This window comes from Pelophylax lessonae, assembly GCF_965119305.1.
Source record: "Pelophylax lessonae genome assembly, chromosome: 9".
NCBI lineage: Eukaryota > Metazoa > Chordata > Amphibia > Anura > Ranidae > Pelophylax > Pelophylax lessonae.
Window position 1 is genome coordinate 92,372,183 of NC_138776.1, and position 144,179 is coordinate 92,516,361.

Genomic DNA, 144,179 nt, shown 5'->3' on the forward strand with positions numbered 1-144,179 from the left:
CTATAGCCTAGACCATCTTTATGTAGAGCAACAATTCTTTTTTCAGATCCTCAGAGAGTTCTTTGCCATGAGGTGCCAAGTTGAACTTCCAGTGACCAGTATGAAAGAGTGAGAGCGATAACCCCAAATTTAACACACCTGCTCTCCATTCACACCTGAGACCTTGTAACACTAACGAGTCACATGACATTGGGTTGGAAAAATGGCTAATTGGGCCAAATTTGGACATTTTCACTTAGGGGTGTACTCACGTTTGTTGCCAGTGGCTTAGACATAAATGACAGTGTGTAAAATTGTTTTTGAGGGGACAGCAAATTTACACTGTTATACAAGCTGTACACTCACTACTTTACATTGTAGCAAAGAGTCATTTCTTCAGTGTTGTCACATGAAAAGACATAATAAAATATTTAAAAAAATGTGAGGGGTGTACAAAAAATGTGAGGGGTGTACTCACTTTTGTGAGATACTGTACATACAACAATATAAATAATTTTCAATAATGAGCAAAGGTTAGAATCCCTTGTACGTGTGAATTACTGTCTGCTGTCACTGCAGTTACTGCAGTAATTGACAAAACTACTTGGTGGTGCAGTCCACAGGAGATATTCTGTCCAGAAGTGGAATTCTGAAAAGAACAGTCAAAATTTTAGCTTACATTTTAAAAACTCTCTGAAGACTGCATATGAAATGAAATAATTACTCTACTTATGATTCCTTTCAGGTTCTTCTATAAAATTGACCTTTATTTTAATAAAGTTATACATGTCATTTTTTTTTCAGAGCAAACTGCATTCATATGCATATTGATGATATGACTATCCATGTCACAGCCGAGCACTTATTATGAACACAAACTGACAGAATGTCCCCACAAATCTTTATTGACCAATATAAGGCTTATCCTGTGTTATGTGTTCTCCTGACCACATCTTCCTAGAAAAGAAAGAAGCCGCGTGCATCAGCACTTTGTAGGTGTGGTACACTTTGCACCCAAGCAGGCTACATTGGGAATACTTTGTTTTCTGATATTGGCAACTGGGCAAACGAATTGCAAGTGCTCTGTTCCTCCTCAGTCATCCTGTTGGATGTTTTGTGTGCAGCTATGGCCTGCATTTCTCCACCATTGCGATTCAGCACTGCTCTCTCTGAAGTTGCATTGTTGGACTCTTTAGCTTCCAGATTATGGCAGTGAAACATCTGAAGCAGACATCTTCTGAACTGTGAAAAGAGGGCAAGAGTTAACTCTAAGTATAAATGTACAAGATTTTGATCAAACTATGAACAAGGCAAATATTTTAAGAGTTTTTAATGGGAAGGGTTAGAACCTCTGGATTTTTTGTGTCTTCGTGCCTGTTGGTATAGAAACATGGCAGAGTGAGAGAAGAAATCCCTCCACAAGATACAAGACAAGCAGAAAGCTAGAATTTCTGGAAGAGGATCCGCAATGGCAGTACCTGTTTGTTTTTTGTTTTTTTTTTAAATATAATTTTTATGGAGTTAAATATGGCTTAGACGTTTTCCCTTTCCCTTCAATCTAATAAAAGTTTTGTGTTACAATGCTTATTTATTTCCTATTAAATTTAGAAACTATTCCACTCCTCCAGACTTACTATGTACTCCTCCAGACTTACTATGCTGGTCTGGAAAAATCTTTGAAGGAAAATAAAGTCTGCCCAACCATATGAATATTTATACATTAGCTTAGACAATAGGCACTTAGATTGGCTGTTTACTAACAAATTCTAGACCACCCACCCCCCAACCACCCTCTCTTTTTTTTAAGCTATCCCCATCCCTATTACCCTTTTCCCACTTTCCCTCTGAAATCTCTTTATTGACCTTCACTATCTCCTTAATTAAATTTTTCGAATGTCCTTCACAAATGACTAACATCCATACTTAAGGACACTCTTCTTGATCCTCGCACACAAACTAATCTCTACCCGTTCCTTGTCCTCACAGAAGTTGAAATATCTGGTTCGATGCATTTCGAGTAGAACAACTACTGCACATTTTGCTTGTACCTGTTTACGCTAATTGAATTTCACTACAAATGTCTGTTGAATTTCTAAATGTTTGAATTCTGTATAGCATTCTACAGGGTAGGTGCTATGTAAAAGTATAGTGGGCCTTGGCTGCCTACCAGCAGGGCCATTATTTCAGCTGGGCTGTCATGTCTCCCAGGTGTATCTGCTGAGAGGGGAGTCTCCCCACTGGCTCCATGAGAGGATTCTCATTAGGCAGTGGAGGAAATCCAATCAGAGACACATTCAGGCCTGTATCTACCCCAGAAGGCAGATTCTGCCGCAGAGGATTCTGGGAGTGGGTATAAGTTTAAGGGGAACGTATGACGCAAGGTCTTTGGTGGGAAGCAGGGTCCCAGGAGGGAGGGTACGGCTGTCCCTCCTCCTGTCAGAAGGATTGGGTGTCTCAGGTGGCTGCCTGGGAATCCAGAGAATGCTGAGTTGAGCTGCAGAGGGGATCCGGTGTGTCCCGAGGACCAGTGGAGGAATAGGGGTTAAGTTCAAAGAAAGCCTGCCAAGGTTGTGAGTACTGTGAACTGACCCTAGGGGTCTGCCAAGTGTAGAGGGGACCACTCCAGAGAAAGTTCCAGGGATCCAGGAGTCAGCTAGCTGTAAAGGGGGTGCCTAGTCAGAGGACCCTGAAGTTTATAGAGGGCGCCAGCGGTTGGGCCCTGAAGAGCTAATGTGTACAGTGTGCAGTGTACAGAGTTAAGAGTTGCAGTGAAGGACTGAAGAGAGCAGTTCAGTGACTTTTGAGCTAAATTGAGTGTCAGGAGTCGAGTGTTCTACAGTCCTGGATCTTCTGAGTTAACAAACAAGTTAAAGTCGAAGTTCCAGCACAAGTTCAGCATAACAGTATCTTCAAGCGCCAGGAAGCGCTGGTCGGCATTCAGCCGGCGTCAAGACAGTGCCAACGGGCATTTTTGCATAAAGTCCCAGTTAACCTAGTTGAGCCAGAGGAGTATCCCACTCATTCCCTTCTCCCATCCCCAAAACACAATAAACAAAACCAACCAAAGATGACGGAGTGGTAATTGTCTCAACTCTCACACTTGGGTTCACAACCTAAATGTGTTGGAAGTGTCACCGGTAACAATAGCAGACCCACATCAGGCTCAAGGCCTGGAAATATTGCTACATCTATACAAATTTTTTACTTGTATTTACTTTCAATAAACTTTAAATTGTGAAAAAAAATGCAAAAAACAAAATGAATATTTATACAAATCAAAATAAATTGCATTACATAATCGAGGTACTCCTCATTTTTATACCTTGGCCACCAAAGTAGATCAAAAACCCAATCACAGATGTCATATACATATAATATTTTTTTTTTTCTAAGCCCGTGGTGTGTGAAACACACTCAAGCTAAACCCGGTGCATAAAAAACTGCGTGAGAAACACTAAAAGTGCACAGGGCGTACACATGGCCCTCCTCCAAAAAGGAAAGGCCCTCACCCTGATCCCCCGGGGCGCAAGACTCCTGACGGGGACTGAGGTACTCACTTGGTCCTACCTGGCCGAAACCAGGTAGACCCCATTCTCTGGGAGGACTGCTGAAAAAGCCCACCCCAAGTACTAGGTGGGGCTCCCCCGAAGGGAGACCCCATGAAAGAGAGTGAACTAAGCCAGAAGGCCATATCCACCCCCTCCCAAGACTTTCAGGTCAGGCCTGAGAACCTACGCCCTACTAATCGTGCCGTGATAAAGTATACCGCCACAAAAATAAGGACAAAATGGGAACACACAACACAAAAAAGAGTGGGGAAAAGGAAGTGCAGGTAGTAGTGTCAAGGTGCAGGACCTGGACTGGCCCCTCAGCCAGGAATAAAAAATTCCTCTGGTCCCGGCCAAAAGGCCCGTCCCAAGAGGCAGGTACAAAAAGTGTATGTGGTGCAGTAACCAAGGTGACAAAACTCAAGGTGAACTGCGCCTCACCAGTGAGAATTACGGCATCCCTGGGCTGCCACCCCAAGGGCACATACACCACAGGCTTTTTTAGGTCCCTGCCTTCAGCCAGACCACCGTAGCCTATCCCTACCAGCAGGCATTGGAACTTGGACAGCTTAGGGAGAGCCTACCTTCAACTGGGGATAAGCCTTTTGCAAGGCCAGATTCAACCCAGGAGGAAAGGCCCTCCCCTCACCATCCTCGTTCCTCAGCCAATTATATCCAGGAGCAATACTAACCGGCCTCCAGGACAGACCGGCTTTCTTGCTCCCTTCAAACTGGTAAGAACAGATTATCCCATTCAAATCAGAAGGCGGCGGACCCACCTAGCTTTCTTGGACATGACCTACTTTCCATACCCCAGTGACGTCCAGGCGCTACGGATTTCGGTCATTCCGGTACTAACCAAGGTCCATACCAACTGATAAGAACAGATACTACACTTGATCTTAGCCAAAAGGCAGATGTCATATAATGTTTGATATGTCCTTTCAAAAGTTGTTTAAAATAATACCTGGTGATCTTGCCATGACAGCCCTTGTCCAGGCACTACCTGTTATGGGTTGAAAAATAAGGTGTGCAAACAAAAAGGTGTCTCCAGTAGCAACCGAAACTTTAACCTGGATAAAGTAAACGTGTAATGTGCAATAAATGGGTGCGCTAGATATGGACAGTGTATGCTTGACCAAAAGGAAAACACTGTGTAAAGAATGCCTAATAAATTAATATATAATGCAAAAGTTATAATATATTGTGCACAATGTGACCCTAAATGTGGTGTGAACAATTAAAACAAATCAGTCCAAATGAAAAAAGTTCTTAAAAGTGAAAAGGTGAAGAAGAGGATGTACAGACACAGAATCCCTCTTGGCACCCACGTGTAAAGAAGAGAGAGGTAATGCCCTTACCAACTCGACATAATCACACACTTGGAAAGATGACACCGGCCAGTGTAGTAGATAGAAAAGAAATCCCAACCTTTCACTCTTCCACCCGATGTGCGGTATATGAAAACTCTTACCAAAGGCAAGTCTTTCACAGATCAGATGGGTAGTGATAATATTCTCTAGACTACCAGGCAGTAAACTTTCTTGCGAATCCTGCTCTGTTGCTGTGGGGAGGTAAATCTCTTTCTTGTACCTCTCACATTCAACCACAGATAAATGTCCACATAGGAGAATAAAAACAGGCAATAGTGCATTACCTCTTATACAGCTTTATTTTAAAGGTAGAACACCTACATTAAAGTTGAATAAATAGGCGAATACAATTTCAGTCGTGGCCGCTCTGCAGCGCGGACCACGGGTGGTGACAGCGCAGGGTTCTCCCCCGACGCGTTTCCCCTGATGAGGCATGCATCCACTGGGAATGGACATTTATCTGTGGCTGAATGTGAGGGGTACAAGAAAGAGATTTACCTCCCCACAGCAACCGGAGTCAGAGCACAATTCGCAAGAAAGTTTACTGCCTGGTAGTCTGGAGAATATTATCACTCCCCATCTGATCTGTGAAAGACTTGCCTTTGGTAAGAGTTTTCATATACCACACATCGGGTGGAAGAGTGAAAGGTTGGGATTTCTTTTCTATCTACTACACTGGCCGGTGTCATCTTTCCAAGTGTGTGATTATGTCGAGTTGGTAAGGGCATTACCTCTCTCTTCTTTACACGTGGGTGCCAAGAGGGATTCTGTGTCTGTACATCCTCTTCTTCACCTTTTTCACTTTTAAGAAGACCACAGCCTTCTTCATTTGGACTCTTTTCATTTGGACAGATTTGTTTTAATTGTTCACATCACATTTAGGGTCACATTGTGCACAATATATTATAACTTTTGCATTATATATTAATTTATTAGGCATTCTTTACACAGTGTTTTCCTTTTGGTCAAGCATACACTGTCCATATCTAGCGCACCCATTTATTGCACACTTCCTGTTATGGGGTGACAACTGTCTCCCAACTGCTCCTGTGAATGGTTACTCTCTTACATGCACCCCTGGCAGACACTACAAGTGGATGTGCCAACACACATTGCTCATGCATGGTCCAGTCTAGTAACTAAGGGGAGGCTGGCCCAGAGCAATGGTATGCAGTTGACGTTTGAGCAAGTGCATACAGACACGAAGTGGCTGGAAAAAAAAAATACAGTTGTTTACATAGAGTGTTTTAGCAAGCTAAATGTCATCTGGTTAGGGTTTAGGTCAACTTCATAGTTGACAATACATGATAGATCTCCTCTTTGGTCAGGTGGGTATTTTCACTTTGATTAATACTTATAAGACATGTTGGGCCAGTGGCCAGTAAGTAAAGATACTCCCCTATTTATAGACTTCAAGGAGTAGATGTCTGATCTATAAAAGATGGCTAAGAGGCTAAGCCCTTAAATTCCCCAAAAATAGCCTCTCTTTCCCTTCCCCTTTCCCTCCCAGTCTTCATCTATCCTCATCTGCCATTTCCTTACATATACATATCTTTTATAGATCAGACTTCTACTCCTGATGAAGTGGCATATTCAGTCCACGATACTCGTCGAGTTCAATAATGTTGTGACTATATTTATTTATTTTAGTACTGTTGGCCATTACAGTCTATGGATGTTGTGAACATTAACCACCCCCCATCTGCGCTACAGCCTATATACGGCTGCAGCGCGGACTTGAATTTTCGGGAGGCCGTTTTTAAACGGCCTCCCAGTGACACGCCCCCAGCGCGCTCCCGCGAGCGCGCTGCGGGGAAAATCTGTGTCGGCCGTGTCCCTTGGACACGGCCGATCACAGATCGTGGTGAATGGCCAATCACAGCGGCCATTAACCACGTGATCAGGCCGTCCAATGAGCGATGATCTCATATGTAAACATATGAGATCATCTCTCATCGCCGGCGCTCCTTCCTCACACGGAGCCTGCAGTGTGAGGAAGGAGGGGGAGCCTCACAGCGCCGGGGACACAGGACAATGTAATTAGGGCACCGATCACCAGTGCCCTGATTACTAAAGCTAAAAATACACACACAGTGCCCCCCCATCAGTGCCCACAGTGCCCGCCATCAGTGCCCCCCATCAATGCCCATAGTGCTGCTAGTCAGTGCCCATCAGTGCCTGCTCATCTAGGCACTGATGAGCACTGACTGGCAGCACTATGGGCACTGAGTGTGGGCACTGATGGTGCTGCCCATCAGTGCCGCTCATCAGTGCCACCCGTCAGTGTCCAGTGCCATCCGCCAGTGCCCATCAGTGCCGCCTATCAGTGCCCATCAGTGCCGCCCGTCAGTGCCGCCTCTCAGTGCCGCCTGTCAGTGCCCAGCAGTGCCACCTGTCAGTGCCCAGCAGTGCCACCTCTCAGTGCCCAGCAGTGCCACCTCTCAGTGCCCAGCAGTGCCACCTCTCAGTGCTCATCAGTGCCGCCTATCAGTGCTCATCAGTGCCGCCTATCAGTGCCGCCTATCAGTGCTCATCAGTGCGGCATATTAGTACCTCCTCATCAGTGCCCATAAGTGCCACCTCATCAGTGCCCATAAGTGCCACCTCATCAGTGCCCATCAGTGCAGCCTATCAGTGCCCATCAGTGCCGCCTCATCAGCGCACATCAGTGAAGGAGAAACATTTATTTTCAAAATTTACTCGCAGAAAATAAGAAAAACTTTTTTTTTTTTTCAAAATTTTCTGTCTTTATTCTTTTTTTTTGTAAAAAATAAAAATCGCAGAGGTGATTAAATACCACCAAAAGAAAGTTCTATTTGTGTGAAAAAAATGATAAAAATTTCATATGGGTATAGTGTAGCATGACCACGCAATTGTCAGTCAAAGTGTGAGAGCGCTGAAAGCTGAAAATTGGCCTGGATGGGAAGGGTGTTTAAGAGCACAGAAGGCAAGTTTGTTAATACTCTATTACTCTTGGAAATTTGCTATGTTGGGTTTTTATGAACACTGGAATTGGGACTATTTACCAGTTTTTTACTCTGTCTATGCAATATACTAATTATGTATGCTATGGTCTTTATTTGTATGTATATGTCAATAAATGTGTTATTTTTTCCTGCAAGCCGTGTCATGTCTCTCACTCAAAGTCCCAAACTTTCTCTTTATTTTTACCAATCAGGGATGGAGGTGCACGACATATCCCATCGTGCGTCTCATTTAAAGTCCCACCTCCCCCTCCTTTTGCTACCTGATAAGCACAAGAGCACACACATGCTTTCACCTAGCACCTGACTAGGAGGGTGCTACACGCGTATTCAACATTTTATGTCTGATACTTTATTTTTAATTTTTTTGGGTTAAATATTTTGGTTTTTTACGTGATGTTGAATATATCGTATGCGCTGTGATAATATTTGCAGTTTCTGTACAGGTTATTAGATGCATTAAGGCTAATGCATAGCGCAAGTTTACATAGCGCAAGCTTTTGAATTTAGTTAAAGTATTTTTATTATTTTCCTTCCTTTGCTGCAGAAAAATCTACAGCAATTCAGACAGGTCCTAGACAGACCCCCCCCCCCCCCCCCCATCCAGGGCATGAGCAAACAGACTAACCTGTTGATAAGGCAAAGGCTGCACGTTCAGCAGTCTGTGTAGGCACCTTCCTGAATAAGGCAGATGTACACTGCAGAGATCTGAAGTGTGCTCTGCTGAGTAACAGCAGATTTTGAAGGATCAAAGCTGATTGTTAAAATAATGTAATCTGGAAAGTCATCTTTACTGCATCGGGATGTGTTCATATTTGTAAAATCAAAGAATGCATACAGCTCAGCTCACAATACTATTAACAGATGTTAAACATGTTGCAGGAACCATAAAGCAGGCCATAGACGATTCGAATTTCGTACGATTTATCGTTCGATAAACGAAAGCGGCACTCGTGCACATCATCGAGTGTACCATCAATGTGAGCCGAAAATCGTACGACAAAACACTATTTTTTGTGCCTTTTAACCACATCTCTACCGGACACACTCCCTACTGTTCTGTGTTTTGTTATGCGAAATCATACAACTCACCCACTAATGATACGAAATTCGGCCGATTTTCGCAAAAAAACCCAACATGTTGGATATGTGAATTTTTGCTGTCGTACGAAAATCAAACGTTTTACATACCACACTAACGATACGAAAATCGTTCGATAACACTGCCATTTACGATTTTCGAACGAAATTCGAATCGTCTATGGCCTGCTTAAGCAGCCATCCTTTGGAAGCCAAAAGGTCCAGTGACAGCACTGCATAGTTGTATAATGGCCATGAAAAAAAAAGGTAATTATCAAGAACCAGGTGCACCAATGGTCCAAAAAACTGTTCACTCACATTTTTTCCATGTTTAGGAATAATAATGCCAGCACGCTAAAATTATTTTTGGAGGGAATTCTTGGAACTAAAAGTGGATTTACACCTCTTTCACCCCTAAAAAATTGAATGCTTATTTTTTTAAAAATAAAATTCTTCAGACTCATCTTGCCTTCTCATTATAGCAGATTGTTGATATTTTTATATTGTGAATGGCTTTTGTTACTTATCTACCCCTGTATGTCTCCTGAGTATTGACTAAGGTCGACATGTCATTTTTTGTAATTTACTGCCATGTCACTTATTGCAATATGCTGCTTTGGTGTCATTTAGCCTATTTGTCTACAATTAAATGTTTTCCTTTCAAGGTTTTCAAAAGCTAAAGTTGCCAATCATTTGACCAATTATTTATTTAATATTTTCTACAGTGGTTAATTACCATACTTAATGGTGTCTAAAATCTATAATAGCCTAACCTTAAGAGTTGATCAATATTTTGATTTTTTATTTTTTTTTCAAACACTCTGTTTCAAATCTTTCTTCTTCAGCATTTTATGTCTGCTGAGGCATGCACACATGGGAGCAATCTGCAAGAATTCAGAATTCCCTTTCAAATGGAAAAGTCTGCAGACAGCGTGCTACTAATAAAGTGTTTGATACTGAGTGTGATATGGGCAGTTGGGAACCCATGGTGGTAGTGGTTGCAGTTACACAGGGACCCTTAGGTTAAATAAAGCTGAATCTTTAACTTACATTGCTTACTGCTAAAGGCAGTTAGAAGGCTTGTGAACATTGTTGACAAGTTTGTGTAGTTTTTCAGGGTTCAGTAGTGAGGCATTGTGACTGAAGCAAATTTATATGGGATCTTACATTAGCCCTTGTAATAGGGGATGGCTAGTGCGGGGTGGTGCTGGGCAAAGTCCAAGGGTGAAGATCCATGGTTATATACTGCCTCAGTCATCAGAAGCCACTCCAAAGTCTAGGTATTTTAACATTTCCTGACCTGCATTTGCAGTACTTTCACAAAAGGCAACCTTTGACATTCCAAGGAAAAGCATAGTTGGAAACCTCCCATCAAAATCTTCATCTACAGCACCTTACAGTTCTGCAAAAAGTATGTTTAACTATATAAGGTGAATGATAAAAGTAGAAAAATAAGGTATAAAATTAGGATATTTCACATTCCTCACCAAATGAGGCAAAGCATAGATATAATAAACAAGATACAGATTCCTTTCGTGGAGCTTCTTGACAACGATGTGTAGCAGACATACTTTACCATGGGCGTCCACAGAACTTTTATCGGGGGGGGGGGGGGGCATAATTTTTGGTCACCCATGCTCTGCCTCTTTTCAACAATGTCATGGAGGGGAGGGGCTTAGTCATTATACTTATTTTGAGTATTTATTTTTAAAGAGCAAACACCAGAATTAATTTTTAAAGCATTTTTAACCTAAAAAAAAAAAGTATCCTGTTCTCTTAAAGCATGTTACACAGCACAGTGCTTTGCTGTGTAATTTGGCCCCTTCTATCACCTTAAATAACTGGCTGATCCTGTCTGGCTATGTCCTCCCCTCTGTAAACTGACAACGATATACCATGGCTGCTGAGCCCTGACACTGTGGTCAGTGTACATGCCTCTGTCATCTGCAGCCCTCCTGTCCTCCTCTGTCCTCTCTCAACTCAATCTCACCTACCTGTCTGCTCCTGTGTCAGTGCCCACCCTTCCCTCCCCTTCTGCGGCTGTAGTTTCATTTAAAGTTTTATATCCTGTCTACAGTCTGTTTAATAATCCTGTGTGCCCCTGTGTCTGTGTTTTATAAAAATAAGCCATTCTTTACAGGTTTTCAGAGCGCCACTCACCGCTCACGTGACCCGCTGCCTCTCTCCTCCTCTCCCCCTCCCCTCCTCCTCCCCTCCAGACTGACATCAGTGAGGAATCATCGGCCCCGCCCGCTGCCGGCAGCTGTTAGATGGGAAGAGGAGAGAGCTGACGGGTCACATGAGTGGTGCTCGGCCCTCTGAAAACTAGTAAAGAAAGGCTTATTTTTTTAAAACACATACAGAGACACACAGACACAGGGCAGGGCACACAGGATTATTAAACAGACAGGATGGTATAAAATGGCTTAACAACCACTTGAAAGGGGAAGTTGAGATTCCGGGGGGGGGGGGGCATTTGCCCCCCCCCCCCTTTCCCCTAACTGCGGATGCCCATGTACTTTACCACTAATACAATAAAACACTTCCTGAAGTATACTCTGGGGAGGAATGACCTGGTTTCATCTAGGTCTATTAGTCGTCGCATGTGCATGGAGTAGATGTTTTCATTTTCCTGCAAAAGGAAACATACTGTACATAAAACTAATACTGAACATACACTCCATACCTGTTTGTTCATGAAGACATAGATAACTGGGTTGTACATGGAAGCAGTTTTTGCAAAGAAGGCCGGGATTGCAGATAGTCTTGCATCCAGTGTTATTGTTGGATGTGCTGTGACAAGAATAGAGAACGCAGCGTATGGTGACCAGCAGACAAGGAAGGCCAGGATCATTATTATTACCATTCGAGTGACTTCTTTCTCTGGTTTTCTGGTAGAACCCAGTCTGCCTTGAGTGTCTGATACCTGCAGGAAAAAAAGTGACTGATGTCATGATTTTTATTTTCCTAAAACTAACTAGTCATAATACTTGAAGCAAACTTTCAGTCAAATGTTTTTTGCTGACCTGCCATGTAAAGTCCTGCACCAAACACAATATGGGTGGTCTTCCAAGCATTGAAAAAAAATGGACACATTAGGGCTTAGTTTACACTTACAACTATGAGTGGGGGGGGAGTAGTGCAGTTAAAAAAAATAGGTGGTCAAGTCGCATTTGTACCCCCCACCCTTAAGCTGCATAGGCAGCTAGGCATCTATGTACACATGCTGCAGCAGTGGTGCTTTGCATTTAGGCTTGGCAAAAGTTATCCCCCCTCTCGCATTCAGCAGGACCACCCTTGAATGTGAAATATTCAAAGGAACAGGGTTTGCACTGCATCAACAAGCCAAATGCTAGACTTGAACTTGTGGTTTGGTGTCTCCATTCAAACAGCCCATTCAGCTGTAAAAAATAAAAAACAACAAAAAAAAAAAAAACACAAGCATTCAGGAGGTGGCAGTATCATCTCCTGAATGCCTGTCAGCTGCAAATGCATCCCTCGCTGAAAACTGATCCATCAGGAAATTATCACTAGCACAAGCACATGAACACAACAGCACACTGATCCCTGCTGAATACATGAGCACTGCTGTACAAGACATGAATACCAAACCAAATTCAGGTGGTCACACTGCTTGCAATAAAAATAAATTTTTTATGTTGTGTTAAAGCTAAATTCCAACCATGGTTTTTTTTGCATAGTTCGATTGATCCAACTTCAACGGATGTAAATATGCATCTGCCATACCTGTGGGATCCCTGTGGTAGACACTGCTGCTAAAGTGCTCCTGCTAGCTTCCAGGTCCCGTGCCAAGTGCACGGTGCGTGCCATTCAGAGATCACTTCCTGTTTTCAAAATGAATGGAAATGTTCTCTGATTGGAAGAGGTGAAGAGGTAGGGAGGTGATGATCTCCACCTTGACTAATCAGGGAATATTTTGCATTCATTGAGAAAAATGCAAGGCTTCCTCAGGGATTGGTCAGGTATGGCACATGCATACTTACATTGGCCTAGAGTAACTATGCAAATAAAGCAATACCTAAACTGCTTTAATTACAAACTCCATTTATACCTGTCTGTTCAGCTTTACTACTGCCCTTATTCTTTCCACAGATCAGGTTTCCTCACAGATTCTCCTAGGATGCGTAAAGCTCTTTCTCAAAGGATGAAGTTTAATGACATTTTCTGTATTTTCCCACATAGACAGAATGTATTTACTCAACAAAATACACTGTTTTCAATTGGAGCAGTTGTAAAAGTTGTCCATGCTGTCCTATGGGTGCAGTTTCCCATGGAAGGCAATTCACTGGAGACCTTCATTCTCATCACGTTTTGAAAATATATAACAATCCATTTATTCAATGATTTTTCAAGTGTTCTAGTGAAAATGGGTCTGATACAAGGTGACCAGATATTCCTGAGTAGTCACTGTCCCTCATTTATTATGTTCCTCCCCAGGGCTTTGTTTCTCAGAGAATAGGTGCAGGAACTCCCCCCTTCTGAGTCACCCCTTGTCTTTGCCCCTACCCACCTGCGAGCACCGTCCCTTAGTTCCACCCCCTACCTGCCTCCCAGTACTGCCCCTTTTAGAGAATACAGAACCAAGTATCATTCTGTTGTGCTAAGTCATTTGTACGGAACTAGTTAATTATAATAAGACAAGCTGCAAAATAGATCCCCTTTAGCCAGCAACAATAGATCCCCAGCAACAGTAGATCCCCCCACAACAATACCCCCTCCACAACAAAATACTACCCCATCAACAATAGATCCATTCCAGCAACAATAGACCACCAGCAGAAACAACAAATCTCCCAGCAGCAAGCATCAATTAACCCTCCAGGAGCCAGTAACAACAGACCTCTCTCTCAACAGTACAGTAGATCCCTTCCAGCAACAACAGACCTCTCTGGGAATATAAGACCCCTCCCAGCAACAATAGATTCTCCACCAGCAACAATATACCTACCCAGTAACAATAGACCCCCCACACACAACAAGATCCGCACCAGTGGCATTAGATCCCCCAGTGGCAATCATCAATATACCCTACAGCACATCCCCAGCACCCCTTGCCATTACATACATTCAGTGGTAGAGGTGCCGGAACTGCACCCCCACATTCCCCCTGAAAAAAAAGCCCTGCTCCTCCCTAGCCAAAAAATGTCCCTGCTTCCATCAATGGAAACACAACTTTGTTCCTGACAACTTTTACATTTTAGCAGTTGTTTGATTGCTTTCTGAAAATGTTTGGGCTTTTTAGGCTGGCTTGCAGCAAAAAAGTGGAAATGTGATCAGGAGAACTAACTTGCCTATAAGGGTGTAAAAGAAAAGGATCAATACAACTGCAAAGATTCTACATAACTCGGGAGAAAAAACAGTAACTACAGAGTTCAAACAAACAACAAACACTTTAATTCTGCACATGGTTCCTTAGGTTTTAACAAGCACTGATTTCCTATCCAACCTCTCCAAAACCTGTAGTACTCAGCTCCCTTGTGTCCAGATTCTCCCTAATAAACATAGTACAGAACAATTAGACTCACATCCATTGACAAGCTTTTAACATAAAGCAGAGTAAATATTGATCTATAGATTCTTGGAGTTTTTGGTCACTATAGAGAACTGAATTTTAGATCAAGTACTTGCTGACATCTGCAATTACTGTTCTCAAAATCAGGTGACAGTAAAAAGACGAGTTTGTTGGGCTGGAACCTCTACATACTTTTGCTCTGAGTTTATTTACTAAGGCCAGGTTCAAATCTATGCAGGTTACAATTGATGCACATTTTACATTTTTCAATACATGTTTTTGATCCATTGAAGTCCATGGAATCAAAAACCAGAAAAAAGTCCCTGGCCCCTTTCCTTAAAATGCACAGATGTGAACGTGACCCATAGGAAACCATGTTTAATGGACTGTAGTGTGTTTCTGCAAAACTGAAAAAGCACTAAAAATACATAGGTGTGAACCAGGCCTAACGGTAAATAGGCTGTTCACTTTGCAAGGGAATTCCTGCCAGAGCTTAGTAAATGAGGTAATGTTCTGCTGAATTCTATCATCCAGTTCTGTGAGGTGATGTGATTGGGTTTCCTATGCAAAGTCAAAATTCATAACATTCACTAAGCTCTGGGGCAAATTCCTTTGCAACTTTCCTTGAAAACTGAACAGTCTTTTTGCCTTTGGTAAATCAAGCCCTTTGTCTTTAGTTGCCACTCGCCCAACCTGCTCTAATGCATAGAGATGCCCAATATTTCATCTATCCTGATTGCAGCCAGCAGCGCACACAGATATTCCTGTGTTCAGTGGAGTGCGCTAAACCGCAAGCCCGCTCAGTGAGTCCAGTGAATGCAATCAGGGCAGATATCATAGAGGTCTCATCCTAAATTCAAATTGACCTGTTTGACAAGTGCAGCCTTCCAAATAGCAGCTTACAGCATGTACTGCTGTATATTTTCCTGTATAACCCCTCTTGTGGAGTGTCGGCAGAATTGCATTCAGTTAAAGGGAACCTGTGGAGAGAAATATGTAGCCTATAACTGCAAATTTCCTATGAAAAATGCTAGATGTCTGGCTTTTCTAAAATTCTACTCAAAGCAAAACAGCCAGAAAGTGAGTACAATCCCCCCTATACAAAACATTTTCGGTTCACATGCTAAATTCCAGTGACAAAAGACTATGTCACTGTTTTTTAACATGTGTGCCAGCTTTTCTGCTTTTGAGGACATATCAGGGAAGTGGTTAACAGATACCTTAGCCAGAGCCCCGGTGTCCCTCATCATTCAGCCTGGAGATTCTCTTTTGATCCTTCTAAAAATTGTAGTTGCCTGGCTGTATCTGGCATCAATACTTTGAGAAACTGACCGACCTGAAATAAGCATGCAGACCAAGAAATCGGAATTCCTGCAAAATGGTCAGACACTGTTTAGCAAGCACTGAAGCCATTGGATCCTTAGGGCAGCTAGACAAATAGAATATGCAGGAGTAGAGAGCAGCAGCACCAGCTGCCCTTACTTAATATGGGTTTTCATTTACAAAATAACTAGATGACCCTTTCAGATAAGTGTTCAATCTGGATCCCTTTGTCAGTTCTTTAGATGGATCTAGAATAAACCACTATGTATGTCTATAGCAGGTGGATGTAAACAGACATAAGTACATTTACATTTGCTTAAATCTGGTCACTTTATGTCCACAGCAAAAAATACAAAGTTCTGCATCCCTTTTTGCATTTGTAGACATAAACAGATGTTATTCATTTACTTCCATCAACATCCATTTTTGCTAAGAAAAATGTTTTGTTAATACTTTTATCACCCATGACTTTGTTTCTTCCACAACTGAAAAAGCAGACATGTAAAGAAACAGGTGTATACTGTTACAGGACACCAAGGATGGGTCCTAGATAGGAGGTATGCGTTTCCTTTGTTTGGGTTGTAGTCCTTGAAGGGGAATGATAAATACTCAGGGTATCTCCCCTATGTAGGGTGAGGGGTTCCAGGTTGGTCCAGTAAAAGAAAAACTGACTTGCAGTTTCCTCAGGATTGTTAAAGTGTTACTAAACCCAGGAGCCTGCATTCACTATATCTGGTCTCCTACAATACACAGAACATGGAAATGCAATTATTTTAGTAACTATAAACTGCTAAATACCTTTTCTCATCAGCAGTATAGAGCAGTCTTGTGACTTTTATCAGTGTCCGGCCAAGCACTGGTTAAAGCTTGTCTGGTTAAAGCTGACTGTCCTATGAGGCTGTGCTACCCCTAACTTTCTGTCTGGACAGTGCTGATTGGCTCTGTGCTGATCACGTGCACCCTCCCCAAAGATTGGCCCTGTGCTGATCACATGCACACCCCCCCCCCCAAAAAAAAAAACACTCTCTAACAACACAAATCAAACTGAGCATGAGCAGAGGGCCTCAAGGCTCTGTACTATCAGGAGATGGATTGGGGACAGTAAAAGAAGGGGAGGCTTGAAGAAGACAAGATCAAACAACCCTTAGGTTTCACAGTGAGTATAACAAGCATGCTTTACTGCATATACAGACTGATTTTTACTGTTGTGAGTTTAAGTCCTAATATGGGACCAAAAACACTGAGACTCGGGATAGAAAAGAGCTTGACTAAACATGACTATGGGTATCTTTGTCCCAAAAGTTAACCTGCCTGCAAAAAAAGATCTGAAAAATGTAAAGAAGCAGTCAGCAGGTGTCAGTGCGGTGTGATGTGGGACAGGGCATGCTTGCAGGAAGGTGTTTTCATGACTAAGACCTGGCTAGTCTATGGTGTCCATTTCTATGGACCACCTGACAAAGATGGTGACTTTAAAACCCTGGCCAGGGACACGTTTTACTGGTGGTGAGACAGGATTTTTACATTGTTCAAGTTTGTGTGGACTGACTCTTTGCTTATGCAAATTAAGCTGGCTGATGATCGAAAACCTAGAATATCACAACTGATATAAACTGAACCGAAGACGGATGTGTAAACTGCTGTAGAAAGATTTACAAACGAAGGGCCCCCCATGCTCAGACTTAAGCACCACTCAGTCCCCAATATTCCAGAACAACCAAAAAAGACAATTTGCCCATGGGACTTTTCAGAGTGGTGCTAAGTAAAATAGTACAGCAAATGTATACAAATACTAAATTTATTTCAATTTACCGGTACATAAAAAACATATACATGTTCACATTGATTGTGTAGTGTAGAAGTAAGGTCACTGTTTCACCAATGTACATTCAAGATGCCAACGTGAATAATAAATCATTGTTCATTTGCAGAAACTGTAATCTCTATGCATTACGGGACAATGCCCACTTCATCCGGAGACAGCCGCAGTTGGTTTATTTGTTCATCTATGGAAAAATCCTATCAGTCTGCAAATAAATTAAAATTGTGTTCAACAGTTAATAAGAAACAAAGATGTGGATTCTATTGGGCAGTACATCAGTTTCTGTAAATGGAGTCCAAAGATATATAACTACACTCACATGGATGTAAATTGGGTACAACTCAAAACCACATGGTAACAAATAAAAAAGATGACATCTAGATCCCTATTGCTGTGAAAAAACCACAGCAGAGGTTCCCCCGGGAGCTGAGGGTAGATGAGTGACCAGCAGGCAGGGTAGAAAATGGGTGGGACCCCCACTGCAAAACCCCTATAAAAATATAAGTTGAATAGTGAAACCGTGGGAGGGATGATATGAAAAATAAAAAAACGCAAAGAAAGAAAAAGGGAGGGGGGTAGAAATGTAACATACCATAGGTAAGGTTACATTTCATAAGGTAACAAGATAGGTGCTGAAAATATACTGCCAGGTAAAGGAACATACCTTATTAAAAAGAGGATAATGAGAAAGTCCAAAGAGCACAGCAGCATGGAAGGCTGATGCTTGCACCAAGTGATTAGACAGGGTCTGCAGGTGGGAAGCCCCCTCTTATACCCAAGAATATTCTTATAGGGCCATCCACTACCCAGTATCATGCATCACCCAGAGAATGACGTAGGCAATTGATTACCGTCAAAGCAATGTGGAGATCACGCGCATGCACCCCGCTCACCACCGAGCAATGCCAAGACGAAGGGGGACAGGTGCTGCACATCCCTCCCCAGGAGGGGGAGAGAAGAGGTCATGATGCTGAAGCTATTTGCAAGTGGCCTAAGGCCAGTTGCAATAAACGGATAACTGGGTTCCAAAAGGAAAATAAAGAACAAACAAATAAATAAAAAAAAAAAAAAAGGAAAATGGACAGTGAAATAGAAAAAAGAGAGAAACAAAAGAACAGAAGTGAAAAAAATAAATGAAATAATAAAAAATGTTTTAAACATATATATATATATATATATATATATATATATACATATACATACACACAGTATCTCACAAAAGTGAGTACGACCCTCACATTTTTGTAAATATTTTATTATATCTTTTCATGTGACAACGCTGAAGAAATTACACTTTGCTATAATGTAAAGGTAGTGAGTGTACAGCTTATATAACAGTTTAAATTTGCTTTTCCCTTTAAAATAACCCAACACACAGCCATTAATGTCTAACCTGCTGGCAACAAAAGTGAGTACATCCCTAACTGGAAATGTCCAAATCGGGCCTAATTAGTGGTCACTGGAAGTTCAACATGGCACCACATGGCAGAGAACTCTCTGAGGATCTGAAAAAAAAAAACGTTGCTCTAAATAAAGATGGCCTAGGCTATAAGAAGATTGCCAAAAGCCAGAAACTGTACACGGTAGCCAAGACCATACAGCGGTTTAACAGGACGGGTTCCATTCCAAACAGGCCTCGCCATAGTCGACCAAAGAAGTTGAGTGCACATGCTCAGTTCATTGAGGGAACCATGAATGCCAAAATGTACTGTAACATACGGAAGCAGAGCATGATCCCCTCCCTTCGGAGACTGGGCTGCAGGGCAATATTCCAACATAATAATGACCCCAAACACACCTCCAAGATGACCACTGCCTTGCTAAATAAGCTGAAGGTAAAAGGTGATGGACTGGCCAAGAATGTTTCTGGGCCTAAACCCTATTGAGCATCTGTGGGGCATCCTCAAACGGAAGGTGGAGGAGCGCAAAGTCTCTAACATCCACCAGCTCTGTCGTCATGGAGGAGTGGAAGAGGACTCCAGTGGCAACCTGTGAAGCTCTGGTGAACTCAATACTCAAGGCAGTGCTGGAAAATAATGGTGGCCACACAAAATATTGACACTTTGGGCCAAATTTGGACATTTCACTTAGGGGTGTACTCACTTTTGTTGCCAGCGGTTTAGACATTAATGGCTGTGTGTTGAGTTATTTTGAGGGGACAGTAAATTTACACTGTTATACAAGCTGTACACTCACTACTTTACATTGTAGCAAAGTGTCATTTCTTCAGTGTTGTCACATGAAAAGATATAATAAAATATTTACAAAAATGTGAGGGGTGTACTCCCTTTTGTGAGATACTGTATATAAATAATTAAAATAAATAACAAATAGAAATGTAAAAAATAAGAATTAATAAGTTGAAACATGAGTATTAATAAATAATGATGGGGAATAAATGAATAGAAAATATGAAATATAATAAAGAAACATAAGTGAACAAATGAGTAATAATAACCAAATATTAATAATGAATAAATGGATAAAATATATGTAAATAAATAAATAATGAACAAAAAAATAGCAGGCGCCTAACGTTATACCAATGGAATCACAACTCCCGGTGGACGGAACCGAAAGAGATCAGACATAGAAAAAAGAAGAGTACCAAAAATGGAAATAAGTAGAATCGTTTAGCCATGTATAATAGGTACCTTTTAAAGAATAGATCCATTTCATCTCTCTCTGTAAAATAGTCCTGTCCCAGTCACCCCCCCCCCCAAGGATTTTGAGGGATGTGTCCGAGAGCCAAGGGCAGTAAAGGGCAGTATTGATGATCTACTGCTACATTGTGACCCAGAGTCCCCTATTTCTGTGGTCATGTATTCTATGCAAGAATTCACAGATAGTTTTTTCGACATGGAATGAACCACACTCCCAAAGAAAGAGATAAACCACAGCTTGTGTGTGACAATATACAAAATGTCTAGGATATAGCTTTTTTCTATTGGGAAGAACCACATTTTTAGCAGGATTAATTAATTTAAAGTAGTCGCAATTGCTGCACTTAAACATCATGAATCATTCGATTTTGTAAGGTCTCAGGTTGTTTCAGAGTTAGATTAGCGCTATGTCTTTTGGGAACATGGATTTTCTCAATCTCGGCTAAACCCTACTTCAAAGAGAGAGCTATACTAGGATTAGTTGGAGTTGATGGGTACTTAGTCAATTTCTTTCTCAATACATTGGGATTAGTGGTATCTTTCTAAACTGAACGTAATATGGTTTCCAAGTCAATACAGTCAATTAAGTCTAAAGGTTCATTCTCAGCCAATAACATTTACCATTTTTTAAACCCGAAAATCACATTTGGTATAATTGGTGGGAAATGGTGGCTGGGAAATTAGTTGTTCTTCTTTTTGATACAATTGTTTGACTAGAAGATTACGTACATAGAGGTTCAAATCATTAATAACTTCAAAATGGTCAAGGTTAGATTGTGGGCAAAAGCTAATTCCCTTAAGGAATAGCAGTCTTTCAGGGTCAATTAAGGAATAGAATGACAAATTAATAATTTCCAGGGACTGTTGTTGGCTATCTATTTGCTGGTCATTCCTGTCTTCCTGGCTGTGTGTTGATCCAATACCCCAATCGTACAAATCCGATTGAAGTTGGTATGCTCTAAATTTGGCATAAGGGGAGTATAAGATGCTGAAGCCCCTGAAATGATGGGAATGGAAACATCCTCGGTGAGGGTAGGTGCTACCCATCCTCCCATTGTCACTAATGATGAAAGTTGCTGCCCTTGGGAATTGGATGTTAGAGGCTCCTGTTCTCCTTTTGCATGGGGCCTCCTCTTGGGGTGTCATTGCTGGGATCTAAACTTTCTTCCCCCTTGGGGCATTTGTATACCTGTTGTTGTGAGAGCGTGTCAGAATAGTTCCAACGTGCTTGAGGAATAGAAACAGAAGAAGCAGTACCTGAAGGGATATTGCTGTCATAATCCTCACTGTAATGGGTCTGTCTTTTGCGTCTATTCGGTCTGGATGTAATAGATTGCCATTTATAGGCATGTTTTTGTTTTATATTTGTTTGTTTTTTTCACTTCTGTTCTTGTGTTTCTCTCTTTTTTCCATTTCACTGTCTATTTACCTTTTTTTTATGTTTATTTTCTTTTTTTCCATTTGGAACCTAGTTATCCCTTTATTGCAAATGGCCTTAGGCCACATGCAAATGGCTTTGGCATCATGTCCTTTTCTTTCCCCTCCCAGGGAGGGATGGCAGTGCCCATCCCCCTTAATCTCGACATTGCTTGGATCTCCACCATTCTCTGGGCCTGCGCATGCGCACGACTCTCGCCTCCCATGTTGATTCTAGACCCTCCTCAGTCAATGGCGGCGATCCTCCGCAAATATGCGAGGTGGATTCATGGGTGGAGCTTCCTGTCTCCACCTTAAACATGATGCTGGGTAGTGGATGACCATATCAGGAGATCCTTGGGTATAAGAGGGGACTTTCCACCTGCAGACCTTGTCTGGTCATTTGGATGCAGGCAGCAGCCTTCCATGCTACTGTGCTCTTTGGGCTTTCTCGTTATCCTATTTTTCAAAAGGTATGTTTCTTTACCTGGCAGTATATTTTCAGCACTTATCTTTTTGCCTTATACCAGTGATGGTGAACTTTGGCACCCCAGATGTTTTGGAACTACATTTCCCATGATGCTCATGCACTCTGCAGTGTAGTTGAGCATCATGGGAAATGTAGTTCCAAAACATCTGGGGTGTCAAGGTTTGTCATCACTGTCTTATACACTTACTATGGCTAACCTTTATTTTGGTGGTAATAATTTATCTCTTGGAATTACACTTTTTTTTTTTTAATTTTATATATACCCCTCCTGCACAATCATCACCTCACTAGGTATCATTACTTGGTTATATATCCAGAGCACTCTTGGTTTTTTTATTTGCATTTTTTTTTCATATCATCCCTCCCACGGTTTCACTGTTCAACTAATTTTTTGTTAGGGGTCTTGCAGTGGGGTCCCGTCCCTTTTCTGCCCTGCCTCCTGTTCACCCATCTACCCTCAGCTTCCGGGAGAACCTCTGCTGTGGTTACTCGCAGCAATAGAGATCTAGATGTCATCTTTTTTATCTTTTACCATGGGGTTTTGAGTTGTACCCAATTTACTTTCATGTGAGTATACCTAGTTATATATCTTTGGACTCCGTTTACAGAAACTGATGTACTGCCCTATAGAATCCGCATCTTTGTTTGTTATTAACTGTTGAACACAATTTTAATTTATCTGCAGACTGACATGGTTTTCCATAGAAGACCAACTGCGGCTGTCTCCTGATAAAGTGGGCGTGGTCCCGTAAAATGCATAGAGATTACAGTTCCTGCAAATGAACAATGATTTATTAATCATGTTTAATGTACATTGGTGAAACGGTGACCCTACTGTTTTTTATGTAAATTGAAATAAATTTAGTATTTTTATACATTTGCTGTACTATTTTACTTAGCACCACTCTGAAAAGTCCCATGGGCAATTTGTCTTTTTTGGTTGTTCTGATGTAAAAGGATTCAGTTGCATTTTTTCTGTATCAGTTTTCGCAACAGAACTGACAACACTAATATAAAAGAATCAGCATTTCTCAGTTTTTGTTCTGTAAACATGTTAGGGATTCAAGATTTTCTTAGTCTAGCATAGGGGAATCACATCCAAGTCACAAAATTAGTACAGCAGTGAGGGAAATGCTAAAAACATAATCTGTCAGTGATGCATAAAAACTGGAGGTGCAAAATACTGTAATTAAAGGTTATAATATATCAGTTGTCCATTTCATTCTATGTCAGGGTATTCTCATACCTGTAGTCCCTTAGCACTGCTGTTTGTTCACATTCCTAGATTTACGCACCTTTCTCAACTTCTTCATTAGCTTTCCATAGGACAGAAATATAACCATCAGAGGTAGCACAAAACATGTTATAAGGAAGGTAATAATGTAGGTTTGGTCTTTCACTTTTCCTGAATACCTGGAATAGAAAATATACAAAAAAACACAATTAGTCTTTAAAAAAATACAACGTTGCCAATCTAAGAACGAACACACTTACATGAGGGGAGGGTGCTGCTGCTTAATGTCCAGTTACAATTAAATAATCAATGCCTCTGCCTCACATATAATTCATGGCTGATTGCTGGAGGTAGGACAAAATAAGCAGACCAGATGGACACATAAAAAGGTAATTATTCAACTGCTCCTATTAGCTTTAAAGTAGAACTATTGGCAAAACGTTGTTTTTCAGTTTGGATAGAGTACGGGAGGATCATAACCCCTGTCAGTTTATGCCATCCGTGTCCCATTGGGGAGATTTCCCTTCACTTCCTGTTCCGTAGCCAAAATAGGAAGTGAGAGGAAATCTCTGCAAATTAAGGAAATCCCTTGGAGACCCCCAAGGTCACTAGAACTAGTGTCCCCATTGGAAGATTTCCCCTCTATTACTTTTCCGGGGACCCAAAATGTGGGATTTTCTTTTATTTTCACTTTCAATGATAATGGTAAACAGGACAAATAGAGAGGGTGAATCTCCCTAACAGGGGCGGGGGCAACAATAAAAATCTAAATAGATGGAAAAGCTGCGCTAATATGAACCAGTAGGTCTTGTGCAAAAAACCTACGGTAATTGAAAATAAATGAATATCAGAAATAGTGCCTGTATGTCAAACACTCAGTGAAGCAACAAATTAAATAATGTATACATAAAAAAGTGACCACTAGAAATCACAAAGGAATGTAGACAATATTAAATAATATTCCATAAATAATCATGGCATAAATAACATATGGTTCGTATTAGCGCAGCTTTTCTATCTATTTTTTGTTTCTTTTGTGTAGTCTCACTTATAGCTGCTGCTTTTTCCTTTGACATTTTGTGCGGTTACACAATTTTATTTATTAACAATAAAAATCTGACAGGGTTGTAATCGCTTTCCGCTCCATCCAAACCCACCCCCCCCCCCAAAAAAAAAAGTTTTGCCTTGAAGCGGAGTTCCGGGCAAAAAAACTTTTTTGAGATAAAAATACCCCTAGGACAGTCAGGGCTAGTGCATTTAAGCAACGATAGCCTCTGAACTGTTCCCTGTTTAGCTTACCTGCAGGATGAAATATTTACCTTGTAAATTTCTTGTCCAGCGCTGCCATCTGCGGTGTGGGCAGCTGAAGCAGGAGCGTCCCTCATCGTGTCCCTCTTCCTGGATGTCGGAGTCCCAGAAGGCCATGCTCGTCACTACTGGGGCAGGCGCGTCACCCCGCAGCTGGTTCTGTGCATGCTCAGAAGCTGTTCTAATGCATTCAGCAGGGAATGACGCACCTGCCCCGGAAGTGACGAGGGACACCGGTGCAGGCGCATTGACTCCTGGGATTGATGACCCTCATCTCCCAGGAGTCAATGCAAAAGAGGAAGTGACGTCGGGGGCCGTGGCCGCAGAGGGAGGAAGTGGAAGGAAGGTAAGTTTATTTTCAGAAAAAATCAGGTAAATGAAACAAAAAAAAATAACTATCCAATTCTTTTTCAGGTTGTTTTAATGTACCAAAAACTGCAAAGTGGAAAAATAGGGTGGAACTCCGCTTTAAGCTGTACTTTAAAGATAGCAGGCAGCAAAGGGGGTAGTATGTGACATTAGGTCTGATTTAAAGGGATAAGAAAAAAAAAATTACTGGAAAAATTTACTGCAGCATTGTATTATTTCTCCTCCACTGTGGAGTCATAGATCTCTGTTACTAGAAGAGGAGGAGAAAAGTTCAAACAGTATAACAGTATATCACAACTTTACAAATATACCGTAGATCATCTAGAATGGGAAGAACAGAGGAGGTTGTGTCTCAGATTGCTAAAGAAAGAAGTACATTTAGATAATCTTCACTAGAACTTTGCTAAAAGAACAAAGTGGGATGACCACAGTTCCAAAAAGAAGAGCTGCTATAGAAAAAGTAAAAGGAAAGAAATAGAATCATATACAATGCAGTGGTGATAGACATTCGGCATTATGTCTAAACATAAAGCACCAACAGTTCAAAGTAATATGCCAAACCCCTTTGGTACAGATCAACCCCTAACCTGCTTCTTTACAATATTCTCTAGTGGTTGGAGATTTGTACAACCAGATACATTCCCACAGGCCACACAAGACAGTGGCATCCTTAGCATGTCTGACATCTGGAGAAAAACATTTCAAACATTGCTCCCATACATCAAAATCATTTTCAGTAATAACTGTAAAATTAGACATCATGCAGTAGAACTAGCTGGAGGGGGGTGGATAGCAATAGATGTAAGTATGGTTGCAGAGATACTGATCATAGCATATTAATGCACCTGACATGCAGGAGCTCAGAGACACTATAACCTGCATAGTAACCAACATTTGAAACTAGTTAGCAGTGATACCTTGAAGGTATCAAGGTCACTTGCTGATCCCCTGGAGGCATGGCCAATAGAGCGGGTGTTGCTTTATGGCTTGTAATGTGGGAGCAAAACAGGCCATTAGCACTGATATCATTGACAGCAATAATAACTCCCAGCGCTGGTCTAAATGGCCACAATCATACCCTCTTCATTAGTGGTCAGTGGAAGTATCATTAACCCTCCCCCCATCATTGGTGGTATGCAACAGGCAAGATAACTTCCTCCCAATATTGGCGGTCAGTGGCTGGCTGGAACAATAAATACCTCCCCTCCCACACCAAGCTCTTTCTTCCAGTCGGGTCAGGACTATAGTACTACTTTAGGGTGGAGATCACATCTGACTTCTTTCAGTGCCAAGTGCTGGAGATTTCCAGTACCCATGACACAGGTGCAACTCTGCATGTCACTGGCAGATTCACCAGTGCACCCTCTAAATGTTAGTACCTGGTGTGGACCATTACTCCCCCTCCCACCCCTGTTTCTAATAAAAAATATAGTCTTGTTGGGCCTCAAACCAAGTATGATGAGGCTCCATAGAAAAACAATTAAGGGGCCCCTCCATGTCTCTAATCTCCATCTCAAAGGCAGATCCTCTAGTTATACAGAATACGAACTGATTTCACAACATTAATGTATAGATTTCCAAACCATATATGCAGTCATTGTATCCAAATGTTATAAATCAAATCCCATTGCAACCTGCATAAATCATTGTATAGCAGACTGCACTGGGCCCCAAAGCAGTTGCATAGTATGGTTCTAGTTATGTCCTTGTGTTCTGCCTAGCCTTTGCAACAAAACTCTATTTGAATCCTTGAAGGGAAAATTACATGCTAACTCGCTGTAATGGCCAACAAAAACAAATGCCTTACTTAAGAACTTTTCACTTATGAGGCCCCTTGTGCAATGCAGTTGCCATTGACCAGAGGCTCTCACACTGCGAATACTCTCTATGGCTATGGAACTGGATGGCCCATCACGTCTGTCATAAATATATAGTGACTGCAATACTCCACCTGCTTTAGAGGCACTCTCAATTGGAATCTATAGGTAGAGTAGAGCCCAATTGGTTATACTCTGTTTTCAAATAGTTGAAGTACTATCACAAGCCTTTGACATTATTTCATAAAACCCCTGTCAAAATCCCTATTGCTTGTAGATTGAAAATTCATATCTTTCCTCAAAGCAGTAATAAACAGAGTCAAAATCATCATAATCAGAGAAAGGTGTGTGAAAGAGCATGGTAGTACCATTGTTAAAGCTGTAATTGACACAGACCCTTATTGGAAAGGGGAACCAGAAAAACAGGGCCATGCTGCCTTCGGGACAGGTCCATAACAGACCATGGCAGTACCATTCTTAATGCTCAGATTCCTAAATTTAAAATAGACTAGACATCTGCCATTTTTCTCAGTGGCTGTCACCCTTCCAAATTACCCATTGTACCTAGGTAGCCAATATTTGTAGGAAAAGATCTGTGAATAAAATATAAATATATTTAAAAGAGTCCAAAAGTTTGCAAAGTGGTAGTTTTTGATCATAAAAAATCCTGACATCATCAAAAGTTTAATCAAGAGAACCCTGATCATCCCGTACTTCAACTATGGTGCTACGTTGATAACAAAAGACATAAGCTGGAACTCAGCCTCTGGACATCAAGTTATAATTTGTTAGCAAATGGAAATATGGGGCAATGCATTATGCACAACATTAGATTAGAAATATTTTTATATAGGATATGTGTCTCTAGTTGCTAAATATCAGGCTTGTTATAGGAAGCGTAGGCCTCCCGGGAAATTGAGCTGCAACATGAAATTTAATGCTTCAGCCTCACATTGCTGACAAGTTTACAAAGAAGCAAGTAACACAAAAGTTTTATAAAGTATTAATACTAATCATCTGGATTTTCAGCATGCTCTGCAACCAATTTCCATACCCTATAAAAAATATTGTCATTTTTTAAAGGTTAATGTGCATCTGTTGCAGCAGGAAACCAAACCAACTAATACTGAATATGTAATATTGCTTAGAAAAATATTCAAGAATCCTGGCATGAACAGTGCAGAGTCTTCCATAAATGCATTCCATTGTTTGTCAAAGAAAGCTGATCCATGAAAAATAGAGCAAAGAAAAGTGATGCAGGCCATCACAACTAATCAAATTCTATAATTTACTTTCCCAGTTGTTTCTGGACTGTACTGGTTAGTATAGATGACTTCCTTAGGATCTTTCACATCACATGATCGTAACACTTTACCTATCCTGCTACAATCTGCCGCTGATCATTGCTCCAGCAAGCCAGAGGTTTTGTTTGATCATTGAGATACAAAAACAAAAATAGTAAAAATAGTCTTTTAAGAGAAAAAACACAATGCAATTGCTCATGATACGCAATGTTTTAGCAAACTACATGTCAACTAGCTGATGTTTAAATGTACTTCAATTTCTATTGAGTAGACCTTTGTAAAGTTTAATTTAGTATTTTAAAAAAAGACTTTAAAAGTCTTTTACTTACCTAAAGCCATGGTTATGTGAGACCCAAATCTGCTATCTGCTGGACGGCAGAGAGGAAAGGTTTTAGGAAGATACACACATTGCTGCCTGGGTGCATTGGGTGTCCAGCAGCATTGTGTCTAGAAGACTGCAGTGGTGTGATAACTTCAAGACAAGGGGACTGGTGTGATTTAGGCCATCGCTTTTCACTTCCAGGATAGGGAGAGGGCCATGTGACAGCAGACTTAGGTGAGCAAAAAATATGAAAAAAAAAATAAATATATATATATATATATATATATATATATATATATATATATATAGAAAAAGAAAATAAATGGCGAATGGATGGGGTTAGGTTGAAATGGAAGGATGAGGGGGGGGGGGGGGCGTCGTGGGGTTATGACTTTGCTCTGAGATTGTCATATATGATCTTCTAAATATGTTTATTAGACATTCAAGAAACTAGGATTACAGTCCACAGGAAAGGCTTTCTAAGACTTCCTTTGGATAAATTAGGATTAGCTGTACAAGTTAATGCTACCAAAATAGTATCCTTGAAGCTGAACTCCATACATACCTTAAATCTTGCACAGTTGTACAGGCTCCTCTTCTTCATTTAATATGCTTACGTTGAATGCTGCAGAGAGTTATGTAGCACTGCCCCCTAGGGGACTGCTGGATATAACACTTTCAGGATTCCCCTGGGTTACCCATAGCAACAGCTTACAGAAACTTATCACTTTAAGTACTTGGCTCAGTCAATGATCAGTCCAGGGGATGTTGTTTTGTAGTTTAATTTAGAACTGGGATAGGAGAAGGGATGAGTGGGATACTCCAACTAGTAACTATTCACAATGCTGAGGACATCTGGCTTGAGGATGCGGCAAGGCCGCTGCTTCACTCTGCCACTGGAATGAAGGTAATGTAAGTGCTCCTACTTGTAATTATCTTCAGGGTTCTAACTTGGCACCCCCTTTCTTCCTCTTAGTGTAGCTGACACACGTCCACTGACTCTACACTCTGCAGTGGTCCCCTTCCTGGGCAGACCCCTGGGCAAGTTCCTCTGTACTCACGGACACTGTTTTTCCAGAGTCACCGTTGCCCTCAACTCCACCAGTCAGCTTTCTCTGGACCTCTGGATTCAGCCACACACTCTGGTTCACTAGGCCGACTGCCTGTGACCACCATCCACTGTTGCAGAAGAGGAGACAACCATTACCCTCCTTCTGGGACCTGGATTCCCGCCCAAAGGCCCCCTGCCTTATGTGCCCTTGGCTTTTATACCCTATCTCATAATGCATCATTCTCTGTGCCAAACCCATGGGATAGTATCAAAGCCTGTGAGTCATTTGCTGGGTTTCCTCCACTGTCCCACGTGCCTCCCCATTGGACACAGTGGGGACACTCCCTCAGCCCAAATGTATCACACATCAAGCACATGGAGCAGGCCTAACTATGAATCATGCTCCTCTGATAGGCAGAGGGCATCTATGTTTTGCCTGCTGCTCTCCTGATAAGCAGGCAGAGCCAAAGCACTCTCCTCACCTAGCACCTATCTGGGAGGGTGCTACAGTTAGATAAAATCTGTCTACTATTTTGGTTGAAGGACAACAAGCATCATCTGTGGCTTTCCTCACCAGCCTTGCTGCCCTTTACATTTACTGGATTTCAGTTCTTTCAATCATGGCGGCTCAGCATCAAATGTGGCCATTACCTAGGGAAGTCTGCATGCAAATGCACCTGGCTAGGGTTGAACACTCCTCCAGACTTACATTCACCTACCAAGGCACTTAAATATTTTTATAACTCCTCCCATGAGCAAGGCTAGTGCTTGCATAAGGATTGGGGGCTCCTGAGAGGAGTACTGAGGAAGGATGCTGTGATATTTTCATATAGCTATTTAGAGCACTCTGCCGACCAATCCTACAATCCATGTTCTGTTCTGCCAGCATGGAGAAGTACAGAGACCCAGTGATGACAGTATAATCAGAAGGGGAGGAACTAGGGAACATAAAACACAAACAGATTAATTTCAGCTTTAAAGTCATAAACTCTACAAGCTTCAAATAATCCCTAGCCTGCTCTATAAAACGTCCCTAACTTTGTTCCCATCTCAACAATGCTTCCTTTGGTTTAACCAGTCCAAACCCATTTTAAAGATTTGGTTAACTACTTCAAGACTATTAGGGAGGTTTTTGTTCTGTTTTCTTATCCTGTCACTGTGTGTGTGTGTTGGAATTAGTGTGATGGATTTCTTTATGTTCCAGTAACCAGTATGCCATACAACGTCTACCTAAGGCTAAGTTCACACTGGCATTAAAAGCAGGCATTTGAGGGGTGATAAAAATGCCCCTCAAATACCTATGCAAATGATACAATGGACAGCACACGGTGCTGTTCACATTATCAAAACATGAAGTGTTAGCATTGCATCGCTTCAAAATCAAAGCCTCATGTCAAGTCAGGAGGCGTTTCAAGCCTTTCAACGCCTCTCATTCAAGTCTATGGTAATGCTTTGCAAATGCTCTGGCAGAAGTTTGCGGCGTGGTTGCTGTGCGGTTGCAGGGCATTAAAATTCATTTATTTCCTGTAATTTCACTTTCCGTTGTGAACTCACCTTAACGCTTATCAAACTTTTCAAAACTGTGCATTGGGCAATCGGGGAGTGCTATTAACTCATCATTAATGCTTGTAATAGGCCTGTCTAACGTCCAAACTAAAGCTCACTAAGAGAAGTCTGGCCCTATAGGAGCATTTGTTAAAGCGGTTGTAAAACTAAAAAAAAAAAAAAAAAACCCCTGCAAGACAAAGGCATAATGAGCTAGTATGCATCGCATACTAGCTCATTATGAATTACTTACCTTAGAACAAAGCCCCGACAAGGACTCCCGGACACCGTTGTGGGAGCTGACATGATCCCTCGGCGTCTCTTCCGGGTTCGGCGGCTCCGGCATGTGCGTGGGAGTCATTTTCCGGCAACCTCCCGGCAAGGAAAGGCCCGCCGGACCTTCAGAGCGCATGCGTCGCTCGCGTGAGCGGCTGCATGCAGTGCAAATATCAATTAATATAAATATTAATTGTACCTACAAGTAAGCCTTATTATAGGCTTACCTATAGTTAAAAGTGGAAAAAAGCGGTATACTACTGCTTTAAGCGTTAGAAATGTAATCGAGTGTGAACAAGCCCATAGCCAAGAGCCATTGCACTTGTGAGCTTGATATTTTGAAGACATGCATTTCTTGAGGGTGAAGTTTAGAATCAGAAGAATCAGTGACATCACCTGGACTAGAATGAATAAATGGATTCTTCTTCCTCTTTGACCTTCCCATTATAAAATTGCCATGCTTCACTTATATAAAGACACATTACATATTGCCAGCTTCCATTAAATCCAAGTGCAAGCTAGCTCATTCAGATGCGTGCTGAAGGATGCACCAACTTACTTGTTATTCAATTGTCGCATTCATTCTAGATGCCACTTACGGGTCAATCATAACAACACTAATCATAGCTGTAATGACAAAATGATGACACTTCAAGGAGCTGAACCAAATACATTATTTAATATCAGCAAACCATGGAATGCATCTTTATAACTGCAGGAGGAAGAGTATCAAACTTTGGGAAGAGCGGTTATTTGATATTAATATACATTTTATATTGGTACAGTTATATTTTCAAGCATGACTGCTTGTCAAGCCACCCTGTGCAGCTACATTAAGATAGCAAACAGTATAACCAAGCATTAACCAATTTTATAGGTCCAGTATTTGAATTCAAAGAGATTTAATAGTTCTATAGGAATTGACATCTTCTATTACTTTATATAAAATACATATATAAATGTGATCCATTTAACATTACCCTGTCAGCACAGGGCCACTTGCATAGAATTACATACCTGATAAAAAAAGTCACTAGACTTACCTTTCTGGTGACCTGTGTATTAAAATATTGCCTTTTTCCTCGCCAGCTGCTGCATATATTCTACACTTCTGGGTGAATGGAATACTTGCTCCGCCACTGCACACCGTGGTTTCTCCTACCAGCTTATATATCACCACAGTATGTACAAACCTTCGGAGGAAACTCTTGTGTGCTGTTGGGGAAATGGGTTTTTGTCAATCAGCCCGGTTGAATACCTATAGCAGCCGGTACAATAAACATGTAGGCAGGTAGTAGTTAACACTGCCCCAGCTGGGAAGTTTGGAGTTGGGTCTGATCCCCGGTCCTGTGTGCTAAAAAAGGGATGGAAGCTTGGACCCTGGGTGGCTCTCTGTTCAGTTCTGGTCTGACCTGTTCTGTCTTACTTGTCGCCATTGTCTGGATTTCCAGTGCCATGCCAAAGTCTGAGTTTGATGCCATCCATTGACTCAACCACTTATGGACTTTTTCATATGCAGGTATGCTGGGACAGCCACAAGCTTGAAATAGGGACTAGGGATATAAGGGAAATGACTGCACTTTATTTGGGACTGTTGTCTGTATATGTCATCATGTTAAATGTATCAAGTAAAGTGTTTGAAACTTTGCCTTTGCCTGGTCTGAAGTTATTAAATGGGTGTAATGTAATTAACCAGCAAATACACTCACCAGCCACTTAATTAGGTTCAACTGCTTGGTAACACAAATTGCCAAATCAGCCAATCACATGGCAGCAACTCAATGCATTTAGGCATCTAGACGTGGTGAAGACGATTTGCTGAAGTTCAAACCGAGCATCAGAATGGGGAAGAAAGGCGATTTAAGTGACTTTGAACGCGGCATGGATGTTGGTGCCAGAAGGGCTGGTCTGAGTATTTCAAAAACTGCTGATCTTTTGGGATTTTCACACACAACCATCTCTAGGGTTTACAGAGAATCACCCGAAAAAGAAAAATATCCAATGAGCGGAAGTTGTGTGGACAAAAATGGCTTGTTGATGTCAGAGGTCAGAGACGAATGGGCAGACTGGTTCTAGATTAGAGAAAGGCATTAGTAACTCAAAAAAACACTCGGTACAACCAAAGTATCTCTGAATGCACAGCACATCAAACCTTGAAGCAGATGGGGTACAGCAGCAGAAGACCACACCGGATTCCACTCCTGTCTGCTAAGAACAGGAAACCGAGGCTACAATTCGACAGGCTCACCAAAATTGGACAACGGAAGATTGGAAAAATGTTGCCTGGTCTGCAGAGTCTCGATTTCACCTGCAGCATTCAGATGCTAGGGTCAGAACTTGGCATAAACAACATGAAAGCATGGATCCATCCTGTTCAGGCTGGTAGTGGTTTAATGGTGTGGGGAATATTTTCTTGGCACACTTTGGGCCCCTTAGTACCAATTGAACATTGCTTAAATGCCACGGTCTACCTGAGTATTGTTGCTGACCATGTCCATCCCTTTAGAACTACAGTCTACCCATCTTCTGATGGCTCCTTCCAGTAGAATAATAAACCATGTCACAAAGCTCAAATCCTGTCAAACTGATTTCTTGAACATGACAAGGAGTTCACTGTACTCCAATGGCCTCCACAGTCAAAAGATCTCAATCCAATAGAGCACCTTTGGAATGTGGTGGAAAGCGAGATTTGCATTATGGATTTGCAGCCGACAAATCTGCAAAAACTGCATGATGCTGGCATGTCAATATGGACCAAAATCTCTGAGGAATGTTTCCAACACCTTATTGAATCTATGCCACGAAGAATTATGGCAGTTCTGAAGGCAAAAGGGGGTCCAACCTGGTACTAGCAAGGTGTACCTAATAAAGTAGTCGGTGAGTGTATGGTTACAGCTCGGGTCACTAAACACATCTGGGTATGAAGATAATGGTAAAAGAGTTTATACAGTGTGAAGATACAGTGGTTACCAAGGGTAACAAAGGTCTCTTTAGCAGCCTGTCATAAGCATGTACATGTGACAGGTAAGAGAGCCTCTTGCAGTGAGGGAGATCTTGTCTGCACTCTTTAGCAGCGATCTATCTCCCATAGCAACAAGAGCAGATCTGCACCGCCGAGGCTCTCATCCTGTACACAGGTACAGAGGAGAAAGAGTTAAGTGAAGTGCATGTATGGAGTCCATGCTAGGGCTACAGCAGGACCCCATACTGTTACTGGGAATAACGCTGTAAAGCGGTGATACATTGGACAGGTGGGGAGGGCAAGGGCTCTGTGTGTCCCTCCTAAATGCACAAGGGACTATGGATGTACAGTGCATCAGGAAAGTATTCACAGCGCTTCACTTTTTCCACATTTTGTTATGTTATAGCCTTATTCCAAAATTGATTAAATTCATTATTTTCCTCAAAATTCTACAAAGCATACCCCATAATGTCAATGTAAAGGAAGTTTGTTTGAAATCTTTGCAAATTAATTAAAAATAAAAAAACACATGTACATAAGTATTCACAGCCTTTGCTCAATACTTTGTTGAAGCACATTTGGCACCAATTACAGCCTCAAGTCTTTTTGAGTATGATGCTACAAGCTTGGCACAACTATTTTTGGGTAGTTTCTTTCATTCTTCTTTGCAGGACCTCTCAAGCTCCATCAGGTTGGATGGGGAGCGTCGGTGAACAGCCATTTTCAGATTTCTCCAGAAATGTTTAGTCAGATTCAAGTCTGGGCTCTGGCTGGGCCATTCAAGGACATTCACAGAGTTGTCCCATAGCCACTCCTTTTTTATCTTGTGCTTTGGGTCGTTGTCCTGTTGGAAGATGAACCTTCATCCCCAGTCTGAGGTCCAGCGCGCTCTGAAGCAGGTTTTCATCAAGAATGTCTCTGTACATTGCTGCATTTATCTTTCCCTCGATCCTGACCAGTCTTTTAGTTTCTGCCACTAAAAAAGATCCCCACAGCATGATGCTGCCACCACCATTCTTCACGGTAGGAATAGTATTGGCCAGGTGATGAGCAGTGCCTGGTTTCCTCCAGACATGATGCTTGCCATTCAGGCTACAGAGTTCAATCTTTGTTTCATCAGATCAGAGAATTTTGCTTCTCATGGTCTGAGAGTCCTTCAGGTGCCTTTTGGCAAACTCCAGGTGAGCGGTCATGTGCCTTTTACTGAGGAGAGGCTGGCCACTACTATACCATACAGTCCTGATTGGTGGAGTGCTGCAGAGTAGGTTGTTCTTCTGGAAGGTTCTTCTCTCACCACAGAGAAACGGTGGAGCTCTGACAGAGTGATCGACGGGTTCTTGGTCACCTCCCTGACTAAGGCCCTTCTCCCCCGATCGCTCAGTTTGGCCAGGCGGCCCGCTCTATGAAGAGTCCTGGTGGTTCCAAAGAGGAAAAAAGTGCTAATGCAAATGTGTACTGGCTGAAAGTGCTAGTACTTCAGTATAATCATATATACCTGTGGATACCTGAGAAAAAGTGCTAATGCAAATATGTGCTGACTTAAAGTGCTAGTACTTCAGTGCAATAATATATACCTGTAGATAATAATATTCATAAGGGTAGAAAGTAACACTTGATAGAAAGTGTACTCCACGCGCCTAGCGTTAATAAATAAATAGATGATATAATGCAATAGAATTAATAGAGGGGGAGCAGCAGCAGTAGTGTAAAGGGTAAAATATCGAAAAAAAAAATAGCCCTAATAGTTAGGGCTATCTACAGTGCTTGCTAGCAATCAAAATGAATAGTGGGTATTCAAATAAATATCATACAATAATGATAAAATAAATGTGCAAAATATCCAAGGTAGATAGCTAATTTCATATATCAATGTGCAATAAATATTGTGCAAATAGTGTGAAATGATAATAGTGATCCAAATGAAATAAGAATTAATAAAAAATATAATACAAATATTAAATCAATCAATTATGTGGCGTAAAAATATAAATAATATAGATGCAAGTTTTCAATACGTGACAATAAAAAGTCTCAATCAAATTCTCTTCAGTGCAAAAAGTTCTTCCGGATGAATCATAAGTGCAGGTGCTCAGTGATAGACTTCCTACAAAAAATAGTGACTTTTAAAGTGCAGGTGCAGGTTCCTTTTCAGTGGTATTTTTAAAAGATGGGTGACTTACCAGATGTAATAGGTCTCATATATCATATGATATTAAGACCAGTGACGCTTGTAGGACCTCAGGGCCAAGGTAGGTCCCCTTGTGCTGCCTCCTGAATGTGTAGTTTAAGGCTTCCTCCTCACCTTTCCTCACATCAGCATACGACAGGTGTATAAGAAAGATAAATTCTCCAATAGTGTGATATAGTCATATGTTTTTATTCCCCATATTGTGGGTAATATTAAAAACAGATATAAGCATATAAGCGAGCGGGTAAAAAGGTTCCCATGACTGAGGTACAATCAGTCACAGGAACCTTTTTACCCGCTCGCTTATATGCTTATATCTGTTATTAATATTACCCACAATATGGGGAATAAAAACCTATGACTATATCACACTATTGGAGAATTTATGCTGATGTGAGGGAAGGTGAGGAGGAAGCCTTAAACTACACACCCAGGAGGCAGCACAAGGGGACCTACCTTGGCCCTGAGGTCCTACAAGCGTCACTGGTCTTAATATCATATGATATATGAGACCCATTACATCTGGTAAGTCACCCATCTTTTAAAAATACCACTGAAAAGGAACCTGCACCTGCACTTTAAAAGTCACTAAATATTGGAGGAAGTCTATCACTGAGCACCTGCACTTATGATTCATCCAGGAGAACTTTTTGCACTGAAGAGAATTTGATTGGGACTTTTTATTGTCACTCTTTGAAAACTTGCATCTATATTATTTATATTTTTACGCCACATAATTGATTGATTTAGTATTTGTATTATATTTTTATTAATTTTTATTTCATTTGGATCACTATTATCATTTCACATTATTTGCACAATATTTATTGCACATTGATATATGAATTTAGCTATCTACCTTGGATATTTTGCACATTTATTTTATCATTGTTTTATTATATTTATTTGAATACCCACTATTCATTTTGATTGCTAGCAAGCTCTGTAGATAGCCCTAGCTATTAGGACTATTTTTTTCAATAATATTCATAAGCCCAAAATTTGCTGATTACTAATAAACAATTAATATGAAACATAGTGATTATAATCACAAAAATGACTTCTATGTGCAAAAGTGCAAGTGCAAACAAAAGAAAAAAAAATACAAAAATGTGCTAATAAAGTACAAAAAAATTCACCAAACTTAATGATCTCATATAAATAAATATAAATAAAGTCCTTTAAATAAAGTCCATAGTGTAATCCTCCCGTGCCAAAAAGTGCCAATAGTGCTGATAAATAAATTAATTCCAAAGTGCTTGCAGTGTGTCAGTGAGGATCCTTTCACCACAGTGTTCAAACAATATGCCTGGGTAAACTCACCAGATATATTGGTGGTAAAATTATAAACCAGCAATCAAGCCTTATTCACATTTAATTACTCCTTGACCTCCTCTTTCCTTGATCACCGCAGCTCAGATATAAATGATAAGTGGAACCACATAGAGGATTAAAAAGGGATGCCACACATAGCATTATACTGCATAATAAACAATTTTTTATTGTGAAAGATAAGCTCCAAAAAAACTCACAATGGGTGGTGTCTGCCAGACACTAGGGATCTGCGCTTGTGTAAGATTTATCCACTGCTCAGGCCATCTGTGAGCAGGGATGTAAGAAGCAGTTCCTTCCTTAGACTAAAGCGGTGCTGTCTCAGCGTCCTGTAAGCCATGCCCTACCGGTTTCGTCACCTGACGTCTTCTCGGGCGGTTCTGGTAATTGACTTTTTTTCACATTTTTTAATATACCTTGTTTACAAGCTTCCTAGGCGCTGGTTTTTCCATTGATTGATACATTTTTCTATACCCTTCCCCAGATATGTGCCTCAATACAATCCGGTCTTGGAGGTCTACAGACAATTTCTTGGCCTTCATGGCTTCATTTGTGCTCTGACATGCACTGTTAACTGTGGGACCTTATATAGACAGGTATGTGCGTTTTCCAAATCATGTCCAATCACATGAATTTACCACAGGTGGACTCCAATCAAGTTGAAGAAACATCTTAAGGATGATCAGTGTACACAGGATGCACCTGAGCTCAATTTTGAGTGTCATGGCAAAGGCTGCTTTTTTATTTTTTATAAACTTGCAAAGATCTTAAACAAATTTCTTTAATGTTGTCATTATGGGGTATTGTTTGAAGAATTTTAAGGAAAATAATGAATTTAATCAATTTTGAAATAAGGCTGTAACAACAAAATGTAGAAAAAGCAAAGCACTGTGAATACTTTCTGGATGTACTGTACATTAAAATCGAAAGAGTTTATCAGAGATCAGTCAGCTGTTCCAGTAACGGTACCTCCCTGTGTAAGGCGGTGACCCCATTCAAAGTTCCTAGTGTAGCACAGAGGAACCCACCGCAGGGGGTGACCCTTGCTTGGCACCCAATGTGGAGAGAAACATGGAGGACGTGACGACCAACCACCCCACCTACCCTGCAAACAGGCTGCCAACGAGGTAAATAAAAGACCACTTCTTTAAGCTGAAATGTAATTCCATACAAGTGGTCCTATGCTGATAGAGCCATCAAAAGTGGTGCTAGTATTGGATATAATTCACATGGCTTATGCATTTATGCTAACGGACAAAAAAAAGCCTGTCTCTACGGTGTCTCTCATTCACTGGATGCAAAGCTGCAGAGTCTCCCTTGCCAGTGAAGGAGCAATGTTAGAGAAACCGTTCAACTTTCTTTTGATTTGCTTTCTCCAGCTATCCTGTTGCTTGCAAACTGTTGCCAATTACAGGGTTACTAGTGTGATGCAGGCCTAAGTTATATGGGTGGGTACAGACACACAATGCTAGGTTAAGGATTGGATATACACTGTGAACAATTATTAGTCAAGTTGTATTTTTGAGGAATCATTTCATTATTAAACAACTACAGTGCTCTCGGTCAATCCAAAATGTTAATAAACCCTAAACCTGAATATATAAAAAAGTAAAAGTGAGGTTTTTGTCTGTCAGTTTCCTGATCTGTTAACAATTAACTTTTTTTTGTGCAGCGGCAACCACAGCCTCCCAGACACTGTTCAGAGAGGTGTACGGTTTCATTTCACCGTAAATCTCCTGTTTAAGAAGGGCCCACAAGTTCTCAATAATGTTTATGTCAGATGAGGGAGGGGGGCCATGTCATTATTCTTTCATCTTTAGGGCCTTTACTGGCTAGCCTCACAGTGGAATACTATAATATTAGAGTCTTCTTGAAAAAATGCAAGACTTTTTTCCTGTACCACTACTTGAAGAAAGTGTCTTCTAAAAACTGGCGGTAGGTTTGGGAATTGATTTTTAGTCCATCTTCAACCCAAAAAGGTCCAACTAGCTCAACTTTAATATTACCAGCACCCCACCTCCGTCTTGCTGGTAAGTGGCACTCTGTGCCCATTACTGATCAAGCCAAAGACCTATCCATCTGGTCTGTCAAGATTCACTCTCATCTCATCAGTCCATAAAACCTTTGAAACATCTGTCTTTAGATATTTCTTGGCCCAGTCTTGACGTTTCAACTGATGTTGTTCAGTGGTGGTCGGGTTTCAGCCCTCCGCACCTTGCCCATGTCTCTGAGAACTGAACACCTTGTACTTCTGGGCACTCCAGGTAGCTTACAGTTCTGGAATATGACAGCACTGGAGGATAATGGGTTCCTGATAGCTTCAAATTTGTTTCTTCTCAAATCTTTGCCAGTTAAAGACATACAGCCAAAGCTCGTTTGGCTATAATTCTCCTATAGATAACAGGAGTGCAGTTGTTTTGCACTCCTGTGACCTGTTTTCAGCAGAGATCGGTCTGAAGTCAGCTCTCTGCTGACGTCACCGAGTCGGTCTAGGCTTGGGCGTCATCACGACCATAGAGTTGGGATCCGCCCACATGCCTGGACCCGAACCTAGCTCAGCCTCTCTGAGCCAGCCGCTCCTGCCCCTTCCAGTGAGTGAGGAGGGGGCAGAGCAGAGAGCTGTGACTGACAGTCAGCAGCTCTCTGCTCGGGGACCTGTGAGAACCAAACAATAGGCAGTGTTTGATCGCTCGGTTCCCAGTGTTAGAGGCACTGGGGGGACAGATGCAGCATTGGACCGATCCTTTATCCACCTAGGTAAATATGAAAAAAAAACCATACATCCCTTTTAACTTGCGTTTTTTTTTTTTTCTCAACTGGCTCCTTTCGACCCTGTTGAATATTTGCAACAAAACATTTGATGGTTCTGTGATCACGCCCAATACCTTAGCAATTTCAAGAGTGCTGCATCCCTCTAAAAGACTTTTTACAATTTTTGACTTTTCAGAGTCAGTTAAATCTATTTTTTGGCTCATTTTGCATGAGGAAAAGAAGCTGCTTAATAATTATGCACACCTTGATATAGGGTGTTGATCTCCTTAGGCCACACCCTCCATCATTACATAAATACACATCACCTGATACACTTAAATCCAATAAGCATTCAAGTTTATACAGCTTGGAATCGGACAATATGCATAAAAATGAAGATTTGGTCAAAATGGCAAAATACACCCTGCCTACATGTACTGAAGCTGCGGGAATGCACAAAATGCAGCAAAATGTATTTTCCTGTGGCCGGCAGTCAAAACATTCCTATCCTAACTGGGATTCTTCTGTGTTCAGGAGAGGGAGGTTAAACCTCACCTAACCGCAGCAGCTACACTCTGCTAAAAGCCTATGTGTACATGGACACATAGGTTTTTACGGAGTTTAGGAGCAAAAAAATGCCAAAAGCCCCTAAACTTAAGTTTATGAGCTGCTAGTGTACATGAAGCCTTAATTTGATGCTGCTTCTGTTCCCTGTTGCTTCTACACTGAGAACTGAGTGATCAAAGACAGCTGAGTTCTTGGTCATCAGTGAGCAGAGAGCTGATGACTGACTGTAATAAAGCATACCCCTCTAGTGTGTACTGGCCTCAACCCAAAGCACCTAGTATGATTCCTATCTGCTCTCTCCTCCCTTTATCCACACAAGTCACTTTTGACAGGTCCCCCCTCCAGCACCAGTGTTAATTTCATCATCAAAAACATTTTCATCAACATTTATGTCAGCGGCCTTTGTTCGGTGATGAAAAAAAAATGTAAAGTACACCACATTTTTATCCACTGATAAAAAACTATGATGAAAATCAATTATGTTTCCGTTAACAAACGAAAATGAAATGCAATTGTGAGCCAGGGACATTTACCCCCATGAACTTCCAGTTTCCATGGAGCTTTGGGAGCTACCACTCCCAGCAAGGAAGCGACTCGAGTCTGTAGCGTGCTTAGCTTAGCAGCAGTTAGCAGGCTGTGAAGCCAGCATTAGAGGCCTCCGAGTCCTCAGACGACCGTCCAGAGCAGCACTGTGCATTACAGGCCTCCCGACGAGAGTCCCACTCCCAATGACGACCGTCCAGAGCAGAGAGCACTGTGAGTTTGCAGATTAAAATTACAGGCCTCCCCTCAGACCACCGTCCATGAAGAGCACTGTGCGCATTACAGGCATCCTCTGACCACTGGCATCCAGAGCACTGTTCATCACAGGCCATCCCTCAGACCTGAGACCACCACCCAGCACTGTGCCTCTCAGAGTCACACAGCTACACAGCCACACAGCATTACAGGCCTCTCAGAGTCAGACCACCATCTCAGAGCACTGTGCATTACAGGCCTCCCCTCAGACCACCATCCAGAGCACTGTGCAGCATTAGAGGCCTCTCTCATACAAAAGGGAGAAGAACTCACTGCTCCAGGTGACTCCAGAAGCCTGATGATACACCGGTGCACGCCTCGGCTCGCCTCCATGGATAATCAATATAGAAGAAATGGCTGCACTCCAGGTGTGATCAAAATTCAGACTGAACATCCCAATGTGACAAATGTGGCAAAGGTAGACGCGTTTCACACACTTGTATGTGTGCTTAATCATTGCTCTGTCTAGAGTAATGTGTAGAATTACAGCCACTATCCAGAGTACTGTGCAGGATTACAGGGTTCCTCAGACTAAGGATACTACAGACCGAGTGGCTAAATTTGTATCTGGGAGTTTGTTCAAACCTAAATACCATAAATAATAACATGATATTAGATTTGTTTAACTCCAGGAGTATTTAATGAATTTGAGAAATCTATGGAAATGCTTAAATAATGCATTACAATTCAACTAAACACATTAGATTTTAGTTGACTAAAATAATTTTTTTAGACTCAAATGTATTGTTGACTAAAATATGACTAAAACTAAAACAAATGCAGAAGACCAAAATGTGACTAAAACTAAAATGGCATTTTAGTCAAAAGATTATAACTAAAACTAAATCAAAATTCGATGCCAAAATTAACACTGTCCAGCACACAGAAGGCGAAAGATATTCTCAGCTGTGCTCATTTCCTTATAAAACTATGTAGAGGGGGCACCAGTATGTCCATTCCCTCCACTCAGGTCTTTCCTCTGCCCCTCCAGTACTCACTGGAGCGCTGGGCTGTGCAGGGGAGTGGCGCACTGAGAGGCTGAGCCAGCAATTAGTCAGGGATCTGTGTGAATCTTCAGAGCCTGGACCGGCTGAGGGACGTTAGCCAACTGAAGTGAAGAACAAAGTGCACTGCTTTGATCCCCACAAGCAGTAGGGCCAAAAGAGCTTTGACCCTACTTCTCCTTTAACAGATTGTTTTTTGTAGAGTTTAGCAGCATCCTATTTTAAACAATTTGCTGCTTTTTAGTTTGATGGGGGTTCTGCTTTAATGTCAGATCAACATTTATTTCTATTGACAGAAGTACATGTGGATAGCCAGATGTTCTCATTGCATATGCAGACTGTGATGCCTACTTTAGTTAACAGCACAGCGATTACATTTTAATGTAGCTGCTGTCTCAGTGCAGTTTTATGGACAAAGCTCTCTCAGTAGACAAACTTCCATGTGAAGTGATTGTCACTGCGTAAAACCTTTTTAGATTGAGCCACATGCGGTCTTGGATATGTTATTCAATCGAGTTGCTTAATCTTGTGAGATTTATATAGTATTTGTAGTATCCTCTAACTAGTGTGCTAGGTGTAAATAGATTTAGTTGTTAGTATGGCAAATTGACTTGGCTGAGAGCCAGGCCTGGGTTGTGAATCTGAGTCAGGGATCAGGGACTTAGGGGCTGGATGACTCATCCTGTTCTCTGGAACATTGGAGAATGTTTTAGACATAGTGGTTGGAAGCTAGGAGGGGCTTTTAGGAATATTTATGAGGACTTTAGCCAATCCTCAGTAAAAGAGCTGGCAGGGGGCAAGCCTCCAGCTAGCAGGGGCAGTTGAGTGGAAGATGGAGATGGAGTGCTGAGGAGGCTGTCTGTGGCCCTTAAGGGCATCCCCTAGTCTGGGGGGGGGGGGGGTTTGGGCCAGGAGCTTGGGTGCTGGAAGGATCCCCCTGAAACACACGGAGGAAACTTGATTTGATGGTGACTGTTTGCGGACTGCTGTCTTCAAGCTATTCCACAGATTTTCAATGTGGTTTAATCTCTTCCTGACCACTCTATAGCCCAATGAAAGCTACAGTGCAGCCGCACATTTTGGGGAGAGTGTCTATTGATGTCCTCCCAGAACTCTGCCTCCCCATGCACCCCTGGGTGCCCCCTGATCACAGTGTAAACAGGATTTGCCGGATATAGGCATTTCTCTCCTCAAGCTAACAGCGCATGAGGAGAGAAGAGATAGTAAGCAGCAATCCACACAGGGGATATCTACATTGATAATTAGGGCACCAATCATCAGTGTCCTGATTATCAGTGCAGCCTCAACAGTGCCCATCAGTGCTGACAATCAGTGCCATTCAGTGCTACCTTTCAGTGCCCATGCGTGCTACCTCTCAGTGCCACCTATCAGTGCCATCTATTAGTGCATATCAGTGCCCATCAGTGCTGCCTATCAGTGCAGCCTATCAGTGCCGCCTATCAGTGCTCATCAGTGCAGCCTTATCAGTGAACACCAGTGAAGCCTCATCAGTGTACATCAGTTTTTTTTACAACATCTTCAGTCTTTTTTCCTTTATTTATATAAAAAAACAAAAAAACAAAAAATTAACTACCACTAAAAATCTGTTTAACAAAAAATGATAATTTTGTTTGGGTACAGTGTTGCATGACCACGAAATTGTCATTCAAAATACAATAGCGCTGAAATCTAAAAATTGGCTTTGGAAAGAAGGGGTGAAAGTTCCCAAGTTCCCAAGTGGTTAAAGTGGTTTTAAAGTCACATGTTTTAATTATTTTGATTCTCTCTATCTGTTCAGTACAGTGTGTGTTTTCCTAAAATTATAAAATAAAATACCTTTTTTGCAGAGCTGTGCTGTCATGTCACCTCCCTTTGCTTTCCTTCCTGGGTAAGTGAGTACATTGGGAGGGGCTGAGATTCCCTGAAATGAAGAATGCAAGCTGGCAAAGGGAGGTCACATGACTGCAAAACAGGGCTCTGCAAAATATGTATTTAGCATTATAATTTTAGGAATACACACACAATGTACTGAACAGGGACCTAAAACAGAGGGGGATCAAAGTAATTAATACATGTTTCTTTCATTTACAAGCACTGGAGCAACTGCAGAGAATAGAATTACACAGGCATGAGACAAAAGGAGAGGGGAGTAGATCGGCTCACACACAGACTACAGAACTGACGGGGAGAGAGGGAGGGGGGAGATGCAGAGACACTGAGGAGAGAGCAGGGTGATGGAGGCATGTAAACTGACCACGGTATCATGGATCAGCAGCAATGATAAATGTGGTCAGTTTAAACAGGGGAAGACATGAACAGACAGGATCAACCAGGTATTGTACAGCATAGAATGGGACAATTGGCATGGCATAAGCACCATGCTTTATCATGTGCCTTAAAGGGACAAGAGCATTCTACTTTTTTGTAGGGTTACAACCACTAAGTCTGGACTCTGACTAGGCCATGCAAGGACATTAACCTTTTTTCTCCTTCTCTGAGGTCATTTTTGCTGTGTGCTTTGGGTCATTGTTTTGTTAGAAGGTAAACCTTCTTCCCATTGACAACTTTTTGACAGAGGGCAGCAGATTGTCCTTAAGAATTTGACTGTATTTTGCACCATTCATGTTTCCTTCTATCCTGACAAGTGCTCCAGTCCCTGCTGCAGAGAAACACCTCAATAACAGGATACTACCACCTTTATGTTTTACTGTAGAAATAGTGTTTTTTTTGGATGGTGAGCTGTATTGGATTTCCTATAGACATATTGTTTGGTGTTGATGCAAAATAATTCAATTTTAGTATCATCTGACCATAACACCTTTTTCCATGTGGCCTAAGAATCTTCAAGGTGTGTTTTGGCAAAGCTCAGTCGTGACTGCATGTGGCCTTACTTGAGGAGTGGCTTTTTTCTTGCAAACAAGCCACATTTGTGGAGAATTTGTTGTTACATGAACACAATGACCACTCTTTGTCATAAAGTCCTGCAACTACTTCAGAGTTGCTGTAGGCCTCTTGGTAGCCTCTCTGACCAGTTTCCTGATGGCTCTTTCATCGAGTTGGGAGTGACAACCTGATCCAGGAAGGGTCCTTGTTGTACCAAATACCGTCAAGAAGGACAGATCCTGCACATGCTGATATACAACAAGTACAAAGAGGAGTACTTCACCAGCCCATGGCGCTGTCCATGTATTCACCTCCTTTGTTTGTATGTTTTATAGCTGAAATGTCCTGGTTGCTGCTGCTCCTCTCTCACTCCACTGGGGGGGCGGATCAAAACAATTCAAATCTGTAAAGAAAAGCGCACGCAACCTCGGGCAATAACGCTTTAATAAAGGACAACAACACAGTACATTGGAATTGCACTCACACTTTTCCTTTAAGACAATCGCTTTACAGCATTCCAACAGGAGCTACTCGCTCCTCCCGTCCCTCCAGATGGTGACTCTGCGGTCTCCTCATTCGCGGCTGCCGCCGCTGTTTCCCCGCTCTCCTTCACTTCCTGTGTTGCCTGGTCACCGGATGCCGGTTCTAGTGCGCCTGCGCACTATACCAACGTAATCTACGGCGCCTCAGGAGAGCCTCAGCCAAAGCCGGAGCCACAAGTTGTACGGAGCTGCGAGGTGGGAGATTCAAGACACGGGTGCACTGCCTCTGCTGTTACTACGGACTAGTAACAGCAGAGGCAGTGCACCCGTGTCTTGAATCTCCCACCTCGCAGCTCCGTACAACTTGTGGCTCCGGCTTTGGCTGAGGCTCTCCTGAGGCGCCGTAGATTACGTTGGTATAGTGCGCAGGCGCACTAGAACCGGCATCCGGTGACCAGGCAACACAGGAAGTGAAGGAGAGCGGGGAAACAGCGGCGGCAGCCGCGAATGAGGAGACCGCAGAGTCACCATCTGGAGGGACGGGAGGAGCGAGTAGCTCCTGTTGGAATGCTGTAAAGCGATTGTCTTAAAGGAAAAGTGTGAGTGCAATTCCAATGTACTGTGTTGTTGTCCTTTATTAAAGCGTTATTGCCCGAGGTTGCGTGCGCTTTTCTTTACAGATTTGAACCAAATACCGTCCACTCCTTAATAATAGACTTCACTGTGTTTCCAGGCATTGATAAAGCCTTTGAAATTGTTTTTGTATCCGTCTCTTATTCTGTATCCGTCTCTTATTCTGGAGACCTGTTGACAATGCTTTTCTAACCCATTGTTGATGTTTGCTTCAGTTGCACTACCAGTGACTAAAGTGTTCTAGGAAAGGTCTTTTCATGCTTAGATAATCAAAATGACCACAGCTGATATTAGTTGAAAGTCAAATGGCTTTGTGTGCCATTGGGAAGGTAATTAGCTATGCCTGATTGAGTTTACAAGTCATTTTTTAGGGGGTGGGGTGATCCTTTCTCCAACCCAGTGATTCTGTATTTGGATTTTTTTGACATGTTGGTGTTACATCTTTCACTTGGATGTTATAAGTTGTAAATAAAGCTGGAAAAAAATGTGTCTGTCTTCATTTGAGGCTGCAAAGCAACAAAAGTTGATTTTTAAAAGGGGGGTGATTCTTTTCTATACCCACTGTATATTTTTTAATTTTCTTGCATGTGACTGAGTATTCTTTGCAAAATCTAATTTCACCACATTCAATAAGCTATGGAAAAATGTTATTGCAAAATGAACAGCCTATTTTCCTTCAATAAATAAAGGCCTTTTTCTTCACCTGCTGTACTTTCTGGGTTAGTGACGCAAAGGATTGATGCCACAGGATAACCAGGGAACTAGTATTTTAGAAGGCAGACAATAACTTCAGCTTTTAGATTTCTTCATAACAGGTTTCCTTTACAAGCAGATATATTTTGTGTTTCTCTCCAGAGGGGCCAGGGGAGTTAAAGTGTTGGAGGAAGGAACCCTCCAGTCACGGTCCTTGCCTCCCCCTCCTATGTCTCTGCACCACAGAGCTCTGCTCCCCTTTCCTAGCATAGCACTCCCCACTACCACTCAACTCCATTGCCGCCCCAGTGCCTGTATATAGCCCACATCACCTGTGTGCTGGGTGCCTGGGAGCTGACCCCTGCTGTGTTTACAATCTGTTCTCCTGGCCAAGCACCATGAAGTCTGCCTTATGCCAGGCCTGCATGTGGATTCCCCACATGCAGGACATATGGCTGAGACAGAACTCACTGAATCCACAGACCCAGGCCCCAGGAGCCCATGGTATGAGGAGGAGATGGCAATCCAGGGTCCTGGAGCCACCTTGGATGACAGACAGGAGGCTATCCGGAGGTCTCATGAGAAGGAAACCCTAGCAGGCCTCAGAGGATGGGATTCCCTCCCCAGCCCAAGAGCCCTTGGGCCTAACCCACCAAGGGTGACTCATTAGGACTTTAACCCCATTTCTGAAGCTGCAGGGAATGTGGAAGAATCCTTCCAGGACTTCGAACATTTATGTCAACTGCTGGGGGTGCCCCACGCAGACTGGGCGCATCACCTGGTCGGATGGGGGTGCAGCTGCCGGATACTAGACAATGTAATCAATACTACAACAGGGTCAAACAGACTGTGTTGGAACACTACGCTGTATCCCCAGAAACAGAGCTTGCAAGCGCTGGCAGGAAGAGAAACAGACCCTCGCCTTTTAACACATTATTCAGCCTTTCTGAAGGAACAGTTCTATACCCAATGCCCTGCAGAGGTATGAGAGTGGGTGAAGGAAAGAAACCCTGCCACCCTCAAGCTGGCTGCTGGACCGGCAGAAGAGGTCCTCACATTGGAAAAGCAGGTGACTGAACCGCCTAAAGCCCAGAGCCCTGCCTGACCACTCCTTGGCCTCCTCACACCCCCCTTCCGGCGACCCATCTCCCCAGCCTCGCTATCCTCTCCAACACCTTCCTAATGGCCCAGCCATCTGGGCCACTTCTGGAGCATCTCCTTCACTTCCTGTGTTGCCTGGTCACCGGATGCCGGTTCTAGTGCGCCTGCGCACTATACCAACGTAATCTACGGCGCCTCAGGAGAGCCTCAGCCAAAGCCGGAGCCACAAGTTGTACGGAGCTGCGAGGTGGGAGATTCAAGACACGGGTGCACTGCCTCTGCTGTTACTACGGACTAGTAACAGCAGAGGCAGTGCACCCGTGTCTTGAATCTCCCACCTCGCAGCTCCGTACAACTTGTGGCTCCGGCTTTGGCTGAGGCTCTCCTGAGGCGCCGTAGATTACGTTGGTATAGTGCGCAGGCGCACTAGAACCGGCATCCGGTGACCAGGCAACACAGGAAGTGAAGGAGAGCGGGGAAACAGCGGCGGCAGCCGCGAATGAGGAGACCGCAGAGTCACCATCTGGAGGGACGGGAGGAGCGAGTAGCTCCTGTTGGAATGCTGTAAAGCGATTGTCTTAAAGGAAAAGTGTGAGTGCAATTCCAATGTACTGTGTTGTTGTCCTTTATTAAAGCGTTATTGCCCGAGGTTGCGTGCGCTTTTCTTTACAGATTTGAACCAAATACCGTCCACTCCTTAATAATAGACTTCACTGTGTTTCCAGGCATTGATAAAGCCTTTGAAATTGTTTTTGTATCCGTCTCTTATTCTGTATCCGTCTCTTATTCTGGAGACCTGTTGACAATGCTTTTCTAACCCATTGTTGATGTTTGCTTCAGTTGCACTACCAGTGACTAAAGTGTTCTAGGAAAGGTCTTTTCATGCTTAGATAATCAAAATGACCACAGCTGATATTAGTTGAAAGTCAAATGGCTTTGTGTGCCATTGGGAAGGTAATTAGCTATGCCTGATTGAGTTTACAAGTCATTTTTTAGGGGGTGGGGTGATCCTTTCTCCAACCCAGTGATTCTGTATTTGGATTTTTTTGACATGTTGGTGTTACATCTTTCACTTGGATGTTATAAGTTGTAAATAAAGCTGGAAAAAAATGTGTCTGTCTTCATTTGAGGCTGCAAAGCAACAAAAGTTGATTTTTAAAAGGGGGGTGATTCTTTTCTATACCCACTGTATATTTTTTAATTTTCTTGCATGTGACTGAGTATTCTTTGCAAAATCTAATTTCACCACATTCAATAAGCTATGGAAAAATGTTATTGCAAAATGAACAGCCTATTTTCCTTCAATAAATAAAGGCCTTTTTCTTCACCTGCTGTACTTTCTGGGTTAGTGACGCAAAGGATTGATGCCACAGGATAACCAGGGAACTAGTATTTTAGAAGGCAGACAATAACTTCAGCTTTTAGATTTCTTCATAACAGGTTTCCTTTACAAGCAGATATATTTTGTGTTTCTCTCCAGAGGGGCCAGGGGAGTTAAAGTGTTGGAGGAAGGAACCCTCCAGTCACGGTCCTTGCCTCCCCCTCCTATGTCTCTGCACCACAGAGCTCTGCTCCCCTTTCCTAGCATAGCACTCCCCACTACCACTCAACTCCATTGCCGCCCCAGTGCCTGTATATAGCCCACATCACCTGTGTGCTGGGTGCCTGGGAGCTGACCCCTGCTGTGTTTACAATCTGTTCTCCTGGCCAAGCACCATGAAGTCTGCCTTATGCCAGGCCTGCATGTGGATTCCCCACATGCAGGACATATGGCTGAGACAGAACTCACTGAATCCACAGACCCAGGCCCCAGGAGCCCATGGTATGAGGAGGAGATGGCAATCCAGGGTCCTGGAGCCACCTTGGATGACAGACAGGAGGCTATCCGGAGGTCTCATGAGAAGGAAACCCTAGCAGGCCTCAGAGGATGGGATTCCCTCCCCAGCCCAAGAGCCCTTGGGCCTAACCCACCAAGGGTGACTCATTAGGACTTTAACCCCATTTCTGAAGCTGCAGGGAATGTGGAAGAATCCTTCCAGGACTTCGAACATTTATGTCAACTGCTGGGGGTGCCCCACGCAGACTGGGCGCATCACCTGGTCGGATGGGGGTGCAGCTGCCGGATACTAGACAATGTAATCAATACTACAACAGGGTCAAACAGACTGTGTTGGAACACTACGCTGTATCCCCAGAAACAGAGCTTGCAAGCGCTGGCAGGAAGAGAAACAGACCCTCGCCTTTTAACACATTATTCAGCCTTTCTGAAGGAACAGTTCTATACCCAATGCCCTGCAGAGGTATGAGAGTGGGTGAAGGAAAGAAACCCTGCCACCCTCAAGCTGGCTGCTGGACCGGCAGAAGAGGTCCTCACATTGGAAAAGCAGGTGACTGAACCGCCTAAAGCCCAGAGCCCTGCCTGACCACTCCTTGGCCTCCTCACACCCCCCTTCCGGCGACCCATCTCCCCAGCCTCGCTATCCTCTCCAACACCTTCCTAATGGCCCAGCCATCTGGGCCACTTCTGGAGCATCAATGTTATGGGTGTAACCAGACCGGGCACGTCCAGGCCAGCTGCCCCAGGAACCGCCACTTATGAGCTCAACTAGAGCAAAGAACTACTGGAATTCCAGGACACTGGGGCCTATCTAACCCTCACTGACGCCCGCCTGGTAAAACTCATCTGGTCAACTACGTTGAACTGGAAATGGAGGAGGAGCGGCTTCCCCCACCTCCCAGCGACTGGGTGACGTCCACAAAGGCCAATACGTCCCGTGGAGTCTACAGTGAGGTAAATACCAGAGCCGGCTCTGACCCTCAGGGTCCTCCAGCTTTTTCTCTCTCTCCTTACTGACAGTCTGCATGGTCCTGGGCTGTGGCCAGACCCCACAGGTTTCCTCCCCCTTTCAATGCTCGGATCCAGCGAGCCTGGCATCTTTGCCATGTGCCAATCCTGTGAGTGAATTAACCCTTTGCCTGCCAGACCTCTGCCATCTGCCAGTCCTGTGAGTGGATTAACCCTTTGCATATCAGAACTCTTCCATGTGCCCAGATCCATGTGCGGATTAACCCTTTGCCTGCCAGAACTCTGCCAGTCCTGCTGTCTGCCAGTCCGGTGAGCGGATTAACCCTTTGCCTATGAGGACTCTGCCATCCCTATTGTGTGCCTAGACCCTTGTACGGATTAACCCTTTTGACTGCCAGAACTCTGCTATCCTCATTGCATGCCAAGATCTGTGTGCAGATTAACTCTTTGTCTACCAGAATTATGCTATCCCTACCGTGACCCAATCCTGTTGTGGATTACCTCTTTATCTGCCAGAACTTTGCTATCCCTGCTGTGTGCCCGGCCCTATGTTATGTTATTGACCCTTTGTCTGCCTAAAAATCTTGCTACCCTGCTGTGAGCCAACTCCTAACCATTCAATAAAAGTCTTGTATATACTCCTGTATTCTGTCCCATCTACACCTCCGTCACACCACCAAGCAGATAAAGCAAGAATTTTTTTTTTCAAAACATTGGTTTTAGGTATGCCGTGTGAATGGAAACACATAACAAACATATGGTGCGTTTTTCTCAAATTTGACTGCAAAAAGAGGAAATACAGTCGGTAAGTATGTGTTTGTGTTTTATTTTATTTAGTGATATAAAACACAAACACATACTTTGGCAATTGGCACAACTTTATTTCCCCTTTATGCAAAAAAATAAAAAACCCAAAGCAATGCACACTTTTAAGTCAGTGTGCGTTTCTTTGGGTTTTTTTTTATTTTTGTACTTTAAACTCTTTGTGAGAACAGATAAAGGGGTACTAATGTAGCCCTGCACTTATTTCAGTGGGAGGAAGTAGATATCTGGTCACCACTTTATTATAGAGTTTCCAGATTCCACCAAAAGTCCCCCCAATTTTGCCATCACCCCACCTAATTTTTGGGACACATGGAGGTGGGCAGAGACTCTAGGATACTTTGCAAGGGGAGAAAGGCTTTTCATCCCCCTGCCCAACTTGTAAGATCCCCACCAATGTTGAAAGGTGTGCTGCGTTGTGATGTAGTGGCTGGTGTGAATGGATCCTTAGAATTAAAATACAGTCTCATAATTAATGCTTTACAGCTGAATATCTACAAACACTTTCTATTGTGGACAAAGTGCAAAACATTCAATTAAGCACATACCCTTGAAATCGCTATATGATTTTAACACCTGGGACACGGAAAGCTGCTTATCTAAGCTCGGAGATACACGTAAATTATAAATAAATGATAAGGTCACACAGGGGGCATAAGAAGGAGTTCAAGCTCTTCTGCTTGACATTAAAAGTTGGGTTTAATGAACGGAAGTCCTAACCATGATTTCACAATGGCTATTAAGTGTCATAATTACTATTTTTGCATGATTTTACTGGAATATGTAAATGTAATGTAGAGGACACTTGGCAAACGCTGCATACTATAATGTTGCCAGACGTGACAAAACTGACTGCGGTTTATTAAAGAGGCATGTAGACTGGAAGCAAAGTCCATGTACTTTTAAAAACACAACAGTGGGATAGCCCTCAAAATGTACTTCATAACCAAAATTTTGGTTTACATAAACAGTTTTTATGATCTTTAATAAGCAGATGAGCAAAACATAAAAGGAGATTATCAGAATTGAATTTAACATAAAGGAAATGGAAATATGTCAATTTTTAAATTTTTACATTTTAAAATTACTTAGTTGCAAGAACTTTTTGCTGTAAAACTGCAAAAACAAAAGTTATATTACTTAGGACTCTGTTTTTTGATCATCTTTAAAAGCCCCGCTTTAAGCTTCCAGAATGCCCTGTATATTAAAGGAGAAGCTTTTTGGCTGTACTTCTCCTGTGGATCACTAGAGTGCAGTTGGTTCTGTACTACAGTGACCTGTTCTCAGCTGACAGCGGGCTGAAGCCTAATGTCGACTGATATTACAGAGCTGGTCAAGGCTGGGGTTCACCCAGGAGCCTGGAGTGGCACCTGGATCAGAAGAGAGCCTGAGCTGGCCACTCCCACCCCCTCCACAGCCCAGCGCTCCAGTGAGTGCACGTGTGGGAGGGGGGGGGGGGAGCAGACAGTGGTGACTGACAGTCACCAGCTGTCTGCTCATGGAGCATTGAGAACTGAGCAATCAGCGGTGTTTGATCACTCAGTTTTCAGTCTTAGAACTGGCGGGAGATGGATGCAGCATTGGATTGATACTGCATCCACCTAGGTAAGTATGATTAAAAAAAAAAAAAAGAAAGCATACTTCTCTTTTAAAAAGATTCTTCTTGTATTTGGGTATGTGCTCTAAATCTGCTCATTTCAACTGTATCTATGTGTAAAGGTAATTTGTTACCATGTGAGTTTACTACACTGTATCCTTAGTTGACTTGCAAATTGGTGGTTTCTGAGAAAGGAGGGTAATGCTGCTGGCCAGGTTCTCCCACTTTTTTCAGGAAGGTTACTGACCATTACTGGTCATTTCATATAAATAGGGTCTTGTTAGTGCCCTTGGGGGGTTGTGGGTAAGTGTGCCAAAATGTAGCCGTTATTCAGTTGGATTACTCCACCCCTTATGGACCTACAGTACATGGACTTATGTTATTAATTGTAAATGGATTATTGCTACCTCGTAAGGATTTACTGGCTAATTATGGACTTTTTCACTGAAAAGGACTCTTCTTTGGACTTGCTAGTTAAGCAAGGTATGACTAAATCATGGAGTACTACTAAAGGGCACTAAAATAACTTTCTTAGGTATGCTTGGGAGATGCTATCAAGTACTGATCCCATGTCTCATTTAACCATGTCAGAAAAAGATCTTTATCATTTCTTCCTTTATTATTCATTTTAATTGCCTGGTCCAAAGTCTTTAAAGGGGTGCATGTTAGGTGTATCAAAAGCACAGGACTGAAGAGAAGTTATAAAAGATACAGTACATGGGTCTAATAAGTAGAAAGGCTGTCCTAAGGAGGCTATATTGCCATTGCTAAGGACTACCAGTCTTGTGTCATTTGCTAAAGCAAACAACCAGCCAGGGCACATGTGGCATGGCAGGAGTGACAGATATTCTGGTAGTGAAGGGTTGGTGTGCTTGGCCCCTTCACTAGCAACCAACTTCCCCATATACTGGGACCAGTCTCACAGCATAGAGTACCTAAGGACCTAGCCTGGAGACATGGAGAGAGAGATATGTGATGGGGCCACTGTGAGGAGAACAGTCATGGAATTAGGAAGAAGTGTGGAGTAATAGAGAAGTGTGTTAACTGCATCCATTAGTAACATATGTAACATTGTCACTGGGAGGAGGTGACAGGACTGAGTTGGTGGAGACAGGTACAAGCTTTGTGGTACCGGTTCAGAAATGCTGCACACCTGGGGAAAGGAGATCTCCAATAAGACATAGTATAGTAGTGTCAGCAGTGTAAGAAGTATGGCCAAGGTGTTAACTGTGCAAGTTGCTCTGCTCGCTGTTATGTCTGGAGTGTCCCCTAATGCTGAATTTGCATGACTGCGGCTCCAACCTTTATTACAGGCATTAGCGAGCGCAGTTACACAGTGTCCACCACTAGGGCACCTTAAGCCCCACCCATACACTTGCTACATGCTCTGCTTCCACCTTTTTCTGGCAGAAAAATTGTTTATAGACCATGTAAACCCAAATTATTTTAGCATGTTTGACATCATGTTTTACTCTGTACAGTTTTTCTAAGCCTATCACTTAGTGTAAATCTGTTGCAAAGTTTATTACCTGGAGATCCTGTCAGTAACATTACCTGCTGTAGTATGACAACACTAATCCACTGCCTTTCCATTAGCAGCTCCTTCAGTTGGTCATTGGACTGCCCATTAGGTCCATGAGATATGTAGCCCAACTCATAACTAAAGGAGTGCACATGGAAGGCTAACAATACTGGTATTAAATGCAAGGCAGCGGATTAGCATTGTCAGCTTGCAAAGGAAATGTGGTTACCAGCAGGCCCTCCAGGTAACAAAACTGCAATAGATTATCAAAAACCATTTGCATAAGAAAACTGTATACAGTGAGGCATGATGCCAAACATACTGATAATAGATTTTGGGTTTATATATGCTTTTTAGACCAAATTTGGTTTCTCTGCTTTCTTATTGGTTCTCAATGTCATTGAGAATAAATAGGAGAGATATGTTGATGTAAGTATACAAATTAAACAGCAGAGGGCACATGAGAGCTCAAAGGCGGTCCCTATACATATATAATGGATGCTAAGGTGTACAGGAATTGAATTGGGATGCTCTGGCAGACACAATGATGTCATTGCGTGAAGTAATGACATCCAGACTTACATATGATGCAAATGTGTGATGACATCATGACGGAAAAAGGAGTCTGAACTAATGAGAAAGCAGAGGAACCTATAAAAATCCATTTGGCACATGGTGGAGGTGCCATTTTGTTTGTTTCTTTTGTATGTGCACATGCACTCACATTGTTATTTTATTCCTGATGAAGCCATGTGTGGTGCGGTGAAACATGTTGGGTTAGGGGTGTACTCACTTTTGTTGCCAGCGGTTTAGACATTATTGGCTGTGTGTTGAGTTATTTTGAGGGGACAGAAAATTCACACTGTTATACAAGCTGTACACTCACTACTATACATTGTACCAAAGTGTCATTTCTTCAGTGTTGTCACATGAAAAGATTAGGGATGATCTAACTTTTCAAAAGTTCGGTTCGGCCAGAACATCCGGTTCGGACCCGAACTTCGGTAATCAAAAAACACAATTTTGAAGCCCTAAAACCCAATAAAGGCCCCTAAAAAGTGCCTAGGGTTCTGGGTCATACCCCAGGGACTATTAACCGGTTGCCGACTGCGCACAGTATATTTACTGCGGCAGTCAGCCCCGGCCAGGCAGAGTGACGTAGATCTACGTCACTCACCTGTCACTGGTATTGGAGCCAATAGCGGGCAAGCTGAGGCTCGTTCAGGGAGGAGTGCGGGCGTGTGACCGGCGGACCCGATGTCCGCCGGTCACTTGCCGATTGTCGGTACAGAGGGAGAAAGGCAGAGCGGCTTATGTAAACAAGCCGCCTGTCATTCTCCCCTGTGTAAAAATGAAGATCAGACGGTTCTACTATGTAGAACCGTTGATCTTTGTTTTTACACCAATAGACATGTCCCACTACAGTTAGAAGCACGCCCCTAGGACACACTTAACCCCTCCCTGTCCAATACATTTAACCCCTTCCCTGCCAGTGTCATTTTTGCAGTAACAGTGCATATATATAGCACTGATTACTGCAGTAATGTCACTGGTACCCCCAAAAGTGTCAAAAATGTCAGTCAAGGGTCCGATCTGTCCGCTGCAATGTCGCAGTACCGCAAAAAAAAATCGCAGATCGCCGCCATTACTCGTTAAAAAAAACCCACCAAAAATGACAAAAATCTTTCCCTTTGTTAGTAAACATGATAACTTTTGCGCAAACCAATCAAAATACGCTTTTTGCGATTTTTTTATCAAACATATGTAGCATAAAACAATTTGGCTGAAAATGTTAAAAAATTTAGATTTTTACATTTTTTTGGGGGGGAATTTCATATAAAAAAAAGTGAAAAATATTGTTATTTTTGCAAAAATGACGCTCTTTTTTTGTTTATAGCGCATGATCAAAAAATCGCACAGGTGATCAAATACCACCAAAAGAAAGCTCTGTTTGTGGGAAAAAAAGGACGTGAAATTCGTTTAGGTACAGCTTCGCACGACCGCGCAATTGTCCGTTAAAGTCACGCAGTAAAAAAATCGCAAAAAACCCCCTGGTCAGGAAGGGGGTAAAATCTTCCGGGGCTTAAGTGGTTAAAAAGTGTCTAAAAGGTGTACCTGTGAAGTTTCAGCTCTGTAGCATGTCCAGAACCATAAAAAAAAAGATTGTTTGTATTTTGTCACTTATAGAACAGGTTAGTGGCTTCTCGCTTTTCACACCTTGCCGGTTTAATAGCAGGCGTTTTTTGGGCATTTTTTGGGTTCTTTGGAGGCAGGAAAAACATCTGAACTTGTGTATACGGGTATATATACCACTATACACAAGTTCAGATGTTTTGCCTGCCTCCAAAGAACCCAAAAAAATGCCCAAAAATGCACTAATACAAACCATCTCTTTTTTTTATGTTTCTGGACATGCTACAGAGCTGAAACTTCACAGGTACACCTTTTAGACCCCCCAGACACAAAAATCACACAAAAAAAGTTCTTAAAAATTGTCATTTTTGATAGAGAGCCAATTATTGAAAAAAAAAAAAAAAAAAAAAATGTCTTTGGATTTAGTACCTGGGGGGGGGGGGGGGTCTAAAAAGTGTTTTACAGAAAAAAAGATAATTTTTCAGTAGAGCAGGGATGGTGGTACCCTCCTTTTACACCTATATGATCTTTTTTTCTGGTTCTGGACATGCTACAGAGCTGAAACTTCACAGGTACACCTTTTAGACCCCCCAGACACAAAATCACACAAAAAAAGTTCTTAAAAAATGTCATTTTTGATAGAGAGCCAATCATTGAAAAATAGATTAAGAAAAAAAAATGTCTTTGGATTTAGTGTCTGGGGGGTCTAAAAAGTGTACCTGTGAAGTTTCAGCTCTGTAGCATGTACAGAACCATAAAAAAAAAAAAAGATTGTTTGTATTAGAACACTTATAGAACAGGTTAGTGGCTTCTCGCTTTTCACGCCTTGCCGGTTTAATAGCAGGCGTTTTTTTGGGCATTTTTTGGGTTCTTTGGAGTCAGGAAAAACATCTGAACTTGTGTATAGTGGTATATATACCATTATACACAAGTTCAGATGTTTTGCCTGCCTCCGAAGAACCCAAAAAAATGCCCAAAAAAACGCTAGCGTAAAAAAAAAAAACGCCCAGGTGTGTTGTTGCGGGCATTTTTTGGGGGTTTTTGGAGGCAGGCAAAACATCTGAACTTGTGTACACACACATACTTATATGTATTTTACACTTAGACATATATAGGTGTTATAGGAGCGTAACCATATTAGTGTAAATGATTTCATTAGCGCAAGCATATATTTCTGCTACTATCACACCTATATATGTCTAGGTGTGTATATACATATAAGTATGTGTGTATATATACCCATATACACAAGTTCCAAAAACCAAAAAACCCCAAAAAATGCCTGCAACAACACACCTGGGCATTTTTTTTTTGACGCTAGTGTTTTTTGGGCATTTTTTTGGGTTCTTTGGAGGCAGGCAAAACATCTGAACTTGTGTATACGGGTGTATATACACACATACTTATATGTATATATACACCTAGACATATATAGGTGTGATAGGAGCGTAACTATATTGGTGTTAATTATTTCATTAGCGCAAGTAGTTTTTTCTGCTCCTTTCACACCTATATATGTGCAGGTGTATATATACATACATGGGTGTGTATATATACCCCCTATACACATGTTCAGATGTCATGCCTGACTCCAAACATGTGCTCAAAAAATCACTATAGACGCCTGCAGCGAAAAAGCAAGCTGACAGGGGTGAAGCCATATTACTGCAGCGAAAGTGACTTGAGAGAAACTTTCTTTTCTTTATAGCGGTCACCCTGCCATAGCAGTCACTGTCAGTTCACCCTACACTACATTACGGTCACCCTGGTATGGAAGGGTTTGGTCACCCTGCCATAGCAGTCAGTTAACCCTACACTACATTACGGTCACCCTGACACTTCACACTTTCCCTACAGAAACTAAGTTTTTGAAGCTAACTAAAGTGTAAAAGAGCACTCTAACTACACCATATATCCCTTTCCTCACACTAATAAATGCTAAATGACACTTTTAAAGTAAAATTAACAGAACTGCTTCCACTCTCTTCCATGTCCTGTATAACAATGCTAGGAATTTGGCGGGGGCTATCTTATATACTGGGGGGCGTATTCACTAATAATTGGCCTAGGGACCCCCTAGTCACTCCAATCAAATTCCTAACATTCTCCTGCCCCCTCAATTGGCTTTTGCTAATGGTTCTGGTCCAATCACGGGCTTTTAAAGCCCATTTCCTGAACCATTGCATTTTGGTCGGTTCTGGTTGCCGAATTCCGAACTTTTTGGGCAAAAAGTTCTAAATTCGGCCGAACCCCGAACACCCAATGTTCGGGTCGAACCGATGGTCGACCCGAACCGTTCGATCATCCCTAGAAAATATATAATAAAATATTTACAAATATTTGTGGGGTGTACTCACTTTTGTGTGATACTGTACATAGTGTTGGTGGGGATCTGCTAAGCATCTCTGTGGGTGGACCAGAACAGTTGGGCCTTATTCGTTTAGCTTCAGTAGTGGTGGAAGGACTGTATGCATTTTTTTGGGACTACTCACATTGTTCTGCTTTGGAAATTCAAACTCTGAGACACCCCTCCTGTGACTAACAGGCCTCTCATCCCTCATCTCTCTTTGAACTACATTGTACTGTTTGTAACTTAAAGTGGAACTACACTGCATCTGGAGCACCACAAACCAATAATGCTGAGAAAACCCCTCCTCCCCTCTTGAAGGGGGATGTATGACATAATTTGCCTAGGCCTGGAAACCAGGAAGTAACTGAAAAAATGTAAAAAAAAAAAAAAAAGTTTAAAACAAGTAAATATGATCTATTTCCCTACCTATTTACTAATGCTAGCAACATAAGCATTACAAATTGTCAATGTTGAGTGAGAGAGTGAAATTCCGCTTTAAAGCAGAGTTCCACCCAAAAGTGGAACTTCCTCTCTTTTGTTCCCTCCCCCCCCTCTGGTGCCACATTTGGCACCTTTCAGGGGGGAGGGGGGAATGGGTACCTGTTTTTGACAGGTACCCTCCCCATTTCCGGGATACGGTGCCGCGGCGCCATCCCTCGAAAGCTAGGTCCCCTGCTCCCTCCCCGGCCACCGAGCCAGTAGGAATGCGTAGCGCGCTTCGCGCGTGCGCAGTAGGGATCCGCCCATGAAGCCGCAAGTTCCCTTACTGGCAATGGCTGCGGCAGCACCCGACAGCTGATGGAAACATCGGCTGCTGTGCCGACATCGCTGGACTCCAGAACAGGTAAGTGTCCTAATATTAAAAGTCAGCAGCTACAGTATATTTTTGGAGGGGGAGGCGGAACTCCGCTTTAAGAGAACCAACACCTTCAAAGGATGGCTGAAGTAGTTAAATACTTTTGCTTTTTGCAAGTAAGAAAATGCCAGAAATGAGTTAAAGAGCAGCTGTGCTCCCTCACTACACAACACGACTAGATGAACTGTGTAGGGAAGCATGGGAAGCACAATGCACTATGGACAGATTTGCTTTAAAAACACCAAGTCTGGTGAAGGATCATCCTATTTCTAATGTTTCTTACATGTGGCTGTGGGCATGCTACTGTATCATCCTCTACACCTCGCACTGCATAGGTTATAGGTTTTCTTATATAAAGTTAGTTAGGTGCTTTATGATAGTTTAATCAATTTGTGCAGCATATGCAAGACCCTTGCAACAAATTTAGCATCGCTTATGACAGTGACGCAAAGATTTTCCTCCTTATTTTTGCAAACAGGGACACTACTTTTTGTTCCAGGCAGCTATGAGCTACAAAGCAAACAGCTCAGGCACATTAGTTCAGCATCAAAGTGTTTAGGGGAAATTAATTTAGAATGTTTATCTTTATATTCGTACAGTACATATTTCCCACAATTAGCCTTGATACTTAAAGTTGAATATGACCCAGAATTAAAATGAAAATTAATTACTATTAATTTGAAAGAACTTCTATGCATGGGTCAGGAAAAGGGTTACAGTAAGTGTGTATTAAATTACTAATTATTATCCCGAGCTCTGTGAAGGTACTAAATTTTAATGAAGTGTAGCACTGTCCCCGTAGGGCTTGCTGTATGATGACTTCTTGGGCCTCCTCTGATTCCCTGCAGACAGTCACTTAGGGACAGTTCACTCACCCATCCTTACTCCCAATGGCTCGTTACTCAATAAACAGCCCAGGGGTTTGGTTTTATTTTTATTGTGGAACTTGGATGGGAGAAGGGAATAGTGAGATACTCCAACTTGAGCTATTCACAGTAGATAAGAACAACTCTCACTTGACCTTCCCAGGTTACTTGTGGAAGCAGAAAAATTCCAAGTTGAGACCGCACTCAAGGTGATATGATGAAATCAATAAATTATTTTATTCCTCATAAATGAAGCAAACAGACAGTGCACAAACTCGTATGGACAAATTCTTTAACTGTAATACCCAGTATTTAATATACCTTATTACCTGTAAAGCTTGTTCCATACAGTACGTAGGTAGGACCACTCGCAAACTTAAGGAACGTTTTAGGGAGCACCTCAGTGATATAAGAACACTAAAATCCACCAATGTGGCACGCCATTTTAACAGTGAGCATGGGGGTGATATTTCCCTGGTACAGGTTCAGGTCATAGATCATATCACCAAACCCATTAGGGGTGGGGACATTTTTCAATTACTATGCAAGAAAGAGGTTTTCTGGATCTTTAGACTCCATACACGTATGCCACAGGTTCTCAATTTTGAGTGGGACGTCACTCATTTCTATGAGTGATTTCCCTCTTTTAATCTGTGAGGCCCTTCTCTTCTCTATTTTTGCAGGTATTTGCATTTATACATATTTTTGGGAGATTCAAGTACTCCTCATGGGGTGAGGTTCATCCTTTCTTATACAGTGAGGTCCCGGTCTTCCCTGTTTCCTTTCTCTTGTTTTCATTGGATCTTTTGCCCTTCTTTTTTCTGTGATCTTCCCTGTTATTTTTTCCGTGATTTCTTTGCATCTCTAGACAGATATACATCAGTGCGATATCTAACTGAATATTTATATATTGGCTAGGTCTATTATATGTATTGACTATTTTTTATATCGGCTATGATATCAGCTGTGATTGGGTGTTCTAGGTGGATTTAGTCGCACCGATGTCATCTGGTGATGCAACATCATGGATTGGATATACTAGGTCTTTTCTGTGCACTATGTCACTTTATTATCAGTGAATGATGATCATTTATTGATCGGTATACATTAGTGCTATTATGTTGCTCTGAGTGTCAATTTCGACATGGGTGGGGGGCTCTTCTTTATGGAACTTTATGGAACTAGTCTCGTAATGATGCAAATTTTGATGCTTTATTAATTATATATCATATCGGCTTTTGACATATATTTATTGTAAAAATTACTATATGTTTAATATATATATATATATATATATATATATATATACACATACATTTACTTATTTACTTTTTACTTACTATGACAATATTCAAATCACCTTCTATACAATTATAAACATTCTACAGAGGGTGGTTGCCTCTCCTTACCACTGCCACTTGTATGGAAGGGTTAAGTCTTCTTGCTCTCTCCAGCTTGATGCAACTACATTATCTTCAGGACACTCTCTAGCATCCCCTTGACTGACACCTGTCCACTGACTCTTCTAGCTTAAGGGGCTTCTTAGAACAGGCCCCATGACACAGATCTGTATTCACCGTATGCAGAATCAGATCCTTTCCAGCGTCTCCCTTCCAGTTAGCCCTGCAGGACCTCTGGATTTAGCTCCTCTCTGACTCTCGGGCCCTCAGGTAGACCACCTGAGGCCACATGGCAACTTCTACAGAGGAGAGGCAACCGCCCTCTCCCCCTGGGACCCCGCTGTCCAGCAGCAAGCCCCCGAGCACATGTGCCCTTGATATTTATACAGTATTCCAGCATGCACCGATGCACTTTCCTCTACCAGTAAACAGGGCTGTACTTAATTCCTGTGCCCTTATTTGTCAGGTTTCCTCCCACTGTCCAATATGTCTCCCTATTTGACCAGTGTGAAACACTTCAGACAAACTGAACTGTATATAAGCACCAAGAGCAGACCTCACTAGCAGATCCTGTTCTCTGGTCGGCAGAGAACAATATGAATTTACCTGGCAATCTCTCTGGTAAGCAGAAAAGATCCAAAATTATACTCTCTCTCTAGCACCTACCCAGGAGGGTGATACAGAAGCATAAGGTCAGGCTTGGCAAAGAACTTATAAAAGTGAGAATGTGTATTCTTCCTATAATTAAATTGGACCTGACCTGTCCTAAAATATTTTTAACATAACAGTGCTGAAGTGAAATTCTAGTACCTTCTAGTACTTGTGAGTACAAGTCTTTAAACTAATCACAGTGAACCTCCTGTTCAACCTTTAAATGAGGCCTTGACTTTTGCACAGGCCAAGATTAGGATCCACCTTCTTCATCTCTTGAATGCCAGAGCCTAGACCACTCACTGAAATTCTTCACTATGACCGTTGAATGTTAGGGGGTGGAGGACTTGGTGTCAACTTTGACATCGTAAGTGAATGTCTTACTTGCTGCCTTTTTAACACAATGACTGCTATCCACTATCCAAATGTATACAGTTTATATGCAAATGCTAAAATGCACAAAAAGCTATATACTTCCCCAGAATGAAAACATTATAGCTATGATGTTGTATGTTTCATGATATTTTTTAAAATTAGAGATGCACCAATACCAGTTTTTTAAGACTGAGTACAAGTACAGACACTTTTTCTCAAGCACTCGCCGACACCAATTACCAATACCTATTTTTAGTGTTATGTGAGTTATGTGACAGTTTTTTATTCTAAGCTTGGGTTTACATACACGATGGATTAGTTTGCAGTGGGATTTGTAAAAGAGTCCGGTGCGGTTTCGTTCAGCGGTTCAGGTGCGATTCCAGTGTGAATTGTTAAAGCGTATGACATTGGAAATAGCACCGGAACCGGACTGAAAATCGCACCAAACTCTTTTTCAAATTGCATTGCGGCCGGCCCGCACATATGTGAACCTGCTCCTTTAAAAAGGATTTTGGTTCATATGTCATGCGAATTGAATGCGGTTCAAAATACATCCAATTTGCATATATGTGAACCAGATCTGAAGGTATCAGTTTTAGTATTGGAGCATTTGCACGAGTACAAGTATCGGTATCTGTGCCACACACAGTTAAAATTATTATGGAATTTATATTTTCAGTACAATAAAAATGCACTTGATTCTTTTTTGTTATTAGCAGCACAATATGGTCTTTATATACAGTGCCTTTGGAAAGTATTTGGCCCCCTTGAACTTTGCGACCTTTTGCCACATTTCAGGCTTCAAACATAAAGATATAAAACTGTAATTTTTTTGTGAAGAATCAACAACAAGTGGGACACAATCATGAAGTGAAATGAAATTTATTGCATATTTTAAACTTTAACAAATAAAAAACTGAAAAATTGGGAGTGCAAAATGATTCAGCCCCCTTAAGTTAATACTTTGTAGCGCCACCTTTTGCTGCGATTACAGCTGTAAGTTGCTTGGGGTATGTCTATCAGTTTTTCACATCGAGAGACTGAAATTTTTGCCCATTCCTCCTTGCAAAACAGCTCAAGCTCAGTGAGGTTGAATGGAGAGCGTTTGTGAACAGCAGTTTTCAGTTCTTTCCACAGATTCTCGATTGAATTCAGGTCTGGACTTTGACTTGGCTATTCTAACACCTGGATATGTTTATTTGTGAACCATTCCATTGTAGATTTTTCTTTAGGTTTTGGATCATTGTCTTGTTGGAAGACAAATCTCCGTCCCAGTCTCAGGTCTTTTGCAGACTCCATCAGGTTTTCTTCCAGAATGGTCCTGTATTTGGTTCCATCCATCTTCCCATCAATTTTAACCATCTTCCCTGTCCCTGCTGAAGAAAAGCAGGCCCAAACCATGATGCTGCCACCACCATGTTTGACAGTGGGGATGGTGTGTTCAGGGTGATGAGCTGTGTTGCTTTTACGCCAAACATAACGTTTTGCATTGTTGCCAAACAGTTCGATTTTGGTTTCATCTGACCAGAGCACCTTCTTCCACATGTTTGGTGTGTCTCCCAGGTGGCTTGTGGCAAACTTTAAACAACACTTTTTATAGATATCTTTAAGAAATGGCTTTCTTCTTGCCATTCTTCCATAAAGGCCAGATTTAGTATACGACTGATTGTTGTCCTATGGACAGAGTCTCCCACCTCAGCTGTAGATCTCTGCAGTTCATCCAGAGTGATCATGGGCCTCTTGGCTGCATCTCTGATCAGTTTTCTGCTTGTATGAGCTGAAAGTTTAGAGGGACGGCCAGGTCTTCGTAGATTTGCAGTGGTCTGATACCCCTTCCATTTCAATATTATCGCTTGCACAGTGCTCCTTGGGATGTTTAAAGCTTGGGAAATCTTTTTGTATCCAAATCCGGCTTTAAACTTCTCCACAACAGTATCTCGGACCTGCCTGGTGTGTTCCTTGTTCTTCATGATGCTCTCTGCGCTTTAAACGGACCTCTGAGACTATCACAGTGCAGGTGCATTTATATGGAGACTTGATTACACACAGGTGGATTCTATTTATCATCATTAGTCATTTAGGTCAACATTGGATCATTCAGAGATCCTCACTGAACTTCTGGAGAAAGATTGCTGCACTGAAAGTAAAGGGGCTGAATAATTTTGCACGCCCAATTTTTCTGTTTTTTATTTGTTAAAGTTTGAAATATCCAATAAATTCCATTCCACTTCATGATTGTGTCCCACTTGTTGTTGATTCTTCACAAAAAATTACAGTTTTATATCTTTATGTCTGAAGCCTAAAATTTGGCAAAAGGTCGCAAAGTTCAAGGGGGCCGAATACTTTCGCAAGGCACTGTATTTCATTATATATACTGTAAATAAAATGAGACTGTTCCATGTAGATGCAAAAGTCACATTACAGTCATTCACCCTCTAAGTCCTTACTCCCATGTTCAAATTAAAAAATGTACTACTCACTTTGTGGTCACTCCAGCATTACCCTTTATGTTCATGTTTGCTAATGGCCACTGGCCTTCTTTCATCCAGTGTCATTCAGCCCACTTCCTGAGAGTCCAGGGTGTCATGGACTAAACTCCTGGGGTAGCATCATCACACAGCCTCAGCTCATTGTAGAGAACAAAGCTCACACATCAACATGAGTGCTGTTCTTTATAACGTGGAAGTCCATCCACCACCGATGCTGGAAAAAAAGACGACTCCGCTATTCTGGCTAAACTTGAGTTGGCCATAAAATAAAATCTCAATTTTTTTGTAAGTAGGCAATAGCTTTATGTTTAAAAGGAGGCACAGTCCCTAGCACAGTGAATCCTTTTTGTCATGTAAATTACGAAACATGAATAAAGTCATGTGTGAAACACAACCAGGCACAATGTATGGAATCCAATATGTAGATAAGCAGTCCTCTGTGGGCTGGTGAACTTTCTGTCTATACAGGTAAGACAGGCAGCAGATGAGTGGGAGCAAGTGGTGAAGTAAACCCTGTTTACTATGCTTCAGTTTGTGAATGAACAGGAAGCCACTCAGCACAGAGTACTTCTCATTCATCCACTGTCCAGTGCAGCTGAGGCTGCAGAGAAAGGCATGTGAGTTTGAGCTTTGGGGTGCACACCCTAATGGAAAAGGATGCGCACACCTATGGTTTCCACTAAAAAGGATTTTGCACTAAAGTCTGTGCTTTTTGTTCTTTTTGTTTTCTCAGCTATCTACTGCCCAAAAAATTGTTGGAAGCTGGGAAACCCCAGAGCTGTCAGATTTCATCCATTAGAACTATAAAAGGTGTGACCTTTGGGACTCTACTAGGAGTGGGACATTGGTGGTTGAAACTTAGCGCAATGCAATATTATGCTCTTTGAGATGCTTGTCAAAGAGTCTTTTAAAAATATCGATACTCCCCGCTGATACCACCAATTGTGGAAGAGAGTTCCACATTTTTACCGCCCTGACAGTGAAAAAAACCCCTACGCAGCTAAAGGTTAAACCGCTTCCCCTCTAATCTCATTGTGTGGCTACGTGTCCTTTTACACTCTCTGAGACTAAATAGTTTATTTCCTATGCTGGGATCGCCATTGAGGTATTTGTATATCGCTATCATGTCCCCTCCAGGGAGAATAAGTTAAGCGCTTGTAATCACTCCTTGTAATTAAGGTCCTCCAATCCCCTAAATAGTTTAGTTGTCCTTCTTTGGACTCTCTCCAGTTCCAGCACATCCCTTCTCAGGATGGATGACCAGAACTGGACAGAATACTCCAGATGAGGCCGAACCAGTGTTTTATAAAGTGGAAGGATTATAGTTTTATCTCTGGAATATATCCCCTTCTTTATGCATGCTAATATTCTGCCGGCTTTGGCAGCTGCAGCTTGACATTGCATGCTATTGCTTAGTCTATCTTCCACTAGGACCCCCAGAACTTTCTCCATCCTTGATTCCCCCAGAGTTTCTCTCCTAGTGAGTAGTTTGCGTTTATGTTTTTAGCCCCCAAGTGCATTACCTTACATTTCTCCTCATTAAACCTCATTTGTCATGTTGTTGCCCACTCTGTTATTTTGTTCAGGTCATTCTGTAAGATTTCTATATCCTGATGTGAAGTTATTGCCCTGCCTATCTTTGTGTCATCTGCAAAAACTGAGATTGAGCTAATAATCCCGTCCTCTATATTATTTATGATTAAACTGAACAGAATTTGTCCCAGGACAGAGCCTTGGGGGACCCCACTTACCACTCCAGACCAGACTGTGTACACGTTATTTATCACCACCCTTTGGACACACCCCTGTAACTAGTTTTCTATCTAAGAACAAACCTTGTGGTCGATACCTACAGACCTTAGCTTGTAGATTAAGCGTTTATGGGGAACTATATTGAATGCCTTTGCAAAATCCAGGTGCATCACATTACCAGGCCTCCCCCTGTCTAGATCGCTGCTCACCTCCTCGTAGAATGTTAACAGGTTGGTCTGGCAAGAACGTCCCTTTGTAAACCCATGCTGATTACTACTAATGATACTGTTGTCACAAATTCTTGGATATAGTCCCTTATCATCCCCTCCAATAATTTACATACTATCGACGTCAGGCTGACTGGCCTGTAGTTTCCCGGAATATGTCTCTGCCCTTTTTTGAATATTGGTATCACATTGGCTTTCCTCCAGTCAACTGGTACAGTTCCTGTCAGTAAAACACACAAAAAGACCAGGCGCTGAAGGACTATCATAAATAGAGATCAAAGAATAAAAGTTAGTGCTGTCAGGGGTGCTGCTAGCCCACACTCAAACCCAATGAGATAGTGACACGAACAACAAAGTGGGACAGAAAGCTCTACCCCCAGCCAGGCGAAAAACTTGCTTGCAAAATAAATATGCAACTGTCTCAGTTTATTGGTGATAACTGCTTCACAGTAAATAATCCGAGACATAAAGGACGCTGTCCACCATATGGGTCAACACAGATGGAAAATGGCAATACCTTTGAAAGAAGTCAGTGCAGATGACAGACAACTTCAGTTCCCCAGAAAGGGGATGTGATGGAAAGCAGGCTTTGCAGTAAGGCAACAGGATGGTAGAACCTCAGATGGAAGGGTTCCGGGATGAAGCACAAGGGACTACAAGAGCCGTCCTGCACTTACATGAAGATGCACCGGCCACATCAAGGAGAGGTGCCGACAGTGTCCACGAAGTGCACAGGATCAATCGTCTCTTCTTGCCAAGGAGCCCACATCGGTGCCGGGGGATGACATCACAGGACAGGCAGATAACCGACAAGAGTATGCAGAGCACAGTGTGAAGGCGGACAGCTACCGTCAGGGAAAACAAACGCCAGAAGTGTAGACTCCCAGCTTCCGAAGACGTCACTTCCGATGATGAAATGTGTCAAGCTGGTACGTACGTAGCCTCGTTTTGGAATCTAGCCTGGAATGCACGCCGCACCAGGAAGTCTCAGAGCGGCACGGTTCCCCGGTTAGTGTGTGAGTCATCCACATGGGAACCCTCTGGGCTGGGAAATTGTGGAATTCGCTACTATACCATCACTGCTTTTTCTTTTAAATAAAAACTTTTAAATAAAATATTGGAACCTTTTAAAGATACTACACTATGAGGAGTCCGTCTCTTGTGTCCCCATACATCTACTTATAGGACCAACCTCCTCCAGGGACGGACTGATGGATTACAGACCTGGATGATCCTTTAAGCTTTATTTGATCTTTCTTGCCATACAGCATTGGAGATCAACAACGTCTGGTGAGTGCGCATTCTTCCAAAACTCCTAGTATGCGAGGGTGTCACCATCACTATTGATTTTGGTATATACAGTACAGTAGCACTTTGCGCCTTGAAAAGACTTTGAGCTGCTGGGAATCATTATTCATTGTTGATGCACTTTATAAGCATTTGGACATTATTTGCACTATAAACTGTTGCACTATAAGTTGCTACACTTTATATACTTGGAATATGTTGCACTGCATTTAGTACTACATGTACTTGTATCACCATTAGTACCTGTCCAACATTCACAGGGTATATCTATGATTGCACTTTAGTTTTTGTTGCACTTTGAGTATTATATAGATATCACACACAGATTGAGGAATTGCGTTGCTAATAGCTAGCTGGCTATTCTATTTTTTCCATTGCTTACCCTGAGGGGTTGTAGTAGCAGCAGTCCCAATCATTTTATTAATTTTTAGAATTTGGCATGAGTGTTTCTCTATAACACAATTTGGTAGGTATGCCTTTACCTTCCAACAAGAAATATTTTAGTGTCTTTATTGGGGGTCTCATAAGCAGCTAAGGTGTATTCCTAATGGGGTTCAGACAGTTTATGCATATGCTCCTTAGGAGAATTTAGCGTTTTTTTTCTGCCAGAAAGCTCCAACCAGAAATGCAAACCAGAAGGTTTTTTATTTCCTGCCTCTAAACGTTGAGCTCAAAATATGCCTGAAATCATCCTAATGTGCATGGACACATAGGATAACATTGAGCGGCTTCTACAGGCAAAACGCAAAGCTCCTGTAGAAGCAGCGATTTTTAAGTCAATGTGAATAGAGCCTTACAGTCAAACCATTTTAATTCGGTGTAATTGTTAGAAAGATTTCCCCTCACTTCCTGTGCAGGGAACGACCTTTTTACCAGACAGGAAGTGAAGGAATCAATCCAACGGAGTCTTAGATGGCAGTTCAACCATCCCCCAATCAATAACTAAAAAAAATTTGGCTATAGATCCTCTTTAAAGTATAACTAAAGGCAAAACTTTTTTTTTAGTTTTGGATAGAGTGGAGAGAGACTAGTACCCCTGTCAGTTTTTATTATGGTCTGTGCCCTTGTTAGGGAGATTTACCCTCACTATTGGTCCTGTTTACAATTATCATTGAAAGTGAACGTAAAAAAAAGAAAATTACCCAAATTTTGGGTGGTACCCAGAAAAGTAATAGAGGGGAAATATTCTAATAGATACACTAGTTCTGATGATCTGGGGGTTCCCAAGGAACTACCTGGATTTACAGGGATTTCCTCTCACTTCCTGTTTGGCTCTGGGACAGGAAGTGAAGGGAAATCTCCGCAATGGGACACAGAAGGCGAAAATAAATCTGACAGGGGTTATAACCCTCCCTTACTCTATCCAAAATGAAAAAAAGTTTTGATTACAGTTATACTTTAATAATGAAAAAAAAAAAACATACCTGAGAGCCGTGGCAGGTAATGGCGAATGACAATCAGTACAAGGATTACTAAGACTTTTGACAATATAGAAAATAAATTTGTACAGATATTACCTGCTTCAACGTATGATTTTTTTTACATAAAAGGATCAATAGTTTTCTATTGCTTAAGAGCAACAGAAAAGCCCTATCACTTTTTTCACTCCACTCCACACTAATAAATTCAGACAAGAACACTTGATGCTGCTGGAGACCATTGAAAAGTCGAATTCAGTTGAATCAGTAGAGCATCTTCCTAGCAGATCTCCATAGTCAGCTCTCCTAATCTGTTCATTTTCCCAGTGACTTAAAAAGCAGGTTATTGGCGTGCTGTTATTTGCTGTACTTGGAGCACTTTCTATCCCCCTGACCTTATTTCCATTTTCATGAAGTAGCACCGGAGAGAACACTTCCCCTGAGACTCTCACCTCCAGCTTCAGAGCGTGACCTCTCATTCCAACACTTCTCCTCCTCAGCCAGGTTTGATAAATCATTTATTCCAGCTGAACAATCATTTTGTGCACTTTTCTACGACATCATGAATACATGCACCTTCAGGATCATCTAAATACATTGATAATTACAATTTCCATCGCTTTTCAGTGATGTCATGTATTCCTAATGAATTGCTAGGGCTTGTTTATGAATATTCGCTCGGCTTACAAAATGACTACCAAAATTAGTAGTGAAAGGAAGGAGGTCACAGAGTGGTCAGGTACTTAGCGGATCATGGAGGAATGGCTTAAATTGAAGCAATTTCTGCTGCATTTTATTCCACAACCATGTGCGTTTTTTGAACTGTAGAACATAACTGTATACTTTTTATCAGTTGGAGGATGAATAACGAAAATGTATATGTTGCTAAATTTTTAGTACAAGTTTCATAAATAATTTTATGCAGGCTTTTTTTGTATATTAGCTCAGTGAAGCTGATTCATGAAACCAAGAGGACAGGAATAAACAAAATGTGAGCTTTTTAAACCCTAAAACCACCACTCACTATAACAGGGGAGGGCTGGGTCAGGGGGCAGGGGGGCAATTGCCCCCTGGGCCACTCTGATGCCCTGTAAAAAGGCTGCACTGCTTCTGCCACAGACATGCCTAAATGATGCCTGGTGAAGAGAAGTAAGAAGTCCCCGCTGCTGACCTACTGAGTGCAGAATGAAGACAAGGACAGTGCGCAGCCCCCCCCCCCCCCCCCCCCCAGCCTGGATGGTGTAAACTGTGTCTGAGAAGAGTCCAGTTCCATGCCCCACTGGAGACTCTCCCCCGGCCAGCCCCAACCGAGCTGTCTCAGCTCCCCCAACCACCCCCTGCTGGCCAGCTCGCGAACCCAGATTCGGCCAGTGGGTGAAGAGTACCTGGAGCGGAACTTCAGCTTGGAATTGGGGTCAGGAGGAGGATGGAAAGAGGGAGAGTGGGAGGGGGGCAGAGTTTCTGCACCATGGACCTCTGGATTGTACTTGCCCCCGGGGGGCCAAAAGTTGCCAGTCAGCCCCTGCACTATAATGATAGACCCCTATTAATAAAGGATAAGTTCACTATCCAGGTGAAAAAATGTGCATTTATTTTTTTATTTTTTTGGAGCCTGTAAAGCATTGCACGAGCAATAAGCAGATTGCTGGTGCAATGCAGGTCTCCAGTATATCTGCCAGTGTATCTGTGGGCTCCTACATCCCGTACGGGCAAACAGATACAATCTGTCAGGTAGAGAGAAAGAACTACCACGGTGCTCCACAGTGCTGTGGTAGTTCATTGAAAACTAATGACGACAGCCGCAAAGGCTGCCGGACCTTGTAGTTTTCCATTTACAGGACACTGAATGAGCGACCAGGCTGGGTGGTAAGAAGATCCCCGCTAGCTGTCAAATCTGGGAATTGGGGAGGTGTGGGGGATAGTCAATTCGTAACATGTTACATTCTGAATATGGGTGTAACCTATAACAAAAGTTGAACTTATCCTTTAAGCCCAACCCACAGGGCGAAACATGTCAGGGGGCATGGGCCAAAGAGAGACATTGACTAGGGCTTTCACATGTATACATCTAAACTAGGGATCGACGGATTATCGGCAAAGCCGATATATCGAGGGCCGATATACACTTTCCCCAATATTTCGGAATCGGCCACCAAGGTGACCGATATTGCCGATATTTCGGGAAAGAGTGATGCCTGCAGCTAGAGGCATCACCCCGGTACAGGCATCCATAGCTGACGGTCGGCTGTCTTGTAATGAAACCCCGATGCGGCTGAGAAGCCGCTCGGCTGTCATTACAAGAAGCGGGAGGGGACATCCCCCCTCCCGCCGCCTTCCACGGCTCGCCCGGGTCTCCTGTCCCACTGGGAGACCCGGGCAAACAGCCTGCATGGTCCACGAAGACCGGATCAAAGCCACATTTGGCTCTGATCGGGTCTCCATGCAAAAACCCGGAAGTGATGTCATAAGTGACATCACTTCGGGGTACTGTCTGGCGCTAGATTAAAAACAATTACAGCATTCAAAACAGCCAAACTTGGCGTTTTGAATGCTTTTAAGTGCAGAGGAGGGGTTTGGGGTCTTTTAGACCCCCAGATCCCTCCACAAAAGTACCTGTCAAAAAAAAAAAAAATGTTTAAATGTACAAAAATATCGACCAATACCGATATGCATTGGCTAAAATATCCGTATTGGTATCGGCAATGAAAAAACGATATCGGTCGATCACTAATCTATACTAGGATTGGCTATGGTTTTATGTTTAACTTTTAATTGCTTAGTGGATGAGCTTTTCTTATGCTGGCATCCCTACTATCCTATGGGCCTATAGGGCTCTACACCTCAGCCTGGGGTGGCACCACCAAGTACTAATGACATTATAGCAAAATTTGAGCTGTTACATTAAACTCCTTGCCAAAAATGGCTAAAATATGGCCATGTGATCTCAGCAGGAGGTGAGGGTGGGTGTGCAGGTAGGAACAACAAGTGGCCATGGCAGTTGGTCATATAATTGGCACTAGGAGGTCCAAAGCAGCAGGTTATTTTGAATAGCAAAAGAGGGCACTTACTAGCCCATGGATCCAGCACTGTCTTTACCCGGGCTGGTTCTTCACCAGTCTTCAGATCTCTGGGGTTTCCATCTTGCTTGTGGGAAGCCGGCTGTGACTTCCTAGTGTTTTACAACCAGCTTCCCTCTGCACATGCATGAGACACGCTGTACTTTCTCAATGGCACTGTAATCTTCTAGACATGTACAAGGAAGGTGCGGGTGGGGAGGAAAGGCTGTGAGTGGGAGGGGTACCTATCATAAATCGGTACCTGCTCCCAGAAAAAAGAAGTTCACTATAATGAGAGAGGAGGGTTGTGGAGCAAAAATATTTAAAGCAGACCTTGTATTTAAAATGCAAAGTCTGCCTAAAAAAGTGGGCCTCCTAACCCATCAATAATAGCCATCAGTAAAAAAAAAAAAAAAAAAAACAGTTTGGAAATTAAAAGTTAAAACTTGATTAAATATACTTGATTTACTCCAGGCTAACATCCGCATTGCCTAGGCTGAGGTGATGTCACCGTTCTTCTGTGAGGATTTCAGTAAATACTAAGTATTGGCAATCTCATAAAACATATGTTCCTGCGCTATGCTGTGATGTCATCTTGCCAGACTGGGCTATTCAACATTTTCACTAAATCTCATTGGAAAAAGCTTGGCTTTATCCCCTGCAGTAAGTATATATTGCTACATATGATGGGGGAAAGACCCTAATATATAAATTAGAACCTTGCATTTTCTAGGTCCGCTTTAAAGTTTACCTGCCATTACCAAATCAGTACTGAGAGATTCAAGTGCTACAATGCAGGAATCAAACTGTACCAAATATTACCTTTAAATGTGTTCTTTTGAAGCTGTAATAGGCAATTTTTGATATTGTGAGCATTAAAGTGTTGGCCACACGCTATCCTGTCCCTCACTTGTTCCTGTTAGCCCGTTAAGGTGCTTATCCTAGTAATGGGCCAATAGAAAAAAAGCAAAAAGGTGGAAGAGAACAGATCCAGCACTTCCAATTACTAGAAAAAAAAATGATAATTGCTTGTTTCAGCAGTCTGGGTTTTAGGATACAGAAGAATGCATCTAGGGCATCGTTCAACATTACCATTGTAGTGCCGGAGCCTATCAGTACTGTTTAAGTAATGACAGGTGTATTTTAAGTGTTTTCTCCATATATCGGTAAACTAGGGCAGGAGATTTAGGATGGGGGAGGGGGGTTATATTGAGAGTATATATCTGGTTTAAGGTTTATCTCCAGGCAAAAAAAAAAAAAAAAACCTTGGTCCAGCTATGAATGTGTTCATTCTAAAAAAAAAATATTTAAAGAATGTTAAAAAAAATACTGCTAGCATAACTGCCTAAAATCCTTATATTATCCACCCATGATCCCTACACATCAGAAATCAAACTATGTGAAGGTGACATGTGTCATAAGCCATCGGAACTTAACTTCACTGCACACTGCTGTCAGTCTATTGCTTTTTAACAGCTAGAAGCTGGAAGGAGGAGGGAGCGCCTCAGTAATGTTTAATGAGTAGATAGGTGACACAGACCGTTAGAAAGTTGCAATAGGAAATCCCTTCTTAGGAAAAAACTTTAAAATTACCTAAAAATTTTATAAGAAATGGGAGCTTTAAGAAGAGCTTCAGCCACGTTCCAAAACATTTAAAGTCAGCAGCAACAAAAACTGTAGCTGCTGACTTTTAACCATTTCCATAACAGGCCAATTCTGGCACTCCTCTCCTACGTGTAAAAAACATCGTTTTTTTTGCTAGAAAATGACTCAAAACCCCTGAAATGGTGTTCATTGCAACTTTTTAGGTCACACTGTGTTTGCCTAGCAATTTTTGAAATGTGAACGTGATTTGAAAAAAAAAAAAAAACTGTTTCATTAAGTTAGCTTGATTTTTATGTATATTGTAAAAGATCATGTTACACTGAGTAAATAGATACCTAACATGTCACACTTTAAAAATGTGCACACTCGTGGAATGGCACCAAACTTTGGTACTTCAAAATCTTCATAGGTTAAACTTTACAAATCTTTGCAAGTTATCTGTTTAGAGTTATAAAGGAGCTCTTGTGCTAGAATTATTGCTCTCGCTCGAACGTTCACAGCAATACCTCACATGGGTGTTTAAACACCATTTACATGTAGGCATGACGTACCTATGAGTTTGCTTCTGTGTGTGTTGACACGCGGACATGGGCGCTTTCATTTTTTTTCCTTTATTTTCCATTTAATTTTTTATTATTTTTTTTTGGATCACTTTTATTTCTACTATAAGAAATGTAAACATCGATTGTAATAGGAATAGGGCATTACCGGTCCTCTTTATGGAGAGATATGGGGTCTATAAGTGACTTACATCTCTCCTCTAGGCTGGAAAGCCTGAGATTTAAAAAAAAAAAAAAAAACTGATCTAATCCTTTCTAGCCGAACATATACGGCAGTGTTTACAACTCTGAGAGTCATAGAGATGACCGGTGGACCATATGATCCTTGGTCAGCTCTATAGAAAACTTCCGCCACTGGTGGATTTATTTAAACTTTTATTGTTTTTACTGTGCAGGGAATCGGTAGCTGAAAAAAAAATGCTATCTGAATGATTCATTCAGATATCACCACTCAAAGTCCAGAACGTCATTTGACATCCTACAGGCGGGAAGTGTCCAGGGATCCAGCGTTCCAGAAGGAATATCCTTGTTTCAAACTGAAGTGCACAGCATAGGAAATAATGTATCTCCTCTGTGTGAGTTAAAAGTATACTATTTTATAAAAAGTATTGGGATGCCTGCCTTTACATGCACATGAACTTTAACCACTTTACCACCGGAGGATTTTGCTGTCTTACGTCCAGGCCACTTTTTGCGATTCGGCGCTGTGCGACTTTAACTGACAATTGCGCGGTCGCGCGACGCTGTACCCAAACGAAATTTACGTCCTTTTTTTCCCACAAACAGAGCTTTCCTTTGGTGGTATTTGATCACCTGTGCGATTTTTACTTTTTGCGCTATAAACAAAAAAAGAGCGTAAATTTTGAAAAAATAACAATATTTTTCACATTTTTTTATATGAAATTCCCCCCCCCAAAAAAATGTAAAAATCTAAATTTTTTTACATTTTTTGCCAATTTGTTTTCTGCTACCTATGTTTGCTAAAAAAAAATCACAATAAGCGTATTTTGATTGGTTTGCGCAAAAGTTATTGCGTTTACTAACTAAGGGAAAGATTTCTGTTGTTTTTGGTGTTTTTTTTTTTAACGAGTAATGGCGGCGATCTGCAATTTTTTATACGGGACTCCGACATTGCGGCGGACAGATCGGACCCTTGACTGACATTTTTGACACTTTTGGGGGTACCAGTGACATTTCTACAGTAATCAGTGCTATAAATATGCACTGTTACTGTAAAAATGACACTGGCAGGGAAGGGGTTAATTCTATTGGAGAGGGAGGGGTTAATGTATGCCTGGTGCTTACTGACGTGTGTGGGGGGAGGTGACTGAGTGACTCAGGGACAGATTGCATGTTCAGCTAAGCTGAACCCTGCAATCTGACCCTGCCTGTCACTTAGGAGATCCGCCCGCTCTGTTTACACAAGCGGGCGGATCTCCAGATGCGATTCCCCAACAAGGGGAGGAGTCCAGCAACGAAGATCTACGTCGCTGGACAGAATCGAGCCACTTTGCCGCAGTACAGTCAACGTGACTGGTCGGCAAGTGGTTAATGGCATCCAAGTCTTAGTCCGTAGGGTTCAATATTGATTTGCATGTGCTCCCATTGTGGAGACTCTTTAAAGGTAGAGTTAGGGACTGCAGATATCAGGGTGCCTTGGCGCGGCCTGCAGCTTACGCATGTATTTGCAAATGTGTGCAACTAAACCCCTGTTTTTAACGCATACTGTTAGACAGGTTAATTTGGCTGGTTGCTGGCTGGTTGGTAAGTAGTGACTGGAAATCCCTTAGTTTTTGATCTTCAATATTGAGTTGGCCCACTCTTTGTAGCTATACAGCTTCAACTCTTCTGGGAAAGCTGTCCACAAAGTTTAGGAGTGTGTCTATGGGAATGTTTTACCATTCTTCCAGAAGCCATTTGTGAGGTCAGGCAGTGATGTTAGGTGAGAAGGCCTGGCTCGCAGTCTGCACTCTAATTCATCCCAAAGGTGTTCTATTAGATTGAGATGAGGCTGTTTGCAGGCCAATCAAGTTCCTCCACCCCAAACTTTCTCATTCATGTCCTTGTGGACTTTGTGTTGTGCACTGGGGTGCAGTCATGTTGGAACAGGAAGGGGCCATCTCTAAACTGTTCCCACAAAGTTGGGATTTTATTAAATTGTCCAAAATGTCTTGGTATGCTGATGCCTTTACTGAAACTAAGGGGCAAAGCCCAGCCCCTAAAAGACAACCCAACACCATAATCCCTCCTCCACCAAATGATTTGGACCAGTGCACAATAGACATGTGCAGAACAGAAACATTTGTTAGCTTCATTTTGGATATATTCGTTAGGTTACTAACTTTTTTTCCTTTCAGAATTCGTTTAGTGTGGTTTGGAAATTCGTAAAATTTTCATTTGTTTTCATAAAATTTTGTTTTGCTTTCGTTAAATTTTTTTTGTTTATTCATTTTCTAACGAATTACAAATTTTCAGAACAGTTTGAATTCAGATTGATCGAAAAATGCCCAAAAAATTGTTTTTTTTTTTGGAATTATTTTTGGACTGATCCCAATTCTAATCATTCTGAAAATGTTTAATTCATTAGAAAACAAATAAACGAAACAAATTTTAGCTAATTTCAACTAAAATTTGTTATTATTCATCACTATTTAATTCGGAGATTTGGATACATCCAAATCTCAGAATAGCCAAAATTTTGTCTGAATTCTTATTCAGATCGAAAGGAATTGCACATGTCTAGTGCAAAAAGCAAGGTCCATAAAGACATGTATGAGCGAGTTTGGGGTGGAGGAACTTGACTGGCCTGCACCTCCTGACCCCAACCTGATAGAACACCTTAGGAATGAATTAAATAAATTAAAGCGGAGACTGCTAGCCAGGCCATCTCATCCAAAATCAGTGCCTCACCTCACAAATGCGCTTCTGGAAGAATGGTCAAACATTCAAATATATATATATATATCCCTTGAGGACTACAGTAGAGAAATCTACCTGCTGTAATTCTGGGCTCTGTTTCTTCCTACCATGGACTTCTAGCTGTTCACACCTACCCTTGGTTCATGGTCTCCTTTTACATTTTGTATAATATGTGCATTTTATATAATATGTGTTGCTTTAAAAAGTTCTTTAAAAATATATTCCTAAAAATATATTACTCTCAAAAAAATGTCAAGTGCATTATGGAATTCTTCTAAAAGTGTTCTATAGTAGAAATTCATAGTTGTCAGGGAAGCTTTACAATCTCTTGACATACAAATATTCTTACAGTGCATCACAACACAACCAAAAATCACCATAAAAAGTAATAGAATGAAAATATAATAAATAACTAAAATGTGTGTGTCTTCAGTCAAAGTCCTTTAAATCAACAATACAAAAAACTACCCCCCAAAAAACAAAGTCCATGTGTAAAAAAAAAACAGAAAAAAAACACATGGACTTTGTTTTCTGGGGTTTAGGTTTATGTATTGTTGCTTTAAAGGACTTTGATTGAAGACACACAAATTTTTATTATTTATTATATTTTTATTTCATTACTTTTTATGGTGATTTTTGGTTCCGCTGCACTGTAAGAATATTTATATGTTATTTGTAGTGTGGTTGAATCACTAGGAGTGTACAGCAGCAATGTTATATAATTAATGAGTATACTGAAATATTGACACAGTATTTGGATAGTGAATGGTATCGCTGATTGTATCTCACATACTAATCTCTTGACATAACCAAACCACAGAGGGAATATCCTTGTTTCAAACTGAAGTGTGAAGCATAAGAAATAATGTATCTCCTCTGTGGATTTAAAAGTATATTAGATGTCTGCATAGGGTTCCAGGACGTGTATCAAAGTACTTGTTTTAATATGGTCGTAGAACTCTTATGGGACTTTAGATACCCTTATAATTTTATAGTAGGGGAGCCTGTCAAATTAGTATTCCTTTTAGGAAGTCCACAACACAGGGATCAGTGAACATATATACTCCATATTCAGGGACTCTATTGTGGATATCTTTCCAGACCTTTACACCTGTTGAGACTATTATGAGGGGGTGCTGTCCGGAGCCTGTAAATGCTCCTGTTCCATGACAGATTCTGGTCTTATTCCAGCATCCTGGTTTAGCTGTGATGGGGATGCATTTTCCCTGTCTGCATGTTCACCTGCAAGGTGATTTATGTAGCCAGTCTCTGGGTGGAGACCATATTTAAGCCTGCCAAACTTGCACTCTCGTGCTTGTGATAGTGTGTTTAACACGTGCTTTAAAGTGATTGTAAAGTCTTGTTTAAAAAATAAATAAATAAATACCATGCTATACCTACCTCCTCGGTGCAGTTGGTTTTGCACAGAGCAGCCTGGATCCTCCTTTTCTTGGGTCCGTCTTTGATGCTCCTGACCCCTCCCTTCTGTTGAGTGCCCCCACAGCAAGCAGCTTGCTATGGGGGCAACCGAGCCAAGCTGCAGCTCCGTGTGTCCATTCAGACACAGAGCTGCCATTAAGCCCCTCTCCTAAATTTGCTCACTTACTTTGATTGACACCAGCGGGAGCCAATGGCACGATGGCTGTATCTCAGCCAATCAAGGGGGAGAGTCCCAGGATGGCAGAGGGACTCATGGACATTGAAAACAAACAGAGAAAACCCGCTCAGGTGTAGTCTCTGAGCCTGGTGCAGGTCAGATCCGTCATCCGAAACAGTAGAAATCCAAAGGTGAGACCGCACTCGAGGCAATTTGTTGAAATCAATAAATTGCTTTATCCCTCATAGATGAATACATACAGACAGTGCACAACAGACGTGCCAGGTTGACGCGTTTCACGATACAACCGATCGCTTACTCATAACCACACAACTTTGATTACTTTGATTGACACCTGCGGGAGCCAATGGCACGGTGGCTGTATCTCAGCCAATAGAGAGGGAGAGTCCCAGGATGGCAGAGGGACTCATGGACATTGCAGGACAGAGAGGGGGCACAGGAAAGTATTGGGGTGCTAGGGGAGGCTGCTACAGACGTCTTTTTATCTTAATGCTTAGAATGCATAAAGATAAAGAAAACTCTCACTTTCTGACTTTACAACTCCTTTAAGCTCCCTGTTTGTTTGCCCTGCTCTGCTGTTTGGATCTCCCTGTTTATGACCCCGAATTGCAACTTGGACTATTCTCTGAACTCTACCTGCCTTTTGAGTACGGATTTGACACTGACTATGCGGAAACTTGCCTGCCTTGTACCTGGACAGTCATTGAACCAATCTGCCTGTCAGCCAACTACAAATACCTGTTTTCTGTGCTCAGTTCATGCCTGCCCCGGCGTGGTGGCCAGGCACTATAGCATTGTGTATAAGTCCTGGGGGCAACCAAATACCGGTAGGCCTGCTTGACTTATGGGAAAGGGGGCTGCTATAGGTGAAGAACACAGAAGCCAGCTATAGTGCCTGACCACCTTCTCTAGGGGTAAGCGTGACAGGTGCATACTCTTTTTTCATGTTTCTACTTGAACATTGGCAGCACATTCAAAATAATGGACTTCCTCAACACAATGCATGTTGGCATGTGACCCAATTCACAAAAATGCCACAATGTCAATGCAAACGAAAACATCACAGTTGAGTGGACTGACCCTGTACCAGATTTTGCATCAGGAAATCCCTATCAGGAAGAAATGATATGAAACATGAAGCTTGTTCCAGTTGTCCATTTTGTCGATAACAGGGGGTACATTTACACACAGAGACTGGTTAGATATCTCTATGGCTTCAGCAGGTTGCTTCTATGCCCCTGCCCTACATGTTCTGTATAGGTTCACCATATGCTGGCCTGTGTATTCTTATGATGATATTAGATGCACAATGCATGCAGGTGTATGGGAAATCTCTGCTAGCCAGGAAGATAAAAGAAAAAGCTAAATATTTTACTAAAGTTCAAGCGCAGGTTAAAAATATAAAAAAAAAAAGGTACATACACTATTACACATGTTGAAACATGGCGTGTGATATGTAGTTCAGTGTTGTTGTATCTGTGTCCATTAGGGTACCAAAAACATGTACCTGACCCTTTTGATATATTTTTTTTTTTTTTTTTGAGGTAAGTGTATTTTTAGAGCCAGATGCATTGTTGCCAGCATGGCTACACAATAAAGCCCATTAAATTATTGAGAGCACTTCCAAAAGGTATGCACAACGCATGTGTCCAACATGCACTGGCGCACATTGCAATTACAATGTGCACAGCAACACAAGTGCATAAAGGATAAATAAAGCCCAAGTGAGTGAATAATACCAATAAAGTGTCCCCCGCAACAGCTGTTCTTAGATCAACTTTGATGCTGTAGGAACACTTGGACTTTGATCAGGGTCTCTTTTTGTATATGGATTCTTGGATCTGAATTTGTTTTTCCTCAATTAATTTTTAAGGTCATATCCACATCGTGTCAATAACAAGCACACAACTAAAAGAACCCCGGTAGTCTTGAGAATATCTGTATGGTGGCTCTAAGGGGGAGCCGTTATTCTTGACTAAAGGTAATTACAACTTTTTAATCCCAACATTTAATTGGTTTTAAAGTACCTCAAACCCAGAGGACTGAAAAAAAATCCATATTTAAAAAAATATTAAAAGAGACCTATGAACCAAAGCACATGCTTTCAATAAACTGATTTATGTAAATTAAGTTTTAATAACATTCATGAATATGTAAATGTTTCAGGAAATGATAAGAAGATATGTAAAAGAAAAGTGGTATAGTGGGAACTGTGGAGCGATTCTTCCTATGCAAAGTTCCCACTGTAAGAAATTACCAACTGTTGCTTTTTTTGTCTATCGTAGCTGCTGTCCTGCTAATGAGGAACAATAGCTGCACAGTGCAGGTACAGAAGTGGCAAATATCTCAATTTCTTTTCAGGTTTGGACACCCTCAAATGCACAGTTGTTAATGCTAGTAGCTGTGCTCTCATATAATTAAGGTTTAATGATCTTTAAACACTTTTAACGTGCTTTGATGTTAACAGGAAAAAGACACAGTAGGAGAAAACATAGGCAAAGCCAAAATCTCTGCTGTGCCGGAGCTGTTTAATGCAGACTCAAGAAAGACAGCTAGAATACAGTTGAAATACTGGAGCTGTTTACCTACCAAAGGATTTGCTATATATATATATATATATATATATATATATATATATATATATATATATATATATATATATATATATATAAACACATATATATATATATGCACACAGTCCTTAGATTTACAGCAAAGCTGGTAAACTGACTTTTTCTGCGGTGGTTAAGAAATAGAGCTAGGTCATGTCCCTGCTCACTCCTCCCGCCAGCATGTTCTTTGTGAGCAGACGTGAATGCAGCTCACCTATTTGACTGCTTGGTTTGGTTGGTCTCTCCCATTCTGATGCTGCTGTAAAGGGGATTACAGCAACCAGAGCATTCCAAACTTATCTCCACGTATTATACCTCCCTGATCCACTCGAAGACCAAATGTCTTAACCAAACTGAATCCAGCTGGAAGAGGGTTGTACAACAATTTAAAAATATGGGAATTACTGCGCTAAAACATGATTAAATAAGCTTACACACTCAACAATGAATAAAAGCTCAACCTCTCTAAGTGAAAGCTGCCAACACCTGATCATGAATTAGAAAACACAGATCATGAAAAATTGTAGAAATAAATGGTGTAGCGCTTAAAAAATAATAAATTAAAATGAACACCACAGTCCATATAAAAATATCAATAATTGGAAGGAAAGTCCATGTCAGAAAGACGTGCTCCCAAAGGTGTAGCCAATCACTTCACACTCCAACAATTCTGTGCAGAGAGACCACCACCAAGAGAAAAGATGGCCCCTTACCGCAATGAATGGATCCCCACTACAGAGATCAGATCCAGCTCTATTCGTACGTCTATATGACCATATCAGACAGTGCCCGGCTCATAGTGACATCCACATCAACTCCAATGGTTACAGACACAGGTATAGATGCATATGTGAAGAAAAAGGGACAACTCCCATAGTGAAGTACAGTAACAAGTGTGTTTATTAGATGCACTGGCATAAAATTGGCAACTCACATTTAGCAGCAGATATTATAGCATGTCTCTCTCATGTATCGCCTTTCGGGTCCGGTTCCCAACCAAGAAAATGGCCGCCGCGTCCCTCGTGTGTCCCAGCGTGGCGTGCCGCAAGCTCCTCCTACGCGTTTCGTCGATAGATGACGTCGTCAGGGGGTGTGGCCTGCGGTAAACCAATCACTTTTATACGCCGGACGGGACGGAAGAGGCGGAACTTTGCATAACCACCCGAAACCGGAAGTCGGGTATATGCGCTCCAACAACCGGAACTTTCGGGTCAGAGTACTATAACTCTCCATCCTGGCGCCCAGCGCTTGCACTCCAGCTCCCTGGAAACATGCGCTTCAGCAGTCGGAACCAGGAAGTTATACAACCCTCAATAATCCATACCAGATGTCAATCTAATAACACTCCGAACACAGATCAGAATGTGTGGATTGCGGATTGCGATATATATATGCACTCAATCTAATAATAATGGGGATGCCGTAAAATCACATGATGACGCGACATGGCCAAATCCCCAATTCTGGGCAACATTGATACTAATGGGAATAGATGCTTGACTCTTGGCTTCCAAAATACCAGTGGTCCCCATACTTAGTAGCCAAATAGTGCTATACCGCACAAAAACAGCGCCACCATAATGGATCCACCAGGGTGCGCAGTGCCATTAACCGGTCACGGAAACAGACCCCAAAGGCTACATACTAAATACAGTGCCAATAATAAAAACAAAAATCAAAAGTACAATAAAAATACATAAACAATAAAAACAACAAGAAGAATATAAAAATTCTATGGGCATCTTTTACTAAGACAATAAATATACCCCAAATTAATAAATATTCTTAAAGTTAGGACAAACGATCTGACCATGGGACATCGAGAGGACACATCAACTATGCATTATTGATGAACGCATTGATGTCCCAATCGATGTTTAACCCATGGGGGGCATACGTTTTCAATCGACAAATGTACAACAATTGATGGAGGAAGTGTGGTTGGAAATTTTACCTCTACAATCTCCTATGGTTATTTCTGCTCGAGATAGAGTGATGCACACAAAGTTCCTACATCACTCATACTATACAGCTTACATTCTTTGAAGGATGGGTAGGCTTCCCTCTCCTGTTTGTGCCAAATGCTCTGGAGCAATGGGATCATTTTACATATGGTCTGGGAATGCCCACCAATACAAGCCTTTTGGTCCGAGGTCACTGACTTTACCAGTAAGATTCTACAGCTCCCATATATGTGTAAGTCATGGGTATTGTAGGAGGCAAACTACGTAAATATTAAATAAACCACACTACCACTTCTTTTGGATATATTATGGCTGCGACTTTATTAATGGTTTTAATCAACTTTACAATCAAACCATTTAAACATACTACTGAATTCTTTATTAATTTCACATCACAAATACTTCAAACATGGCCCAGCCATGGCCCAGCCACTACAGCTCGAGTCTAAAATTATTTGCTTTAATCAAAGGTTCTCAATTATCCCCCTGTCATTTATTTTCATGGATAGAGGTCCCACCACATTTCAAGCCGGAACGAGGGTGGGGGGGGGGGGGGGTTGGCGGGGAGCTGACCTAGTTGAATCCTTCTGTTGACTGGCAATAAGCTGATCCCAGAAATTCCAGACTCTTGAAAGGGTCAGGTGACCCAATAGACCAATCCTGGATCACCTTTCCCAGATTCTGGAATATTCCTAGGGTCACCTGACTCCGCTAGCCAATCAGGAACCTAGTACCTCACATAACTCCCTGGGGAGCTTGAAACTGTTGCCTCCACAATCCCATGAGGAAAAGGGGGGCCTTGAAACTAATTTTCCCCCCTTTTTGCTTTACATTATGTTGCATGGTTAAGTGGAAGATGACACGCTCCCTAATGGAACGAAAACACTTCTACGTTTACTGTTTTTCTATGCTAAGAAATTAATAATGCTGCATTGGAAATCCACCTTGTTAATAAGGCAATTCCCATGTACAAATTGACATTTGCCCAACATATGCACGTAAAGAGTGCCCCCTTGTCCTCTGTGATGACCTTAAAGTGAATAACTCAACACCAAGTTCACTATATGGACCCTTTATGTATTTGTACATGTTGATCATATCCCCCTTAAAGGTGTTGTAAACCCTTTTTTTTTTTTTTTTTATAAAAATAAACTGAAATGCCTGTACTTACCTGTTCTGTGCAATTGTTATGCACTGAACAGCCAGATCCTCTTCTTCTGGGGTTCCCCGCTGATGCTCCAGGCCCCTCCTCTTCATTGGGTGTCCCCACAGAAAGCTGATTTCCCTGCAGGCATCGTCCGGGCTTTCTCCTGAGCCCTGCTGCTGCATCCATTGACACAGACAGTGGGACTTGGCCCCGCTCCCTGCTCCCATGTCACGTGATTTGATTGACAGCAGTGGTGGCCAATGGCTCCTGCTGCTATAAATCTGTCCAATGAGGAGACGCTCATGCACTTCACTGGATCGGATCGGGCCGGGCTCGGTCTGGGGGCAGCTACAGCACAGAAGGTTTTTCACCCTAATGCATAGAATGCATTAAGGTGAAAAACCTTGAGGCTTTACAAATACTCTAATCGCCTCTTCTCAAGAGAATACATTTAGTTCCTCTAATCTTTCCTCATAGCTGAGCTCCTCCATGCCTCTTATCATTGTGGGTGCCCTTCTCTGCACTTTCTCCAGTTCCCCTAAACCTTTTTTTGTGAATTGGTGCCCAAAACTGAACTATGTATTCCAGATGAGGTCTTACACATCTGGAATATGCAGGTCTGGTCCCCCAGGCTAGATTTCAAAGATACGGTCACTCCAGAATAGTGTTCTGTGCCTACATGTGCATAATTACGTACTCCTATTGGCTCTGAGGTCATTTGATAAATATTATATATATATATATCTATATCTATATATATATATATAATATTTGCAATGATATATTTCCTGTGCCATGTTTCTGTCTTAGGACACGGGTATTTGGTTCTTTCCATTTATCACTGCACCAGTATGTATGGACTTGCGGTTATTTGCTCTTGTTTAGTAAACTGCTGAGCTATATCTTAGTTTTGTTCTTTCACTTGGTTTTCCTTTCTTTCTTTTGTATGTTGAAAAAATGAGAACATTCCAATAAAATCTCAAAAAATGTTAAATGAGAACATTCCAATAAAATTTCAAAAAAATTTAAATTAAAAAAAAATGTAGGCAAAAATCAAGGTATTTACACTAGTTGCATTTATTAACACAATTCTATTTTTTTTTTTTTTTGTTTTTGCTGAATACATAACTGCATTCATTGGAGTTTTAATACATAAAATAGTTGTATAACAATTTTTTTTTTATTTTACATGCCTTTTTTATATTTTCCCAACATATACATGAAGACCAGGCTGTCAAATGACAGGGTAAGGATAAATGATAACACTACAAGAATAGGAAGAGCCAGATACTTTATAACCTGATTGTACAAACTCATTTAGATTTGCCATCAACTGTGCCGTATGATTTCGCAGTACGAGATCAGATCAGTTGAGTGTTTTAGTATTATAAATCTGAAAGTGACAGAATAATGTTCTGTATTAGGTGCTTGTGTCTAATCTAATTAACTGTCCTGTCCTTGTGAAAAAAAAAAAAAAATTGTCCACTCTGCTCATGTACAAGTGGATTCAGTCCTATCTGAACATAGAGAAAGGCAAAAAAACAAAAAAAAGTTATGGGTTATTTATTACTTTTATAATTTTGAATTATGTATGATACAGCCCTGATAACTAGGCACACTGCAGCCAAGGAGTGCGAGGCATGTAGGGTATGTAAAATGCGTTGCAAAAAACAATCTTTAGATAATAAATCTATCTGTAAAAAATGAGAGAAAATATGTTACCTCTTCCCCTGTCCACGTGACCGAACACCACTTTGAATAGGTGGAGTTGTCCACTGAAGTTGTCTTTGAAATGGATGCTTCTGCAGGTGTAAATGGTGGCTTACCTGCAACAGGCGCCCGCACGCTGCAGTTAGGGCCAAATACTGGGTCATTCTGACCAGATATTCCTGAAGCTTGCCCAACCCTTCCTGTGCATTCCTTTTTCCAGCCAAACAACCCACCATAGGCGTGTGGATGCACGAGGTAGTGGAAAGCTCTAACACTCAGTTGGCTGAAGGGTTCACTAAGTGGTCGTACTTTGTACCTGCAGTAGGTTCTTTTTTTGACAGGGTCTCTTTAAAGATAAAAATGTTGCCATATATGTATACATTTTTTCTAATCGTTACTTGGCCAGTGTAAGGAAAATGTAAAGTTTCATGCAGTTAAAGTAGCAGTTATTTCCTTGTATAATGAAGATAGGAGTTTGGGTTTGTCCCACTCTGCCCTGCTAATACTGTGGTGGCCATTCATGAGATGCCACAGAGTAGTTTTGACAGAGCAAAATTAAGGCCAAGTGAGGCCCCAAGCACAGCCCAGCAAAGGTGCCCCCTTGGCCCCTCCATTGCTGAACTGCCAAGACATTAAGGCTCAATTAGTGCTGAAGGTAAAATAAGAGATTGCAAATTCAGTTTCCTTCCATGCCAGCCTCCAGGCTGCACCCCACAACTAAATATAAGCTTTTTAAAATTGTATTTATTTAACCCTAAAAAAGAGTAAGTGAATAATCTACTTAAAACTTGCACAACAGATTACAAAAATGCAAATTTTAAACTTGCAACTTTATGGAAATATATATATATATTTTTTCTTTTAATACTTTAAAAGGAAAATAATTCAAATACAAAAATGTATTAAAAACTTTCTGTAATACGTAATTCTCCTCCAGAGGATTAGAAGACAAAAAAGGACCCAATACTTATCAACTTTATGTCAAAAGGAAAGTTTGTTCTTTCTTAAAGAGGAAATAAACTCTGCATTTTAAATCGCCTTTTTCATGCTATATAATATGGTACAGTATTTACAATCATTGCCCAGTGTAAAGGATGTGAAAACGCTTGTTACTTACTGTTTTTTTATCTTTTGTAATTAATGCTTCTTCCAGGAATTGGAAGCGCCATCTTAGGTATTGTTTGGTGAGTCCCCTGTGGACGTCATTTCCGCCCTTCCTTGGGTTCCCTTACCAAAATCTTGCTCATGTGCGATCGTGTGCTTACCAGGGGGAAAACAAGGAAGCTGGGAATGATCATCTGCCAAGTCTTGCGTGTCTTAAGGCCTCTTTCACACATGCTGTCCGTTTGTCTGTTTTTGATGGATGAAAAACGGATATCAATGCATCTCTATGTAAAAACGGATGACAACGGATGATCATCAGTTAACATCCGTTTTCATCCGCTTCCGTCAACGTCCATTTTTTTGAAGGGATGAATACCCTATTTTTCATCCGTCAAAGAAACGGATCGGACGAAAAACGGATGACAACAGATGAAAAAGGGATGACAACGGATGACAACGGATGACAACGGAAGACAACGGATGAAAAACGGATGACAAAGGATGACAACGGATGAAAAACAGATAACTGATGGAAAACGGATGAAAACGGATAACAACTGACGAAAAACGGATGGCAACTGGCGAAAAATGGATGAAAAACAGATGAAAAATGGATGGAAAACGGATACATTTTGACGTGACTGAACTGATGAACTGAACGGACCGCATGTGTGAAAGGGGCTCAACTGTGCCGCAGAGAGCAGAACTCTCAGCCATGACATGATGTTGAAGGGGAAACGGCACACAGAGCATGCCGTGAAATGAGGGACGAGAAGCGCATGCGCCGGTGACGTCATGAAACAAGAAGAAACAAGTAAGGGGAATTACACAGGCAGCGATCAGTAGCTTTAGTCATTTGGATTAAAATGAGCAGAAGTTAGAATAGAGAGTTTACAACCACTTTAAGACCCATGGCAACGGGCCTTTGTTCACCTTTAAAACTGCTTCCCTCTCCATAAAAGTCAATAGGAAAAGCAGAATCAGCTCAAAAATGGTTGATGTATGTCAAATACAGGGCAGCTGAACTCAAATTCAAGCGGAATGCACATGAGAGCAAGCTGCATTTGCCACTTAACACAAGCCCAAAACCTCTCAATACAGGCCATAACAATACAAAATAAAGTTGAACATGCAGGGTAAGAGTTAATGCCCAACTCCAGGAAATCTGAAAATTCTCCCCTGTATTGGGGCTGCACCTGCACTGCAAGGGTTCAGTGTTGGGGTAGTTACTCAAAAAATGTAACTAGTTACTAGTTACTTCTGTAAATTGTAATGAGATTACTTTACTAATTACTGCATTTGAAAAGTAACTTCACTACTTATTACTTTACTTTACTCTTTCTTCATTGACCGTGTAGAAGAAGATACATGACACTCTTTCTGCATAGAGTTTATTGTATAAACACAGGCTTTGGGAAACATGAGAACAAAACCTGAAAAAACAGAATAAAACATAAAGTGCAACAAAAAGTCATAAACTTCATCCCTCTCTATTCTTCGAAATAACGATTGTATCGCACGGCTTGGGTAACGCAGGAAAGCACGTCCCTATAGCCTAGTAAAGTAGTGTAGTTACCAATATTAGCATTGTAACTAGTTACTTTACTTAGTTACCAAAAAAAAGTAATGTAGTTACTGTAATCAGTTACTTTGTAACTAGTTACCCCCAACACTGCAAGGGTTACATAAAGAATCAGCAGAGGGCACCAAACTAAGTGAAGCATACTGTATATGTTAAGTTTTATTATAAAAGATAAATGGCAACTCATTTGATAATAACAAGTACAAGCATATCTCCTTCCACAATTCTGCAGTGGTAACGGAAAGCCCCGTGGAGGACAATGGTGTGGATGCACCTCCACTAACAGGCACTAGGAGGCTTTCCACTAACACCACAGGATTGTGGAAGGAGATATACTTGTACTTGTTTTTATCAAGTGAGTTGCCATTTGTCCTTTAAAATAAAACTTAACATACAGCATATGCTGAACTTCGTTTCACGCCCTCTGCTGTTTCATTATTTTCCTTCAGTCTCATTGAGGAGCTCCTTCTAGTGTTTATGGATGCAATAAAGACTTTCTTATAAACTAATATTCCTTTCTAGCATCCCTGCAATTTTTTCTTTGAAGCTTTCTGTCACTTTCCAGAGGTTATATTTGGATGTGCTATACCTTTACTTTTGTACCATTTTCTCATTCTTTTGTACACTGCAAGGGTTAACTGCTTGTTTAGGTCTAGGGGAGAGTAAAAGCACATTTACTTACCTGATCCCTGGCAGACAGAGGTCCCTCATGCCCCGGCATCCTCATGTCCAATGCAGGGCAATGGATCCTGCATCACTCTTGATGATATGAGGACATTGGACTGCTGGAGCATGGGGAAGATGATGTTATGGAGACAAATTTAGTAGCAAAGAAAAGTGGAGGATTGGGTAAGTAAATCTACTTTTCAGTGCCCCCCTAGATCAAAATGAGCAGTTTACCTTTGCAATGCAGGTGCAGCCACACTGCAAGGGAGAATTTTAAGTTTCCTGGAGTTGGGTTTTAAGGGCAAGATAACTAGGGTAACTTTGTGGTTACTCTTTTCTATGGTGCCCTAAATAGAGCCTTACTTTACCTAAAGATTAAAACCTAATCAATGTAATTCCACAGAAGTGTTAACATTATAATGTAACTTCAAAAGATGTTCTCCTTTATAATCTGCAGCTTTCATTGAAATAATACATCATGATCCTGGTATGAAGGTCCTTGTTTAGATACTTTCTGTTATGGGATGACAACTGTCTCCCAGGTGTGCTCCTGCAAAGTCACCCTGGTGCCTTCTGCTCTCCCAGTTGTGCTCCTGCATAATCACCCTGGTGCCTTCTGCTCCTGCATAGTCATTCTGGTGCCTTCTGCTCTCCCAGTTGTGCTCCTCCATAGTCACCCTGGTGCCTCCTGCTCCTCCAATTGCGCTCCTGCATTGTCACCCTGGTGCCTTCTGCTCTCCCAGTTGTGCTCCTGCATAGTCACCCTGGTGCCTTCTGCTCTCCCAGTTGTGCTCCTGCATAATCACCCTGATGCCTTCTGCTCATGCATAGTCACCCTGGTGCCTTATGCTCTCTCAGTTGTGCTCCTGTATAGTCACCCTGGTGCCTTCTGCTCTCCCAGTTGTGCTCCTCCATAGTCACCCTGGTGCCTCCTGCTCCTCCAATTGCGCTCCTGCATTGTCACCCTGGTGCCTTCTGCTCTCCCAGTTGTGCTCCTGCATAGTCACCCTGGTGCCTTCTGCTCTCCCAGTTGTGCTCCTCCATAGTCACCCTGGTGCCTCCTGCTCTCCCAGTTGCGCTCCTGCATTGTCACCCTGGTGCCTTCTGCTCTCCCAGTTGTGCTCCTGCATAGTCACCCTGGTGCCTTCTGCTCTCCCAGTTGTGCTCCTGCATAGTCACCCTGGTGCCTTCTGCTCTCCCAGTTGTGCTCCTGCATAGTCACCCTGGTGCCTTCTGCTCTCCCAGTTGTGCTCCTGCATAATCACCCTGGTACCTTCTGCTCCTGCATAGTCACCCTGGTGCCTTATGCTCTCTCATTTGTGCTCCTGTATAGTCACCCTGGTGCCTTCTGCTCATGCATAGTCACCCTGGTGCCTTCTGCTCTCCCAGTTGTGCTCCTCCATAGTCACCCTGGTGCCTCCTGCTCCTCCAATTGCGCTCCTGCATTGTCACCCTGGTGCCTTCTGCTCTCCCAGTTGTGCTCCTGCATAGTCACCCTGGTGCCTTCTGCTCTCCCAGTTGTGCTCCTCCATAGTCACCCTGGTGCCTCCTGCTCTCCCAGTTGCGCTCCTGCATTGTCACCCTGGTGCCTTCTGCTCTCCCAGTTGTGCTCCTGCATAGTCACCCTGGTGCCTTCTGCTCTCCCAGTTGTGCTCCTGCATAGTCACCCTGGTGCCTTCTGCTCTCCCAGTTGTGCTCCTCCATAGTCACCCTGGTGCCTCCTGCTCCTCCAATTGCGCTCCTGCATAGTCACCCTGGTGCCTTCTGCTCTCCCAGTTTGGCTCCTCCATAGTCACCCTGGTGCCTCCTGCTCCTCCAATTGCGCTCCTGCATAGTCACCCTGGTGCCTTCTGCTCTCCCAGTTTGGCTCCTCCATAGTCACCCTGGTGCCTCCTGCTCCTCCAATTGCGCTCCTGCATAGTTACCCTGGTGCCTCCTGCTCTCCTGGAGGACACTATATTTGGCCATGCTGACACATAATTCACAGGCATGGTCCACCTTTGGGGAGTTTACACCTACTTTAATCTAGAGCGGGCTTCTGGGTGCCCTGTTGATTTAGACAGTCACTACCCCAGCAATTGGTACACATCCCAGAAAGCTCCCTACCTGTACAGAGCATGGGCAGGATTTTCCTTAACGTGTGATGTGTGGGAAGGACAAGTGCTGAGTAAAGAGGAAGCAGTCATAAAAGTTGGGAACGGTGTCACATGTGAGGAAAGAAGAACAGGATGTGCAGATCAGCCAGCACTCTTAAAGTACAAAACAAGTTAGGCACACTGGATGACTTTTCATGGTCTCCATTATGTGTCAAATAAATATTTGACAGGGCTATATGTTTTCTAAGTATAGTGTAGATAATAAATAGATAAAGTTAATGCAAATACACATATCACCTTGCTTTGATGTAGTGACTGTAATTCTATATGGGAAATATGGCAGCCATATTATTTAATTACAGGTTCTGCTTCCTACTATACAGGTTCTGCTTCTTACGTTGCAGTTATACAACCATAGCTCTGCTTTACTCCTGCTTTTTACATTGACAAACATTAGGCTTGATTTACTGAAAGTAGATGCTATTCATTTAGATGGTAAGCTCCATGAACAGGGCCCTCCCATTCCTACTGTATTATCATTGTACTGTCCCTCCTCTACATTGAAGAGCTGCTCAAACTGTTGGCGCCATAAAAATCCTGTAAAATAATAATAATAACTTAGCAAAGTGAATGTTAAGTTAGCTTAGTAAATAAAGTGACGGTGTGTTTTATTTGTATACCCAATCATGTGCAAAGGAAAAATTAAAAATTAAAACAGAATACTGTACCTGCTACATGACTGGGCAACTAAAGTGAGCACTGCTTCACATTTTGCCATGAAATAGCATTTACTTTACTAAGCGAATAGTCTCTGTTTCTTAAATAAACTCTTATTAATCAGCCAACTAACTGAAAACAATGCACTCCCTGTGTGGCTAATATCCTACCTCAACAGTAGATAAAGCAAGACATTCAAAAAAAAAAAAAAAAAAAAAAGGAAATCTTGAAAAGTAGTTCTAATAATTACCAGTCTTGTAGCAACAAGTCCGATCGCTTTCTGGCAGAACTACATCAGAAGAAAAATCGCTGGCGCCTTTCACATGGGTATCATCCAGCCCAATTAGGAATAGATCGGTAAACAGTCCCATGCCGAATCGGAGCTGAATGGAATGAATTTCACTTTTGTGACACTGGTGTTCATTCAGTTTTCTGCTCCATTAAAAAAAATGGAGCTTTCCCAATCTAGGTTAGATCTTTGGGTGGCCGGACTACCTCAGATTTAGGTATGAAAATACAGAAAAGTGCACAAACCTTTTCCAGTTTTTATTTTTTAGGGGATCTGGACAGATTCAGGGGTAATCAGATGAAAACAGACCAGGTCTGTTTACATCCAACCACCAATAGACTAACATGGAGGTTCTGATCAGGTCTGCCTAAATATTGGACAGGCGGAACTGAACGGACTACCTATATGAAAGAGACCTTAAAGTGATTGTAAAGGTTGTAACTTTTTTTTTTTTAAATAACAAACATGTTAGGCTCCTTCCACACAATCGGACTGATCGGACTGATCGAGTCCACCTGTCTGTTTTTCAGGCAGAGACTCGATCAGGCCACCCATTCTCCTTTATGGGGGGGGGGGGGGGGGGGGTTGGTTGTCAGCGGACAAGATCTGCTGAAAACATACGTATGGCGATACGTTGGCCATCTGTCCAGTGGGTTGGATTGGATAGGATCGGATGAAAATGGACAGGCTGTCCATTTTTATCCAATCTCCCCATAGATTTATAAATTTTGGCCAAAATGTATTCTGCTACCTGTCTTTGATAAAAAAAAAATCCCAGTAAGTGTATTATGATTAGTTTGCGTGAAAGTTATAGTGTCTGCAAAAAACGGATGGGGGCGGTTGTCAGCGGACAAGATCTGCTGAAAACATACGTATGGCGATACGTTGGCCATCTGTCCAGCAGGTTGGATTGGATAGGATCAGATGAAAACAGACAGGCTGTCCGTTTTTATCCAATCTCCCCATAGAGTTGAGCTGGACTCTTGACAGGTCAGTCTCTGCACAGTGAGTGGAGACGGACCGGTCATCCCCTGCTCAGCGGGGATCAGTGGAGTGATCCCTACTGAGCAAGCAGAGTCTGTCAAAACGGATCTGCCCTGTGTGAAAGGGGCCTTATACTTACCTGCTCTATTCAAAACGCACAGAGCAGCCCCGATCGTCTTCTTTTTGGGTTCTCTACCAGAGCTCATGGCTCTTGCTATGGAGGCACTCGAGCAGGCTTGCTCCTTAGCCATGCTCCTGTGAATGGACATTGTCCCGCCCCCCAGTCTCTCCTCCCTGGTTCACTGGCTTTGAGCCAAAGGCTTCTGATGCTGTGTGAGCCAATGAGAAGAGAGAGACCCGGGAGAGCTGCTGCTCTCGTGCACATCGCTGGATCATGATGGGGCTCAGGTAAGTAAAAGGGGGGGCTGAGGGGGGGAGGGGCAGCTGCAACCAGAAGGTGTTTTACCTTAATGCATAAAATGCATTAGGGTAAAAAACCTGCCTTTAGAAGCACTTTAAGCTTCTGAAACACCTCCAGGTGTGCCAGATACTTGCCTCACCTACTGAATGTTGCGGGTTCAGCTGCCGGATCAAACTGAAGTAAAGAGCCACACATCGATAATGTCACAGTGTCAAAAAACTTTAGTCATGACTTATCCCTTTGGAGGGAAAGATGTCGGAGCAGGTGGATGACAGATGGTATGTCATAGTGTGGATGTGTGTTAACTGATTGAAGTTTTTAAACACACCGACATTATTGATGAGTGGCCCTTTGTTTCAGTTTGGGCACATTGTTGTTGAGCTGGGACATGCGCTAGGGTGGACCCCGGATACAGACCAAAGAGTAAAGTTGTGGATTGACGTTATCTGCTCAGGAGTTTATCTGCTGGCTTTTACATCATTATTGTGTACTTGCAGAGCTGGAGCACCATAGCGGTGTGCACAGTAGGGAACACCAGTACCAACCGATTTGTGCCCATTAACTGGCTGAAAAACGAACAAACTGTTCAAATGAATGAATTTTTGCAGATTTTTCGTATAGTGTATGGCCACCATTAGGCTGGCCATACATGTTCAATACTCTTGCACAATTTTCCTTTTGATTTACCTTAAACTATGTAATGCAAGAACCTGCCTAATTGAATACAATTAAAAGTTGCTTCGTTTTGACCTTGGATTATATGATTTTTGGTAACTCTAAAGTAAAATTGTCCAAGAGAATTGAACATGCATGGCCAGCCTTATTTACAAAATGAATATGTAGAATAGTCCCAGTAGCTCAACTGTACTCAAACCTTTTTTTTAACTACTTGACCTCCAGAAGATTTTACCCTCCATAACCAGGCCATTTATTGCAATTTAGCACTGTGCTACTTTAACTGGTAGTTGTGTGGTCATGCAACGCTGTATCCAAACAAAAAGTATAACATATTTTCACACAAATAGAGCTTTCCTTTAGTGGTATTTGATCACCATTGGGTTTTTGTTGTTTGCAATATAAACAAGAAAGACAGAAAAAAAAAAAAAAATATATATATATATATATATATATATATATATATATATATATATATATATTTTTTTTTTTTTTTTACTTTCTGCTACAAAACATATCTAATAAAAAATTTAAAAAATCGCATTGATATTACCTTTCTCACTTGCTTAATGTACTTCGGTTTTACGCTTCAACACTGTTATACTTTATTACATGTGCATCTTGTTGTTGTAACCTTTATTGTCTTTAATAAAGAAGAATTTGAAAAAAAAAAAATTTAAAAAATCAAATTTCTTTATAAATTTTGGCCAAAATGTATTCTGCTACCTGTCTTTGATAAAAAAAAAAATAAATCCCAGTAAGTGTATTATGATTAGTTTGCATGAAAGTTATAGTGTCTGCAAACTATAGTATATATACTGGATTTTTTTTTTTACAGTACTAATGGTGGTGATCAGTGACTTATAATGGAACTGCGATAGTGCAACGGGAAACCTGACACTAGCTGAAGCTGGGGGGAACTGACTAATGGCCACTGACATTACCAGTGACATTAATACAGTGATAATATTATACACTGTCACTGTACTAATGACACTGGCTGAAAAGGGGTTACCATCTAGGGCGATCAAGGGGTAAATGTGTGCCTAACTATGTGTAATGTGTGTAAAGTGTGCTGCTTTTACTAACAGATCTCTAAGTTTCTCATCCTGCTTTGCAGGGAGGAGAAACAGAAAGATAGTTCTCTCTTTTGTCTCTCTGATTGTCAACACAGAGTTCTGGGCTTTGATTGGACACAGTGGATCAGCAAGTTCCAGCCATGAATCATTGGCCAGGATCTGCTGACAGGCTTACGTTGTATACAATCACAGCAAGTGCTGGCATGGGGAGGTACGCATGTGTGTGTGTGTGTGCCAAAAATCTAGAAGCGACATACAGGAACGCCGTTTTTCCTCTGCGGGCTGCCTGTCCACAGTAAAGGCGGACGGTCTGCAAGTGATTAAAATGGAGGAACCCTTGAAATAACTTTCTGGGCTCAGGGAACCCCTACTGATAATTACTATATCTACAGCTCACAGTACATTAGGCATGATGGTTGGTGAGAAGTGCCTGATGAAGGGGTCCTGCGCGGCTCCGAAACGTTGCACTATATATTTTTTTGATGTGATCTTCTTTGGAATAAAGTTTTTGGACTGCTTTTGCAAGATCCTTGGTGTGCTGGCGAATATGTATCTACTGGTTGGTGAGAAGAACGCCCCTTACATTTGTGGTCATTGGAAAGAATACTCCCCAGATAGCTAAAATATTTATTGGTGACAGCGGTTACTCAACTAAGAGTTGCTTATTCAAGGAACCCATAGCTACCTTTGAAGGAAGGCTAGGGTTTCATGAAAACCCGGTTAAGGGCTCTTTCACACCTTCCGCCTCCGTAGGTGGATCCGTGCTGCCCAGCAGGGGATCATAAACACAGATCCCCACTGAGCAGGCAGGTGACAGCTCCCTCTCTGCTCTGTGTGCGGAGAGGGAGGTGTCAGAGCCCCATGCATCTCTATGGGGGAATCAGATGAGAGCGGACCGCCTGTCCGCTCTCATCCGATCCCATCTGATCCGATCCCCTGGACGGATGGAAAATAGGGTTTCTATCCATCCGGATCTTACGGACAGAATCGGATGCGGATGGCAGCGGGTGGCAGCGGACATGTCTCCGCTGACATCCGCTGCCCCATAGGGATGCATGGAGGATCCGATCAGGTCCGCCTAAAAAACTGACAGGCGGATCGGATTGCTCGTGTGAAAGGGGCCTTAGTAAGGCTGCAGTAGCTAATCCATAAATCTCTTTATATAATACAATAACAAAAATCTGAACAAATGGAAAAATGTGGAAGCCACATAAAAAAATGCCTTGTTTATACATGGCAATAGTAGTTGAAATATGTAACTACTGAAAATACACTATACTTTGCCTTTGAGTCGGAATCATATTACCTCTTATGAAAGAGTCCACGGATAGCTTGCACATTTATTACAGCTCCCCATGGCAATGAGTAAAGTCTGAGCATATCCCACTGGAAACAGCGGATACTTTAAAAGCCAGAACAGGCGTAGCGGAACAAGATAAAGGCCATATCTACAAAGCTGACAACTTTACTGCCCTGCTTTGTATTACCAAGTTAGTCAGCGGGGTGCAGTTAAAAAAAGAAGACTTTGACATAAAGAGACGGTAATCAATACAAACAGGATAAAATAACATGTTGCTGCGCTGGTGAACATCTTTCTTTACTAGACATGCATCCCTATATGACCCCCAGAAATAACTGACATGCCGTGTAAAATTTTCAACTTTCTGGCAAAAAAATCAAACCTGAAACCAGTAACACGCTAATCAAGATTATTAATGATTACAGCAAATCTTAGTCATCCCTTACCAGTTGGGTTCACAGGTGGTTCCAATCTTACTTGGTGTGTAGCTGCTCCATCCCATAATAGGAGGGATGGTCCATATTAAAGAGAAAACCCAGACAAACAGAATACCGATAGCAGAATGTTTCCCCCGAAGACGGAGATTTCCCAGCGGTCTGCATATCACCACGTACCTCTCAAACGCCAGAATAGACAGAGACCACAGAGCCACAATGCCTTAGAAGTAAAAAGATATAATAACATTATTGGATGTCTGAATCAGTTATTGGCTTAATGTTTATAACAGGCTTTGGGTTATTGATTTTTTTTTTTTTGATCTATGACATTAAAAATGCAACTGCATCTATTCCATGTCAAGAGATGAAAAAGAATGTGTAAACCAAATGCTGAAGCCACAATTATTGCTGTAAACTCCTTAAAGCGTAACTCCACTTTTGTTGAGAAAAAAACATTCCCCTCTGGATGATCTCTGTACATTGCAGGGATTATAACAAACTTTGTTGCAGATTCCTACCTTTTGTTATTCTGAGGAAATCATTGTTTGTTCCTCTGTGCTGAGTGGGTCAAATGAGAGTGGTTTCATAATGATCTATCAGCTGTGGCAGCTGCAGAGCTCTAATGAGGAAATCTGCTGGGCCTGCATCCCTTTAAGGCCCGTACACACAAAAAGAAAATCTGTAGGGAAAATGCGTCCGACTACCGATCTGCCGATTTTCGGATTGTTAGTATGGTGCTTTTCGACAGCCAACTCTGACTTTTCGGCTGACAAAATCCTGATGTGCAGGCTATATAATTTTTGTCGTCCGTAATACAACGTACGATTTTCATCTGATTAGTACAGATTTAGACGGAAAAAAATCTTAAGAGCAAGACTAGGCATGCTCAGAGACGAAAGAACACATACAAAGCAATCCAACACATGACATCACTTCTGAAGTAGAATTCTGTCGTACGGGAAAATTCGTATGAAAATAACCTCTTCGTTTTTTGTGGCATGCTAGTCTGATGTGGAAAGTGGACGACCGATCGTTCGATAATCTGATCGTGTGTACGGGGCTTTAGGCTACGTTCACATCTAGTCGTTGCTATTTTATAGGCGTTTTTACAAGCGTTTTACAGGAATTTTTATAGGCGTTTTTTGCAGGTGTTTGGAGGAAGACATTGACATCTAACAAAAATGCCTGTAATCTGCCCAAAAAGAAGCTCATGTACTTTTTGGAGCGTCGGGCATTTTGCTCAAGGCGTCGGAACGCTCAGATGTGAACAGGGGCCATTGAAATGAATAGGATTTGTCTTGTTGTGCGTTTTTTGAGCTGATCCTTAGAGCTGAAAAACGCCCCAAAACGCCTACATGTGAACGTAGCCTTAGACGTTTTCCTATTGGAAGTATCTCATCAAAAATGACATTTTTGTTGCAGGGGATGCCAGAAATCTGACTTGTATCTTAGGCAGACTTCTGGGGAAATCGGTGAGCCAATCACACAAGCAGGACATGATATTTGGGGTGTGGCCAGTACAGATTCTGTGTACAGAAAAGCTCCAGGTAGCCATATTGCATTGCAATTTCAGAAAATGATAACAGCTGCAGATTGAATAGGAAAGGTAATTTTTAATAACATTCAATTACAATATGATTTGTGTCACACTTGTATACGCTATATTGTTTTTTCTTTATTTGCAATTTTTTTTACCCACGAATGTGGAGTTACCCTCTAAGCTACAAATATTCACCAAAGTTAAAGCAGAACTCTGGTCACAGAGGTTTTTGTAATTTCTGGAGTATAAAACGATTTTCCTTCGCTCAGTTGTAAGCAACATCTGGATCGCTGCTCTGTACCTTCTTCAAGCCGTAGAGCAGGGATCCTCAAACTACGGCCCTCCAGCTAATGTGGAACTACACATCCCATGAGGCATGTAAAACTCTGAGATTTACAGACATGACTAGGCATGATGGGAATTGTAGTTCCTGAACAATTGGGGGACCATGGTTTAACCACTTGCCGACTGCCTAACGCCGATCTACGTCGGCAGTCAGCCCCTCACAGGCAAAGTGACGTAGGGCTACGTCACTAGCTTGTGAGGGTCTAGGGAGCGAGCGCGCGCCTCCGGAGGCGCGCTCCCGCTCCCGAGAGGGAGAATGTCAGGCAGCTTGTGTAAACAAGCCACCTGTCATTCTCCTCGCTGTAAAGACACTGATCACACGGATCTAGTATGTAGATCCGTTGATCAGTGTCCTTACACCTCAAGCCACAGCCAATCACAGTAGAAAGCACGCCCCTAGGGATACACACAGCCCCTCCCTCCCAAATAAAGTTAACCCCTTCACTACCAGTGTATTTTTACAGTAACAGTGCATATATATATAGCACTGATTACTGTAGAAATGTCACTGGTAACCCCAAAAGTGTCACAAATGTCAGTCAAGGGTCCCATCTGTCCGCCCCAATGCCGCAGTACCGCAAAAAAAAAAAAATCGCAGATCGCCGCCATTACGCGTTAAAAAAAAAAAACAACAAAAATGACAAAAATCTTTCCCTTTGTTAGTAAACGCGATAACTTTTGCGCAAACCAATCAAAATACGCTTTTTGCGATTTTTTTTACCAAACATAGGTAGCATAAAACAAATTGGCCGAAAATGTTAAAAAATTTTGATTTTTACATTTTTTTGGGGGAAATTTCATATAAAAAAATTTGAAAAATATTGCTATTTTTGCAAAATTGACGCTCTTTTTTTGTTTATAGCGCGTGATCAAAAAATCGCACAGGTGATCAAATACCACCAAAAGAAAGCTCTGTTTGTGGGAAAAAAAGGACGCCAAATTTGTTTAGGTACAGCGTCGCACGACCGCGCAATTGTCCGTTAAATTCACGCAGTGCCGAATCGCAAAATACCCCCTGGTCAGGAAGGGGGTAAAATCTTCCGGGGCTTAAGTGGTTATAGACCCCTGCCGTAGAGTATAGCACCCAATGCAGATATGAAAGCTTCCCCTTTCATAGATCAAAGTGTTAAAGGCGCCATTCACACTTTGCAATTTAGAATCGCATGGCAATCGCTGCACAATGTGCAACATGCATTTGGGTGCCCTTCAATGGCACCCCAAACGTAATGCGTTTCTGCTGTGATTTTGCGACTAACAGCTCCTTTAAAAAAATTGTGTGATGCTTTTCACCCGAAAAAGGAGCAGCAGCTTCTTTTCGGGCGACAATCGCAGATAGGGCAAGCCTATTCCAGTGAATGGGCTGGCCCTTTGGAACACACAAAATCGCATGAGAAACACTCAGCCAACATTGCAAACAGGAATGCATGTTCCTGTTACAAATGTATGAATGCAGCCTCAGAGTCATTTATCTGCCCCCCTCTCCCCTTGGCCATTCACAGGATGCTATGTAATCTGTGAATAGTTCACAAAAAGCTCTGTGCCTGGAGTTTTGCTTTAGGATACATGCACATAGTCATATACAAATACAGAAATTAGTTAACCTGCTCTTGCTGGCAGCAAATCCTGCATAAAATTTGGTCTGTACACTGTATGTATGTAATCCTTTAGATATACATGGATACAAGGCATACAGCGTTAATGCAGCCTATTGGTTGCTAGGACATAGGTGGCTATTGTGACCTACCTTCTTCTATTGCTAGCATGCAGGAAGCTATTGCTGTGTAGCATTCTTCTATGCTAGGATACAGGTGTCTTTTGCTGCCTAGCAGTTGCTAGGATGCAGGCAGGTTATGTCAACTAGCACCCTCTGTTACTAGGACGCAGTTGGCTATTGCCACATAGCATCCACTGTTGCTAGGATGCCAGTGGTTATTGCCACTTAGTGTCCTTCTTTGCTAAGGCTCAGGTAGATATTGCTGCCTAGTATTCTTGGTTGCTAGGATGCAGGTGGCATTGGCCATTGCCATCTAGCGTCCTCTACTGCTAGGATGCATTGCCACTTAGGGTCCTTCTTTGCTGAGATGCAGGTGGCTATTGCCCTCAGGGACCCTCATTGCTAGGACACAGGGGGGGATATTACCAGCTAACATTCCTTGTTGCTAGGACGCAGGAGGGTATTGCTGATTAGCTAGAAAACAGATGTCTATTGCTCTATTGCTGCCTAGCATCCCCAATTGCTCCAGTAGAGTACATTTGCACTGATCATTGTACATATACAGACTTTAGCACAAATATTTACCATATATGCAACATACAATTCCGACTAAATGCAGAACTTTAGATGCAGGTTTTATTTTTTTTTACAGATCTGATTTTTACACAGCTGTCTGCATGAGCTAATAGAAAACAACACACCTGCATTCAGATCTGTAGGAAAAAAAATTGACTGATAAAAATGTAGCGTTTTTCGCAGCTGTGTGACATGACCTTCAGTTTTTGGGAACATATTGCTTTGGAATACAAGAAAGCACAGTGATTTGACAGCAAAAATGATTTATTTCTACAGCCTTATTTACACATTGTTTTGTTCTCTTAAACCTGTGCAGGCTCTTTAAGTATCCATGGTATCCCATAGGAATTATTCATCATTAGGTATGTGATAACTGCAGATAGCTGTGTCTACAGTTCCCACACAGCAGTGGACACAATTTAAACAGTTCTCTTTTTTTGAAGTTGGTACTTCAAGAGTCTGTACATGCATAATCCAATCAGGATGACACTTTTCATTTACAAAATGAAGGATTTCTGCTCCCCGGCTTTACTTTACACAATATTAGAGTTATTAAAAAACGTGGGGCTAGGGAATTAAATCAAATTCTTCTTTTTGATTTTGAGTGAACATTGACTACTACTTTCATGGTGAGACTGAAATCCCATATCTGCTACTGTTTTCTGGCTGCACCACCAGTCAGAAAATGGAAAAGGTGTCATTCTCAGATTTTTGTACACAGATATTTTACCCCTTGTGAAATTTGTAATCAAGGGAAAAGGTACCGACCATGGAGGAGATCGTTGCTAACTTTTTCTGAAATTGCGAAGTGCCTGGCTTGCATGCGGATTTTAGACCTCTCACTCACTTTTCTAATCTGCGTACTTGCCCCGGGTCAGTGATTTGGAAAGTATTAAACCAAGTGGGTCAGAATACCAGCCAGGTAACCAGCATCCTCAGAAGGAAGTCAGCAATAGCAGCCTACATTTTTCTATCACTAAGGTTTAAAGTCAAGAAGAATCTTCATTTTTAAAGAGGACCAGAACTTTTTAGCTTTAGACTGCAGATAAGTTAGACTCCCGGGTTTCTATTACTGTCTATGTCCTTAAAGCGATTGTATACCCCACTTGGTGATTTTTATCTACAGGTAATCCTATAATAAGGCTTACCTGTAGGTAAAGTGAATATCTCCTAAACCTGCACAGTTTAGGAGATATTCACCTTGCATACAGCTGCTGACATCAGAGCTCCTTGATCAGAGCTCCTTGGACATCAGAGCTCCTTGGACATCAGAGCTCCTTGAACTTCAGAGCTCCTTGTCGGAATGAAGGCCTCCAGTGTACATTCGCAGGAGTGACATATTCGCAGTTCCGGCCACTCACAGCGCCAGAGCCTGCGAACCCTGAAAAAACGCAGAGGAAACATGTCAGCTCCCTCAGCGGTTACCGGACGCCGCTGCGGGGGCTTCATTCTAAGGTAAGTATTTCAAAATGTGCTAGTATGCAATGCATACTAGCACGTTATGCTATAGTCTTGCAGGTTTTTTTTTTTTTTTTTTTTTTTCAGCGGATGGCTAGCGTTTTAAAAAGGGAAAGTATCCTCTTAATTCCTCTGTCCTGGACCACTGTCACCAGGGCAGTAAGGCTGGGTACTTCACCTTAGGAGGGACACAGATTGCAATAGAAGCTTTTTTTTTTTTTTTTTCTAATTTATTTGTATATTTGCAATTGATGTCTAACAGTGATTGTAACTCTACCCATTTTGAAAAAAGGGCTAGAGTTCCCCTTTAAGCTAATAGAACTCTTACTGAGTTATTCCCTTTCTTCTGTCAAATCAGCAGCATTAGTAAAGGTGAATTTTCTTTGTGTGCTTCTCTCTTAAATAAGTCCACGGGAATGGAAAAGCAGGTCAGAAGCAGGCGAGAAGCTCATTTGAAGACCTCTGAAGTACACTATATTACCAAAAGTATTAGGACACCTGCCTTTACACGCACATGAACTTTAATGGCATCCCAGTCTTAGTCCGTAGGGTTCAATATTGAGTTGGCCCACCCTTTGCAGCTATAACAGCTTCAACTCTTCTGGGAAGGCTGTCCACAAGGTTTAAGGAGTGTGTCTATGGGAATGTCTGACCATTCTTCCTAAAGCGCATTTGTGAGGTCAGGCACTGATGTTGGATGAGAAGGCAGGCGTCCCAATACTTTTGACAATATAGTGTATATCAGAGGTGTCCCAAACTGATCTCAAATACAATTTAAATGCAACTGAAAGCATGCTGCATTTGCCCATCTACACAAGCCTTAACACTGTCTGAGAGCCAGTAGTATAAAAAATATTGACTTTAAACCTGGCCATACACACTATACAATCTGACCGTACAATCACATTAAGATCTGCCATCAACTATGTGGTAAAAGGGCCTGATTGGATACAAATTGGATGTATTAGGTTTGTCCTTATATTACGGGTAATTCTAACGAGATTGTATGGAAATTGTACATTCTGATTGTATAGTGTATGGTCAGTTTAAAGTTGAGCATACACTATACACTCTGATTGTACAATTGCACTTAGATCCACCATTAATTATGAAGTATAAGGGCCTGCCTGATTTGATGCACATAAATGGATTGTTTTATTTGTCCCCCCCATATTACATAATTTTGGTACGATTGTACAATCAGATTGTATAGTGTATGGCCAGTTTAGCATAAGTATAAATAGTATACTTATGCTAAACTATGCATAAGTATACAAATCATTTGAATTATTTTAAAATGTTTATAATTATAAAAAAAAAGTAAATAAATTAACAAATAATTATCATTGTTGTAAAAAATGTAAATAATTTTTTAAAAATATGAACATAAATAGATGAATGATTACAGGTCCATCTAATTAAAATGATTTTGTTGGAGTGAGTGATAATAGTAGCACCACATCCTTAATTTAATTTAAATATAATATTAACATTAAATATAATATTAACAATAAATGTAATATTAACATTAAATATAATATTAACATTAAATATAATATTAACATTAAATATAATATTAACAATAAATGTAATATTAACATTAAATATAATATTAACAAAAAAATCCTATAATTGTATTATTAGAATGGTTTGCACAGTTAATAGGACTATCTAATGTAGGACTACATTGGTGAATAAATGAGTGCAATGCAGTCATATGAACTTTGCAGATTGTATCATTGTCCTAATTTATAGAATTTGAACAAGGTTCTGAAATATTTTATGCATCCTACAAAAGATAGTAAATTATTCCTGGATGTCACAAGAGTCAGTCTACAACTATTATGACATTTCACATAGACACAGCATTACACTTTTTCTACAGTTCCCAGTGCAACAAGCAAAGCCTGAGTATTCTTGAGTGTTTCAAGTGCAAATTTCACGAAACACAGCTAAAAAATGCCATTACACAGCCTGTCATTTCACTGCAATGGCTTAGAAAATCAACTAAACAAAAGTGGTGGAATTACCCTTGAAGGTTAGAATTTATCATTGTAATACCCAAGACATTTATTTGTTCGCTCTTGGAAAAAAAAAACAGATGATTGTTTGTAGAAGTATTTGAACTGCAATCTATAAATTCCATGTCTGAGTGATTGGCAGCTGACAACATAATGACTTATTAAATACCCCAGTGAATTTTAGCAATAATAGAAGTGAAGACACAACTTCTTCATCAGATCTATCGGATGGTCCAAACTTTTACTGTACAGCACAGATCAGAAAAAGGATTTATCGTCAATGAGCTTATCTCTTTAATTTCTGTGTCTTTTCTTCATTCAAACTGCAGTAAGTTCTAATTATTTGCTATTGAGTGAATACTGCAGAGCCCTCGGGTGTATAGAGACCCGATTCTACCTTTCAATAGTCAGGACCATCAAACATTCTCAATTCATTGTGTCATGCTGAGTGAACGAACATTTTACTGTGAGATGATGTAAATAGAATCAAATAAATATAACTTCATAAGGCATTATATCACTAACAATCCTAACTTTATTAGATAGGAACACATTCTTGTTAGCACATGCTAAACCGCAGAACACCAGTTTCTCGTTGGTGACAACAAGGGGGCGTTGAAGTATTAAGGGAGTAGAGAACGTTCACTTTGCAACGTGATTGTCCACTTGCTGAATGAATAAGGTGAAACTTCAATCATCCAATCATGGGCAAGCCAAAGTACTGTTTCTCTTGCACGTGATTGGTTATTCAAAGAGCCCACAGCTTTACTCTATTCTCTAAAGTGAAGTTACTGTTCAAAGTGAAGTTCTCTTCACCCTTGGTTAATCAACCCCAATGAGTTTAGCCAAATTAAAGAACATGTATAATGAAAGATGTACAGGGGCTACCAAAGTTTTTCTACTTCTGAAACTACTAGTTGCCAAACATACTTAATAATCACAAACCCAGAGCAAGCATGTTGTAACTGTAATAATTCCTTATCACTAAACGTGTTCTTGGTCAGTGGCTCAGAAAGTATCGAAGCCAAAAATACCAGCATGGGCGCTAAGGAACACGTTCTATTCTCCCTTAGCCAATCAACCCCAATGAGTTTAGCCAAATCAAAGAACACGTATAATGAAAGATGTACAGGGGCTACCAAAGTTGTTCAACTTCTGAAACTACTAGTTGCCAAACATACTTAATAGTCACAAACCAAGAGCAAGCATGTTGTCACTGTCATAATTCCTTATCTCTAAACGTGTTCTTGGTCAGTGGCTCAGAAAGTATCGAAGCCAAAAATACCAGCATGGGCGCTAAGGAACACGTTCTCTTCTCCCTTAGCCAAATTAAAGAACATGTATAATGAAAGGTGTACAGGGGCTACCAAAGTTTTTCTACTTCTGAAACTACTAGTTGTCAAACATACTTAATAGTCACAAACCCAGAGCATGCATGTTGTAACTGTCATAATTCCTTATCACTAAACTTGTTCTTGGTCAGTGGCTCAGAAAGTATCGAAGCCAAAAATACCAGCATGGGCGCTAAGGAACACGTTCTCTTCTCCCTTAGCCAAATTAAAGAACATGTATAATGAAAGATGTACAGGGGCTGCCAAAGTTGTTCTACTTCTGAAACTACTAGTTGCCAAACATACTTAATAGTCACAAACCAAGAGCAAGCATGTTGTAATTCCTTATCTCTAAACGTGTTCTTGGTCAGTGGCTCAGAAAGTATTGAAGCCAAAAATACCAGCATAAGCGCTAAGGAACCAACATTTTCAAAAGCAATGGCATCCTACACAATTCTGCTATGACAGGTGTACTTTAATTTATGTTATCAAAAAGTCTAAAGATGAGTACGAACCAGCCAATGAAATGGTGTGATTAAAAAGCCCAAACCTTACCGAAAAAAGTCACCGCAAACCCTTCAATAACACAAGCCCAGGGTCCCAAGTAAAAGTAGCCTCTACTGTTGGTGGCGATGCTGATGCTGCCGCCAACAATGGACACGAAAAAGTCAGCCACAGACAAGTTGACAATGATATAGTTTAAAGGCTGCCTCAGTTGTTTAAACTTGAAGGTGACAACTATGACAATAAAGTTCTCAGCGATGGACAAGATGGTGATCAGGAACATGAGCGCCGTCAAAAGTTGGAAGTTCCACGGCTCGATGGACTTCAGGGGCCCCCTAAACGGACTCCACTCCGTAGAGGTCTCTGGGCTTGCCAGCAAGGAGTCATTAGTTGGCATCTTGACCCTTAGGAAGTTCTTGATTAAGTCCGCTTGGAGAGAAAGCTGGACGGCTTTGGTAGGAACCGACTTCAGCTAAAGCTCATCTTTTGCTCTCTATGGTAAAGCGCTAACGTGCCAGTCATTTTGCTTTTTAAATTGTCAGTTAAAAAATGCAGACAGAGTGCAGAACAATATTGTCACAAGCAGGATCAATAGACTCCAGGGAAATTTGTGTCTCATGTACTCTGCTATATATACAAGTGCATGTGCCATTGATCCATGCATGCCTGTGTGTCCAAGAGCTTTAGGTAGTAGGCTAGCACACTCCAAGCTAACAGCAGCAGTGCTGAAAACATCACTAGATATTCCAGTTTTGTAGGAGAGCACCACACTAGGATCCCTCCCTGACAGAAAGGAGAAAAGGAGTTAAGGGACCCTGCCTTCTTCAGTGAAGGGAGGGGATTAACTAAGACTGCACGAGTTTCCCTGACTGCTCAGGCTAGTAAAGTGCCAGCGGATGACAAGAGTAGTCTCACATGATACAAGAGTGTAAAACACCAGAAGAAGGCTAATCCGCACACTGAAGTCTGATGACACTGCATCCTTAGGAACGGACAGCACAGGGAATGAGAAGCAGAATGTAACTAATGTATATTGAATACCCAGAAATGATTAGTGCATACTTCCTCTTACATAATAAAGACTCTTTCTTATCATAAGGGAACAGCAACAAGATTGTCATTGCCACTGATAGATTCATTTTGATGTCACTTTTATCTTGCTTTTGCCTTGTTAAAGAATACCTAAGCCCAAGGGCAAATATTGTATGAATTGCAGCTTAAAGTGGTTCAGCCTTTTTACAAAAAATAAAATAATACCAAATAAAGTCACCAGCTACAAATACTGTAGCAGCTGATTGTTAATAAAAGGACACTCACCAGTCCAGAGGTTCAGCACCGTCCTCTCCCGAATTGCTTCTTCGTTGCTCTTTGGGTACCCGGCACAGCTGGCTGCCCAATGTGCATGTACAAGTCGCACTGCGCTTTGTGAATGGTCCCGCAGCCCTTTGGGACCTGTGATGTGTCCCAGAAGGTTATGGGTGGGGAGAGAATCTTTGGTGGATCGTCACGTTGATCCAACCTGAAGTGGGAGCGGGTACCTGTCAAAACCAGGTAGCCACTCTCAACCTTCCCCCAAAAACTGCCAAAATTAGAAGAGGGAGGGGGCGTAAAGTGGAACTTCTAGGGGTGAAGTTCAGCTCTCACAATCCTTAGCTGTGTCGGCTGCGTTAGTTTTTATTTCACACTTTGTTCTTTATTTTCACCCGTTAATCCTGCTAGGAACACACTTCTGTTCTGAGGTGACAACAGCTTGGTATCTAGGAAAAGATGGGTTGTCACCCTAGAAAGGGAACGTTAGGACTAAAAAACACCTCCCCATCTCAATAGCATAAAGAGGTGTCTTGTAGTCAACAGAGCTCGTTGGGAACAAAGCTAAGGGCTTGTTTAGGCTTTCAGATGGGGGAGCTCTAAAAACATGCGCTTGGAGCTGCGTTTTTAGTGCCCCCCCTTAAGCTGTAAAGGTAGGGGACAAGCGCGTTCACATGCCAATGGCATGCCCGTGCAGCAAAAATTATTCCCCATTGTCGCGTTCAAGCGAATTGGGTCGCGCCGCAAACATCCTGCAACTGCATGCAATGCATGAGTTTGCCTTGGTGGAACATCTAGAAGGTTAAAATACGTGGTGAGAAGGCATCATAGACTCCTCACTGTCTGTCAGTTTAGCTGCACATCTAAACCTTTAGGCTCGATTTCCACTACCGCGGCTACGAAGTCGTGCTACTTCTAGCGCGACTTCGTAGCTAAAGTTGTTTGCGGCTTTCAGTGAGACTTGTCCCTCATTATAGAGGGAAGTCGCACTGAAGCCGGCTCAAAAGTAGTGCACAAACTACTTTTGAAGTCGCCGCAACTCAAGTCGCGGCAGTGGAAACGGGCTGAATTGAAAACAATGGCTTTTGACTTGCTGTGCGACTTGACATGTGTCAAGTCGCACAGCAAGTCGCACTAGTGGAAACCGAGCCTTACTGACTAATAACTGTCCACAGAGGCAGAGAGCAGAGGAAGTTATCAGCTCACAAATCTAGATGAACGGCTATTTTTTAGCACTTATTGAACATATATAACACTTTCATTGGTATATTTAATAGAGTAAAAGGGGAACAAATAAGAGGCGTTTATTGTTAACCTAAATTACTTTAAGTTTTCTAAACTTATCATAAATAATTGTCATTTTTAAATGCACTACTTGATTTCACTTTTTTCATGCTTGAATGCAGCTCAGTGCTGCTGATCTCGTGCAGCCTCTTTGCTGCCACATCCTCTCTACACGCATTACAGCAACTGCTACCCATCATTTGTCAGAGAAGGTTTCCCGATGATGACCACGGCAGAACATGCCTGTGCCATGTGAATTGGCATTGCTACTTGTATTTTGCTTTGGGAGAGCATGTGACAGAGCAGGAGCATGGTTCGAGACATAGTGGTAGATAGTTGTCACCCTATATCAGGAAGTTCTTGAACATGGATCTTCATTGTAGAATCCCTAAGTATTATTTTAATGAAAGTTGCAGATTTAAAAATAAAAAGATGGATATAAGCCATCTGAAATGACATAAACATGTTAAAACTTCGATCACTTTTTGTGATGTGGTTTAGATCTTTATAGCTGAATTCCAGGAATTATTTCTGTTGCATGCTTAGCTTGGCACAATGTAAATATGCATACCTTTATATATGATAGACTGCTGGGGGGAGCAGCCAATCACTGTAGTAGTCAGCTCTATAAGGTTCTATTTACACGGAGAATACATACAGTTCCATGCACTATTTCAATAAGCTGCCCTGTGCGTGAAAAATGCTCAAAATGAGTCCCCGACAAAACACATGGTGCACGCAGATACTTGGGGGTGCCCATAAGAATTAATGGCACCGTGATGGGCCTGCAAAAGGGCAGCACATATGTGAATGCAGTCTTACAATCATTGCTGCAATCTTCTGAGACCTGTGCAAGCGGCTGCCCCTCTGCATACTGCGTTACTGACCACTGGGGGTCACCCACTAGACACGGATATCATAATATTAAAATGCCTTAGTTTTTTTTTTTTTTATTAATTAATACAAGGCATTCTGTGATTGGACAAGGTGGAGAGGAAGGGGGGGGGCATCACAATCTGCCCTCATCCAATCAGAGAATGCCTTGTATTCATTGAAAAAAATAAAAAGCTGTTTATGAATGGTGGCAGTCCTGAGGTCCCTGTGGTCAGTGTGCAGTGGAACAGCCACTCACATAGAACCGAAGCCGGATCTAGAATATTACGGCGATGACTGTGGTAGCGCTGACTATTACGGTGATTTCAAGCTTCCCCAGTGGCCCTTCAGGTAAGGGATAATCTTACTTACATTGAACCACCCTGGACCAATGTAACTATGCAGCACAAATCATTCCTGGAGTTCAGCTTTAAGCAAAGTAAGCCTGTATTTAGGGTACTTAGAGAAGGGGGATTTTGTGTAGCTATCATTCCCTTAAAGTGGTTGTAAAGTCAGAAGATTTTTTTCTTTCCCCCTTATGCAGTCTTTGCATTAAGGTAAATAAAACCTTTTGAGTGCAGCCCCCCCCCCCCCCCATAGTTACCTGATCCCCGATCCAGCTCTGTACACAAGAGCATACTCTCTCTGCTTTCTCCCTCCTCATTGCCTCAGAGACAGAAGCAGGAGCCATTGGCTCCCATCACTGTCAATCACAGCCAGTGAGAAGAGAGCAGGGGGAGGGCAGAGCTGCGCTGTGTGTGTCAATGGACACACAGATTCGGCTTTGGAGCAAGCCTGCAGTAGTGCCTCCATAGCAAGTGGAGAGGAGCCAGAAGCACTGGCGGTGGACCTGAGAACAGGAGGTTTGGGGCTGCTCTGTGCAAAAACATTGCACTGAGCAGGTAAATAAAACATGATTGTTATGAGAAAGAAATCAAGGGTTTACATGCACTTTAAAGTAGCATTAAATAAAAAAAATAATGCAGAAAAATTTTGTTTTCTTCCTCTTCTGGCAGTCCCTATCGGCACTGTAGAATCCTCCCTCCTTTAAGTGCCTCCTGTAGCAAGTTGGGTGCTAAAGGAGGTACCTGTGCATGCAAGCTCCTGTTGGGTGTTGTGCCAAGCTATGTGCATCCATAGACACACACAGAGGTGGTAATGAGGGGAGCAATGCTGGAGCCGGAGACAGCACTGGAACGGTGACATGGAATAAGGTTAAGGTTGACACTTTTTCTTCAAGTCAAACCCGAACAATTTAGGGGCGCACAGTAGCAATTTTTTTTTTAGCAGATACTATAGGATTGTAACAACCTGCGACACCTTTAGGCACTCCAAAGAAAATAGTAATGCGGCGTGCATAGTGCCCCCTCCCCCCCCCCCCCCGTTAGGCCCTGTTCCGAGCCACATTCCTGTCTGAATATTGTATCTGGATTTCAGGCACATGGAAACCCGAAAACGTGATTCAAAACCCGGACTGTCCGGGTGAATCCCAAATAGGTGGCAACCCTAAGTAAAGTAAGTATTTAGGGTTGTGGTGGTGTGGGTGGAGTAAGTCAGCTAGTGGGGTAATGCACAGAATGCATTAAGGCTCAGTTCACATATTTGCGAATTGAATGTGTTTTAACCACTTCCGGACCACCTTTCGCAGATATAATGTGGCAGGGCGGCCCGGCTGCACAAAATCACGTACATGTATGCGATTTTGTTCAGGAGATGTCGGGGGCACGGCAGCCAATAAACGGGTCCGGCAGCCGCAATGGCCGCCGGGACCCGGTGATTGTTCGATGGAATATAAACAAGGCAGACCGCCATTCTGTCACAGAGGAAGAGAGAGATCTTGTGTTTCAGCCAAGCTTAAACACAGATCTCTCTTTTCCTCTAGTGCATTCACTCCCCCCACAGCTAGAAAGTACTTCTTAGGAGCACACTTAACCCCTTGATCACCCCTAGTGTTAAACCCTTCCCTGCAACAAACAAAAGAGAAAACAGGCACCTCTGAGTTAAGACTGCGATTTAATATGGCAAACAAGTAATAAAAACTTACATCAAAGTAAGTATAAGCAGTCTTAACTCAGTCTTAACTCAGTCTTAACTCAGAGGCGCCTGTTTTCTCTTTTGTTTGTTGCATGTTTGGAGATCGCTTCTGCTCCCCAACAGGCTGGCCCTGAGCATTCAGACTATTTCATCATGTCACCTTAAGACTTTATCATAGCCTTGATGTGCTATTATATGGACTATCGTTTTTATGTAGTGCTAACAGCTTGCGCCACTTGTTCCATTTCTTGTCTGTATTAAACCCTTCCCTGCCAGTGCTATTTAAACAGTGCATTTGTTTAGCACATATCACTGTATTGGTGTCACTGGTCTCCAAAAAGTGTCATTTAGTGTCATATTTGTCCGCCCCAATGTCGCAGTCCTGAAAATTCGCTGATTGCCGCCATTACTAGTAAAAACAATAAAAATAAAAAGTCCATAAATCTATCCCATAGTTTGTAGACGCTATAGCATTTGCACAAACCAATCAATATACACTTATTAGGATTTTTTTTATCAAAAATATGTGGCAGAATACATATTGGCCTAAATTGATGAAAAAATTTGATTTTTAATAACATTTTCTTGGATATGTTTTATAGCAGAAAGTATAAAATATTTATATCAAAAACAAATATATTTTGATATTAATATATCAAAACAGTGGTTTTTTTTGGTTTTATTTGTTTATAGTGCAAAAAAAACCCCCCCAAAAAAAAACAGCAGAGGTGATCAAATACCACTAAAAGAAAGCTCTATATGTGGGAAAAATTGGGTTTTTGGAATTACCGTAAAACCCATTGATGGACACAGCGCTCCATAAATCATAACTACTGGGTTATATTGCCTTCTCCAGGAGTAGGACTAGGCAGAACAAAAAACACCTGGCTACGCCCATGGGCCATCCTCAGCTTGGTATTTAACTCCCCTCTCTGCTCTAAGTAATCAGTTTAGTAGCAAGCAGTATTAGAAGTATTAGAACTCCATAGAGGGGTGAGTGCTGTGTCCGTCGATGAACTCAGAGAAAGTAAGTACAAAAATCCAATTTTCTCTTTCGTTGATCAACGGACACATCGCTCCATAAATCATAACTATAAAACACCCCTCAAGAGGGAACATCCCCTCTTAAACAGCAGCCTGCAAAACTTTGTGGCCAAAAGAAGCATCCGGAGATGCCAAGGTATCTACCTTATAGAATTTTGTGACAACCAAGTGGCTGCCTTGCAAACTTGCCAATATGATGCCTAAAGACAGTAGGCCCAATAAGCACTCAGCGCCCGAGTAGAATGCGCCGTGATAGGGAAAGGTGGAACCTGACCTTTAATAGAATAGGCCCGAGTCACCGTCTGTCTGATCCATCTGGAGATTGTAGCCGAAGAAGCGGCCAGCCCTTTCCTTGGTCCTTCAGTAACCACAAAAAGCGAGTCTGACCTCTGAAAGGACTCCGTAGCTGCCAGATACATCCGAATCGCATGAACTACATCCAAGGTATGCAAAGCAAATTCCTTGTGATGAGCCCGCTTGGGACACAAAGAAGGCAACACAAAGTCCTCTTTCAAATGGAAGTCAGAGACAACTTTGTGCAGGAATGATGGACAGGGATGAAGAACCACTTTATCCCTATGGACCACTAAATAGGGACTGAGACAGGATAATGCCGCCAATTTTGATACCCTGCAGGCCGAAGTAATAGCCACCAAGAATGTCACCTTATAGGATAACATAGGCAAGGGAATTTCCCGAATATTCTCAAATGGAGGTTTCTGGAGAATGCTGGCAAAAGAGACCGTACAGGTGGAGCCACATGTCGAGCCCCCTGAATGAAGGTACGAACTAAAGAGTGCGTGGCTACGGGTCGCTGAAAGAGGATTGCTAGGCCAGACAATGGGCCCTTGATGGTACTCAAGGCCAACTTCAGATCAACGCCCTGTTGAAGAAAGGTTAAGATCAGAGCCACAGAAAAGAATCGAGAATGAGCACCAATCCACTCACACCAAGATATGTACGCTTTCCACGTACAATGGTATATCTTGCTGGAAAACGACTTCCTCGTCTTCACTATAGTAGGGATCACTGAGGGGGTGAGTTCATGGTCACTATCTCGTCCAATCAGAGAATATTTGCATATATTCAGAAAATGCAAAGAATTCTCTGAATGGCGCCCATGCCAAGCGTCCAACCTCCTGTATTCAAAATACATCAGGCTGGCTGACCAGCTTGGGACCCAATACCAAGGGAAGATCACAGGAATAGCTGTGTCTTCAGTACTTTAGGGATTTCCAGTTTCCATGAGCATTGGTCAGGTTTGGTATATGCTGTACATATTTCCATTGGTCCAAACTGGACCAGTGTAACTATGTTGAAATATACCATGCCTGGAATTCTTCTTTAAGAAAAGCATCTTTGTATTTTCCTATTCTGATTCCCTTGATGAAGTTATTTCTGATGAAACATGTCGGGAAAGCACATTTTTCTACAAACTGATACTAGGAGGTAAAACGTCACGGAAACAGACGTAATTGTGTGGAACCGATGTGAAAAACGAATGTCTATATGCATAGTACTGGCATACATTAGGATCATGTGAGTCATTAACTGTGATGGTTCTAAGTGTTTTTTTACATGCGGATTGATACTTAGTAATCAGAAACTGAGATGATCTGATATTGAAAAAGTCACCTATACAATCGGAAGAAATAGAAATATGAGCGTTTTGACCTTTCCATGATTAAAGGCAATACAAAGGTAAGTTTTTAATTTGAGGTGAAAGGGCATCAAAACAAGATATTTTTTTTTTTTTTTTAGGACAATGTTAAATGATTATACCCAATATATAATCAGCGCAATATAAATAATACAAAGTGAAAAATGTGTGTACAAACTGATACAAATTGCTAATAAGTAAATATGTGACCAGCATTAGTCCCAAAAAATATATGTTAGTGATTGCTGCCAACATTTATCAAAGTGTGTCCACCTGTGAAAGCAAGTGTAGCGCAAGCCAAAATAATTCCACTGCCGTGCAATATTGTGTAATGTTCAAAGAAATCCTACAATCCGGTGACTTCAGTGACCACCTCCTCTGTCTGGAATAACTGCTAACCTCAAAGCAATGACCCCACTACAGAGTTCCAATTGCCTGTATATATGTCTCTCTGGGTCCCACTGGGATATTCTTCCTCAAGATGTTCCTGGACCAGACCGGACTCCTCCAGGTATAAGAATCATTCATATATATCCAAAAGATAAAAAGAAACCATAGTGCTCTCTGCTTTAAAGGATTTATTAAAACTAAACACAGGGATAAAAAATACTAACATAGAAATGTGGTACACAAGCATATCATCAACTTTACCAGCTGATACCAATACAAGAAAAATGTCCTGAATAGCGGCTCCCTCCACCTGAACACATCCCTGTGTTAGTTTTAATAAATCCTTTAACCACCTTAGCGGTATTCCCGAGTGTGGCTCGGGGTGACATTTTAGTGCCAATAGCAGTAACCCCGAGCCACACTCGGGGTACCATCAGGGAGCATCACTGGATCCTGGAAGAGGGGTTACTTACCTTGTCCCCGGGATCCCGCGATGTGTCCTTGCAGCATACGGCGGCCGGATCTTCCTCCCGATCCTCTTTCCCCCCGGCTTCCGTCTCCTGCGACGTGACGCTTGCAGGGGGTGGAACCGGCGGCAAATTCAAATAGTATAACACACAAACACACTGATATATTGTAATTCTATTGGATTACATTACAAAATAAAATAAATTGACATTAGTTTTCCCCCCAGTGCCCTTTCCTGCAGCTTTACTGTACTATAAATATATTTATATATATATATATATATATATATATATATATATATATATACACACACACACACATTATATATATATATATATATATATATATATATATATATATATATATATATATATATATATATATATATATATATATATACACACATACATACATACATGCATGCACACATATATATATATATATATATATATATATATATATATATAGATATATATATAGATATATATACACACACACTCTTTAACTTATTTATAGTGATTTATTATATTATAATTTATGATTTTGTGTTTCAAACTTTATCATACCCGAGATGTTATAAAGAAGAATGCACAGAAAAAAAAAATCATATGTAAATAGTTGGTTTGGGCTGTTCTTCCTTAACCACTTGCCGACTGCCTAACGCCGATCTACGTCGGCAGTAAGCCCCTCACAGGCAAAGTGACGTAGGGCTACGTCACTAGCTTGTGAGGGTCTAGGGAGCGAGCGAGCGCGCGCCCCCGGAGGTGCGCTCCCGCGTGGTCACGGACCCCCCCCCCCACGCGTGTGACCGGCGGACCCGATGTCCGCCGGTCACTCGGCGATCGGCGGGGGAGAGGGAGAAAGTCAGGTGGCTTGTGTAAACAAGCCACCTGTCATTCTCCTCGGTGTAAAAACACTGATCACACGGATCTACTATGTAGATCCGTTGATCAGTGTCCTTACAGCTCAAGCCACAGCCAATCACAGTAGAAAGCACGCCCCTAGGGACACACACAGCCCCTCCCTCCCAAATAAAGTTAACCCCTTCACTACCAGTGTATTTTTACAGTAACAGTGCATATGTATAGCACTGATTACTGTAGAAATGTCACTGGTAACCCCAAAAGTGTCAAAAATGTCAGTCAAGGGTTCGATCTGTCCGCCCCAATGTCGCAGTACCGCAAAAAAAAAAAAAAATCGCAGATCGCCGCCATTACGCGTTAAAAAAAAAAACGACAAAAATGACAAAAATCTTTCCCTTTGTTAGTAAACGCGATAACTTTTGCGCAAACCAATCAAAATACACTTTTTGCGATTTTTTTTACCAAACATAGGTAGCATAAAACAAATTGGCCGAAAATGTTAAAAAATTTTGATTTTTACATTTTTTTTTGGGGGAATTTCATATAAAAAAATGTGAAAAATATTGCTATTTTTGCAAAATTGACGCTCTTTTTTTGTTTATAGCGCGTGATCAAAAAATCGCACAGGTGATCAAATACCACCAAAAGAAAGCTCTGTTTGTGAGAAAAAAAGGACGCCAAATTTGTTTAGGTACAGCGTCGCACGACCGCGCAATTGTCCGTTAAAATCACGCAGTGCCGAATCGCAAAATACCCCCTGGTCGGAATGGGGGTAAAATCTTCCGGGGCTTAAGTGGTTAAGAGTTACTAGCAAAATAATGGTACCGCTTTCAGCACCTAAAAACAATCATACCGCCAGGGAGGTTAAAGCAGAGAGCACTATGTTTTCTCTTTATTGTTTGGCCATATATAAATGATTTATAGACCTGGAGGAGTCCAGTCTGGTCCAGGAACATCTTGAGGAAGAATATCCCAGTGGGACCCAGAGAGCAGGGCCGTAGATAATTTATTTTCCTAGGGGGGGGTTCAGCCTTGAGTACCCAGAGAACAATAATTAACACGCCTGCCAGGCTGTGACAAATTGTGGTGTGTGTGTATATATACAGTATATACAGTATATACAGCGCCCCCAGCAGGCACAACTGTTAGTGAAGTAAATAATAAACATGGCTTCAATGTCAGCCAGGCCCTGCCTGTAAGCCTTGTGGATGAGACAGGTGGTATTCCCAGTGGCAGTGCAGCTCCCGCAGCTGGTTGCTAGCCTAGCTGCGGTGAATTTGACCAATGCTCTGGGGGAGGGGGGGTTGGACCCCCCTCCCCCCCCCTTATCTACGCCCCTGCCAGAGAGACATATATACAGGCAATTGGAACTCTGTAGTGGGGTCATTGCTTGGAGGTGAGCAGTTATTCCAGCCAGAGGAGGTGGTCACTGAAGTCACTGGATTGTAGGAATTCTTTGAACATTACACAATATTGCACAGCGGTGGGACTTTTTTGGATTGCACTACACTTGATATGACCGTTAACTGATGTTTTAGCAGTTGGAACATTTATTGATTCATACACTTTGGAGTCTGTTAAAAAAAAAATGTTGTGGTACGAATGCCGTATTCTAATATGTTTGCTTCCTATAATCCAGCTCTATCTAGTGGCCAGAATGCAGTATTTTCCTGAAAGACCTTAATGGAACAGAGGATCATAGGAAATAAAACATACTGATTAGTGAAGTTATTTTTGACAGTTGTGTATATGTTTTAAGGCATTTGCACAGAGATTTTTTTTTCTATTTAGAAATAGACCCCTTTGTGTGATTGAATGAATAATAATAGTCCTTGAAGGGGGTTGGGTAATCACTGCACCTTTGTTATGAGTGTGAGCAATGCATAGTTATTGATTTATGCTTAGGTGCCAGAAAATGCATCCCAGTATAAGCAATGTGTATGGCTTTCACGTGTTAAGGTTTTATTATGTAAAAGTGGCAAAATAAACATGGGAAAAGGTCACTTGTACTACAGAAGCCTGCTGATATATTTCAGGTCTGCATGATCTGATGTAATATTGCTGTACAACACTCTCACTTTTCCTCTGCGAATGAAGGATCAATGGGAACTTCTGCTATTTTTGAAACTGCTGGCTTTTGTAAATATTATTCATTTTTTATCTTGTTCCAGCAAGCCCATGCAGACATGTCCACTATACTCAATGAATAATACTGAAAATTGTGTGTGTAGCTGGCAGCTTGCAGTTATCTAAAACATGAAGAGGGCTTGCCCGGGCACAGGACTTTATTATTCTACAAGTGGTTAAGTTGTTTGTATGATTGACCTTACAGCGCTGGGATCTTGAGTCCAGTTTTCACCAAGGAGTTTGTAAGGCAGGTTGTCCCGGATGATGCTTGCATGGTACTCTGGTGATAATACTTACCAGAGCCAGATGGAGCTTCTTAGATAAGCAACCCTGTTACACCAATGACTAGTTTTGCCTCCCACTGACCCCCAACATAAGAGGGTACCAACCCACTAACTACTCATTTTAAGAAGGGCAGTTCACTAATTGTCAATGTATCAAGGTTCACTACACCCACTGCAGATTGCAAGTGGGGGAACTAACCTGACTGCCAATGCAACTGGGGGGCAACACACTGGTGACCAATGTGATAGGGGCGCTATGCTGATCACCTATGTAACAAAGTCTCTACACTTGTCCTCATTGTACTTAGGGAAACTGCATTGATAGCTAATGTAACTGGAGATACTACACTGACTGCCAAAGTAACTGGGGATACTACACTGACTGCCAAAGTAACTGGGGATACTACACTGACTGCTAAAGTAACTGGAGATACTACACTGACTGCCAAGGTAACTGGAGATACTACACTGACTGCTAAAGTAACTGGAGATACTACACTGACTGCCAAGGTAACTGGAGATACTACACTGACTGCTAAAGTAACTGGAGATACTACACTGACTGCTAAAGTAACTGGAGATACTACACTGACTGCCAAAGTAACTGGGGATACTACACTGACTGCTAAAGTAACTGGAGATACTACACTGACTGCCAAGGTAACTGGAGATACTACACTGACTGCTAAAGTAACTGGAGATACTACACTGACTGCCAAGGTAACTGGAGATACTACACTGACTGCCAAAGTAACTGGAGATACTACACTGACTGCCAAAGTAACTGGAGATACTACACTGACTTCCAATGTAACTACAGGCACTACACTGACTGCCACTGTAACTACGGGCACTACACTGACTGCCAATGTAACTACAGGCACTACACTGACTTCCAATGTAACTACAGGCACTACACTGACTGTCACTGTAATTAGAGGCACTACACTGACTGCCAATGTAACTAGAGGCGCTACACTGACTGCCAATGTAACTACAGGCACTACACGGACTGTCATTGTAATTAGAGGCACTACACTGACTGCCAATGTAACTACAAGCACTACACTGACTGTCACTGTAACTAGAGGCACTACACTGACTGTCAATGTAACTAAAGGCACTACAATGACTGCCAATGTAACTAAAGGCACTACACTGACTGCCAATGTAACTACAGGCACTACTGACTAGGGATGATCGAACGGTTCGGGTCGACCATCGGTTCGGCCCGAACATTGGGTGTTCGAGGTTCGGCCGAATTTAGAACTTTTTGCCCAAAAAGTTCGGAATTCGGCAACCAGAACCGCCCAAAATGCAATGCTTCAGGAAATGGGCTTTAAAAGCCCGTGATTGGACCAGAACCATTAGCAAAAGCCAATTGAGGGGGCAGAAGAATGCTAGGAATGTGATTGGAGTGACTAGGGGGTCCCTAGACCAATCATTAGTGAATACGCCCCCCAGTATATAAGATCGCCCCCGCCATATTCCTAGCATTGTTATACTGGACATGGAAGAGAGTGGAAGCAGTTCTGTTAATTTTACTTTAAAAGTGTCATTTAGCTATTTTTAGTGTGAGGAAAGGGATATCTACTGTAGTTAGAGTGCTCCTTTACACTTAAGTTAGCTTCAAAAATTTAGTTTCTGTAGGGAAAGTGTTAAGTGTAAGGGGACCGTAGTGTAGTGTAGGGTTAACTGGCAGTGATTGCTATGGCAGGGTGACAAAACCCTTCCATAGCAGGGTGACCGCTATAGAGAAATGATCATTTCTCTGAATTGCTTCGGCACACCCATATGGCTTCTCACCAGCCAAGCATTTTTTATGCTGCAGGGGCTGCCACTGCCAGTGCTTTTTTGAGGACATGTTTGATGTCAGACATGACATCTGAACATGTGTATAGGGGGTATATATACACATATATGTCTGAATATATACCCCTAGACATATATAGGTGTGATAGTAGCAGAAATAAAGGCTTGCGCTAATGAAATCATTTACAGTAATATATTTCTGCTACTATCACACCTATATATGTCTAGGGGTATATATTCAGACATATATGTGTATATATACCCCCTATACACATGTTCAGATGTTTTGCCTGCCTCAAAAGAACCCAAAAAATGCCAAAAAAACGCTAGCGTCAAAAAAAAAAAATGCCCAGGTGTGTTTTTGCTGGCATTTTTTGGGGGGTTTTGGAGGCAGGCAAAACATCTGAACTTGTGTATAGTGGTGTATATACACACATCCATATATTTATATACACACCTAGACATATATAGGTGTGATAGTAGCAGAAATATATGCTTGCGCTAATGAAATCATTTACAGTAATATATTTCTGCCACTATCACACCTATATATGGCTAGGTGTCTATAAACATATAATTATGTGTGTATATATACCACTATACACAAGTTCAGATGTTTTGCCTGCCTCAAAAGAACCCCAAAAAATGCCAAAAAAAACGCTAGCGTCAAAAAAAAAAAAATGCCCAGGTGTGTTTTTGCTGGCATTTTTTGGGGGTTTTTGGAGGCAGGCAAAACATCAGAACTTGTGCACAGTACCACTATACACAAGTTCCGATGTTTTTCCTGACTGCAAAGAACCCAAAAAAATGCCTTCTATTAAACAGGCAAGGTGTTACAGCAGCGAAGCCAACCTCCTGTGCTGAAAGTTTTCTAATACAAACAATCTTTTTTTTTATGGTTCTGGACATGCTACAGAGCTGAAACTTCACATGTACACTTTTTAGACCCCCCAGATGCTAAATCCAAAGTAAAAATCAAAAAATCTCTTTTTTTTTTTTTTAATTTTTCAATAATTGGCTTTTTTTTATCAAAAATGACAATTTTTAAGAACTTTTTTTGTGTGATTTTGTGTCTGGGGGGTCTAAAAGGTGTACCTGTGAAGTTTCAGCTCTGTAGCATGTCCAGATCCAGAAAAAAAAGATCATATAGGTGTTAAAGGAGGGTCCCACATCCCTGTTCTACTGAAAAATTATCTTTTTTTTTTTTTTTTCATGGTTCTGGACATGCTACAGAGCTGAAACTTCACATGTACACATTTTAGACCCCCCAGATACTAAATCCAAAGTCAAAATCAAAAAATCTCTCTCTCTTTTTTTTTTTTTCAATAATTGGCTTTTTTTATCAAAAATGACAATTTTTAAGAACTTTTTTTGTGTGATTAATAGTTAATGGGGCATGACCCAGAACCCTAGGCACTTTTTAGGGGCATTTATTGGGTTTTAGGGCTTAAAAATTGTGTTTTTTGATTACCAAAGTTCGGGTCCCATTGATTTCAATGGGGTTCTGAAATCCGGGCCGAACTTTCGGGAAGTTCGGATGTTCTGGCCGAACCGAACTTTTCAAAAGTTCGATCACCCTTACTACTGACTGCCAATGTAACTATAGGCACTACTGACTGCCATTGTAACTACAGGCACTACTGACTGCCAATGTAAGTAGAGGCACTACACTGACTGCCAATGTAACTACAGGCCCTACACTAACTGCCAATGTAACTACAGGCACTACACTGACTGCCAATGTAACTACAGGCACTACTGACTGCCAATGTAACTATAGGCACTACTGACTGCCAATGTAACTATAGGCACTACTGACTGCCAATGTAAGTAGAGGCACTAAACTGATTGCCAATGTAACTACAGGCCCTACACTGACTGCCAATGTAACTACAGGCACTACACTGACTGCCAATGTAACTACAGGCACTACACTGACTGCCAATGTAACTACAGGCACTACACTGACTGTCACTGTAATTAGAGGCAATAGACTAACTGCCAATGTAACTAGAGGTACTACACTGACTGTCAATGTAACTACAGGAATTACACTGACTGTCACTGTAACTATGGGCACTACACTGACTGATAATGGACCTAGAGGCACTACACTGACTGTCAATGTAACTACAGACACTATACTGACTGCCAATGTAACTACAGACACTACACTGACTGTCACTGTAACTAGAGGCACTACACTGACTGTCAATGTAACTATAGGCACTACACTGACTGCCAATGTAACTACAGGCACTACACTGACTGCCAATGTAACTACAGGCATTACACTGACTGTCACTGTAACTATGGGCACTACACTGACTGCCAATAGAACTAGAGGCACTACACTGACTGCCAATTGAACTAGAGGCACAACACTGACTGCCAATGTAACTACAGAAACTACACTGACTGTCACTGTAACTATAGGCGATACACTGACTGCCAATGTAACTACAGGCACTACACTGACTGCCAAAGTAACTAGATGCTCTACACTGACTGCTAATGTAACTAGAGGCACTACAATGAGCACCAATATACCTGGGGGCACTACACTAACCTATAAAGTGACAGGGGACACTACATTGTGTGCCTATGTAACAAGGTCTCTACACTGGCTGCCAATGACAAGGGCACTGCACTGATCAACAAGGTACTTAGGGGCACTACACTGGCTGCCAATGTGACAAGATGATGAAGGGGCACTAAATTGACCTCCAATGTACCTGCAGTTTATAGCATTGACCATTTATGAAACAGTGACATTTTGCTAACCCCTGAAGTGACAGGGGATACTGCACTGTCCATTAATGTGACAGGGGGCGCTACATTGAACGCCGATGTGACAGGGAGTACTAGACTGACTGCAAGTGCGATGGGCACAGTGCATTGAATTACAGCATAATAAGGCCACTACAATAAACCCCAAGGTCATGGGGGGGGGGGGGACTATATTGACCAGCAATGCGATACGGGACACTAACACTGATAAACAATGTCAATGTGAGGGGGGCAGTATATTGGCTGCCAGTGTAACGAAGAGCAAAGTACTGACCACCTTAGCAGCAGTAGGCACTACACTGACTGTTTAAATAGTGGTATAGCACTGATTGTTAATGTGATGTAGGGCACTACACTTGTCTTTGGACAACAGTATTGTCAGTCTGAGGGAAGAGAAAAGTTAGATATACTAGAAGATTTAGATGCATTAACAAATTGAAACCAATCTCCAGCTCCAGTTACAGCAACATTTTTTTGTTTTGTTTTTTTTTTTTTTCATTTTGAAATAAATATATTACATAAATAAATTCTGATCATTTTAAGCACCCCTGGCAGTGTTAAATGGTTTGCCTCATCTCTGTAACTGATACATTCTGTAGGAGAGCTTGTCTTCTGAAAAACAACAGACTTACTTGCTGGATAACCAGATGAAACCAGAAGAAAACAAGCCTAAAAAAAAAAATGAATGCAGCCATTACATCTAAGAACTGGTAAGTTGTAATATGAAAAAATGTTTGCCCGTGGGATTAATTCCACTTTAAAGCATTTCTAGATGCAAAAATAATTGTTTATGGTAAATGGTATTGCACAAAGCACCAAACGTCCTCTTCTTTGGTTCCCCGCTGGCAATCTTGGCTCCACCACTTCTATGTCTGCCCCCATAGCAAACCGCTAAAAAATGTTTTAGCTGAGGAACCACTTCCCAGTCCAGATATAACATAGAAATATCATTAAATAGTATCAGCGCTGCTCTAGATAACAAATAAATTATAATAAAAGTGTCAAGTGTAAATCCACAATCAACAATGATAAATATTCATCAACAATTCATGACATTAGCAAATGAATAATAAATAAGATTGTCCTTATATTGATCAACGAGTAAAAGTCCTTGTGGTGATAAAGTGCCTGTGCTATGAATCAAATGTGATGATGATCAAATAAATACATTAATAAAAGTTCTTGTGAAATAGGTAAAGTGCTCATGCTTTAAATTAATTTGTGCAGATCACTCCGTGCTCCCCTCTTGTGTTCCCACTCACCGGACAAATGGGGAAATAAAGCATGTATTGCCTTTCAGTATTTAGGATCTCGCTTTGCCATTTTCTTTATCCTTGAATGGAAAGTTCTCCCAGTGTAGACTCTCCGGTGCCAAATGCACCCCTTAGAGGACAATATTAAAACCAGCGCAAGCAGGACCCCACACCATACTCACAAGATGTATTACAACAACCTAACACACCTCAATATAATGTACCTATTCATAAGAGTTGACCCCATAAGACAATTCACCCCATTCCCTAGATTCAGGGACCATCCCCCACCCAGACCTTATGGTCAGAACCACTATACCCCACATCCTAGAGGGTATTTTTTGGGACAGAGGGTATGGAAGACCCCCCAAAAAAGTGTGGAGTTGTGGAGTTGTTGGTGGTTCTTGTCTCTGACTTTTGCTTTTCTGTTTGCTTGGGTTTTCTTTTCCCTCCCCCCTGGCAGATTCGCCTGCATTTTTTTTCGTTGTGTGTTTGGAACCGGAGAGTCTACACTGGGAGAACCTTCCAATCAAGGATTAAGAAAATGGCAAAGCAAGATCCTAAATGCTGAAAGGCAATTTGACACTTATATTATAATTTATTTGTTATCTAAAGCAGTGCTGATTACTTATACTATTTACTCATTCAAGGTTTTCATTGCCTTATATCAACAGCAGCCTAGTATTAGGAATAATATATTTATGTAGTAAGAGCAGCGCTGATACACACTATTATTGCAGTTCCAACCATCCTAGTTGAATCCCCAAAGGGACCAGGTGCATAGAACACTTGGTCCCATTCTGATCTGTTGTTTGGTTGGAAAGCTCATCACCTCTCACCACAACTATCTGACCACACTGCTCACAAAGAGAAAATTAGATCTGATTGGCAGGACATGCACGCAGGAGACAAGTGCCATCATTCAGCAAAGATAGCGGTAGGCTCAACACAAATTAAACAGTCACAAGAAAGGAGTAGCTGGCTGCTAGTAAACAGCAGTACATAGCACTGTTAACCCCATTCACATGTATTATTAGGGGCATACAGCGGATTCTTGTGGAAGGAATCACAGGAGTACGTGAACAGCTGCAACTGTGTAGAAATCAATGACATGCTGACAGTTGTCCACATGTAATTGCACATTGAGCAATTGCTTGCAGTTAGGGACAGATGATCTCTGTTTGACGCAAACGGTAACTTCCTCCTCAGTGTCCTTTGGTTGCCTGGGCGCACTTCAAGGAACTTATATAAAACTATTCTGCCAGTCAGTGCCAGAGGAACAAGCTGGAACATTGCACAAAATCCTTTTCTACTGAGAGAGAGGAGCGGTGGCTACTGTTCCAGCTGTACCTCTCCCAATTGAGTGTTCACCAAATTGGGCTTCAGCTTGGGGTGGAGCTACAGCAAGCATTACCAGAAATAATGAGGCATTTTAATCCACAATAGGGCCACAGAAAAGAACCAGAACAAGTACTATATGCATTTGGCTACCTTGTAGCAAGCGAAGAGGACTTCTTTAATTTCATTGAGAATCATGTATCATTAAGGGCCAGTTTACACCTGAATCAGTTCCTGTGTAATATAGTGCAGTGCAGTTTTCAGCCCATTCACACAAATTGGCTGAAATCACACAAAAAGTAGTGCATGCTCTACTCTTCAAAAACACATCACACCGATTTGCATGGTACTGCAGTACTGTGCGATCTGGGGCAGGTGCATGCTGAAAGTATGGTCAATAATTCCAATGTGCGAAGGGATCGGACCGGGTGAAACCTGAATTATTTTTATTGAAAACGTTTCTGCAATGATATGATGTGAGATATAACCTTTTAGTCTGGTGGACACAGCACAGCAACTGCTATTCTGTTTATACATACTATTACACATCTATATCTATAATAATATCAACATTCTCATATACATGAATAACGTCCTCTCCTCATAGAAAATAATAACCAATTAAACATGTGCTGATATGTTGTTACTCCTTCTGCATCACAGTGATCTCATAATACAATCTTATATGAGATATAAAAACATAACACTATAATAACCACATTCCTGGTACACTAGTCATGTTGGGAAACAGTGCGACCAACTAACATTTGTGCAGTGTGTTATTTAATCACACAGTAGTGACAGGAGCCTTTACTGATCACAGGGATGTAAATTAAATCAATTTCACCCTGTTTATAGCCCTAAATATACTCCCTCTTACCTGCAATGACAAGGACATGAGGTATGATTGAACTGCTATTCTGTTCCCCCAGGAACAAAAGGTCTAACTTTTTAGTTCCTCCCATGCCTTGCTTGCAGTTGAACTTTGTGCTTTGTGCTGCCATCTACTGGTGATTTAATAGAAATGCCATAAAACGGAAATGTGTTTTTTTTTATGGGGTACCTGACATCCCTTACACAGGCAAAAGTACTACATTTGAAATCTGCTTTTGGGGTGTCATTAAGAAGAACATGCCTTTCCCACACCACAATCTGGTGTGAACCGACCCTAAACAATGCGTTTCAGGAGTTTAAAGAGTTCTCCTTCATCGGGGCTACAAAAACACATGAAAGATTTCCTCATACACCAGTCAATATGGTGGCAATTCATTATGTGTTATTTATAGCCCTTTCAGTAGTTTTGCTATATAGAAGAGGGGAAATGATCGTCCCTGGCTGTCAAATGCTTGATAAGTAAAGTACTAAGTTAATTATCTTCCACCTAAACTGGCCCTAATTTGGGTTTGATTGTGGCAGAGACATGCATTGTAAGTTATTTTGGGAGCAGGGACTGATAGGAACAGTTGGATGTTCTCTCTAAATCCTTGCCAACAAAGTGTTAGCTCTATATAAATAAGTGAAATAAAATTGTCCCAGAACAAATAATAAGTATTATTCACAAAGCGGATTATTTTCATGTTCTGGATTACAATAGGTGAATGCAATCTGAGCATATTTATGAGCACACACACGTAAGCATTATTCTGAATTCATGGTTGCAACATTATAGGAGTCTCTAAGTTTTTGTTTCTTTCTATCTGTATTTATTTTATTATTTACATAAAATCCTTTTTTCACAAATATGCATTAAATACAGGTTTTTCCATGCTTTAAGGTGTCCAGTGCATTCTAGGTTGTCTAATAAGATAGGCTAGCATTAGGTTTGCATTTGTTGTCTGCTTTTGTAGGCTGAAGCTCTAGAGACAATACCTTCTCTACAGTACAAAAGGGAATGATGTCCCTCTTTTGACTTATTAACCACTTGTCATGCCACGCTGTACCCAAATAAAATGTATGACATTTTTTTCCCCACAAATAGAGCTTTCTTTTTGTAGTATTTGTTCACCCATGCGTTTTTTTTTTTTTTAGCAAAAAAAAAAAAAAGGCCAACAATTTTGGGAAAATAAAAAAACAATATTTTTTACTTTCTGCTAAAAAACATTTCAAATAAAAAAAAAAATTAAAAAAAATAAAATTTCTTCATAAATGTAGGCCAATATGTATTCTGCTACATGTTTTGGTAAAAATCCCAATAAGCGTATATTGATTGGTTTACGTGATTGTTATGGCATCTACAAGCTATGGCATATGTTTATGGAATTTTTTTTTTTTTTATACTAGTAATGGCAGCAATCAGCGGGACTGCAATATTGCGGCAGACAATTGGACACAAACTGACACTTTTGACACATTGCAGGAACCAGGGACACTAATACAGCGATCAGTGCTAAAAATATGCACTGTCATTGTACTAATGACACTGGCAGGGAAGGGGGTTAAACATCTAGGGCGATCAAAGGGTTAACTGTGTACCTAGCAAGTGTTTTTGTGTACTGTATGTGCTCCTTTTACTAGGGGAAGAGATGGATTTTATTTCCTGCTTTGCAAGGACACAAAGTCCATCCCCTCCTTCCTGTCAGAATGGAGATCTGCCTGGTTTACATTGGCAGATCTCTGTTCTGTGTGTTTTACCAACAAACAGCGGGTGCCGTTGGACATCGAGTGCCCTGGACCCACAGATCAGCTTCTGCTGTGATTAATCACAGCAGAAGCAGGTATATGGCGGTGCACACAGGCCCCCTTGTAGGCGGAAGTGCAGAATCATATATATATATATATATATATATATATATATATATATATATATATATATATATATATATATATATATATGTATTGTAACAGGAAGTCAGCTAAATCTGGGAATGTAGTCACAGGAAGGAGATACATTTCCACCTGATTTAGAAAGTCCATTAATTAATTTAGGGTGTTGGCTACAGAGCTAGCCAGCAGGAAGTTGAAAGGCCTTCACCTGTTCAGAATGAGGGAGTTAAGGCTCTATAATTTGTTCAGAGAAATTCCTATTGTTTGCTGCCTCCAGAAGCTGTGTCCTGAAGCCATGTGGGCTGGGAGCAGGAGGACAGTCAGCGTGTGCCTCCCGACAGGATGTGTGGGCCTGGGAGAAGACCCCCCGGAGTGATGTGTGCCCGGGACGGTAACCAAGGGTGAATACGTCTCAAAGGTGAGAAGACGAACTGTTGATGTGAAAGAAACAAAGGACTGTGTTGCCCTGTGAAGCTATTATAAAAGGACTATTGAGTGTCCGCTGTAGGACAAGGAAGTCTGCCCGACGGTAGGTTGGAGACAGACACTTAGGCAGGTTCCAGTTGTGAGAAGGTAGCCGCCCACAGAGGCAAGGATTTATTTTCTGTTTTATTTTATTTTGGATGTTTTGCTGCATACAGCCTGGTGAAGAAAACACCATTTAATAAACCACACTGTTTGTTTGCAAGCACTTGTCGGCTACCTCTCTGGGAAAACGCACCCCCCAAGGGGTCATCCACACCCGCCACCGAGCTAATCCCTTACATATGGTGGAGGTATGCAGTGGGCATAAGCAGAGATCCCTGCAAGGAAGTGCAAATGTTTGATGAACTTTATCTGGTGCATGAGATTGCACAATCTATGTGTGCAGGAGAGAAGATCCTGACAGGAAAAAAAAAAAGTGTTTTAAAGAGACAGCGGTCTCAAAATTATTTGATGAACTTTGTTGTGTCTGGTGCAAGTGACTGCACAAACTGTGTGCGCAGGAAAAGAGATCTTGCAAGAGAGAGAACAACTACATGTGTTAAAGAGACAGTGGTCTGAAAATTTTTTTGCTGGACTGTGAAAAATTTGTTTGTGGAGTTATTGAAGATGGGGCGATCCAAACGCCTGAAAAATGCAAAGATAGATGAAATGAGAGACCGAATTCTATGGATGGAGGGGATGCTACCATTTGAACCAGCCCCATCCATGCCTGAACGGAATCGGCTAAAGAGAAAAGTTGTTGTCCCTAGCAACACTGGGGCAAATGAAACTGCTTTGGAGACGCAGGGTTCTCAGATGAAAAGTAAACCCAAAATGGGGGAGATGCTGAAACAACGGAGCTTTGCAGCTCAACAAAAGGATCACCAAGAGAACATGGCAGGCTGGAAACAGAGACGCCAGCAGCCAATGGAGGCCATCGGTTTGGAAGAAACCGAGTATGTGTGCAGGGCTGAGTTGGATGCCTTGCAACGGAAAATGGAAGAAAAGGAACAAGCCGTGGAATTGCTTAAGATGGAGCATAGAAACTTGCAGGAAACGAATGAACTACTCAAGTCTCATGTGTCACAGTGGGAAGAAACCACTGCTCTTCTTTTGGTCGAGTTGCAAAAATGTCAAGACACTATAAAGGAGAAAGATACCATCCTCATGGAAAAGGAAATTGAAATTCAGACTTTGCAGAAGCAAAGTATGTGTGAAATGTTGGAGTTGCGTAATCAGCTGGAAAAAAGTCTTCAGTGTTTGGAAGTTACAAAAATAGACCTGCAGGAGTCGCAGGAACAGAATGTCGCTCTGAAAACGACATTGTCTCTCAGCGACAACGAGAAAAGTGAAAGAGAGGCTAAATTACTGAGTACTGTGTATGAGCTCACCACTTTGAGCAATGTGGTAGATGAATTACGTGCAGACTGTGAAAGTTGGAAAGGTGAAGCCCAACGTTTCCAGCAGCAGTTAAAGGAGAAAGAAGCCTGTGTGGCAGAATTACAGTCTCATTCCCAGAAACTAGCCAATGAGGTGAAGGCTCTTATGCAGGGAAAAGGAGATTGTGAACATAAGAGGGAAAAAGTAGAGGCACGGCTTCTGGAATCGCAAGTCAAGGTGTCAGAAGGTGACCGATTGTGTGCTAAGCTGTTAGAGAAGGCAAACCGATTGCAGGTTGAGTTGGACAGTGTCACAAATCAGCTTTCTCAAGCAGACAGCAAATCTAGAGAAATTGCGGAAGATTTTTCTATCTTGGAATCGCAGCTGCAAGACACGCAGGAACTCTTACAGGAAGAGAGGTGTCAAAGGCTGAGTTTTAGCACAAAGCTCAAACAAATGGAAGATGAGAAAAATGGCTTCCTGGAACAATTAAAAGAGGAGGCGGAAGCAAAGAAAAACCTATCAGAGCAAGTCGCAACATTGCAAGCTCAGATAGCGGATATGAAAAAACGCATGGAAGAAAGCGTTGGTTCATTACAGTGTGTTGAAGATGTGAAAAAGAAGTTTGATCAGATGCTTGGTGAAGAGAAGACTGTGTCTGCAAAATATGCAGAAGAACGCGCCCGTGCAGAAACGGAGGTGCGTGATAACGAGAGCAAAGCCCTGTTCTTGGCTCGCTCTTTGGAGGAAGCTCTAGAGTGTAAGGCTGAACTAGAAAGTGTTAAACAGCTGCGTACAGAAATGGAAGAATTGGTCAGCTCCAAGGATGATGTTGTGAAAAGCGTTCAGGAGCTAGAAAAGTCTAAGCGAGCCTTAGAACAGCAACTAGAAGAGATGAAGATTCCGTTGCAGGAACTGGAAGAGGAATTCCAGGCAACAGAGGATCTGTCCCAAAGAGGGGATAGTGTGCCTGATGCAGTTTTTAAAAGGATCAGTGTTTTGGGGTCTGTCCTGAGTGAGCCTCAGAAATGTGACGACATGTGGCTTGAATCACCCCTTTGGAATAAACCGTTCCTTCAAAAACTTCAAGCATTGGAAAATGTATCATTAGAGCTTCAGCAAACAAAGGAGCTGAGTAAGAAATGTGGTGATTTCTCAGTTCAGGCTGAAAACCTAGTGGAGAAAACTAAGGCTGTTGGTGAAAACGTGAAGCAAATGAATAAGTGCCTTTCAGGGAGTGTTTCCAAAATGGAACTGGTGAAAGACGGGTGGCAGAAGTTTGATCGTGATCTTGAGATGCATTCCATGTGGAATTCAGATAGAGAAAAAGAACTAGGTGACCTTGAGCGGTCAAATAGTTCAGCAGAAAGTGCATTGAAGAAACCTGTAAAAGAATGTGTTGCAGTTCCATGCTTCTTCACTGATGCAGAGAGGAGGTCTATAATGGATACCACCCAGATCGCTGGGTTCAACTGTGTTGTTGCCTTTGACCCCTATGTTGGTGGAAGGAAAGTTGATGATGTTCTGGTTGGCTACTTCTGTGAAGAGTTTGGCAAGAAATATAAACTGAATATCAAATCAAATAGTAGGCCTTTACTGCGACTCGCTCAGGAGGGCGAAAAGTTTAAGAAGTTGATGAGTGCAAATGCTTCAGATCTGCCTATGAATATGAAATGTTTGAATGATATTGATATCTCTGGGAAAAGGAACAGGGGTCACTTTGAAGAAATGTGTGACAGCCTGTTGTCTCAATTGGAAAATCCTCTGCACTGCATCTTAGAGCAAGCAAAGCTCAAGAAGGAAGATCATTCCCTTTTACAACAAAAAGTCAATGATTGTGTACAGCTGTATGGAGAGGCAACTCAAGTCACAGAGGGATGTCAAGAGTCCCTACTTGGAACAAAGCTTAGTGAAGCAAAGGTTCTCAAAGTTTTGTGGAAAACATTTATGGATTGCAGAGAGAGGCGTCTTAAGAATGTTGAAGACATTAAGACTAGCCCAATTGAGTTGCCTATGGATCACGGTCCTCCGTGGTGGATTGGACAGACGGTTATGAGGGACAAGCTGTCTGACATTTATGAGAAAGCTGTCAATGAAGATGACAGAAACGAGAAGGAGCGAAATGATGCCAAAAATGCAGTTGAAGAATGTGTATATGAGATGAGAGACAAACTGTGTGGCATTTATGAGAAATCCGTCAATGAAGATGACAAAACAGTTTCATCCGGAAGCTTGAGGATAATAGGAGGCTTATCAGTGAGTCAGCAGTGCTTGACACATGCGTGCCTGGAAATCTGTGTCCCAACCCTAGGGTTGAAACAAGAGGGGGGGGTATGTAACAGGAAGTCAGCTAAATCTGGGAATGTAGTCACAGGAAGGAGATACATTTCCACCTGATTTAGAAAGTCCATTAATTAATTTAGGGTGTTGGCTACAGAGCTAGCCAGCAGGAAGTTGAAAGGCCTTCACCTGTTCAGAATGAGGGAGTTAAGGCTCTATAATTTGTTCAGAGAAATTCCTATTGTTTGCTGCCTCCAGAAGCTGTGTCCTGAAGCCATGTGGGCTGGGAGCAGGAGGACAGTCAGCGTGTGCCTCCCGACAGGATGTGTGGGCCTGGGAGAAGACCCCCCGGAGTGATGTGTGCCCGGGACGGTAACCAAGGGTGAATACGTCTCAAAGGTGAGAAGACGAACTGTTGATGTGAAAGAAACAAAGGACTGTGTTGCCCTGTGAAGCTATTATAAAAGGACTATTGAGTGTCCGCTGTAGGACAAGGAAGTCTGCCCGACGGTAGGTTGGAGACAGACACTTAGGCAGGTTCCAGTTGTGAGAAGGTAGCCGCCCACAGAGGCAAGGATTTATTTTCTGTTTTATTTTATTTTGGATGTTTTGCTGCATACAGCCTGGTGAAGAAAACACCATTTAATAAACCACACTGTTTGTTTGCAAGCACTTGTCGGCTACCTCTCTGGGAAAACGCACCCCCCAAGGGGTCATCCACACCCGCCACCGAGCTAATCCCTTACAGTATGTATGTATGTATATGTGATTCTACACAGGAAGGTCACCCTGTAGCAGTAAATCTGCTATAGGGCATTCCGGAAGTGGTTAAACCACTGTATGACTGGAGCATATATTCAAGCAGATAGAAACATAGAAACATAGAAACATAGAAACATAGAATGTGTCGGCAGATAAGAACCATTTGGCCCATCTAGTCTGCCCAATATATCTGAATCCTATGAATAGTCCCTGGCCCTATCTTGTATGAAGGATAGCCGTATGCCTATCCCATGCATGCTTAAACTCCTTCACTGTATTTGCAGCTACCACTTCTGCAGGAAGGTTATTCCATGCATCCACTACTCTCTCAGTAAAGTAATACTTCCTCATATTACTTTTAAACCTTTGCCCCTCTAATTTAAAACTGTGTCCTCTTGTGGTAGTTTTTCTTCTTTTAAATATGCTCTCCTCCTTTACCGAGTTGATTCCCTTTATGTATTTAAATGTTTCTATCATATCCCCTCTGTCTCTTCTTTCTTCCAAGCTATACATGTTAAGGTCCTTTATCCTTTCCTGGTAAGTTTTTTCCTGCAATCCATGTACTAGTTTAGTAGCTCTTCTCTGAACTCTCTCTAGAGTATCTATATCCTTCTGGAGATATGGCCTCCAGTACTGCGCACAATACTCCAAGTGAGGTCTCACCAGTGTTCTGTACAGCGGCATAAGCACTTCTCTCTTTCTACTGCTTATACCTCTCCCTATACATCCAAGCATTCTGCTGGCATTTCGTGCTGCTCTATTACATTGTCTTCCCACCTTTAAGTCTTCTGAAATAATTACTCCTAAATCCCTTTCCTCAGATACTGAGGTCAGGACTGTGTCAAATATTCTATATTCTGCCCTTGGGTTTTTACGCCCCAGGTGCATTATCTTGCACTTATCCACATTAAATTTCAGTTGCCAGAGTTCTGACCATTCTTCTAGTTTTCCTAAATCCTTTTCCATTTGGCGTTTCCCTCCAGGAACATCAACCCTGTTACATATCTTTGTGTCATCAGCAAAAAGACAAACCTTACCATCGAGGCCTTTTGCAATATCACTTATGAAGATATTAAACAAAATTGGTCCCAGTACAGATCCCTGAGGTACCCCACTGGTAACATGACCTTGTTCTGAATGTTCTCCATTGACTACAACCCTCTGTTGTCTGTCACTCAGCCACTGCCTAATCCACTCAACAATATGGGAGTCCATGCTCAATGACTGCAGTTTATTGATAAGTCTTCTATGTGGGACAGTGTCAAAAGCCTTGCAGTTGCATTGCAGTTGTCCATTTTCTCCTTTTTGTGAAATGGTTTCCACACTGTTGCTTGGCACTTTGAAACTTGGAAGGGTGAGAGCAGAGAAAGACGGCCCCTCATGTCACATATGACATCATCTGTGACATGAGGGGGCAGGGCCTCCCGATGACGTCATCAGGGGCCACGCCCCTAATGGCTATATAATAAGCTGCAGAGACGTCTTCGGAGGAGGACCGGAGGAAGAAGAAGAGCCGACAGCAAAAGAGCAGAAGACCGGAGAGGAGAAGAAAAGAAGAGGAGGACAGCAGAAGGGCGGACAGCAAAAGAGCAGAAGACCCCGGAGAGGAGCGGACAGCAAAAGAGCAGAAGACCCCCGGAGAGGAGAAGACAAGAAGAGCCGGATGAAGATTTTTAATAAAACTTTCCAAAATGTCTCCTGTCGTTATTTCCATACACTGACTTTTATGTGGTGAATGAGTAGGGGTACAGTGTACCCCATACCCATTCACATAGGGAGGGGGTCCGGGATCTGGGGGGCCCCCTTGCTAAAGGGGGCTTCCAGATTCCGATGAGCCCCCTGCCCGCAGACCCCCACAACCACCGGCCAGGGTTGTGGGGATAAGGGCCCTTGTCCTCATCAACATGGGGGCAAGGTGCTTTGAGGTGGGGGGTGCAGAGCTCCCCCTGCCCCAAAGCACCAACACCCCCCCATGTTGAGGGCATGTGGCCTGGTGTGGTCCAGGGGGGGTGGGGCCGCTCACTTGTCCCCTCCCCTTTCCTGGTCTGCATGCTCGGATAAGGGTCTGGTATGGAATTTTGGGGGGGACCCCACACCGTTTTTTCGGCGTGGAGCTACCCTCAAATTCCATACCGGACCCGAAGGGCCTGGTTTGGAACCTGGGGGGGACCCCCACGCAGTTTTTTTCCCATTTTTGGCGTGGAGTTCCCCCTCAAGATTCTCACAGTGCAGGTCACGCCGCAAGTCGGATCCGACTTGCGGTGCGACTTCCATTCAAATCAATAGGCTCCCATAGGGAACCATTGATTTTGAATGGAAGAAAAAAAATGGATAACGTGGCCAAACATAGGTTCATCACGTTCAGTCACGTTTAGTCATGTTTGGCCGCGTTTCTGTGTTTGAAACGCCGGGAAACACACGTTCGAACGCAAATAATTGCGTTCTAAAAAAAGTCCCTGAACGCAACTGCCTGCAAATGACTGTAAACGATCATGTGTACATGGACAGATAAGATAACATGGAGCTGCGTTCAGGGGCTTCTAAAAAAAACGCCCAACTGCTCCTAAACGGCCATTTCCAGTGTCCCGTGTACATGGAGCCTAAGTGGACCATTAGGTCTGCGACTTTTATAACACTTGTTTTTTTTAACATTTCTGTTTTTAACAATTTTGTCTGAACAAAGTTTGAGTTTGCTCTGTGCGATATTCAGCATTAAGGTATAACTCCAGACATAGAAGCGAGTCACCAGGAACACAGTTAACTCTCTATTACGCATTTGCTAACTGACTGACTGTTACATAAAGCACTGCAAACACTACCACAGTTAAAGAACACCAACTCTCAGATGTGCAGCATTTAGGAACAGATGCAGCAGCGCTTGCACTGGCACCCACCAACCCAGCAATACCTGTCACCTCACTCCCAGTGACATGTCCACATTTACCAGTGGATACAAGAAATGAACCTCACTCAGTAACTACATGCTTGCTCTCTCTTTCTCAGGGGCCCCTCTACATCTCTCCAGTGACTCCCAGACTAGGTCCCTAGGTCTGGTCCCAAAATATGAGAAACCGACAGCTAATGAAGAGGAGAAGCACGCCAACCCTTCAATACCAGAGTAATCATCACCCTATGCCAGTTATCATTCCCTGGTTGGTTGGCTGCATTAAGCGAGTGGCACTTGTATGGTTGTCCCTAACAATAACGATATAGCCTACACTAGACAGCAAACTACATGCTGGACCAAAATGTACTGTATCTATTCAAACCATGTTACAAGCCATGTTCATTGGATATGCCATGTATTACACCCCTTAAGAGAGTAACTTCAGACCAGGCATTAAACAGTGAATGATAACTTTACTGAAGAAAGGCATCACACATTCTCACAGTTCTTATCAGGCATCTTCTCTCATGAATTCATCCAGAAAAACATCCAGAAGAGCTAGCACAAAGTCCATATAGTCCATGTTTGGCAAAGATCCTTAAAGGCAGTAAGTCCAAGATTGGTAGTTAAGAGTCCTCAGGTTCCCAGTCCCTTTAGGGGGCCCGGAGTGCCTCCCACTCTGGGGGCGCTGTCCGGCAGCATAACAGCCTACATCTTGTCAGTGTTTCCAGCAGCTCTCTCTTGGGGTACTGAAGGGCCCCTTTTTATGCAGATCTGTTGAAAATTGGCAGGAAAATTAAATTAATATGTATCTGTCAAATGCTATCGCAACCTGCATAAACCACTGTTTAGCCAAACAGCTCTGGGTCTCCTGTGCGTCTGAGCTCCATGGCAATTGCATGTTCTGATAAGGCTATAGTCATGTGGTATGTCCTAGTGATTTTTAAAGGCTCCACCCTGGCGAATATTGCTTTAGGTCCTAATTGGCTTCATCCACATCAATTATAAAGAAGAATGTAACCTGTTAAATTATATTTAAGAAATTTATATTTAAAATTCCCATCCAGTGAACAATGAGAGTGTTCCCACCATTGGCACTACGTTAGAAACTTTTTCACAGCAATGGATCGTGGAGGAGAGAGAAATTTGTATATAAAACTATCTAGTAGTGAGACCAGTGCTGGCATTTTGAAACGAGAATCCAAAGCTAGCTATTAATTTTGAGGGAAGTCACACATGAAGACGCAACACAAAGACAAATAAGGTGCTGGATTCATATATTGTAAGGGTCACTGAAACTGTCACTGGCACACTGACTCCAGTTCAGCAGAACTCCACAAAACGGGAACTACCCTCAGGAGCAGGGTAATGACCCAAAGTTGAAACCACATCCACATACAATCCAATGAGAGCACCAAACAAACTTCCAAGAGTCCAAGGTGATTTAATGATAACATTAATTCATAGCAGAACAAAGCCAACGCATTTTGGCATGAAGGTTCGACATTGCGTCTGTTTTTTAATCCTGGAAGGCATCTGTAAGCACAAGTTTATGCCTATGAAGAAACAAGCAGAAGTGCAAGCACAAAACAAATTGCATTTGGCTAAACTAGCCAAAGCAGCCAGACACTATTTTGCCCAGAATAAGTCACATCTGCTTAGCTGGCTATTGTTATTCCAAACCCAATTTCAGCTTGGGCCAAAAACAAAATAAAGGCCCCCAGGTTGCTCTGCTGGCCCAATCTTTGATGCTGTCATCTGCAAACTTACCGAGCCAGCAAACGGCATTGCTTCGTTTGTAGGCTGAATGATTCCCAGCATCATTTAACCCACTTCCTCTCGGGTGTCAAGGCTTCAACCCATACCCTGCAATCACAGAACAATGCTGCAAAGGAGTGGCCTCACAATGAAGAGAGCTTGTGAAATCACTGGACCAAACACACCTAGAAACAAATGTATAAACATTTTATTTTAGCAATACGGGGGATGGGAGGCAAACAGAGGATGAGACCCAAGCCCGGAGTTGGGCTTTAAAGGGATCATGTCATGAGAAAATGATGCAGGTCACCATTACTAACCTTTTGAAGACTGCACTTGCCTGCCTGTTTTTGGCTTCAATAGCCACTGTCTCTGAACAAGCATGCAGCAAGTAAGGTCAGACTAAAATCTGAACTCCTGATATGCACGTTGGTTACAAGAGCTTTGCAGCTACTAGATTTGTAAAACAGCCAAGCGAGAAGAAATTTCAGAAGCATTGGTCAGTGACAGAAGCATAGCTCTACCATATTACTAGCAGGCCCTTCCATTGAGCTACAGGGAGAGAAAAAAAACTATTTGATCTCCTGCTGATTTTTCACGTTTACCCACTGACATTGAAATGATCAGTCTATAATTTTAATGGAAGGTTTATTTTAACAGTGAGAGACAGAATAACAACAAAAATATCCAGAAAATGCATTTAAAAAAAAGTTATAAATTGACTTGCATTTTAATGAGTGAAATAAGTATTTGATCCCCTATCAATCAAGATTTCTGGCTCCCAGGTGTCTTCTATACAGGTAACAAGCTGAGATTAGGAGCACTCTCTTAAATCTCTTAATCTCAGCTTTTTACCTGTGGACTGAAATCCTGCAACACCCGCAAGGTCCCCCTGCTCAAGAAAGCACATGTGTAGGCCTGTCTGAAGTCTGCTAATGAACATCTGAATGATTTATAGGAGAACTCAGTAAAAGTGTTGTGGTCAGCTGAGACCAAAATCAAGCTCTTTGGTATCAACTCAACTCACCATGTTTGGAGGAGGAGAAATGCTGCTTATGACCCCAAGAACATTAATGCATGTAATGCTGGAATACCCATCCCATGTCAAACATGGAGGTGGCAACATTATGCTTTTGGAGTGTTTTTCTGCTTAGGGAACAGGACAACTTCACCGCATCAAAGGGACAATGGATGGGGCCATGTACCGTCAAATCTTGGGTGAGATCCTCCTTCCCTCATCCAGGGCATTGAAAATGGGTCGTTGATGGGTATTCCAGCATTACAATGACCCAAAACAAACAGCCAAGGCAACAAAGGAGTGGCTTTAAAAATAACCACATTAAGGACTGCCTAGCCAGTTTTCAGACCTTAATCCCATAAAAAATATGTGGAGGGGGCTGAAGGTTTGAGTTATCAAACCTTAGCCTCGGACCCTTAATGACTTTGGAGAGGATCTGCAAAGAGGAGTGGGACAAAGTCCCTCCTGAGATATGTGCAAACCTGGTGGCCAACTACAAGAAACGTCTGACCTCTGATTGCCAACAAGAGTTTTGCCACCAAGTACTAAGTCATGTTTTGCGAAGGGGTCAAATACGTAATTTACTCATTAAAATGCAAATCAATTAATAACTCTTTTGAAATGCGTTTTTTTTTTTGTTATTTTGTCTCTCATTGTTAAAATAAATCTACCTTTAAAATTATAGACTGATCATTCTTTGTCAGTGGGAAACGTCAAAAATCAGCAGGGGATCAAATACTTTTTTCCCTCACTGTATGGATCAATGTGCTCAGAACAAGGTGTCAATTACATTAAATTCCAATGCACACTAACTAACTAGTTTACCTGTCAACCAGGCTAGTAAATTTCTAAATGTAAGAAAAGGGGGAAACAGATTCACTGTGCAATTATTCAAGGGGATTGTAGAGAAACCTTGTATGTCTACTGTTTATTCCCTGTCATTTCCCTAAAGACTGGAATTAGGATGACAACCAGGTACACAAATATTGACTAAGGAATACAAATAAGATATAATTCACTTGCTAATGATATTTACCTGTCTATTTCTGTTACGATAATCTCCAAAATAATTCTTCCCATTAATGTGTCAACCCCATCCTGCTTTTCGAAAAATATTAAAATCTAGCAAGTCAGAACATTTCTTTTTTCACACTGGAGAAATCAAATAGATTGAAATTACAAAAAGTAAGATAGTTGAAAGCAATACTCGTATTATGCTGTATTTATTTCTGAAAACACAGTCAAAGATCAAAATTATATTTCAAAACTGATTTCCCTGATTTAATACACTCATTTCACCCTAAACTCTTGGAAGCACCTGACAACCTTTAACAAAGAACATGGTTTAAAATGTACAAACAGTGGTACCATCCAATCATGAACTGTGTATGAGGAGTTCACTAAATCGCTCATCGCTTGCAGAGCATTTCCCAAAGGAGGTAAACAATGCAGAAAAGAACAATACGAACTCTGGAGGGTTTGACGTGAAGGAACTTAGGCATTCGTTTGTATTAGGTTGCTCAAAGCTGAACTGCAGGCAAACAGCTATATATTGAAAACTTATGTCTTGAAGAACATATATAAACCACCTTACTTACTAAAATACTTTTCATTCTCTACAGCACCCCAAGTTATGATTATAATTTCTCCCTGTTTGCCAGGGAAATACCAGTTTTGAAATGTCTGATCACTGAGTATACCAAGTTTATTAATACACCCCCAAGGGCTGGTGGATCTCCAAAGGACAGGGTGGTCCTGCATTTCACCTCAGGGTATAGCCCTTGGCAATAGTGAAGCGATGTGTACAGATTGGCGCAGTAACTTTTAGATGCAAAACATTAGGTGATTATTCACTCTCACTCAACACTCCAGGAGAGAGGATAAAGGGACACCCATGGACTAGCAGAC

At 41.9% G+C, this 144,179-nt stretch overlaps 1 protein-coding gene across 1 annotated transcript; it reads right to left on the bottom strand.

The window, feature by feature from the left end:
• Positions 1-736: 736 nt before the first annotated feature.
• LOC309563180 (opsin-VA-like) lies at positions 737-110,200 on the bottom strand. Its single transcript, XM_082267514.1, has 5 exons — positions 109,482-110,200; positions 99,951-100,161; positions 23,504-23,621; positions 11,651-11,890; positions 737-1,221 (listed from the first exon to the last, which is right to left on the bottom strand). Exons 1-5 carry the CDS (start codon positions 109,825-109,827, stop codon positions 1,003-1,005), a joined length of 1,134 nt encoding a protein of 377 aa, XP_082123640.1. The 5' UTR covers positions 109,828-110,200; the 3' UTR covers positions 737-1,002.
• Positions 110,201-144,179: the final 33,979 nt, after the last annotated feature.

Coding starts and splice junctions, on each gene's coding strand:
- LOC309563180 (XM_082267514.1), bottom strand. CDS start 109,827: ATGCCAACTAATGACTCCTTGCTGGCAAGCCCAGAGACCTCTACGGAG. Junction 23,622..99,950: donor ACCACCTGTGAACCCAACTG/GTAAGGGATGAC, acceptor TTTCTATTCCAG/GTATTCAGGAAAAGTGAAAG. Junction 1,222..11,650: donor ATGTCTTCATGAACAAACAG/GTATGGAGTGTA, acceptor CTCTTTTCACAG/TTCAGAAGATGTCTGCTTCA.